At 44.1% G+C, this 144,179-nt stretch overlaps 1 protein-coding gene across 1 annotated transcript; it reads right to left on the bottom strand.

Annotated features, from left to right (window-relative positions):
* Positions 1–58,174: 58,174 nt before the first annotated feature.
* On the bottom strand, positions 58,175–133,482 carry LOC126253644 (alpha-amylase 1-like). The gene is made up of 11 exons (XM_049955147.1): positions 133,255–133,482; positions 124,206–124,357; positions 120,601–120,769; positions 101,512–101,627; positions 86,341–86,471; positions 78,061–78,183; positions 73,700–73,824; positions 66,934–67,150; positions 66,549–66,664; positions 64,511–64,666; positions 58,175–58,420 (listed from the first exon to the last, which is right to left on the bottom strand). The coding sequence occupies exons 1-11, from the start codon at positions 133,441–133,443 to the stop codon at positions 58,280–58,282; spliced, it is 1,635 nt and encodes a 544-aa protein (XP_049811104.1). The 5' UTR covers positions 133,444–133,482; the 3' UTR covers positions 58,175–58,279.
* Positions 133,483–144,179: the final 10,697 nt, after the last annotated feature.

The following is a 144,179-nucleotide window of genomic DNA, read 5'->3' as shown; positions in this document are numbered from 1 at the left end:
GGGACTTATGACCTAAGATGTTGAGTCCCATAGTGCTCAGAGCCATTTTTTTGTGTGTGTGTGTGTGTGTGTGTGTGTACACAAACATTTGAATTACAAAAAACAAATAGTAAAAAAAAAAGTAGCATGGTGCGAGATTCGATCCGGCGACCTTCGGATTACGAACCCGAGCGCTTACCGCTGTGCCACGACGCTGTGGAAAATTATGAACCGTAGAGAGTATTTCACCGCAACGGTTTCTTTTAACTGTCGATTTCCTCGACAACGGCTGAGAAGTGCATCTTGGTGCTTTGCCACATTACACCTCTGGCCATGAGCTTTTATTATGCGCAGTATGAATCGAATATGAATTTCACAATTGGCGGCCTCCCCTTGTCAGTATTATGTATGGTGTGTGCTCTTGGATGGTGGTACACAATAAGACTTGTGTAGGGTGGTACTTAGCAGAAAAATTAGGTTGTGCAGATACCTGTTGCTGGCATTTTAAGCAATGCTGGTAATCATACTGGCAGAACTGTGGGGTCACAGCAAGTCCTAGTGTTGCTGCTTGAAATAAGTTCTAGCAGGAGATGATACTGTTTATTAAATTCTAACGGCGTATCTAACTGTCTCATTTGTGCTTAACTCATTTATTTATTTAACCTGATCAGATTTTAGATTCTGTCTTCGAGATTGGTGGCCTCGGTTGAAGTACTGAGCTAATTTATTTTGTCCTGTGGCCAGCATTGTGTAGTCTGATTAAGTGTGCATTAATTTTCTAAACTGAGTTGTTTTGGAAATCAGCCTTAGCAAACACAATTAGCTTATTTTTATGTTTCCCCAGACATGTTTCGACACCGATGTGTCATCTGAAATGGGTTAAATTTTTTATTTTCGGTGAAGTTCAATATCACATTTGTAATAATTTAACTACTGTAGGCCTAAGAAATATAATATTTGCAATTTGCTTCGTTTTGTTCGGACAATCGCCTTAAAATTACATCGCTAATTGAACTGTATTATTATACATCGATTTTAATGCTCGTTTGCGTCGTTTTTTTGACAGCATGTCATCTGCAAACTAGCCATGAAGAAAATTATTGCGTGTCTGTGGAGAGCTGTTTCGTGGTTAGAGGTTATGTACGTTTCTGTCCTTATATTTTCCTGACATTAATTTTCTATTTGCTGCTTCTACTTTTCGTTATTTGTATTTGTTGCAGTTTTGGGGCGAAGTGTGTCTTCCCCAGTTGATTTAATTTTGAGTATTGTGTCGTGAGTTAGAACATTGCTATTCTATTTTTCTTGTCATTCCTTCCAGCTTGTATAGTTATTAGTGGTTTCTTTCTTTTTTAGTCATCAGTCATCTGACTGGTTTGATGAGACCCACCACAAATTCCTCTCCTGTACCAACCTCATCATATCAGAGTAGCCACTTGTAGCATACATCATCATTTATTCGCTGGATATGTTCCAGTCTCCATCTTCCTCTACAGTTTTTACTCTCTAGAACACTCTTTAGTACCATTGTATTGTCAACACTTTTGTAAACTCTCTGTTAGTGTAAAACTAAATTTATTCTAAGGGGCGGGAATTTTACCTTTTTGTATTGTATAGTAGACATGAAGTTAATGCGTATTTGTGGACTGAGCGCTGGTCATTTTCCTTCTGTTTTTCTCTTACACATACACTTTCATTTATTGAATTCTGTTGTTAATTTACCCCCTCACACCCCCAGCCACTGCTCACTCCCATTTCGTGCACCACATCCCCAACAGGATAACGCTCCTCCCATCAGCCTACTTCTGGGGGTGATGCATGTTTTGAGAGGAGTTTCACCTGGATGACGGAGTATCTGGACACGGCCATCGACCTTTTGTAACAAGAAAATAGGTTTATGTGACCAGGTGATGCTCTTACAGTGATCCATGGTCCAATCTCGATGTTCCTGTGCCGACTACAATTGTAACTGACGATGGCGTTGCGTCAGTGTGGGAATACGTAGGGTCTGCAACGGAGCCTCATATTCAATAATGTGGGCTGGACAGTGCGCTCCGAACACTGGTGCATGCATCAGTATGGTCTTCAGTCGTCAGATCTGCCACAGGTCGCCGCCTGTGCTGCTTTAAGGCCTTTTATACAACAGTTTACAAATCGAGCAACTGCCGAATCAAGACAGTGGCTATAGACAATGTGGTGTCACCGCTAGACACCACACTTGCTAGGTGGTAGCTTAAATCGGCCGCGGTCCATTAGTACATGTCGGACCCGCGTGTCGCCACTGTGTGATCGCAGACCGAGCGCCATCACACGGCAGGTCGCGAGAGACGTACGAGAACTCGCCCCAGTTGTACGGCGACGTTGCTAGCGACTATACTGACGAAGCCTTTGCTCTCATTTGCCGAGAGACAGTTAGAATAGCCTTCAGCTAAGTTAATGGCTACGACTTAGCAAGGCGCCAATTGTCACAGTACATGTATCTTACGAGTCTCATTTGTATAGTCAAGAGAGATGTACCAAAGGAAGCATTAAAAGTTAAGTATATTCCAAAGCTACGTATTTTCTTTATAGCAGTCATAACTTATCCTGTTCCAGACTTGACGCCAGTCGGCGTGTGTGTACGCGTGCCTTTTGGCTTCCTCCTCAGTGTGGCGTGACTAGCTTGTTACGCCACAACAGACAATCGAACGATTTTGTCTATGGACAAATGAGAGGCATTTCTTGTCTGTAGACACACCTTTGCTGCAAAATCGCAGAGCTTTTGACTCCAGTTTCAGATGGCAGACATGAGACTATCCTCAGACAATGTTGCGCAACACTTCCTAGTGTGAAGGTATTGGCAAACATGGCCTCCAGTTATTCTCTTTGCGCCGTGGAAAACGCTTGGTCGGTTTTCTTGTTATTTTCAATTTTCTTATTGTGAAACGTCACTTATCAAGATACTACCAACGGAGAATGTGTTGCAGCTGACTGAAGATTTTCTCTTTGCAACAACAAGAAGTTATTTAACGAGGAGCTGGCCAAAAAATATTGAATAACAGCGAGTGGTGTTGGAAAAAAAATGTTTTTTTTTTACATTCAATGAATGTCGAAAGTAAATTACAACAGAAACGAGCCTTCCCCCCTTCGCCCCCCCCCCCCCACCGCAACCAACCAACTTCTGCACTTTCGACTTATTCCACTATCCATTATTATCGCCGCATAATCTGCGATACTAACAAAGTCAGCCGTCTTTAGTGAATGTCGATGAACTAGGCGTTCGTGTTTGTGGACGAGAAAAAATGGTTCAAATGGCTCTGAGCACTGTAGGACTTAACTTCTGAGGTCATGTATACAAGTGTGTACTTACCTATGATAAGTACTATACAGGTGATGAATCCTTCATTTTTGAGTACGATCCTGAGACAAACTGGCAAAGTGAGAAGTGGCAAACCGATACACTTCCTCGACCGAAAAAAGATCGAATGAGCAAATCAAATATCGAAACTATATCGATTTGCTTTTTTCGCGCTAGGGGTACCATGGATAAGGAATTTATTCCTCCAGGGCGAACTGTAAAAAAAGTGTTTTACAAAGATGTCGTTGAAAGTTCAGGAAAGGGTGAATCGAATGAGACCGGACATTGCAGACAAGTGGATGCTGCATAATGACAACGCCCCATATCATAGGGCTGTTTTCATCATGGAAGTTGTGACCTCAAAAGACATTCCTGTTGTCCCACAGCCCCCCTGTTCACCTGATCTGAATCCTTTTGACTAATTTCTTTTCCCAAAACTGAAATATATCTTAAAATGGCATAATTTTGGGAGTCTGGAGACACTTGTTAAAGGCGCTACAAGTTGAAGCCTTCCAGCACTGCTACCAAGACTGGGAACAAAGACTTAGAGGTGTATAGCTGCCGAGGGGAACTGCTTTGAAGAGGACAATACCGTTGTATGAAAAAAATAAAAACTTTGGTGGGTAGAACCCAGTCTCAATACTTTTCTCACACACCTCGTAAACAGAGCATTGTGCATTTCTATCGACAATTTAGGAACACTGGTTTCTCTGTGAACAGAAAAGTACCGGTGGACCAAGTGTGCCAGATGAAATCGTGGAGAAGGTTGGGGAAGTTTTGAGATCAAGGGTCCACGCAAGATAGAAAGTGGAATATCACAGGAAATTGCGTGGAAATTTTTGCGACAGCCGTTACATTTCAGACGATGCAGTCTGCAACCCGTACAGCAGTTATAGCCGATAGATTATGGCGGTTGCCTTCAACGTTTGCATCAGAATGCAAGAAGCATTTGAAGGTGAACATTTCGTCTCCAAACTGATATTCCGTGACGACGGAATCTTTAATGTACCTGGAAAGATTAATCGCCACAATATGGGAGTGTGGCACACTGAAAATTCTCATGCAATTGTGGTGCATGAATGAGATTCGCCGAAGGTTAATATTTTCTGTGCGGTGTCTCAGACGAAACTGTGCGGGCCCTATTTCGTGTACGAGAAGACTGACGAGGGTATCACAGACGAAACTGTGTGGGCCCTATTTCGTCTATGAGAAGACTGACGAGGTTATCACTTACCTTAGTATATTAGAGTTGTGGTTGTCTCCGCAACTGGCCACTGATTCCGAGCATTTTGTCTTCCAAATAGACGACTCCTCCTCATTGGAGTATCGACGTAGGGAGAAACGATCATCATAATAAAAGAAGAAAAATCAGAGCTTGAGCGGAAAGATTTAGGTGTTCCTTTTTCCCACGCGCCATTCGAGAGTGGAATGGTAAGAAGTAGTATGAAAATGGTACGATGAACCCTCCGCTAGGAACTTAAGTGTGAATTGCAGAGTAACATTTTAGATGCAGATGTAGATGCCTGGAGCGAAAAGTAAGCATGTACATTTTTTAATACGTGGATCTGTTTTCGCTAATTTATTTTAGTATACACAGTTGACAACAATAACACTCATCCCTCTCCGTCTATGTAAATTTGCGCCACTTAAAAAAGTAAATAGTTCACTTCAGTACACAGACGCATTAAGATCAAAAGTAAATAAGGTGGATACCATTTTGACTTCCGACAAGGTAGAGGTACAAGAGAATCTATCCTGTTCGTTTGCAGTATAACTGAAGAAGGTCTTAGTGGCAACAGAAAAATGTAATCTCAGGAAATCATTCGACACTGTCAACTGGAACAAGTTAATGGAAATTCCAGGAACGATTGAACTAGACTAGAGAAACGGATGAGTAACTAAGGAACTATAAAAAGAACAAGGCTAACAATAAAGATAAGGAATATATGAAACAAGTTGATATAATTAAAAGCGCTGGATGGAGTTACAATCTGTCCTCATCACCGTTCAGCATCTACAAAGAATATGCAATAAACGAATACAAAGGATACTGCACAGGTACCAAAAAAATGGAGAAAGAAAGTGGGTGCTTGAGTATGAGGATGACGTAGCTGTGATAGCTCCAGATGAAAGAAATTTCCAAAGAATCTTAGATAATTAGATTATAGATACAGTACTAAGGGGTGGGTAGGCTACACAATAAAAACAGACAAAAATCCTCGTATGCTCCAAGAATTCAGAAGAAATAAACATTAAAATAATAGGAAATAAATTAAACAAACTAGTCATACGAACATTTAGAAAGTAAGATACCTGAAGATAGAAAAAACAAAGAAGTCATAAAACAAAGAATTAGAGAAGCAAAAGCAATAACCAAGAATAAAAGAAAGATTTTTGGTCAAAAAACATAAATAATCAAGTAAGGAAAGCAGTGGTCAAGAGAAGCATTAACAATGAGTACTTTATGGCTGTAGAACTTCGACAATAAGCAAAACTGAAATCAAGTCTCTTAAAGTATTTGAGGCATGGTGCTGCAGGCGTGTCTCAAAGTAGTCTTATTCCTCACATCATTAAGAGGTAAAGGCTACAGTAAAGGCAGACGGACAATTTCCGTGATCCCACCAGGATTCTATGCCCGTCCTGTCCAGTTTCCAGACACGCACTTTATCACAATGCTACCAGGACCGACCTTTTAAGGATAAAGTAGCCACAGAAAACCAGCAGCCAGGAAGAGATGCAAAGAATTTTTGAAGGAATGTCATTTAGGAGAACAATAGAGCGAATACCACGAGTGGTTTGGTCACACAATAAGATAGGAGTTCCTCCTGAAAGTCCTAGGGTTGTGGTCAGCAAACGGCGCCTCGCGAGTCACAGCGTGGCTCTTTCAGGAAACACCACGTGAGGGAGCCCACACACATGACTAAAGCCCTTGGTCACAGCCAATGTGAAGAATTTTTAGGTGAACTGCAGAGTGAATACGCAGATCTTCTGCTACTTAACAAGGTACGTAAGTTATCAGGGGGGGGGGGGAGGCGTGTTGCTTCCTCGTTAAGAGTAACTAAAGCATTTCTCCTTCAGATCGGTTTTCAGTATCTAGAATCAACGAACGATTGATGAATCTAAATTACCGTAATCCTAAACTACAGGGGAAAGGAAACACACTTTTTTCGATGTTACAGCGAGTTAAATAATTCGAACAGAAATTATTCTTTTTGTTGTACGTTTTGAAAGCGAAACTTTGATTCACTTTCTAACACTGTTGGATTCAAAAAAGCAACGAATTTTGGAGATACAAATGTAAACGTGTTTGTGCTTATACACGAAAACTGGAGAAAAGCGAACGTGAATCTACTTGTTGGCTGACAGCACAAACGGTCTTCTTTGAAAGATCTAAAGAAGAAAGATATGTTGACTTTTAACGCCTGGGACAGTATTTCCGACTTACATAACCAGCTTCAAAAATTTCGTTGGCCAATCCTTCCCTATTCAGGTCTACATATTCATGCGAATAATCATTCTCAAGTGTAAACTTTATGAAGAGTAAATTGACATGTGTTATTGATGAGAGCTTGGAATCGTGCCTAAAATTAAAAATTAAATACAAATTTGACTTAAACAAATTTTCCAAGGTGTGAGGCAAGTGATCACATTAGCGTTTGTCGTTGTCATGATTTAATTCTATGCATACCTTACAAATTTAATTTTATCAATATACTATACCATTATTAAGTATGATATCAAGTTTCATTCAACACAGTTATAGTTTCATACAACTTAAAAATTTAATTAACGTGTATTCACTGAATTTTGGTAGTATTCTGAAGTGAAAGAAGATGCAGGGTGAGGGCATATAGAGATAGACAAAGCAAGTATACAAGACGAGTGTGGGTGGGAGAGTTGGAAGGGGTCGACCTTAGCGAAAATACCTGAGTCAAATTGGGGATGCATCCTAATTAAGTTAATGAGAATGTACCTACCTATAAAGTTTAAGTTTAAAAAATTAGCTCTCAAAATGTATCTCAGGCGTTGCATTGTTTATATTTGGGTCTTTTGACAAATGACTTTGTCGTTCACTGTCCTAGGGGAACATTACAGGATCAGATTTCCCGAAGGAGACAGTGGTTGGTATTTTTAAAACAAGTTATAGGCTACATGATTCAGCAGTCTCCAACAATGCAGAAATGAAGAAGCTAACTTCTAGTAGAAGCACGTGGATAGTTACCAATCAATCGAAAGATTGATAACGATGAAGAAGTAGGAACACTCTACATCAACTGAAGAAAATGTTTGATACCACAGCCTTTAATGTATCCCTATAGGCGCATACATACTCAACACTGCCGACATGCAGCGATATGGAATTCATTTTGTTGTTATGTACCAAGACTCAATATTGATATACTCCGAACTGTATGTTTTCAGTCCAAACAAACTGTTTTTATTAAGATTCGTGACAGACTGCATTAATTCCGCTTATTGCAAATGCAGATTTTCGTAACCCATTCTGTTGTTGATTTTGTTATAAAAATCAGAAGAACGGTAACAAAAGGATATCGCCACTCTTCAGCATTTACGTACGCACTGGGCAATATTTACAACAGAAATATAATTATGTGACAGTGGTGTCTGAAGAGACAGTTTGCTGTTTTAACACTCTGCGCGGCATCTGGCGTCCATCTTGTGAACTACATACAGGCTGCGTACCACAGTGTAGGTGCTGCGATCTGCCGCGTGATACCCGAAGCTACTGTGCACGATCCGAAAAACCTTTAGGCGCTGCGCAAACACAAGCAAACATCTGGCAACTGCTGCCGTTCGTTAGCTCAGGGAGCATCTGTTGGTTAGTCTGCTTTCGTGCTGAAGCCTCGCCCATGACAACCGATGGTTCTAAGAAAAATCTCTCTTACGTGTAGTTCACAAATACGATATATATGTAGATGTAGCTTATCAGAATCCGATAGTAAACGGCATGAAAATCGGGTAACTTCTGTATTAGCCGTTAGATTACGGTAATAATATTGTGGACTTGATTATCGATGCAAGACATATGAAAATATATTACGAATTTCTTTATTATCTGATAAAGTAAGCAGGTGCGTAGTAAGGAAGGTCTCAAGCAGTCGCTAATGCAGCCGTTATAGCCTCCCGGATGTTACACGCTGTCACAATCTATCTCACTGTTGTTGTTGTTGTTGTTGTGGTATTCAGTCCTGAGACTGGTTTGATGCAGCTCTCCATGCCACTCTATCCTGTGCAAGCTTCTTCATCTCCCAGTACTTACTGCAGCCTACATCCTTCTGAATCTGTTTAGTGTATTCATCTCTTGGTCTTCCTCTACGATTTTTACCCTCCACACTGCCCTGCAATACTAAATTGGTGATTCCTTGATGCCTCAGAACATGTCCAACCAACCGATCCCTTCTTTTAGTCGAGTTGTGCCACAAACTCCTCTTCTCCCCAGTCCTATTCAGTACCTCCTCATTAGTTATGTGATCTACCCATTTAATCTTTAGCATCCTTCTGTAGCACCACATTTCGAAAGCTTCTATTCTCTTCTTGTCCAAGCTATTTATCGTCCACATTTCACTTCCATACATGTCTACACTCCATACAAATACTTTCAGAAACGACTTCCTGACACTTAAATCTATACTCGATGTTAACAAATTTCTCTTCTTCAGAAACGCTTTCCTCGCCAGTGCTAGTCTACATTTTATATCCTCTCTACTTCGACCATCATCAGTTATTTTGCTCCCCAAATAGCATAACTCATTTACTACTTTAAGCCTCTCATTTCCTAATCTAATTCCCTCAGCATCACCAGACTTAATTCGACTACATTCCATTATCCTCGTTTTGCTTTTGTTGGTGTTAATCTTATATCCTCCTTTCAAGACACTGTCCAGTCCGTTCAACTGCTCTTCCAAGTCCTTTGCTGTCTCTGACAGAATTACAATGTCATCGGCGAACCACAATGTTGTTATTTCTTCTCCATGGATTTTAATACCTACTCCGAATTTTTCTTTTGTTTCCTTTACTGCTTGCTCAGTATACAGATTGAACAACATAGGGGAGAGGCTACAACCCTGTCTCACTCCCTTCCCAAACATTGCTTCTCTTTCATGTCCCTCGACTCTTATAACTGCCATCTGCTTTGTGTACAAATTGTAAATAACCTTTCGCTCCCTGTATTTTACCCCTGCCACCTTCAGAATTTGAAAGAGAGTATTCCAGTCAACATTGTCAAAAGCTTCCTCTAAGTCTACAAATGCGAGAAACGTAGATTTGCCTTTTCTTAATCTAGCTTCTAAAATAAGTCGTAGGGTGAGTATTGCCTCACGTGTCCCATATTTCTATGGAATCCAAACTGATCTTCCCCGAGTTCGGCTTCTACCAGACTTTCCATTCGACGGTAAAGAATTCGCGTTAGTATTTTGCAGCCGTGACTTATTAAACTTTTAGTTTGGTAATTTTCACATCTGTCAAAGCCTGGTTTCTTTGGGATTGGAATTATTACATTCTTCTTGAAGTCTAAGGGCATTTCGCCCGTCTCATATATTTTGCTCACCAGATGGTAGAGTTTTGTCAGGACTGGCTCTCCCAAGGCTGTCAGTAGTTCTAATGTAATGTTGTCTACTCCGGGGGCCTTGTTTCGACTCAGGTCTTTCAGTGCTCTATCAAACTCTTCACGCAGTATCATATCTCCCATTTCATCTTCACCTACATCCTCTTCCATCTCTATAACATTGCCCTCAAGTACATCGCCCTTGTTAGACCCTCTATATACTCCTTCCAGCTTTCTGCTTCCTCTTCTATGCTTAGAACTGGGTTTCCATCTGAGCTCTTGATATTCATACAAGTGCTTTTTTCTCCAAAGGTCTCTTTAATTTTTCTGTAGGCAGTATCTATCTTACCCCTAGTGAGATAAGCCTCTACATCATTACATTTGTCCTCTAGCCATGCCTGCTTTGCCGTTTTGTACTTCCCGTTGATCTCATTTTAGAGACGTTTGCATTCCTTTTTGCCGGCTTCATTTACTGCATTTTTATATTCTCTCCTGTCGTCAATTAAATTCAGTATTTCTTCTGTCACCCAAGGATTTCTACTAGCCCTCGTCTTTTTATCTACTTGATCCTCTGCTGCCTTTACTACTTCATCCCTCAAAGCTACCCATTCTTCTTCTACTGTATTTCTTTCCCCCATTCTTGTCAATTGTTCCCTTATCCTCTCCCTGAAACTCTGTACAACTGTAAGTAGGCTGTTTAGGTTTTTATATTGGTAACGCCACGTAGCGCTCTGTATGAAAATCACTGGCTGTGCTGTGAGCAGTCTGTGGCTGGTGTGCATTGTTGTTGGCTATTGTAGTGTTGGGCAGTTGGCTGTGAACAGCGCGTAGCGTTGCGCAGTTGGAGGTGAGTCGCCAGCAGTGGTGGATGTGGGGAGAGAAATGGCGGAGTTTTGAAATTTGTAAGACTGGATGTCATGAACTGCTATATATATTATGACTTTTGAACACTATTAAGGTAAATACATTGTTTGTTCTCTATCAAAATCTTTCATTTGCTAACTATGCCTATCAGTAGTTAGTGCCTTTAGTAGTTTCAATCCTTTATTTAGCTGGCAGTCGTGGCGCTCGCTGTATTGCAGTAGCTTGAGTAACGAAGATTTTTGTGAGGTAAGTGATTTGTGAAAGGTATAGGTTAATGTTAGTCAGGGCCATTCTTTTGTAGGGATTATTGAAAGTCAGATTCCGTTGCGCTAAAAATATTGGCTATCAGTTTAGTGTTGATCAGAATAGGTAAAGAGCGAAATGTCTGAGTACGTTCAGTTCTGCTCAGCTGTTTGAAAATCAAATAGTGTAAGAGGTTTATCAGCACAGTAATTCATAAACTTTTCTAAGGGGACGTTTCACAACCTCTGGTTTAGTCAGTTTATCCAGGTCCCATCTCCTTAAATTCCATCCTCTTTGCAGTTTCTTTAGTTTTAATCTACAGTTCATAACCAATATATTGTGGTCAGAGTCCACATCTGCCCCTGGAAATGTCTTACAGTTTAAAACCTGGTTCCTAAATCTCTGTCTCACCATTATATAATCTATCTGAAACCTGTCTGTATCTCCAGGCTTCTTCCATGTATACAACCTTCTTTTACGATTCTTGAACCAAGCGTTAGCTATGATTAAGTTGTGCTCTGTGCAAAATTCCACCAGGCGGCTTCCTCTTTCATTTCTTACCCCCAATCCATATTCACCTACTACGTTTCCTTCTCTTCCTTTTCCTACTATCAAATTCCAGTCACCGATGACTATTAAATTTTCGTCTGCCTTCACTATCTGAATAATTTATTTTACCTCATCATACATTTCTTCAATTTCTTCGTCATCTGCAGAGCTAGTTGGCATATGGACTTGTACTACTGTCGTAGGCGTGGGCTGCGTGTCTATCTTGGCCACAACAATGCGTTCGCTGTGCTGTTTGTAGTAGCTTACCCGCATTCCTATTGTTTTATTCATTATTAAACCTACTCCTGCATTACCCCTATTTGATTTTGTAATTATATCCCTGTATTCACCCGACCAAAAGTCTTGTTCCTCACTTCACTTCACTAATTCCCACTATATCCAACTTTAACCTATCCATTTCCCTTTTTAAATTTTCTAACCTACCTGCCCGATTACGGGATCTGACATTCCACGCTCCGATCCGTAGAACGCCAGTTTTCTCTCTCCTGATAACGACGTGCTCCTGAGTAGTCCCCGCCCGGAGATCCGAATGGAGGACTATTTTACCTCCGGAATATTTTAGCCAAGAGGACGCCATCATCATTTAATCATACAGTAAAGCTGCATGCCCTCGGGAAAAATTATGGCCGTAGTTTCTCCTTGCTTTCAGCCGTTCGCAGTACCAACACAGAAAGGCTGTTTTGGTTAGTGTTACAAGACCAGATCAGTCAATCATCCAGACTGTTGCCCCTGCAACTACTGAAAAGGCTGCTGCCCCTCTTCAGGTACCATACGTTTGTCTGACCTCTCAACAGATACCCCTCCGTTGTGGTTGCACCTACGGTACGGCTATCTGTATCGCTGAGGCACCCAAGCCTCCACACCAACAGCACGGTCTATGCTTCATGGGGGGGGGGGGGGAGGGGGGAGGGACTATCTCACTATTGGTGTAGTATCTTCTGAGCGCAAGACGTGTTACCAGACCAGTCCATTTAAAGACCTATGTGCAGAGTCATATGGTGAGTGTGATTAGCACTTCGTGTAGGAGGTCCGCTTCGTTGTCAAGAGCACAGCAACTTACTAGCTGTTGTTACTTTACGTACATTTACTTTTAAAGACAAATGATTTGACATCTGAAATTAAAAGAGATGGTTGAAGGTAAGAAGAAGTTGTTCATTCCTCATTAACAGAAGTGGCGTTGACCGGAGAAGAGCAAGTCACTTCGAAATGGTATCTCGGTATGCATAGGAAACATGGCGAGTTGTTTGTTCAGTAGAGTACTATGTAAAGCTGTCTACAAGTCTCACCGGGATTTGAAAGGTGCACGGAAACTACTAAAACAGACATTAGTATGTATTTAATAGAATTAAAATTTTATGCATGTTGTTCTTGTGAGGATGATACTTATGGTGGATGTCAGACATTTGAATTGCCCTGGGTACCCAGGGGACAAGGCTTCGAGAGATCCAGAAAAAAGAAACTAAGAAACACAAGGAAAGATCAGTAGAACCGAGCAATCAAGTGAAGTATCTATGTTAAACTGGTTCTGGAAAAGCTTCAGAGACAAATATATTGAAATTCTTTACCTCTTTAACCCAGATCCAAGATCATTCTGCATTAGGACTCGAAATTAGATTAATTAGATCCATAGAGCAAGAAGGTCTAGATCCAGACAAATGTTCTCTTTGGCAGAGTGAGGAATTCGCGTGAATGACAAATATAATACACTGCCTGTCAATAAAAGTGAAGCACCCAGAAGACATGGTAGCATGTCAGTGTAACTTAACTCTGTGGAGGTGCACACCATCGGTGGATGTATAAACGACTGTACCTGCAATTATCTGTGACTGGTACAGGCTGTCCCACTCGAAAGAGGCCCCAGAAACATGCGTAGCAGTTCCGCTGAAATTGAACCAACATCCTTCGATGCAACAGTGTGTTACCGCGCGTCGCTGTGTCTGAAGCTCAGTGTTCAGTGTTCAGTGTTTACTGACAATGTACCGCTATTCTCTCAAAGAAGGGGGTGTTTCTTGTGTTTGTTTGCTTGTTTTGTTTTAGGGAGCAAAAACAACTAGGATCAGAAGCGCCCATGTCAAAACTGGGAAATACGAAGGCAAAGAGAGGAGTTAGAAAAGACTATACGTCGATTCCAACCGACGGAAGATAAGACAGCTAAAACCAGGGACGTTGAGGAAGGTCTGTAATACGCCATAGAGAAACGGAAGTCCAGAGCTAAACATTAAATGGCCTTCGCCGTATTGCTACGACGGATAAAAAGTAAAACGCGGTTGACAGTCCGCTCGTCGTTCGCTGAAATGGCTGATAACTCAGACGGCAAACCCAAACGGGAACCTAAATGGTTAAAAAAGAAAAGAAAAAGGGGCATTCCGTCAGGAAATGGTGGAAGTTAAAAGTTGGGCGCAATGTGCACAAAGTGGTGTTGGAGCACCACTTAACAATTGGCGATAGCTAAAATGGAAGTGCCCAATACGTAACCTATTCAAATAACCACCTCGCAGCGGGAGGGCCGATAGGAGATCGTCCAAGCCGCAGGGTGAGGCTTAATAACCGAAAGCTTATTCCCACGAAGGGAGGACCAGAGGCGATGCCAAAGGGACACCACTTCCAGACAGATGGCAATTCAGAGTAAAAAAAAAAAAGGTTCAAATGGTTCTGAGCACTATGGGACTTAATATCTGAGGTCATCAGTCCCCTAGAACTTAGAACTACTCAAACCTAACTAACCTAAGGACATTACACAAATCCATGCCCTTGGCAGGATTCGAACCTGCGACCTAGTGGTCGCGCGGTTCCAGACTGAAGCGCGTAGAACCGCTCGGCCTCAACGGCCGGCCAATGGAGAGTCATCGGAGGGGACATAAGAAGTAGTGGACTGAGGTATGAGGACTGCAGCCTTGGCAGCAGCGTCAGCAGCCTCGTGTCCTGTCAGACCGACATAACCAGGGACACACATCAACAGTGGCTCCACCAAGAGTGAGCAAGTGACAGTTTTCTTGGACCCCGTTGCAGTAAAGGAAGGACGGTGTACAGCGCGCAGAGTCTTTGAAGGGCGCTGAGAGAGTCTGAGCAGATGACACAATTGAAAATGCTCTGTCACTGGATGTACTCCGTGGCCTGATACAGGTCGAAGAGCTCATCTACACTCCTGGAAATGGAAAAAAGAACACATTGACACCGGTGTGTCAGACCCACCATACTTGCTCCGGACACTGCGAGAGGGCTGTACAAGCAATGATCACACGCACGGCACAGCGGACACACCAGGAACCGCGGGGTTGGCCGTCGAATGGCGCTAGCTGCGCAGCATTTGTGCACCGCCGCCGTCAGTGTCAGCCAGTTTGCCGTGGCATACGGAGCTCCATCGCAGTCTTTAACACTGGTAGCATGCCGCGACAGCGTGGACGTGAACCGTATGTGCAGTTGACGGACTTTGAGCGAGGGCGTATAGTGGGCATGCGGGAGGCCGGGTGGACGTACCGCCGAATTGCTCAACACGTGGGGCGTGAGGTCTCCACAGTACATCGATGTTGTCGCCAGTGGTCGGCGGAAGGTGCACGTGCCCGTCGACCTGGGACCGGACCGCAGCGACGCACGGATGCACGCCAAGACCGTAGGATCCTACGCAGTGCCGTAGGGGACCGCACCGCCACTTCCCAGCAAATTAGGGACACTGTTGCTCCTGGGGTATCGGCGAGGACCATTCGCAACCGTCTCCACGAAGCTGGGCTACGGTCCCGCACACCGTTAGGCCGTCTTCCGCACACGCCCCAACATCGTGCAGCCCGCCTCCAGTGGTGTCGCGACAGGCGTGAATGGAGGGACGAATGGAGACGTGTCGTCTTCAGCGATGAGTCGCTTCTGTCTTGGTGCCAATGATGGTCGTATGCGTGTTTGGCGCCGTGCAGGTGAGCGCCGCAATCAGGACTGCATACGACCGAGGCACACAGGGCCAGCACCCGGCATCATGGTGTGGGGAGCGATCTCCTACACTGGCCGTACACCACTGGTGATCGTCGAGGGGACACTGAATAGTGCACGGTACATCCAAACCGTCATCGAACCCATCGTTCTACCATTCCTAGACCGGCAAGGGAACTTGCTGTTCCAACAGGACAATGCACGTCCGCATGTATCCCGTGCCACCCAACGTGCTCTAGAAGGTGTAAGTCAACTACCCTGGCCAGGAAGATCTCCGGATCTGTCCCCCATTGAGCATGTTTGGGACTGGATGAAGCGTCGTCTCAAGCGGTCTGCACGTCCAGCACGAACGCTGGTCCAACTGAGGCGCCAGGTGGAAATGGCATGGCAAGCCGTTCCACAGGACTACATCCAGCATCTCTACGATCGTCTCCATGGGAGAATAGCAGCCTGCATTGCTGCGAAAGGTGGATATACACTGTACTAGTGCCGACATTGTGCATGCTCTGTTGCCTGTGTCTATGTGCCTGTGGTTCTGTCAGTGTGATCATGTGATGTATCTGACCCCAGGAATGTGTCAATAAAGTTTCCCCTTCCTGGGACAATGAATTCACGGTGTTCTTATTTCAATTTCCAGGAGTGTAGTAGACAGTGAATTGTGGCGGAACTAAGCTCAGACTTTGTTAGACAGATGCAGGTATGTCTGAACACACAGTACACCTAACAATCCTAACAATGGGCCTTTACATTCGACGACCCATGCAAGTGGCAATCGGCAACTTCGACTGAAATGGGAACATGGACATCGCCACTAGACTTTGGTGCCTTCTTCATCATGCCGATGGGAGGCCGCGAATCTGTCGTCTTCCAAGGAAACAGACTGTTGACACCTGTACTGCGGGACGGAGACGAGCTGAGGGCGGCTCCATTATAAACTACGGAAAATTCACACGGGCATCCATGGGTCCAGTGGATCTCGTGGAAGGACCATGACTGCTAAAGAGTATCGTACACTGGTTGCAGACCACGTACACCCCTTCATGACGATCATCTTTCCAGCCAACAAAGGCATTTTTTCAAGATAATGCGCCATGTCACAAGGCCGTGAGTGTAATGGAGTGGTTCGAGGAACTCAGTGACAAGGTCGAGTTGATGTGCTGGCCTCTCAACTCGGCATATCTGAACCCGATCGAACCCATTTCGGATGTGATCAAACGTGGCGTCAGAGCTCATCACACTCTCCACGGAATTTACAGGAATTACATGACTTGTGTGTGTAGATGTGGTGCCAACTCCCTCCAGGACCTACCAAGGCTTCATTGCTTCCATACAACAAACCGTCGCTGCTGTTATCCGTGCCGAAGGTTGACATAACGCCTATTACACTACTGGCCATTAAAATTGCTACACAAAGAAGAAATGCAGATGGACAAGTATATTATACTAGAATTGACATGTGATTACATTTTCACGATCTTTGGGTGCATAGATCCTGAGAAATCAGTACCCTGAACAACCACCTCTGGCCATAACAACAGCCTTGATACGCCTGGCCATTGAGTCAAACAGAGCTGGGATGCCGTGTACAGGTACAGCTGCCCGTGCAGCTTCAACACGATACCACAGTTCATCAAGAGTAGTGACTGGCGTATTGTGACGAGCCAGTTGCTCGACCACCGTTGACCAGACGTTCTCAATTGGTGAGAGATCTGGAGAATGTGCTGGCCAGGACAGCAGTCGAACATTTTCTGTTTCCAGAAATGCCCGTACAGAACCTGCAACATGCGGTCGTGCATTATTCTGCTGAAATGTAGGGTTTCGCAGGGATCGAATGAAGGGTAGAGCCACGGGTCGTAACACATCTGAAATGTAACGTCCACTGATCAAAGTGCCATCAATGTGAACGAGAGGTGGCCGAGACGTGTAACCAATGGCACCCCATACCATCCCGCCGGGGATACGCCAGTATGGCGATGTCGAATACACGCTTCCAATGTGCCTTCACCCCGCGATGTCGCCAAACACGGATGCGACCATCATGATGCTGTAAACAGAACCTGGATTCATCCGAAAAAAAAATGACGTTTTGCCATTCGTGCACCCAGGTTCGTCGTTGAGTACAGTATCGCAGGCGCTCCTGTCTGTGATGCAGCGTCAAGGGTAACCGCAGCCACAGTCTCTGAGCTGATAGTCCATGCTGCTGCAAACGTCGTCGAACTGTTCGTGCAGATGGTTGTCATCTTGCAAACGTCCCCATCTGTTGACTCAGGGATCGAGACGTGGCTGCACGATCTGTTACAGCCATGCGGATAAGATGCCTGTCATCTCGACTGCTAGTGATACGAGGTCGTTGGGATCCAGCACGGCGTTCCGTATTACCCTCCTGAACCCCCGATTCCATAATCTGCTAACAGTCATTGGATCTCGACCAACGCGAGCAGCAATGTCGCGATACGATAAACCGCAATCGCGATCGGCTACAATCCGACATTTATCAAAGTCTGAAACGTAATGGTACGCATTTATCTTCCTTACACGAGACATCACAACAATGTTCCACCAGGCAACGCCGGTCAACTGCTGTTTGTGTATGAGAAATCGGTTGGAAACTTTCCTCATGTCAGACTGTTGTAGGTGTCGCCACCGGCGCCAACCTTGTGTGAATGCTGTGAAAAGATAATTATTTGCATATCACAGCATCTTCTTCCTGTCGGTTAAATTTCGCGTCTGTAGCACGTCATCTTCGTGGTGTAGCAATTTTATTGGCCTGTAGTGTAGATAGGTGGACGTAACATTCTTGCTGATCAGTGTACATGACTGCTTATAATGCATTGGTTATAGCTCCACTGTCAGTTGAAAGCTAAATTTGCAATGAAATAAAAGAAAAAAATCAGATTTATTACGACCGATGCTGACCTTCTTTCTTTCCTGGATTACGTCACTGTCGTGGGGCAGAATCATTCCCACGGAATCAAGCATGATCAAGTTACAACAGTTGCTGCCCACCTCACCTCAGGAGAAGATACGATGACTTTATGACTATCTTCCCAGCCGGATCAGTGCGTGCATCTAGGGAAGAGGTGTGCAGTGACATACTGATAAGTGGGCGCATACTGCCAAGTCCTTTGGTAAATGTGACTCAATATTGTAGTCACTGCAATAAAGTTACACACACTCTCAACCCGTGAAGTTTAGTTTTGTGTCCCCAACCCCTTCTGGGTGCTTCACTTTTTTTGTCAGGCAGTGGATGTTCTGAAATCCAGACAAAGGCAACATATTTTGAAAAGAGTAATTTTAGAAAATTAACCTGTGGAAGTAGGTTGAATGCGCCTAAATCCCAGGCTAAAAATACAATCAGAAGGTGGTGCACAGTAAGCATTTATATACTTCTGTGACTACAGGGTTAAATCACAATACAAATCGAACTGTAAAATTCTAATCAAATTCATCATAGAACCAAAATCGGTATGCATGCGACAGCATGGTTAGCAAATTATTCCAAAACACCGCGCATAAAAACTGGATTTTCCGGTGTTCGTACCACGGGTTCTGTTCGTGTTGAAATTTTCGGCTCTAGTGTTTTGGACAGTCATTGTACTAGGTACCATTTGTGTACCCAACAGAAGGATCGTCTTAGTGTCACTATCCTACGGTGCAGGGTCAAAGTATGAATATTATGAATATTATACAAATCCTCCTGCTTAGATAACTGGAATAAATAGGTTGGTTCTTTTTGCATTTGATGTCATCTGTTGTGGGCTTGATGGGACTTACGGAGACACCATGAACGTTGCCTCGGAAATCTCCGAAAAAAGGGTTTTTCTACTATATATTTGACGTCACCAGCGGACCAAGACCCAGCCGAGGATTCCAAGATGGCTATCATCAGAAAATCTGTTGAAATTATTGTGTTATATTCCTAATTTCCCGATCTCAAACAGCATGAAAATTTTCTTGATATCTTTATCCTTTTGCCAGATACAGAGGTTCAAATTTAACCTACTCGTATACGTAAAATATGCACATCAAAATTAAATAAAATTTTTTACCATATTTCAGCCCCGTCAGTAACTATGATAGACTAATATATTGAAAAATCCGCCTCAGTTGCGAAAATTTTCTGTTCTTTACCCAGTTTCGGCTAGATTAATCTAGCCTTCTTCAGAAACATAAGAGTAGTTGCCGCTGCCAACCGACCGCGTGGTGAAGTGATGCCGGGGCTGGACTCCAGTTAAGAAGTTTTAAGTCGCCATGGTACCACGGTACTATAGGTTTTAATGTTGACTGTGCCCTTCTCTGGCATGTTATAGTAATTTTATGCTTCTGAAGAAGGCTAGATTAACCTATCCAAAGCCTGGGTAAATACCAGGCGGATTTTTCAGTACATTATTCAAAATTAAATACACTGATTGATGACAGGTATACCCGATATAAACCCATGATTTAATGAAACTGACTGGTATACCCGTAAATGAATGAATTAATGAATCAATGAATGATGCATTGCGTAAATTCATGGATGATTCCTCTAAAACAACGCGTTTCTCACAATTTCTCCGCCGTCAGCAGCGGCTCAAATCCCAGTCACTGACTCCAAGGCGGCTAGGCACAGTAAATGGCTGTGGTTTTCAAGATATATTCCTAAAATTCCGTTCTCCAATAACCTTGAAAATTTTCTACGTATCTTCATCCGTTTCCGTAATAAAGATGTTCAAAGTTACCCTATTTGTGCAAGTAAAATACGCACTTATAATGCTGTGTGAGGCGAAAACGTAGTTTGTCAAGCGACGTATCACGGAGAAATATGACTTAAAGTGTCTCCGTTATCATCAGAAGGATTCTGGGTAGTCTATATTGTAGTACTGAAGCACATACACCTAAAATCCGGTCTGAATGGTAAAATTAATTTTGCGTAAACTATCAAAATTTTCATATGAGTGACATGCTCTGCTGTGGTACGGAAAGAAGGAAATCAGCAGGAAAATGCTCCGACTGGAGCATAAAAGAGGCCAATATGGTCCTCTTTGTTAAAAGACTCTGACTGAAAAGTGCCAGCTGCCTCATTCCATCTTCGTCAGCACTTTAAATTTTTCGCAAAAGTATTGGTAAGTGAACGTGTTCGCGCGTTTTTATGCTTAGAGAAACGGAGACAGTGGCAGCGTGAAAGAGACGGTGAATTAACAAATGCTGCAAGGTAGTACACAGTAGCTGTGGCGTAGAAAGAGCGGAGGATGCAATGGCAGTGTGAGAGAAAGAGACGGGGGCACACAGTGCTAGTGGAATGAAGTACACAGTGAGAGAAACAGTGCTAGGAGAAGAGTGAAGGAGACAATACCAGAGGTAGAGGAATAAAGAGAAGGAGAAACTGGGAGTGGGTGAGAGCCAGTGATGATGAGAGACAGAGTATGTGACAATGAGAACGAGGAAGAGGGAGTTAGTGGCAGTGAGAAGAGACAGCAGCAGCAGGAAAGAATAAATTAAACAGTAGCAGTAAGAGAGAACAAGGGGAGAGGGTGAGAGTGAACGGAGACGGTACTAGTAGTAGGGCAAAATGAAGGAGACTGGGGCTCTGAGGCGGGAGATACTGCAGTTGGAGAGCCACGAAGAGGTAATGAAAATGTGTTGGGTCGAATGAGTGAGTGATAATGCGCAACTGGGACTGCACGAGCTTGAGAGACTTACGGCGATGGACTTAAGAGTGTGAGCAAGTCAGAGTTAGGGCAGCTTGTGGGAGGGAGATGTGAGTTGCACGTTAAAAAGAGAGTGAATACACTCCTGGAAATTGAAATAAGAACACCGTGAATTCATTGTCCCAGGAAGGGAAAACTTTATTGACACATTCCTGGGGTCAGATACATCACATGATCACACTGACAGAACCACAGGCACATAGACACAGGCAACAGAGCATGCACAATGTCGGCACTAGTACAGTGTATATCCACCTTTCGCAGCAATGCAGGCTGCTATTCTCCCATGGAGACGATCGTAGAGATGCTGGATGTAGTCCTGTGGAACGGCTTGCCATGCCATTTCCACCTGGCGCCTCAGTTGGACCAGCGTTCGTGCTGGACGTGCAGACCGCGTGAGACGACGCTTCATCCAGTCCCAAACATGCTCAATGGGGGACAGATCCGGACATATTGCTGGCCAGGGTAGTTGACTTACACCTTCTAGAGCACGTTGGGTGGCACGGGATACATGCGGACGTGCATTGTCCTGTTGGAACAGCAAGTTCCCTTGCCGGTCTAGGAATGGTAGAACGATGGGTTCGATGACGGTTTGGATGTACCGTGCACTATTCAGTATGCCCTCGACGATCACCAGTGGTGTACGGCCAGTGTAGGAGATCGCTCCCCACACCATGATGCCGGGTGTTGGCCCTGTGTGCCTCGGTCATATGCAGTCCTGATTGTGGCGCTCACCTGCACGGCGACAAACACGCATACGACCATCATTGGCAACAAGGCAGAAGCGACTCTCATCGCTGAAGACGACACGTCTCCATTCGTCCCTCCATTCACGCCTGTCGCGACACCACTGGAGGCGGGCTGCACGATGTTGGGGCGTGAGCGGAAGACGGCCTAACGGTGTGCGGGACCGTAGCCCAGCTTCATGGAGACGGTTGCGAATGGTCCTCGCCGATACCCCAGGAGCAACAGTGTCCCAAATTTGCTGGGAAGTGGCGGTGCGGTCCCCTACGGCACTGCGTAGGATCCTACGGTCTTGGCGTGCATCCGTGCGTCGCTGCGGTCCGGTCCCAGGTCGACGGGCACGTGCACCTTCCGGCGACCACTGGCGACAACATCGATGTACTGTGGAGACCTCACGCCCCACGCGTTGAGCAATTCAGCGGTACGTCCACCCGGCCTCCCGCATGCCCACTATACGCCCTCGCTCAAAGTCCGTCAACTGCACATACGGTTCACGTCCACGCTGTCGCGCCATGCTACCAGTGTTAAAGACTGCGATGGAGCTCCGTATGCCACGGCAAACTGGCTGACACTGACGGCGGCGGTGCACAAATGCTGCGCAGCTAGCGCCATTCGACGGCCAACACCGCGGTTCCTGGTGTGTCCGCTGTGCCGTGCGTGTGATCATTGCTTGTACAGCCCTCTCGCAGTGTCCGGAGCAAGTATGGTGGGTCTGACACACCGGTGTCAATGTGTTCTTTTTTCCATTTGCAGGAGTGTATGTTCGTATGTCAATACTTTTCCGAAAATTTTTAAAGGTGCTGTGGAAGGTAGAATAAGGCAGCTGGTACCTCACTTTTCGGAGTCTTTTAACGAGAGTATATTCGCCTTTTTTGTGCTCCAGTTGAAACATTTTCCCGGTGGTGCAAGTATTATCAATCAAGGAAGAAACATCGCGGCTTAATGTCCCGTAGACGAAGAAGTCATTACAGACGGAGTACACCCTTGGATTTGGGAATCATAGTGGTGGAAATCGGCCACGCCCTGTCAGCGGAACCATACCACTAATCGACTTAGGCGATGCAGAGAAGTCTGGGTGATCAGTTGGGAATTTGAACTACGTCGTCGCGAATAGGAGTGGAGCGTGTTAATCATTGCTCGTATTTTCAAGAAAAAGCGAGTTCCCTCAGCAATAATATAAAAGCTATTTAGGATAAAGAAAAAAGTGAGGCAGGAAAAGGAATTAGGAGTTAATTTTTAAGGCAAATAATAAACTGATCATATATAGTCACAAAATTGTGGTCAGTTGCACTAACTTTTTTTGTATAAATAGTAGATAATTTAAGTCTGAATGTTTCCATAGTGGACGGCTTTTGAAAACTCCGTCTAAACATGTTTTGGAAGAAACAGCGGTACCGACCGACCGCAACGTCTTCCTCAGCCTGCAGGCGTCACTGGAGACGGATATGGAGGGGCACGTGGACAGCACACCGCTCTCCAGGCCGTTGACAGTTTTCGTGACCGGAGCTGCCACTTCTCAGTCAAATAGCTCCTAAATTCGTCTCACAAGGGGTGAGTGCACCCCTCTTGCCAACAGCGCCCGGTACACCGGACGGTCATCCATCCAAGTGCTTGCCAAGCCCGACAGCGCTCAGCTTCGGTGACCTGAGCCTGTGTTACCACTGCGACAAGGCCGTTAGTATCAGTGAACGGATTACAGTTCCCGATATCTTCATTCGAAAGCAAGTTTAACATACTTTCGATTCCTTCTGTTTCACTAGTATGACGCGACATACATAGTTTTGCTGAACACAGTAATAAATTTTGATAACAAAATTTATTGACATAATGATGTTCGAAACACTGACTGATATCGCTCTCATTTAAGGGGCTCCGGAAAGGCTCAAAAAGATGAAAAGTTCAATTTTTACTTTTTTGCGTTTTCTGAATCTGCAGACTATTACCTTTATATATATATATATATATATATATATATATATATATATATATATATATATAATTTATTCAATTCCGAAGACTCAACTATTTTTAAATTTTTTTTTTAATGTGTTCTATATGGGCGTGACCCACTGTGGCGCTGTTAAACTGCTGTCAAATGGTGTTATTATTAACGTCCGTGTTCATCAGGTACATTTTAGTGATGTGAGATAAAGTATGTGTTGTGGCTAACCTGTGATGGTTCAATATATATCGCTGGTGTGATTGTCGATTGTTTCATGTTTATTTACTCTGTCGTTATCTCGAAAATATTCGTAATTAATTCTGTTTCTTGAGTCTCTGTTTTCTTGAAGTACAATAATGAGTAAAAGTAAAGTTATTAGAAATCCTCTGAAGGCTTTTAAGAAAAGGAGAAATGTTGGAAAGCCAAAGATATGTGTTATTACAGTAAACAATAAAGACGATGAAAATGCCCAACATAGCTTGTGTCCCAAAGAAGAAGACAGTTGGTGTAAATATAACAAAGGATTGCTAACTGGTGAAGTGTACACTCATAAGCATAGTCTGCCTCATGCAATAATGGAGGTGATAAAACCTATTTTCAGAGACTTAGCAGCACCTGAACTGTTGTAAAAGTGTATTCACGGAAAAACTAAAAACCCCAATGAAAGTGTAAATAGTATTATATGGTCGAGAATCCCCAAGACTGTATTTGTTGGAATAGAAACACTTCACTTTGGTGTGTATGATGCTGTTGCGACTTTCAATGATGGCAACATTGGAAGGTGCAAGGTATTTAGAAATATGGGAATGAAGATAGTTTCTAACATGGTACAAGCGATGCTTGCTTTATACAAGGAACGCCTTCGGGCTGCATACAGGGCTGTAAAGAGTCTAGAAATACAAGCAAGAGTAAACAGGAGGAGGAACAAGAGGAAGCTGGAGGAGGAGTTTGCAGAGGATGAAGATAATCCATCCTATGGACCTGGAATGCACTAAAAAGTTAATCCAATCTTTGTCGCTCGATTCCCAAAACTTTTATTTTCTCATACTAATTACATGTTTTCTAAGGATCTTCCAAACATATTTGTTTCAAACTTTCAGTAAATGTTACACAGTACCTTCTGCATAATTTAACACAGCCTTTTTCCAAAAAACTGTATATTTTTGAATATATAAATAAAAAATTGCAAAAAATGTTGTGAATTTTTATTACAATTGAAAAAATCATCTTTAATAACTGAACTAAAATTTTGTAAAATCCCTGTGTTAAGTTGTAGCCCATATTCCAATAAATAATCTGTAAAAAGTTCAACTTCCTACCTCAAATACTTTGTGAGGAAAGATGTAATTTATAAGCGTTATTTTAACATTGCAAGTATAGGGCGTTCCGGAGCCCCTTAACCGAATGTAAGCGCTGTTGTTTCCGAGACTTCCACCGATACATCGCTCTTGTGTCTGGCCCTTAATGAAATTACTGTGACAGATCAGGGTGCACACAATGGTGCAAGAATTCATGTACAAGTGATACTCGCTGCTATACTGCGACGTGTACAATCCGTACCACCTAATTCTTTGTGGAAACTGATGTAAGGATGATATTTATGGCGATGAAGAACACGAAGAACACTACTATGGCTCGTGCCACATTCCCTTGCGAATTGACGCAAACTAACACAAGGATCTCGAACCACAGTGGCAAGAGTACCGATTTCCGTTTTCTCGTTAGTAACTTTCATTTGCCGGATTTGTTTCCGATGCGTTAGAGATCCAGTTGTTCTCAATTTATCATACACACATTCTAGGGTGGCTATAATTTCACACCTTACACGCACTCATCCACATAACTTGCTGTGATCTACAACCACATTAGGTATTATTCGATAGATAGTACATGATATACACTCCTGGAAATGGAAAAAAGAACACATTGACACCGGTGTGTCAGACCCACCATACTTGCTCCGGACACTGCGAGAGGGCTGTACAAGCAATGATCACACGCACGGCACAGCGGACACACCAGGAACCGCGGTGTTGGCCGTCGAATGGCGCTAGCTGCGCAGCATTTGTGCACCGCCGCCGTCAGTGTCAGCCAGTTTGCCGTGGCATACGGAGCTCCATCGCAGTCTTTAACACTGGTAGCATGCCGCGACAGCATGGACTTGAACCGTATGTGCAGTTGACGGACTTTGAGCGAGGGCGTATAGTGGGCATGCTGGAGGCCGTGTGGACGTACCGCCGAATTGCTCAACACGTGGGGCGTGAGGTCTCCACAGTACATCGATGTTGTCGCCAGTGGTCGGCGGAAGGTGCACGTGCCCGTCGACCTGGGACCGGACCCCAGCGACGCACGGATGCACGCCAAGACCGTAGGATCCTACGCAGTGCCGTAGGGGACCGCACCGCCACTTCCCAGCAAATTAGGGACACTGTTGCTCCTGGGGTATCGGCGAGGGCCATTCGCAACCGTCTCCATGAAGCTGGGCTACGGTCCCGCACACCGTTAGGCCGTCTTCCGCTCACGCCCCAACATCGTGCAGCCCGCCTCCAGTGGTGTCGCGACAGGCGTGCATGCAGGGACGAATGGAGACGTGTCGTCTTCAGCGATGAGAGTCGCTTCTGCCTTGGTGCCAATGATGGTCGTATGCGTGTTTGGCGCCGTGCAGGTGAGCGCCACAATCAGGACTGCAAACGACCGAGGCACACAGGGCCAACACCCGGCATCATGGTGTGGGGAGCGATCTCCTACACTGGCCGTACACCACTGGTGATCGTCGAGGGGACACTGAATAGTGCACGGTACATCCAAACCGTCATCGAACCCATCGTTCTACCATTCCTAGACCGGCAAGGCAACTTGCTGTTCCAACAGGACAATGCACGTCCGCATGTATCCCGTGCCGCCGAACGTGCTCTAGAAGGTGTAAGTCAACTACCCTGGCCAGCAAGATCTCCGGATCTGTCCCCCATTGAGCATGTTTGGGACTGGATGAAGCGTCGTCTCACGCGGTCTGCACGTCCAGCACGAACGCTGGTCCAACTGAGGCGCCAGGTGGAAATGGCATGGCAAGCCGTTCCACAGGACTACATCCAGCATCTCTACGATCGTCTCCATGGGAGAATAGCAGCCTGCATTGCTGCGAAAGGTGGATATACACTGTACTAGTGCCGACATTGTGCATGCTCTGTTGCCTGTGTCTATGTGCCTGTGGTTCTGTCAGTGTGATCATGTGATGTATCTGACCCCAGGAATGTGTCAATAAAGTTTCCCCTTCCTGGGACAATGAATTCACGGTGTTCTTATTTCAATTTCCAGGAGTGTATATGAATATTTAAAGGAGACTGACATTGTCACGTACATCTTGTAAATAATTGTTAACGCTTATTGTACGAAAGGTGACAGAGTGTCTAGCAGAGGTTGGAATGACAGTGGAAATGAAACGGCATACTCAACTCAAGCCCTGGGTGGAAGACCCACACAAGTGTGTTGGTCCTGCTTAAACACAGAAAATATCAAGACGGACGTCGCAGCACCTAAGTGCTGGAGCACAACAGAGTCGCGAGCGGCCGGCCTTGTAGCCAAACCGGAAAGATTATACTTCGGAAGCTACGAAAATCTTGGACGCAGCTGAGAGGAACGAAGAAGCAGCACCTTGGAAACCGCGCATGCTGGGTTATTTCCAAGGATTTTTACTCAGAAGAGTACCATTGTACAAGGTTTTTCCTCGTGTACTTTCCGCGCTGGACGACAAAAGACTAAAATATGGTTGGTCGGCGTTCGGAAGAATCTGTAGAGAGGGAGAACATTCCGTGGTTTCGGGAATATGATTCGTTTTTGGAATTACGATGGTGGGGAGCCGAGCCTTCCTGGGAGGCCAGCGGTGGAGAGAAAGGGTCTTCCATTGTGAGCACCCGCGTGTGACATTCGCTCGATATCAGCTTTTATTGGTTCAAAAATGGCTCTGAGCACTATGCGACTTAACTTATGAGGTCATTAGTCGCCTAGAACTTAGAACTAATTAAACCTAACCAACCTAAAGACATCACACACATCCATGCCCGAGGCAGGATTCGAACCTGCGACCGTAGCAGTGGCTCGGTTCCAGACTGTAGCGCCTAGAACCGCACGGCCACTCCGGCCGGCTTTTATTGGTACAGACGGACTTGCTGTCTTCGCTCTCAGGAGAGTTTATAGTTAGAACAGTTAGGCACTGTACTGTTGCGAACCTATATGATTCTGGACTTCACCTCCGGGTTGGAAGTCGTCGTTGAGTACGCAGCTTTCAGTAATTGAGATCACGTGCTCTGCCTATACTTACGTTGAGACGTTATCTGAACGCCGTGCTTGTGGCTGGGAGTTTGCGTTTCTCGCCTGTAGAACACAGAGAGCAGAAGGCAGTGTTAGAGTATATTAGTCAGAGGACCGCCTTCTGCCATCCTAGTGTCTGATAGAGTTTATTTGTGGCCGGAGTTCTTCCATCGTCGGAGACGTGTACGAGAACCATCACTTCAACGCACCGGACGCAGTACATACGGTGATATCTCAAACTGCTTCGGCTTATTAGAGCTATAAAGCTAAACGGCAGTGATCACGTTAATTTATTTCCACTTAGGTTCCGCACCACCGTAGATCATCTTTGAAAGTAGTCTCTTCTAGTGTTTGGTACATAGATGATGTCAGTCATTTCGCGTTATTGATATTAGATCGCGCAGTCATAATAAGGGGCATAGTTGGGCAATTGATTAGTAATTTTACTTAGGGAATGTAAACTTTGTACTATAAGAGTTTTTTTAATCTACAATAAATCTATAAGCAGGAACAAGGTTTATCATTTAGTCGGATCAGTTGCCTTCATCATCTGCTTCAGTGGGTAGTCAGAAAGAGCCAAATCTTCATTTTGGCGTTTTTTATTCTCCGTTGCGCACGTTCATTTTACAACCGCCTTGAGTGGGATCTTGGAATATTTAAATGTACGACGTGTAAGGTAAGTACGTTGAGGCTATCTTTCAGCGTATAAATCTCTAGCTCTCACTGAATTTCGTTGGCATTACCCGTAAGTGAAAAGCATATCGATTTGTTCCTCGAAGGAATACATCATTCACATTCGCTTGATTCGACAATATTAGTCTTGCCGTTCTTATTAGTGTTGTACTGCGAAACCGTCGAATGGTGTTTACATGTCAATGGCACGTTAGATGGATATTCATTATTTGCACGATATACGAGGGAGAATTCTCAGAGCATGTGCTTCGGTAAGTGCCGAAGTGATAAGGAATACCACTCAGTCCATGATAAGAAGTTCGCAGCAATGCACTGATAGCGATGGTCTGCTGCACTGATAGCGATGGTCATCACTATCACATGGACGTTCACGCCACCTTTTTGACCTTCGTTGACCTTTAAAGACCTTACTGTTACACGTCGCTGCATTCGTCTAGACAGCCGCTATCAGAAAATACGAGGGCAGTTCAATAAGTAATGCAACACATTTTTTTTCTGAAACAGGGGTTGTTTTATTCAGCATTGAAATACACTAGGTTATTCCCCAATCTTTTAGCTACACAACACTATTTTTCTACGTAATCTCCATTCAATGCTACGGCCTTACGCCACCTTGAAATGAGGGCATGTATGCCTGCACGGTACCATTCCACTGGTCGATGTCGGAGCCAACGGCGTACTGCATCAATAAATTCTTCATCATCCGCGTAGTGCGTCCCACGGATTGCGTCCTTCATTGGGCCAAACATATGGAAATCCGACGGTGCGAAATCGGGGCTGTAGGGTGCATGAGGAAGAACAGTCCACTGAAGTTTTGTGAGCTCCTCTCGGGTGCGAAGACTTGTGTGAGGTCTTGCGTTGTCATGAAGAAGGAGAAGTTCGTTCTGATTTTTGTACCTACGAACACGCTGAAGTCGTTTCTTCAATTTCTGAAGAGTAGCACAATACACTTCAGAGTTGATCGTTTGACCGTGGGGAAGGACATCGAACAGAATAACCCCTTCAGCGTCCCAGAAGACTGTAACCGTGACTTTACCGGCTGAGGGTATGGCTTTAAACTTTTTCTTGGTAGGGGAGTGGGTGTGGCGCCACTCCATTGATTGCCGTTTTGTTTCAGGTTCGAAGTGATGAACCCATGTTTCATCGCCTGTAACAATCTTTGACAAGAAATTGTCACCCTCAGCCACATGACGAGCAAGCAATTCCGCACAGATGGTTCTCCTTTGCTCTTTATGGTGTTCGGTTAGACAACGAGGGACCCAGCGGGAACAAACCTTTGAATATCCCAACTGGTGAACAATTGTGACAGCACTACCAACAGAGATGTCAAGTTGAGCACTGAGTTGTTTGATGGTGATCTGTCGATCATCTCGAACGAGTGTGTTCGCACGCTCCGCCATTGCAGGAGTCACAGCTGTGCACGGCCGGCCCGCACGCGTGAGATCAGACAGTCTTGCTTGACCTTGCGGCGATGCTGACACACGCTTTGCCCAACGACTCGCCGTGCTTTTGTCCACTGCTAGATCACCGTAGTCATTCTGCAAGCGCCTATGAATATCTGAGATGCCCTGGTTTTCCGCCAAAAGAAACTCGATCACTGCCCGTTGTTTGCAACGCACATCCGTTACAGACGCCATTTTAACAGCTCCGTACAGCGCTGCCACCTGTCGGAAGTCAATGAAACTATACGAGACGAAGCGGGAATGTTTGAAAATATTCCACAAGAAATTTCCGGTTTTTTCAACCAAAATTGTCCGAGAAAAAAAATGTGTTGCATTACTTATTGAACTGCCCTCGTAAGTGTCAAATAATAGCATCCCACTTAAGAAAACAAAGTTGACCTTCGTGTCTCTGACGTGACCCCACCTAGGAACAAAAAACCAACGTCATATTATGGCTCCCGTTGTCCCATGCAACATTTGTCCCACAAACCTTTCAGCTACCATCATGCTTCCGGAGTTATTCTAGGTGACTGACTCTGTATATTAATTATCACTGAAAAGAAACACAGCATTAAATAATAACTGCAGCTCAAATGGTTCAAATGGCTCTGAGCACTATGGGACTTAACATCTGAGGTCATCAGTCCCCTAGAACTTAGAACTACTTGAACCTAACTAACCTAAGGACATCACACACATCCATGCCCGAGGCAGGATTCGAACCTGCGACCGTAGCGGTCGCGCGGTTCCAGACTGTAGCAACTAGAACCGCTCGGCCATTCCGGCCGGCAATAACTGCAGTGTCAGGCCTGTTGTGCACAGTACAATTTGATCACCAAATCTGGCAACGGCAGGAGTCGGGATTTAGCAGTTCGAATTCCAACGACCTCTATCACTTCTGTACAAAAGGGACGAAAAGCTAAGAAAACGTGCAGGTAGTAAACCGGGTTTGAGGATACGAACTATACTGGCACAAAGACGATAATACTGGCCCACCTTATTCAATTATACGTAAGGAGGAACAACAATTTCAAATCGCATTTCATTCCGTTTTCAAGACACACATGATTTAAAAGGCGAACTAGTTTTTAGACAGAAATATGGTTTAATGTTTAAAATTCGTCTATAGTCGTTAGAAATTCTGATAAGAATATGTTATTTCGTAGCAAATATCGGTGAAAAATGTGTGTTTCGTCACACAGTGGGGACAGGATTGACTTGTCGAACAAGTCTGTTGGAGCAAATACAAAGATTATGTGCCATGAAAACTTGGTAAGAAAATTAAATTATTTGTAGTACTCTGACGTTCTTGTAATTACAAGACATATGAAATTCATGCATCTCCAAGACAACTTCCTCAAACGAACTTTGACAAACTATCTAAAACAAGGTGACTGCGATTTGAAATCACTTTACCCTGAATACAACTGCTGGGTCGAAGGTCTCCATATACATTAACGATATATGCCTGTCAGTATTTCTATTTTGTGTCCGCAGAAATGTGCAACCGATCTGATGCCTGTGCTTTTGGGTGCAATTAACCCAAATGGTAAATTCCAAGAATGCTGAGAATTTTTCCGGGTTGTATGGCCGTGGTCCATGGAACTCTTCTATCCCTGACGTTTCGTCCAGAGCTACGTTGGACATCTTCGGAGGTGCTCCTGGTTGTGCTGAGCCTTGCCGACTGACGAGTCGGACGTCGAAGAGCGGCCTAAATACTGTGGAAAGTGGGCGTAGTCTGGATGTCATGTGATAGCAGGGATAAACATGGAAAAGGATAAAAAATTTTTAACTATCGATTATAGTACGTCAAAGATAAAAGTTTCTCATCGATTCTGTGGCGTCACAGTCCATATATCACTGAGTTTCATGGCTTCTTCCTTTCTGTTAAAATTATCCCCATGTTTATATATCTCGATGGCAACTCTATATAGCCGTGGATAATAGTGCGTCACATAATATTCCGTGTACGTGTGGCAAGGTATACGTTGGAACTACAAAGAGAAGTGTGAATACACGGTTGGAAGGAACATAAAAGCCTTTGTCGACTAGGGAAAACAGACAAATCAACCGTGGCGGAACATGCTCTGCAATCAGGTGATCACATAGTGAAATTTTCGGAAACTCAAGTTTTATGTACTATGAGGAAGTACTATCCATGGCTATATAGAGAAGCCATCGAAATATATAAACATGGGGATAATTTAACAGAAAAGAAGAAGCCATGAAACTCAGTGATATATGGACTGTGGCGCTACAGAATCGATGAGAAGCTTTTGTCTTTGACGTACTATAATCGGTAGTTAAAAAAATTTATCTTCGACGATGTTTATCTCTGCTATCACGTGAAATCCAGACCACACCCACTTTCCACGGTATTTAGGCCGCTCTTTGTTGTCCGACTCGTCAGTCTGTAAGACTCATCACAACCAGAAGCACGTCCGAAGATGTCCAATGTAGCTTTGGACGAAACGTCAGGGATTGAAGAGTTCCATGGACCACGGCAATACAACCCGGAAGAATTCTCAGCAGCTAAAACATCCGATCGTGAAAGCCTTCATTGTATGAATTTCCAAGAACGATTGCTATCGAAGTCGCAGGGTTCAAGCGATACATATCGAACGTGCGATCATACATCGATCATGCGACTCTGGTGGTGGGCGTTATGAGTATGTTTACGGTGGTCGCTACAGCAACGACAGAATAAGAGCGTAAAAAAAATACCTGTAATTACAAAGCAGACGACTTACCTTACTCGTCGTCGATTTTGTCGTCAGGTGAAAGGCCGGTATGCTGGTTTGGATTGTTAATTTGGAAAGAGTCGAACCATGTATTCTTCCTGATACTCGTTCGTTTTCCGCACTGCCCGCAATGAAATTGTAACGGTTCTTCAGCATCGACACTGTTCTTACGAAGTTTTACACACTTCGCACCACCGCAGTCCACACAGTCCCTCCTTTCGTCGTCCGGTAGTGCTCCATATTTGCGGCTAAAAGTCGAACAATTTTCTATTGGCTATAAGCATGGAATTAGATTTTTCCATGTGAGAGAATCCGCCGAAGAAACTTCAAGAACACCAGACATCCCACTCACTACCGACATAAATTGTCTCGGTTTCCCTAGCAACTCAGAAATAATTCGCGGAGGTATATAATTTGGAGCAACTAAGGGAACGACGGAAAACAGATAAAAATGACGATTATAAATAGTTGATGATAACGCCTGCCACCAGAGTCGCATGTTCGATTTACGATCGCACATTCGATATGTATCATTTGGACCCCGCGACTTCGATAGGAAGTCATTCTTGGAAATTACCCAAATGTTTGTCGACGACTTACCTTCTGATTGCTATCGTTGCTCCGCGCTCGTACTGCATTTCAAGGTTGTCTTAAGATATTGCTGAGTGGAGACGGGAATGCTCATGTTGCTCGCCGTTTGACTCATTTCAAACTGTCGCTCGGCAACGGCGTGGATTCCTGGAGAGATCACTGTATTGTCGAAAACTAGTGTCATGTAGCTTGTGGTCTGTGGCGAACTGCGCAATGCCACCGCGGGAAGGTGACCCTAGCACCAGGAGAAGAAACCATGAAAAAGTGAGGAAAAAGTAAAATGCAAAAAAAAGTGGAAAAGTTTGTAAGATGGTCAGTCAAGAGAAGTACTTCGCAATGTTAAAACAACTAAAGCGTGTTATGGAAATTATTCTGAGGTGAAGGTACACAAATCATTTACATCACTTATCTGGGTCAAAGATCTTCTCGTATTTTGTATGCAGGCTGAGTTCTTCGACAGGTTTTTCCCCGCAGCTATGGGATATTTGAGATGAATTTTCTACTTAAATTTCATGTACCAAAGAATGAGTACATTATCCCCTTTTACTTGACTCGTACGAATATCCCGTACGTACTGTGGTATCCGCTTTAGAATGTACTACAGGTCGTATGGCTTTCTTAGAATTTCGTAATACACATAGTAGTCACGTTCAATTGTAGTTTTCCAGGTGCACCCAAATATGCAACTGTTGTCGTGAAAGTTGATTGTGCTTACGTTTTTATTGCAAAACTGACAAAACCGGCATTGCTTGGGTGTTCATTTTGCCAATTTTCTATTAGAAACGAAAACGAAAGCTGAGCAGTGTTTGTAGTGGGATATCGAAAAAATTTCTTTTCGGTTTATTCGTCAAAACGCCTTTTAAATTATGAAACCGTCATATAAAGAAATATGCATAATGTACAAAAGTATAAGTACAGTATCCTGAACAGTTTCTGCAAGCTGGAGGCAGCTGCCTCGCATGTCTACAAGGCCGTTTTATAACGTCTCTGTGGCAACGCCTCTTTATGGCTCTCTATAGACGGCTATTGTTTCCGCCTACAGCCGTTGGCGCTCTGCAATTGAAATTTGGCAAAACCACTGCCAGGGGTCCGAGATTTCCTTAAGCTGACTCGACCTTAGGAGTGTCTTACTAGCAAAAAATGAACGTATTGAAACTCATGCACGATGCGGCATTTCTAACGTATCTCAATGCTTATGATGTCATATCTCTAAAAATATGAGTCCTATAATGACCTGTTTGTGTAGATACATTCAGCGGCGTATGTGGATACTTTCTGTGAAGTATGTTACGAATAGAGTTAGTAGCACAGAAATAATAAACGCCATGCGTGATGCGGCAGCTTTCCATGCATCTCTACATCTACATCCATACTCCGCAAGCCACCTGACGGTGTGTGGCGGAGTGTATTTTGAGTACCTCTATCGGTCCTCCCTTCTATTCGAGTCTCGTATTGTTCGTGGAAAGAAAGATTGTCGGTATGCCTCTGTGTGGGCTCTAATCTCTCTGATTTTATCCTCATGGTCTCTTCGCGAGATACACGTAGGAGGGAGCAATATACTGTTTGACTCCTCGGTGAAGCTATGTTCTCGAATAGCTCATTGCTTATGACTTCGTATGTTCTGAACTATGATACACTATGTGATCAAAAGTATCCGGACAACCAAAAAACCATAGGTTTTTCATACTAGGTGCATTGTGCTGCCACCTACTGCCAGGTACGCCATATCAGCGACCTCAGTAGTCATTAGACATCGCGAGAGATCATAATGGGGCGCTCTGCGGAACTCACGGACTTCAAACGTAATCAGGTGATTGGGTGTCACTTCTGTACGCGAGATTTTCACACTCCCGAACATCCATAAGTCCACTGTTTCCGCCGATCGGAGTGGCCGAGCGGTTCTAGGCGCTACAGTCTGGAACCGCGCGAATGCTACGGACGCATGTTCGAATCCTGCCTCGGGCATGGATGTGTGTGATGTCCTTAGGTTAGTTGGGTTTAAGTAGTTCTAAGTTCTAGGGGACTGATGACCACAGCAGCTAAGTCCCATAGTGCTCAGAGCCATTTGAACCATCCACTGTTTCCGATGTGATAGTGAAGTGGAAACGTTAAGGGACACGTACACCACAAAAGCGTACAGGCCGACCTCGTCTGTTGACTAACAGAACGAGCGGTCTAAGGCGCTGCAGTCATGACTGTGCGGCTGCTCACGGCGGTGGTTCGAGTCCTCCCTCGGGCATGGGTGTGTGTGTTTGTCCTTAGGATAATTTAGGTTAAGTAGTGTGTACGCTTAGGGACTTAAGGAAAAAAAATGGTTCAAGTGGCTCTGAGCACTATGGGACTCAACTTCTGAGGTCATCAGTCCCCTAGAACTTAGAACTGCTTAAACCTAACTAACCTAGGGACAGGGACTAAAGACCTTAGCAGTTAAGTCCCATAAGATTTCACACACACACTAACAGAGACCGCCGACAGTTGATGAGGATCGTAGTGCGTAAAAGGCAGACATATATCCAGACCATCACTCAGGAATTCCAAACTGCATGAGGATCCACTGCAAGTACTATGACCGTTAGGGGAGAGGTGAGAAAACTTGGATTTTATGGTCGAGCGGCTGCTCATAAGCGGCACATCACGCCGGTAAATGCTAAACGACGCCTCGCTTGGCGTAAGAAGCGTAAAAATTGGACGACTGAACAGTGAAAAAACGTTGTGTGGAGTGACGAATCACGGTACACAATGTGGCGATCCGATGGCAGGGTGTGCGTATGGCGAATGCCTGGTGAATGTCATTTGCCAGTGTGTGTAGTGCCAACAGTAAAATTCAGAGGCGGTGGTGTTACGGTGTGGTCGTGTTTTTCGTGGAGGGGCTTGCACCCCTTATTGTTTTGCGTGGCACCATCACAGCACAGGCCTACATTGATGTTTTAAGCACCTTCTTGTTTCCCACTGTTGAAGAGCTATTGGGGGATGGCGATTGCAGCTTTCAACTCGATCGAGCAGTCCGCAGCTCGTGGTCGTGCGGTAGCGTTCTCGCTTCCCACGCCAGGGTCCCCGGGTTCGATTCCCGGCATGGTCAGGGATTTTCTCTGCCTCGTGATGACTAGGTGTTGTGTGATGTCCTTAGGTTAGTTAGGTTTGAGTAGTTCTAAGTTCTAGGGGACTGATGACCATAGATGTTAAGTCCCATAGTGCTCAGAGCCTTTTTTTTTTTTTTTTTTTTTTTGATTGAGCACCTGTTCATAATGCACGGCCTGTGGCGGAGTGATTCCACTACAATAACATATCTGCAATGAACTGGCCTGCACAGAGTCCTGACCTGAATCCTACAGAACACCTTTGGGATGTTTTGGAACGCCGACTTCGTGCCAGGCCTCACTGACTGACAATGATACATCTTCTCAGTGCAGCAGTCCGTGAAGAATGGGCTGCACCTGATTGAACGTATGCCTGCGAGGGTGGAAGCTTTCATCAAGGCTAAGGGTGGGCCAACACCATATTGAATTCCAGCATTACCGATGGAGGGTGCCACGATCTAGCAAGTCATTTTCAGCCAGGTGTGCGGATGCTTTTGATCACATTGTGTAGGTAGGTGGTTCTTGCCCCCATAGCCATTTTTGCCTGACAGTAAGGGATATGTATACCAAGTTTGGTTGAAATCGGTCCAGTGGTTTAGTAGGACATGTGGAACACACAAAGACACACACACACACACACACACACACACACACACACACACACACACACAGTCCACTGTTGAATGTTTGGATAAAATTTTATATATCTATATTCGTATGTTATCTGAGTCGTGCCGGCTCGTATCGATTGATCGATCGCGTCGGCATGGTGTGATCTTTGGGCTCAGCCTTTGGACGTGGCATTTGGCCGCGACGGGCGTGGGGGATAGAGAAAGGGGAGCCGCGTGAGGATTTGAGGCGAGCGTGGTTGAGCAGGCCGGGGAACGACGCAGGGGTTGTGGTGCATTTGACACGTTTTCAAGACCGCACCTGGCTTGTAATGTGGGAACTGGACTCGGCCACATTACCCTAATCGAGTCGTGCGGCCCTGATTTGGATCTGTAAAGGATTTTATACAAGATTTGGTGAGAATTTCTAGTCATGTTTTTGGTGCGCATATTATACTGATCCTTGCTTTCCAAGTACCGGCACCATGACTGGAACCTGTTGTCTTGCCGACCAAAAGGCCCCCTCTATTTAGTGCTGTTTAAGTAAACACGTGTTATTGTGGTTGGTTGAAGGTTTACCTGGATTTTGTGATGTGATCCAGTCCGAGTAAGCGAGCTGTATTAGTGGGTACTATTGCTGTTCGGAGTGACGGACGGCATAAGCCAGTATGGTGAAACTGTACTATTTTTCCTGGTACAGTGAGCCGTGTGAACGTTGTTATAGTTGGATCAAAGCACAGGCTTAACACTGAATCTGTACGTTCTGTGTTATCTAATTGCATTACTTGTTCACTCGTAAACTGTGAAATGGTAGCCTTACTTGACTGTTTAAGTTTATCAGTATCCTGTTAAGGGGTGATTTAAATGCGTTCCTAAGTTTCAGTGAGCATATGTTAAGCTACTAGTGTAGTTTACATTTCCAAGCTGACTTGGTATTATGCTATTCGCCCTCGTCCTTTAAGGTTAGGTCAAGGGCATTAGTTATTGATTCCTCCTTGACTATTTTATTTCAATGGTCGTGAAATAGGCTGTTACTTTATACATCGTAGTGTAACCTCCCCATACAAAAAAAATGAAAATGAAAATGAGCCAAGTGTAACCTCCCCACACAAATAATATTAAAAATTAAAAATGTGAAAATGCGCCAAGCGTAACAGCCCCCAAGAATTATTTATAATTAAATGAATTTTCTAATATTGTAACCTCTGAACAAAATTGGCTCCCATTTTATAATCTGTGTGCAGAAATGCATTCACATTTAAGGTTCCCACAAAATTCTTTTCTCATTTAATGTCAAGTTCGAAACAGAAAAATTCCTAAACACAAAAATAATAAAAAAGTTTAGTAACCTGATAAATTTTTGAGGACAGCAGCGCTGCCCTTCGGCCCTGTATTCTGAATAAAAAAAAGCAAAAATTCTTACCTCAATAAAACCGCCATTATATCTGCTCTTAATTAGACATTTTTTTCGACACAGCTTCGTGCAATGCTGGCGTATATTTTTTTTTTTTTTATTCTTGGAAGGAATGATAATGCATTGGAAATATTCTTTAAATTGAAATGAATGTTTTTCTTTAAAAGAGTTACTTTATATTATAAAAATTATTATTAGGGCATTTTTTGAAACAAATTAAGTTACAATTAACATACATTATTAAATGTGCGCAAGGCTGCTTCTTTACCTTCTACAACAATACTCATCCTCCAGAGTCCTGACCAGAGTCCCGAGCAGAGCACACAGCCGACACATGCCGACTCCCGCCGACTCACGCAGAGTACACCAGACTACTACTGTCGACTCGCGCAGACAAGCGCAGACTAGCGACAAGCAACAACTAACGACAAACTACTCTCTGGTCAGAGATTCTGTCATGCCTCGCCCATCGCCGGCAAAGTATACGTCTTACAGTAGTTATTTTACGTTTGAGGAATTAATGTTTGCCGTTTTCTCCCCCACCCCTGCCCCCTTTTTCTCTGAAACTGTATAGTATCACGGGCTCTAAGACCTTTTTTCTACTCTGTTACAGAGTACCATGTGCGGCACCCTGTCCAGCTCGCCCGCTTGCTGTGGGTTCTGGGTCCAGCCGCCTCTGGTATGGGTCCAGTGGGCCCCCCGTCTGCTACTTGAATTTGCCCGTGCCTATGTGACGTCACCTGCTTTCAAAATGTCACGAAGGGGCGTATCTGTTGATATTTTCTTTTGCGTTACAAAAAAATTGTGATCTCCATTATTGGTTAAACTTTATCTCATTCTTGTAGTCTCCTTTTTGGATCTTTACTGTGTATAGAATTTAATTAACTTGCAAGTCACTTAAGAGGCTCCGGAAAGGCTCAAAACCATGAAAAGTTCAATTTTTACTTTTTTGCGTTTTCTGAATCTGCAGACTATTACCTTTTAATAGATATATAATTTATTCAATTCCGAAGACTACAACTATTTTTAACGTTTTTTTGAAATGTGTTCTACATGGGCGTGACCCACTGTGGCGCTGTTAAACTGCTGTCAAATGGTGTTATTATTAACGTCCGTGTTCATCAGGTACATTTTAGTGATGTGAGATAAAGTATGTGTTGTGGCTAACCTGTGATAGTTCAATATATATCGCTGATGTGATTGTCGATTGTTTCATGTTTATTTACTCTGTCGTTATCTCGAAAATATTCGTAATTAATTCTGTTTCTTGAGTCTCTGTTTTGTTGAAGTATAATAATGAGTAAAAGTAAAGTTATTAGAAATCCTCTGAAGGCTTTTAAGAAAAGGAGAAATGTTGGAAAGCCAAAGGTATGTGTTATTACTGTAAACAATAAAGACGATGAAAATCCCCAACATAGCTTGTGTCCCAAAGAAGAAGACAGTTGATGTAAATATAACAAAGGATTGCTAACTGGTGAAGTGTACACTCATAAGCATAGTCTGCCTCATGCAATAATGGAGGTGATAAAACCTATTTTCAGAGACTTAGCAGCACCTGAACTGTTGAAAAAGTGTATTCACGGAAAAACTCAAAACCCTAATGAAAGTGTAAATAGTGTTATATGGTCGAGAATCCGTAAGACTCTATTTGTTGGAATAGAAACACTTCACTTTGGTGTGTATGATGCTGTTGCGACTTTCAATGATGGCAACATTGTAAGGTGCAAGGTATTTAGAAATATGGGAATGAAGATAGGTTCTAACATGGTACGAGCGATGCTTGCTTTAGACAAGGAACGCCTTCGGGCTGCAGACAGGGCTGTAAAGAGTCTAGAAATACAAGCAAGAGTAAACAGGGGGAGGAACAAGAGGAAGCTGGAGGAGGAGTTTGCAGAGGATGAAGATAATCCATCCTATGGACCTGGAATGCACTAAAAAGTTAATCCAATCTTTGTCGCTCGATTCCCAAAACTTTTATTTTCTCATACTAATTACATGTTTTCTAAGGATCTTCCAAACATATTTGTTTCAAACTTTCAGTAAATGTTACACAGTACCTTCTGCATAATTTAACACAGCCATTTTCCAAAAAAACTGTATATTTTTGAATACATAAATAAAAAATTGCAAAAAAATGTTGTGAATTTTCATTACAATTGAAAAAAATCATCTTTAATAACTGAACTAAAATTTTGTAAAATCCCTGTGTTAAGTTGTAGCCCATATTCCAATAAATAATCTGTAAAAACTTCAACTTCCTACCTCAAATACTTTGTGAGGAAAGATGTAATTTATAAGCGTTATTTTAACATTGCAAGTATAAGGCGTTCCGGAGCCCCTTAATGCTTGGTTAAAGATTAATGTTGCTGTCTGAATAGGGCGGTTGCCCGTGCTTGTAAGGATTTTGAGTTTTAAAGATAAAATTTTATTTGTCCGAAGAAATGGTTCAAATGGCTCTGAGCACTATGCGACTTAACGTCTGAGGTCATCAGTCGCCTAGATCTTAGAACTAATTAGACCTAACTAACCTAAGGACATCACACACATCCATGACCGAGGCAGGATTCGAAGCTGCGACCGTAGCTGTCGCGCGGTTCCAGACTGTAGCGCCTAGAACTGCTCGGCCACTCTGGCCGGCTGTCCAAAGAAAAGTTTATAAAAGTGTTGTTATAAATTGTGAATGTTGCTTATGTGGCCCGGTCCTCCCACTCAACAGCAATTGGCTGATTAGGGTGGATTAACCACCACATTATCAATCATGGATAATTTACACAACAGCTATGGATGTCCTGTGAAGACAAACCAGTCTAAGTGGAAGATACTGCCACGATGCATTTCATTTGCGTCATTGCTGTACGGGAGCTTACCTGTTATTTCCGACGCCTGCGCCTGTCAGCCACCCTAACTGTTTTATACTTTTACTACCGCCGTCTCGCAGCTTCTAGCACTTTACAAAGCAATCCGACGTGCAACATCGCTGTTGCTTTGTGGGTGGCGAATGGATGTTTTCCCCGCTGTGGCGCCGCCTTCGACATCTGCTGGAGGTTTTAATGCTGTATTGTTTCTTACCTCTAACTTGCGACCTCATATTCCCGACGTTAACGAAGTGGTTTTTCAGTTAATTTACGATCAATAAATTCTCAATAATTATCACCAAGATGTGCTATTGGGTTAACAAAATTTGTTTTTTTTTCCCTCTAGTAATACCGGTCTACACATGAGCTACAACTGTTTTTAACTATACATTTATGATAGAGAACATAAGGCGCAATTATACCAAAGAGCCTTTCCTCTAGGCACTAATGTCTCGGCGATCCAGCAGTATTATTCCCGCCACGTCACTCAGAAATTCGCTTGAGGAGTCATAAATAAAGTATAAGATGCAAAATATTATAACTAGTCGCTTAATAACGCGCTGTCCACGTACAGATTGCAGCACAGTATCGAGTCTACGTGGCAAGCATTCCACAAGACCTTGGTTTGTTTCCAGAGATATGTGGCACCAGATGTCTAGGTACAGATCATGCAGTTAAATTACAGGCCGGTGGTTTGTGTGCGCGGACCCGATGACCAACGACATCCTAGATGTGTTCCACTGGGTTCAAATCAGGAGATTTTGGTACCAAAATATACACTTCAAAAAAAGGTTAGCACCATCCCGGTTTCCACAACTCCTGAAGACAGACGTTGACTGTGGATATTGTATCACAGACACAGTCCCTCTGACTGTTCAGAGATGTCACTAAACCCGCCCAAACATGTACACAACCATCCATGAACAGCGCCTATTAGACGGACGGGGACCGACAGCCAATCAGTTCCAGTTATTTATTTAGCGTATGGCATTTAGACACAATTGTTATTACAATCAATATGCAAAATTGTAATAATTTGGCATTAGATATTCTTACAGTTATTACAATGGTTATACAGAATTATACAAAATTATACAAAAGTACACATAATACACATGTTACAGTAGTTATACAAAGTTATAGTAGTTTGGAAGTAATTACAAACAAACATCTAATGAGTTAATATATGCAATTGATTCTGGAGTCGCCATCAGGAAATCTTCTGGAGTCCCATCATAGGCTGTCCTGGGGCAGTCTTCTATTATGTGCTGGATAGTTTGATTTTCTCCACATTGACATAGCGGCGATTCTGTCATGCCCCACTGGTAGAGGGAATAGGCGCATCTGCCATGTTTAGTTCTAATTATGTTTAAAGTTGCCCAGGTTTTGCGTGATAAGTCAAAACCTGGAGGCTTCTGGGAGATACATGGAAGTTTGCTGATGTTCTTTAAGGACCATTCTTGGTGCCAGGCGCTGGTTATGTTGAATTCTTCCTCTGTTGCAGATGTGGCTATTGCGGTTCTGATGGGTGACCTTCTGGAGCGGAGGCGGCTTTGGGTGGCATCTTCAAAATTCTCATGGATGGGTAGATTCCGATTGCTCATTATCTTTTTGTACTCTCTTATAAGAGCGTTTGTGCGGCGTAGGTTAGGGGGTGGTATGTGGCTTAGTACTGGGAGCCATTCCACGGGTGTAGTCTTTATTACACCAGCGATCATTCTCATTGTGTTATTGAGCTGTGCATCGATTCTATGGGTGTGGGGGCTGTTTAGCCATACCGCCGCACAATATTCGGCAGCTGAGAAGACGACACTTAAGGCTGATGTCCGTAACGTAGTAGCTGCCGCTCCCCATGTCGTTCCACAGAGCTTCTGTATAATGTTATTCCTTGTTTTTAGTTTCTCTGCTGTTTTCATTAGGTGACCTTTGAAAGAGAGTGTTCTATCGAGGGTCACACCTAGGTACTTTGGAGTTTTATTGTGGGTAAGCCATGTGGTCTCGAATTTTATTCTGAGCCCCCTCTTAGCCGCTTTATTGTTTAGGTGAAAACATGATACTTCTGTTTTGTTGGCGTTAGGTTGCAGGTGCCATTTTCGGAAATATTCTCCCATCTTCTCCAAGTCAGCTGTTAGGGTCTCCTCTGCCCCTTCAAATGACTGACTTCTCGTTGCAAGGACCCAGTCATCGGCGTAGCCAAACTTCTTTGATCTTGTTTCCGGTATGTCTGCAATGTAGAGATTGAAGAGGAGTGGTGCAAGCACCGATCCTTGAGGTAGGCCATTTTTTAATTTCCTCGGTGAACTAATATCTGAACCCATGGTGACTTGGATCGTTCTGTCATTCAGCATGTTGTTTAGTAGGCGAGCTGTTAGTTTGCATGGGATTATGCGGAGGAACTTATAAATCATGCCTTCTCTCCAGACTGTGTCGTAGGCAGCTGACAGGTCTATGAATGCTGCAGAGGTTTTAAGCTTTCTTTGGAACCCAGCTTCAATGTACGTCGTGAGTGAGAGAACTTGATCGACACAGCTGCGGTTTGGTCTGAAACCTGCTTGTTCGATTGGTATAGCATTGAGTATTTTCTGGCAGATTCTATTGTAGATGAGCCTTTCTAACAATTTATATATTACTGACAGTAGTGCTATGGGCCTGTAGCTCTTCGGTGAGTTTGTTGGTTTCCCTGGTTTTAAGATGGCTATTATTTTCGATCTTTTGAGGTCACTAGGCACATTACCGGTTTGGATGATGTCGGTGAAGAATCTCGCCAGCCAGAGTTTTGTGTATTTACCGCAGTGTATCAGGAGTTCTGGGTTAATGCTGTCGAGTCCTGGTGCTTTCCCTGGCTTGACCTCTTTGAGTGCTGTTTCTATTTCTTCGAGTGAGAAAGGGAGAGCGTATTCAGTTTCTGTCGCCTTATTCCTCAGATTCCTAAGTTCTCGTTTTATCTTGATCGTGTGTGCTCTGTCACTAGGGGCTCTGGACGTGGCCACTATATGAGATGCCATGGTGTTTGGGGAGACGTTTGCTGTCTGTCTTTGAATAGGTGCTCCACTTCCTAATTTCCTTAACAGGGTCCATGCTTGTCGGCTTGAAGTCTGGAAATTCAGGCTCTCCATTGCTTCTGTCCATTTACGTTGTCTTGCAGTATCAAGACTGTGGAGAAGGTCATCGGCCAGTTCTTTGTCGCCCGTCTTGAGGAAGCGCTGGTAGAGCTCGTCACTGTTTTTGGACCACCCTGGGACATACTCTCGTCGGTATCCCCTAGGGATGTGCTTCCTGGCAGTGCTTATTACTGCTCCGATGAATCTTCTATAGTTTTTATGGGTAGGTGGTATCCATCCTAGACATCTATCAAGGTCTCGGGAGTACTTTTCCCAATTTGCGTTCTTAAAATTCCATCTGGGGCAAGGCATAGAAGTCACCAGTGGGATTTGGCTGCCAATTTCAATAATGACTGGTCGGTGCTGGCTATGAGGAAAGTCGCACAGGACTTTACGGGTAGCTGGTGGTTCCAGTCACTCCACAGGAAAGGAGGTATACGGCTCGTGTTGTCTTTAGTTCAACAATGCCATGTTCCTCAGACATGAACCCTATCGAAAATACGTGAGGTAGATTGGAAAGGGCTGTTTATGGACGACGTGACCCACCAACCAGTCTGAGGGATCTACGCCGAATCACCGTTGAGGAGTGGGACAATGTGGACCGACAGTGGCTTGATGGTCCGCAGCTCGTGGTCGTGCGGTAGCGTTCTCGCTTCCCACAACCGGGTTCCCGTGTTCGATTCCCGGCGGGGCCAGGGATTTTCTCTGCCTCGTGATGAGTGGGTGTTGTGTGCTGTCCTTAGGTTAGTTAGGTTTAAGTAGTTCTAAGTTCTAGGGGACTGATGACCATAGATGTTAAGTCCCATAGCGCTCAGAGCCATTTGAACCAATTTTTTGAAGTGGCTTGATGAACTTGTGGATAGTGTGCCACGACGAATACAGGCATGTATCAGTGCAAGAGGACGAGCTAGAGATACCGATTTGTAGAGCAATCTGGACCACTTTTCCTGTATGCGGTATGAATCTTGGATATGGTGCCTTTTGAAACATGAGACACTTCGGCTACTTGGGTTACGGAAGCACCCACCATAAGAGGGCATCGACAATTTGCTCTCGTTCGAAATCCCTTAGCTCCGACATAACGCACTCACAACTACAAAGAACGTTATTCTGACCATGACTAATCCTTACAATGCACTGAGGACATTGAACAGGTGCCATTTGTGGTCAAATATAAGAGCGCAATCTGCATCTCCGTTTATGTCAAAGTATGGATTTCTCGTGGTGTTTCCTCATTTTCGTCCAACTCCCGCATACTCCTTACACACGTCACTATTCTTTGTAATGCCTTAAGGATAGTCTTAAATTCAGCATAAATACTATTTTGTATTGTTTAGTATCTTTTGAGAAATCGTATATTCAAATAGGTTCCAACAAATAAGTGAGAAACCTGTATTATGTAACGTGACCTATTAAAATGTTCGACAAGAACAGTATTGTCTGGGGCACAAACACTTCAGAACCATTGCTTGTGAATTGTATGTTGTTTATGCTGTTTGTTGTAATTCCTCCTTTCCTACTCGGCGATGAAAATGGACAATAGGTCACGCTGTACAGTTCGACTGAACGTACCAAACTAACTCTGCCGTGCTTCGATACGTGTGGGATGTGTTGATCACCATTTCGTCGTTACGCGATATTACTATTTTCAGTACCGTAGAAAGCAATTTCTCATAAAGAATGGTGTGACTTTGGGGAGTGTCTAGTGTCACTGAAGGTTTGCAGATGGAGAGGGCAAGGCGGCATGCCCACAGGACCCGCACGACCTATACATACAAATTATCGCTATTTTTAGGACTTTGTGAAAGGTCGATTCATTGGCAGGAGGGACATGAGAGTACCATACCGACAGATCGCAAAGTCCGTTGCGTCTACTACAATGACTGCAAAACGAGTGTTCGACCTGCTTAGCTGGATGGTAACGTGCTCGCCTCCCATGCAAGCGGGCCCAGGTTCGATTCCCGCCCGGTTTGGAGATTTTCTCCGCTCGTGGACTGGGTGTTGTGTTGTCCACATCAACATTTCATCCTCATGACCGACGCGTAAATCGCCCAATACGGCGTCGATTGAAATAAACCTTGCACTTGGTGGCCGAGCTTCCCCGAATAGGGGTCTTCCGGCCAACGATGCCATACGCTCATTTCATTTTACTGCAAAAGGAGTGTCGACGAGATAGTTTCAGAACAGTAGTGTGGCAAGGGGAACATGCACGGAACCTTGCTGAAAGTTTACACCGTGAGAAGACTGTGGAATTGTTGACGGTCTCTGCCCGCACAGATGACGACATCAGGACTCCAGGCAGAGTTTACAGGCAGAGTGTCACTGAGAGCTGTCGGGAACAGTTCACTCAAATCTGTATTGGGATCTTAAAATGGGAAGCGTTGTTTACCGCTGACCCCATGCCACAAACGACAGAGTGTTGCACGGTGTTGTCTCAGAGTCAACTGGGACATTTAATAGCATTCTATGTGCGACGGATTTTTTACGTGCGTGCGTGCGATGCGCCTATTGCGACGGATTATACGTTGCTGCTGCAATGCAATTTCTTTTATAATTTTTGTTCACCTACCTCTTTATAGCGGTAGATCTTCGCACGTAAAACTCCTGACTGCAGCTACTTACGAGATCACAGAAAAGCAGTGTTGAGGAAACTGTAACCTCATAGCTACACGCCGGAGGCCGCTATAAGTAAAATTTGCTGAAAGTTTTCTAAGTACTTTAAAGAAATGATTCGGAAAGGGGATGTCACTCGTACTTTAAACATGAAGCTCAAATTTAAACCTTCAAAAGACCTTTATTGCCGTTAAGCAAGATCATCAGCCCACATTTACGAAAATCTTAAGTTTCTGCTCACAGTTATCACCATACCTAAAACAGCCAGCACTTTTACCTTCCCAAATTCCGAAACCAATTACTTGTAACACAGTCAATGATCGGCCAATTACTTCTGCACACGATATTCAGTGGTTGTCTACAGTAAAAGTTTATGCTCGCCATAAAATACTCAGTAAGAATATATTCAGTACCGCCACGCTGTATAATTCAAAGTTCACTCGCGATTTTCGTCGGGACGAATTATCACAACACTCCAAAGTTTTCATAAACAGTTTCTGGTCACTACCAGATACCATTAACACTGGACCATAACGCGGAAGTCATCCCAAGACTTCATCGTACACATAATGCGAAAAGTCACATCCAGCATAACCGCCCCCAATCAAAGCTAGCTCGCGACTCCCCTCTCACTCTCCCACACTCAAAACTACACTCCTGAAAATTGAAATAAGAACACCATGAATTCATTGTCCCAGGAAGGGGAAACTTTATTGACACATTCCTGGGGTCAGATACATCACATGATCACACTGACAGAACCACAGGCACATAGACACAGGCAACAGAGCATGCACAATGTCGGAACTAGTACAGTGTATATCCACCTTTCGCAGCAATGCAGGCTGCTATTCTCCCATGGAGACGATCGTAGAGATGCTGGATGTAGTCCTGTGGAACGGCTTGCCATGCCATTTCCACCTGGCGCCTCAGTTGGACCAGCGTTCGTGCTGGACGTGCAGACCGCGTGAGACGACGCTTCATCCAGTCCCAAACATGCTCAATGGGGGACACATCCGGAGATCTTGCTGGCCAGGGTAGTTGACTTACACCTTCTAGAGCACGTTGTGTGGCACGGGATACATGCGGACGTGCATTGTCCTGTTGGAACAGCAAGTTCCCTTGCCGGTCTAGGAATGGTAGAACGATGGGTTCGATGACGGTTTGGATGTACCGTGCACTATTCAGTGTCCCCTCGACGATCACCAGTGGTGTACGGCCAGTGTAGGAGATCGCTCCCCACACCATGATTCCGGGTGTTGGCCCTGTGTGCCTCGGTCGTATGCAGTCCTGATTGTGGCGCTCACCTGCACGGCGCCAAACACGCATACGACCATCATTGGCAGCAAGGCAGAAGCGACTCTCATCGCTGGAGACGACACGTCTCCATTCGTCCCTCCATTCACGCCTGTCGCGACACCACTGGAGGCGGGCTGCACGATGTTGGGGCGTGAGCGGAAGACGCCTAACGGTGTGCGGGACCGTAGCCCAGCTTCATGGGGACGGTTGCGAATGGTTCTCGCCGATACCCCAGGAGCAACAGTGTCCCTAATTTGCTGGGAAGTGGCGGTGCGGTCCCCTACGGCACTGCGTAGGATCCTACGGTCTTGGCGTGCATCCGTGCGTCGCTGCGGTCCGGTCCCAGGTCGACGGGCAGGTGCACCTTCCGCCGACCACTGGCGACAACATCGATGTACTGTGGAGACTTCACGCCCCACGTGTTGAGCAATTCGGCGGTACGTCCACCCGGCCTCCCGCATGCCCACTATACGCCCTCGCTCAAAGTCCGTCAACTGCACATACGGTTCACGTCCACGCTGTCGCGGCATGCTACCAGTGTTAAAGACTGCGATGGAGCTCCGTATGCCACGGCAAACTGGCTGACACTGACGGCGGCGGTGCACAAATGCTGCGCAGCTAGCGCCATGCGACGGCCAACACCGCGGTTCCTGGTGTGTCCGCTGTGCCGTGCGTGTGATCATTGCTTGTACAGCCCTCTCGCAGTGTCCGGAGCAAGTATGGTGGGTCTGACACACCGGTGTCAATGTGTTCTTTTTTCCATTTCCAGGAGTGTATATCTCCTCGCTAGGCGGCCAACCGTCTCGCTTCTAATTGGCTGTGAGCACTTACGACCAATGAGAACTCACTTCTAGGGCGCGGCTCGCGCCAAAATCTAGCAAGCACCAACCACTTCTCTAGGCTCATTGACGTCATCAAAATAAGTGACAAAAAACTCTCTAATTAAATAAACAAAACAAAATTAACTATAAGCTTTACTCTACATCTGGAAATTTATTATGTAGTCGCGAATGTTCTGGCTGTCTTATACATAAGCATACATACTTGGACATCCGACATTCACTAGTAGGGGAACCACTAGTGGATTCATTCCCACGTTACAGAGTTGGAACACTTGCCAGTTCCTGTAGAGAATTACATGAATGATTTTTAATAATGCCGAACGTCCCACATACTCTCACGCACGCATTCTCATTCACACACACCCTACACACAATACACATATTTACTTAGTATTCTTGAAATTATTATTATAGAAAAGTCACAGAGGTTTTCTGAAACTAAAAACTTTCCAAATTTATATATGAACACTGAAAGTGTTATCAGATCATCGTACATAGTCACTGAAGGTGAACTATTACATCACTGTATTTATTTAAATTCTTGACTGTCGGAAAATTACGTTTTTTTATGGAATTTTACTAATTTCCAAAATACAACTATTTTTGATCTGAGACTTTGACATATTGTTTGTTTTCACAACAGAAGGTTGTACATCAAATATGACGTTCCTCAGGTTATTCCTTTATTAGTTATTAATATTTTTAGTTTCTTATAATGCAAGTGGCCTGCCAGCGCTACTCCACTGCTTTCACACGCGCAGCTGCAACAGATGGTCGTGACGTCTGTCTGCAGGACACAACTCGTCCGTTGCTGACCGTATAACACTCTACCGGCTTACATTGCAGCCCACATACATTCTGAAGTAAAGCTTTTAATAGACAAATGGGCGATCACGCACTAGTTGCGACGCCAAATATGGTATGCAGCGATGAGTCTCGGTTTTATTTGTAGCTATCAGATCGATGTCAAGAAACTTGTAGACGAGCTGGTTAGTAATTAACGAGTCTCGAGGCCCATACCTCTCAACCTCCTGTAATCATGGTGTAGGGAGCTGTAGGATATGTCAACAGAACTCATCTGGTAATTGTTGAAGTGAGGCTGTGTGTTTGCTCTATGTGGCAAGAATGGTAAACGGTACTGTCATACTTTCATGACCAGGGTACCAAATAGCACATTCTGATAGACACAGGCACTCTGCAGTTCAGACCACAAATTGCTTGAGAAATACACAGTATGTGATGGAATAGCGACGCAGATGGAGGTAGTATCGTATACTCAAGGTGTAACATGGCAGTACGTTGCCAGAGATGTCATTTGTACTCACGTGAATCATGTGAAAAGGTTTCGAATGTTTTTTATGCTCGCACGATGGAAATTAACAGACACTGGAATTGAAATGATAGTTGGAGCTAGACACATGGGACATTCAGTTTCGTAAATCGTTATGGTCCACATTGTCAAAAGCGTGCCGAGAGAACCAAATTTCTGTCATTATTGCCCACCATGGACAACGCAGTAGCCAACGGCCTACACGTAACGACCGAGATCAGCTGTGTTTGCGTTCTGAGAGTTCTCGGTGCTAACAGGCAAACAGTAGTGCGTTAAATAGCCACAGAAATCAGTGTGGGACGTACGGCGAACGTATCCGTTAGGACAGTGCGGCGAAATTTGGCGTTAATGGACTGTGGCAGCAGACTACCGACGCGATTGCCTTTGCTAACATCGCGACATAGACTGCAGGGCCTCTCCTTGTCTCATTACCGTGTCGGCTGTACCCTACACGACTCGAAAACCATGGCCTGGTCATATGAGTCCCGTTTTCAGTCGCTAAGAGCTAATGACAGCGTTCGCCCGTCATCAGACACCACGAAGCCTTGCACCAAGATTGTGAACAAGGCACTGGGGAAGCTGGTGGTGGCTCTGTAATGGTGTGGGCTGTGTTTACATGGAACGGATTGGATCCCCTGGTCCAACTGAACCGATCGTTGACTGAAAATAATTATGCTTGGCTACATTTGCAGGCATTAAAGGAAAAAATTTTTATGGGTGACAGTGCGCCATTTCACTGGGCCATAGTTGTTCACGATTCTCTTGAAGAACATTCTAGACAATTCGAGCGAATGATTTGGCCACCTCCTCCCAGCATCGAATATTTATGGGACATTATCGAGAGGTCAGTTCGTGCACAAAATCCTACGGCGGCAATATTTTCACAATTGCGAACGGCTATAAGGGCAGCATGGCTCAATATTTCTGCACGGGACTTGCAATAACTTGTTGAGTCCATGACACATTGAGATACTGCACTAAGCCGGGCAAAAAGAGGTCCGACACTATCCTACGAGGTATCCTATGACTTTCGTAACATCAGTATAAAACCGGGCAGATTTTTCTGAAGCCCGTCTATTTCAAGACAGTAAGGCCTAAAATTATTAGATTTTATGAAATTAGTGTTGAATTGTTGATCGTTAAGGTTTTATTTTAAGAGTGTAGCATTTCTAAACTCTTGAATTCTTGTTTTAATTTGCTGGCTTATTCTGAATTGCTTGCATTACTAAACTGTCTAAATTAATAGTAGAATTGAGCATTATACTGCGGCGGGGCGGGGTTGGGGGGACTCGTTTTGCGATTTATTAAATGTCCACCTACCTCAGTATAGTGTCCATTCCCCACCCGTTGCTCTGCATTCGTAGGTACTATTTAGAGACAATGAGAAAAGCAGCGTTGAGGAAAACCACCGTCCATACTTACGATTACAAAGTAAGTCTCTATTAATAACGGGCAAAGTGAGTGCTTCCTCCCTTCATTGAAAATGGTTGTTTGTAGATACTGATGTTTTATTACGGTCCTTTTCATTTATTTTGTCACCAAGCCCATGTTTACGTTGGCAGTACATCTACTACTAGTTCGTGCAGCTTATATAACACGTAAGACAGCCAGAAATGTGCTAAGTCCAACCCGAAATACTACGAGATTCACTGTGGCAACACCCTGTTACAAAACTAGTTCACATTCGGTCCTTTTCAGTGGATCCCTCGAAAGGAGATGCTGGCCAAAATGTTCTGTAGATGCATACGGAACACGCCACGCAGAATATTCACAAAGGCCGATAGTTTCACACACGGTTTATTTTGCAACCAACATTCCAAAACCTCTCAAAACTTCACCAAAATGTCCGTAATTGCATCTGCTAGCACTGCGATATAAACCGAGCTCGATTTAACCGTCATTTCTTCATATTACAGATAATGACCATCTCGTCCGACAGCGAGTCCACGACTGCCTGAATGCCGTCGCTCACAGGGCATATAACTCATTCAACTACGCGGGAAAGACTTCTCTCTCATTGGTTGATCAAAATAATCATCCAATAAGATTAACATTTCATGATCAATTTCGCCCGCAAACCTCTTTACTCCAGCCAGCATTCGCAGATGCATCTACGTCATTTCATATTGCAAAATTTCACAAAATGTTCCACAAAAGCAAACGAACCTCAAATCAAAAGACAACTATGCTTGAAATATACTTTCGAACTAAGTATCCTCTTACTATCTTTCTGGCTGCCTTATTACAAAAGCAAACGCTCCTAGACATGCATCATCCACCAGTTAGGGGGATCCACCGTTTTCAGGACAAGCTGGATAGGTAAAACTTGCTAGTTACGGATGGTGTAATACATTATAAAATTGAAATCCGACGTATGTCCCCACATACACACTCACATTCACTCTCATCTGCTCCCACTCTAACACAAAATATGAATATCAACTTTTAAACTATTATTTTCCTTACGAAAGCAAAATTATTAAAAGTTAAGAATTACAATTCTTTAAAAATAACTTTTGCGCACTGAGAGTGCTGTTGGTAATTTCATATGACAAAGAAACTTAAACTGTCGTGATTCCTATCTGAATTTACTTTACTAAGTGTCGGTTGAGTACTTTTTTAACAGTTTTTTATGTTTTCAAAACTATTAAAGTTATTCGCATGAAAATTTTACACACTGTTCTTCGGAATTATAAATGTTCCTATACCAAATTTGAAAACAAACAGATCATATTTATTATAGTTATTTAGTTTCTTATGTGCGATGAATAAGTGATCTTACGAGGGAATCTTCTGGGATTGTATCGACTTATGAGCTCCCACTTCGCCTGCTTATAGTGTGGGTAGGTACCTATCACACCCTAAAATTGTAGGTGCCAATGCGACTACGTTTCTGAAATAATGCCTGTTAAAGTTTGGGCAGCTCTTTATATACATAAAAGTTTCACTATCGTGGCAAGTGTGCGAACAGCCGAGTGGCAAGCGAGCTAGGCTCCTGTCCAGGCGACGCTGGTTCGACACCCGTCTATGCTACTTTTATGTACTTTTATCCAAATGCCTATTTTAATTTATAATTAATCATAAACATTTCGCAGTGAATTCATTAAAAATAATTACAAGCCTCCATAAATCAAAATTACAAATTGTATGTCTCATTTTGTTTCAATTTTTTGCGTTTTCTTTATTTTAAAAGGAAATTAACCATAATGTAATTTCTTGAAACATTTTGTTATTGTTGTATACATGGAAGAATCCTGGAGATACTAAAAGGTATCAGATAGATTATATAATGGTAAGACAGAGATTTAGGAACCAGGTCTTAAATTGTAAGACATTTCCAGGGGCAGATGTCGACTCTGACCACAATCTATTGGATATGAACTGTAGATTAAAACTGAAGAAACTGCAAAAAGGTGCTAATTTAAGGAGATGGGACATGGATAAACTGACTAAACCAGAGGTTGTAGAGAGTTTCAGGGAGAGCATAAGGGAACAATTGACAGGAATGGGGGAAAGAAATACAGTAGAAGAAAAATGGGTAGCTCTGAGGGATGAAGTAGTGAAGGCAGCAGACGATCAAGTAGGTAAAAAGACGAGGGCTAATAGAAGTCCTTGGGTAACAGAAGAAATATTTCATTTAATTGATGAAAGGAGAAAATATAAAAATGCAGTAAATGAAGCAAGCAAAAAGGAATACAAACGTCTCAAAAATTAGATCGACAGGAAGTGCAAAATGGCTAAGCAGGGATGGCTAGAGGACAAATGTAAGGATGGAGAGGCTTATCTCATGAGGGGTAAGATAGATACTGCCTACACGAAAATTAAAGAGACATTTGGAGAGAAGAGAACCACTTGTATGAATATCAAGCGCTCAGATGGAAACCCAGTTCTAAGCAAAGAAGGGAAGGCAGAAAGGTGGAAGGAGTATATAGAGGGTTTATTCAAGGGCGATGTACTTGAGGACAATATTATGCAAATGGAAGAGGATGTAGATGAAGACGAAATGGGAGATAAGATACTGCGTGAAGAGTTTGACAGAGCACTGAAAGACCTGAGTCGAAACAAGGCCCCGGGAGTAGACAACATTCCTTTAGAACTACTGACAGCCTTGGGAGAGCCAGTCCTGAAAAAACTCTACACCATCTGGTGAGCAAGATGTATCAGACATGCGAAATACCTTCAGACTTCAAGAAGCATATAATAATTCCAATCCCAAAGAAAGCAGGTGTTGACAGATGTGAAAATTACCGAACTATCAGTGTAATAAGTCACAGCTGCAAAACACTAACGCGAATTCTTTACAGACGAATGGAAAAACTGGTAGAAGCGGACCTCGGGGAAGATCAGTTTGGATTCCGTAGAAATGTTGGAACACATGAGGCAATACTAACCCTACGATTTATCTTAGAAGAAAGATTAAGAAAGGGCAAACCTGCGTTCCTAGCATTTGTAGACTTACAGAAAGCTTTTGACAATGTTAACTGGAATTCTCTCTTTCAAATTCTGAAGGTGGCAGGGGTAAAATACAGGGAGCAAAAGGCTATTTACAATTTGTACAGAAACCAGATGGCAGTTATAAGAGTCGAGGTGCATGAAAGGGAAGCAGTGGTTGGGAAGGGAGTCAGACAGGGTTATAGCCTCTCCCCGATGTTATTCAATCTGTATATTGAGCAAGCAGTAAAGGAAACAAAACAAAAATTCGGAGTAGGTATTAAAATTCATGGAGAAGAAATAAAAACTTTGAGGTTCGCCGACGACATTGTAATTCTGTCAGACAGCAAAGGACTTGAAAGAGCAGTTGAACGGAATGGACAGTGTCTTGAAAGGAGGATATAAGATGAACATCAACAAAAGCAAAACAAGGGTAATGGAATGTAGTCAAATTAAATCGGGTGATGCTGAGGGGATTAGATTAGGAAATGAGACACTTAAAGTAGTAAAGGAGTTTTGCTATTTAGGGAGTAAAATAACTGATGATGGTCGAAGTAGAGAGGATATAAAATGTAGACTGGCAATGGCAAGGAAAGCGTTTCTGAAGAAGAGAAATTTGTTAACATCGAGTATAGATTTAAGTGTGAGGAAGTCGTTTCTGAAAGTATTTGTATGGAGTGTAGCCATGTATGGAAGTGAAACATGGACGATAAATAGTTTGGATAAGAAGAAAATAGAAGCTTTCGAAATGTGGTGCTGCAGAAGAATGCTGAAGATTAGACGGGTAGATCACATAACTAATGAGGAGGTATTGAATAGAATTGGGGAGAAGAGGAGTTTGTGGCACAACTTGACAAAAAGAAGGGACCGGTTGGTAGGACATGTTGTGAGGCATCAGGGGATCACAAATTTAGCATTGTAGGGTATCGTGGAGAGTAAAAATCGTAGAGGGAGACCAAGACATGAATACACTAAGCAGATCCAGAAGAATGTAGGTTGCAGTAAGCACTGGGAGATGAAGCTTGCACAGGATAGAGTAGCATGGAGAGCTGCATCAAACCAGTCTCAGGACTGAAGACCACAAAAACAACATTTTATTATTGTTCAATTTGTTTTCGTTTTATTTTTAATTTTGTTCCATTGACGTAGGGAATATTAAAAAAAAACAACGAATGAGGGAATAAAAATATGTTTCGTTTAATGGAAAGTTAATCGATGTTTCCTATATTTTGACGAGTACATTCCGACGGATGATACTTGTTATAAAAACAATCAAAATATTTGTACTTTGGACACCACGAACATTGTACGAATGCACATTCACTTTCGTCACAACGGCATCTGTATTTTCTCAAGTCCGTTGGAAACGCAAGTGCATTGACGTTATTGAATACTTGTTTTTGCGATGGATCTAGCGTCACGAAAGCGAAAGTAGGATAGACAGGTCTCGAACCAGGGTCGCCTGGACGGGAGTCTCGCTCGCTTGGCACTCGGCTACTCGCTCACTTGCCACAATAGTGAAACTTTTCTGTATATAAAGAGCTGCCCAAACTGTAACAGGCAATATTTTAGAAACGTGGCCGCATTGGCACCTACAATTTCAGGTTGTGAAAGGTGCCTACCCACAGTATAAGCAGGCTAGTGATGGGGAGCTCGTGAATGAGTCGTTCAAATGAACGCTTCACTCCAGTGAAGTGTGAACTAACCACTCAATTTCAATGAACTGGTACTTCAAACTCTTCACAGATAGCACACTCCGCACTTTTTTCTAGTTCACTCACTCTCTTCACCTCTCCCTCTCCCACTACATCGGCGCTACGTCACTCATTCTCCCTTCACTTCAGTCCCCCCTCTACTGCCTGTCGACGAATCGCGCGGCGAAATACTCTTAGAACAACAGTTGCACTTTGCTTTCCCAACACCTAAATCGGCGAAGAAACCCCAAATTTCACTACTTTTACGCGATCGCGAGTTGCTAGCCATTGTATAAGCGCGAATAAACACAAAAACTGCTTTCCGAATAAAATAAAGAGGGACTTGACCTGAAATAGTACCAATGACTACAGGTGACAGTTTACGTTTTGAATTTTGAGGGTTATTACTCTCAACAATAATAAAATCTACAGGAAAACTTCTGAATAATTAGTTAACGTAGGTATATAGACTTTGTGACAGTTGTAAACATACTCACTCTATTTTGTAGTTTTCAGTCCATGAATACAACAAATGAGGTTTCACTTGGCAGATAAAGACTTTTTTGGGCGCTTCGTGAGAAAATGTCGAGCTTCATTAAACGTAATACCTTCTTTATATGTGACAGGCTTCTCTGTTTATCTTTCCTTTGTCCCCTTCGACCATGCTCTGTTTAAGTTAACTCAGACGCTGTAAGTGTGTAAAACGTTGCGTGCACGTTACTGCATAGTTCGGCCATCTGTTGGTAAACTTATGAAGTATTAAGAAGTTTTATTGTACGAGCGAAGCGATGCCAGCGTAGCTCCGCCTGAGCGGCGAACTGGGCAACTTCGCCAGGCTTCCGTACTTCATGAATGAACTACTTCATTTGAACGCTTCACGGCAAAGAGTGAAATGAATGAAGTAGTTCACGGGAATGAACGAGTTCGACCCATCTCTAAAGCAGGCGAAGTGGGAGCTCATAACTCGATGCTCCTTCCAGAAGGTCCCTCGTTAGTACGCTCCACACGACCAGTTCTCACGGTCCGCACACCACGACAGATGGCATTATGACGCCAGCAGCCGACCACACCACGGCCTGGGTTGGAGGCTTCGTTGCCAGCCTCCAATACAGCTTGACCTAACGGAATAAAACTTATGCAAAACTCTGCAGTCATGTAAATAGCTGCGACGTTACAGTACAACTGAAGAAGCAGTGCCATAAAAAGTTGTAGAACGAGTCAATACATATAGCAAAGTGTCATGAATACCAAGCTCATGGAAACAGTTTGAAGTATTTCACTTCACATTTCAATGCAGTAAAAACTAGACTTTATTGTGCACAGACTAGTAAATGATACAGTTCACAGTGATCATTGGTTTATGCAAGGTGAAGCAACACTGTGTTGTCTGGTTAGCGGCACGGGTTCTCCGTGGTGGTCGTGGTGGTGACCTCGGTGGTCGACTCGCAACCGCAGGGGTCCGTCGTGTGGCCGCTGTCGCTGGTGGATCCAGTGGGCGCAGCTGTAGTCAGTCCGCCGGACCCAGACATGGCCTGTAACAAGAAGATGGCTCTGTGTCAGTCACTGGCCACAGATTAATGTAATGCTCACTCGGTCAGGTGTGCTATTAGGACATGACGGGAGGAGCTGTTCTTGTGGGAACTGAAAAGTGAATATCAAAGGACATGGCGTGGAAATACAGTATGTTTTTGGGGGTATTGATATACATGTAGTACTCATAAGACATCTACGTTTACAGTATTTTTATGTTTAGAGAAAGCATTTGACAAATTGTACTGGAATATATTCGTTAAACTTCTGAAGTCAGCAAGGATAAAGTATTGAGAGTAGAAGGTCCTTTGCAACTTGTACAGAATCTGTCCACCGAGCAAGCAGTAAACGACACCAACAAGGAATTAGGAAAGCGAATTGCGGTTCAGGGAGAGGAAATAAAAACTGTCAGGTTTTCCGAAGATAATTTAATTCTGTCACAGACTTCAAAGGACTTGCGACAGCAGTGGAATGGAATCAATAGTGAGTTGAAATGACGCTGTAAGAAGAACATCCACCAAAATAAAACAAGGATAATTGAATACGGTCGTGTTGAATCAGTCGATGTTCAGGGACTGAGATTAGGAAATCAGGCACTAAAAGCAATACATGAATTTTATTAAAAACGGTTCAAATGGCTCTAAGCACTATGGGACTTAACGTCTGAGATCATCAGTCCCCTAGACTTAGAACTACATAAACCTAACACACCTAAGGACATCACACACATCCATGCCCGAGGCAGGATTCGAACCTGCGACCGTAGCAGCAGCGCGGTTCCGGAGTGAAGCGCCTAGAACCTCTCGGTCACAGCGGCCGGCGAATTTTACTAGGTGGTCGAAAGAGAGAGGATATAAAAATCAGACTAACTATAGCACGAAGATTATTTCTGGCGGTAAAAATAAGTGTAAGAATTGAGAAATTTTTTCTGAGATATTTGCCTGGACAGTAGCTTTGTAAGGAAATGCTACGAGGACGAAAAAGTGAGAGAAACTGAAAATAAAAGCTTTACAAACATTGTACTAGAGAAGATCGTATGGACAGCTAGAGTAACTACAGAGGAGGCAGTAAACAGAATTGGAAAAAAAAATTATTTGTGGAATAATTTGACTAATGGAACTATTCGGTTAATAGGAGACGCCTTGAGGTGTGGAGGAACGGCCAGTTTACATCTACATCTACGTGACTACTCTGCTATTCACAAAAAAGTGCCTGGCAGAAGGTTCAGTGAACCACCTTCAAACTGTCTCCCTACCGTTCCACTCTTAAACGGCGAGAGGGAAAAACGAGCACTTAGATTTATCTCTGCGAGCCCTGATTTCTCTTATTTTATCGTGATGATCATTTCTGGTTCAAATGGCTCTGAGCACTATGGGACTTAACATCTATGGTCATCAGTCCCCTAGAACTTAGAACTACTTAAACCTAACTAACCTAAGGACATCACACAACACCCAGCCATCACGAGGCAGAGAAAATCCCTGACCCCGCCAGGAATCGAACCCGGGAACCCGGGCGTGGGAAGCGAGAACGCTACCGCACGACCACGAGATGCGGGCAATCATTTCTGCCTAAGTAGGTGGGTGTCAACAGAACGTTTTCGCAAACGGGGGAGAAAACTAGTGATTGAAATTTCATGAGAAGATCCCGTCGCAACGGAAAACGCCTGAATGCCACTACAATTCACGTGTCATGTCTGTGGCACTATCTCCGCTATTTCGTTATAATACGAAACGAGCTGCCCTTGTTTGGAATTTTTCGATGTCATCCGTCAGTTCCACCTGATGCGGATCCCACACCTCACAGCAAAACTCCAGAATAGGGCGGACAAGCGTGGTGTAAGCAGTCTCTTTAGTAGACCTGTTGCACCTTCTAAGTGTTCTGCCAATGAATCGCCGTCTTTGGTTTTCTCTACGCGCAGCATTAACTATGTGATCGTCCCAATTCAGGTTATTTATAATTGTAATTCCTAAGTAGTTGAATCTACAGCCATAAGATTTGTGTGACTTATTACGTAATCGAAATTCTGCGGATTTCTTTTAGCACTCATGTGAATAACTTCGCACTTTTCTTTATTCAGGATCAACTGCCACTTTTCGCGCCACACAGATATCTTATCTAAATCATTTTGCAATTCGTTTTGGTTATGTGATGACTTTACAAGACGGTAAATGGCAGCATCATCTGAAACAATGTAAGAGGGGTACTCAGATTATCTCCTACGTATGTCGATAATGTAGATCAGGAACAACAGAGGGCCTATAACAATTCGTTGGAGAACACTGGATGTTACTTCTGTTTTACTCGATGACTTTCCGTCTATTACTGCGAACTGTGACCTTTCAGACAGGAAAACACGAATCCAGTCGCACAACCGAGGCACGCAGTTTGGTTAGAAGACGCTTGTGAGGAACGGTGTCGAAAACCTTCTGGAAATCTAAAACTATGTAATCAGTTTGACATCCCCTGTCAATAGCACTCATTATGTCTTACTATAAAGAGCCAGTTGTGTTTCACCAGAACGATATTTTCTGAATTCGTGCTATGTGTCAATAAATCGTTTTCTTCGCTTTACTTCATAATGTTCGAACACAGTATATGTTCTAAAACCCTAGCGGATTATTCCCATTTCCCTTTTTGGATATTTGTGTGACTTGAGCAATTTTTCAGTCTTTAAGTACAAATATGGAGCTATTGTATCAGTAAACTCTGAAAGGAACCTGACTGGTATACAATCTGGACCAGAGGCCTTGCCTTTATTAAGTGATTTAAGCTGCTTTGCTACACCGAGGATATCTACTTCTATGTTTCTCATCTTTACAGTTGTTCTTCATTGGAATTCAGGAATGTTTACTTCGTCTTCTTTGTTGAAACGGAAAACCGTATTTAATAACTCTGCTTTAGTGGCACTGTCATCTGTGACTCCACCGTTGTAATCGCGCAGTGAAGGAATTGATTACGTCTTGCCACTGGTATGTTTTTTTGTATGACCAGAATCTCTTTGGGTTTTGTGACAGATTCCGACACAGAGTTTGGTTGTGGACATTATTAAAAGCATCTCGCATTTCGAAGTTATGCAAAACTTTGCCAATCTTGGAGATTTAGCGTTCTTTTAAATTTGGCATGTATTTTTTTCGTTGCTTCTGCAACAGTAATCTGACTCGTCTTGTGTACCATTGGGGATCAGTACCATCACTTATTAATTTATGTGGTATATATCTCTCAGTTGCCGTCTGGTAAAGATTGCAAGAGTGAGGGTAAAGCTGTAGAGGGCAACGAACCGACAAATACAGTAAGTGGCTCCAAATGAATGTAGTATGCAGAGGTTGGTCGAAGATTAAGATGCTTGCACAGGATAGAGGAACCCAGAAAGCTGCATCAAACATGTCTTCAGAATCAACACCGTAACAGAAACTGTCAAAAATTCAACTGCCACCACGAAAAAAAAAAAAAACATAATTTAATTTTTACTTCTCTTGCCACATATGTGAAGTCCAGGAAGACACAAAAACCCCACGCTACAATACTACAAGAGGCCGTTACAAGAGCGAAACAAAATGGCCCTGCCCACTGATAAATTGGAGGACCACTCGTTTTCTGCATTTGGGATCAAATCTGCAACAAACTGCGCTAAGTTTATGGTAATACACAGTATCGATGGACCATCATAAGTCACAGTGGATAGGTCGCGCAGATGCTTCCAGTGAGATCAATGACAAGGAACGAAGTGGCAGACGATCTCTCTTTGAATAGTGCAACTTTATTTGAGAAGTGTTTACTCGTTAATAGCTAAGTTCTTTGGATAATTGGACGGAGGTGGTACTTTATGATGTATAAATTGTTTAACGTAATAGTGTGCTTAAATAATGGAATTTTACTAACTATGGTTTTTTATGTATGAGAAACTGTATTGTATAAACTGGTTCATTCTTAGGGATATTGTATTGTATAACATAAAAGACATAGTGATTCTCCTCCGCTACGGAAGTGGTTTGGCGCGCAAAGAAAAGGTTGAAGTGGCGTTCAGGCTGAGCGGGTAGCGACAGAGCGCAGCAGGAGTGGTCAGTAGCCACCAGCCGACCAGTCAACAGCGCACGTTTGAGATGGAATGGCCTCGGGTGTAATTGTGGCTGTAGAATGGTGCTCACGCATTGGAAATGGCTCTAAAAACGATATTCATACCGCCAAGAAGAACTAAATAGAGCATATTACTGCCAAAGGAGAGACCAGGTAGTCGCCACGTGCTCGCCACCAATATTGCGCCACTACTATTGCTGAACTTTGTGTTAGAACCGTGAATTTGCTGCTCTCATCATACCTAACATGGTCCTCTCCTCAAAACTACTAAACACCAAGTATCCTGTGTGTGAAAACTGACAATAATCTGTGTTATTGCTTATGCCTAATTTCTGAATGCAAAAATATATAAATGTGGATAGTCAGATTAATGGTTTCGTTGAAATCAAGGGAGACACTTACTGATGAATTTATAAAAATCTCCAATGTGTTTTAGTTTGCTTCTAATTTACAAATATCAGTGTTTTAGTGTTCAGCAGTACAAAAGTTGTCAGTGAAAATCACTTGCTTCACAAGTGGTGTTATAAAACATTTGGTTTTGATGCTGTTTAAAGTTGAACATGTACTTGAAGTCATTTCTGAAGTTGTAGAGAGTATTGTCAGTACAAATAATGTTAAAACTTTCCAAGATAAATGATCTTAAGTGGGGCAGTAATTCAGCTTTTATCATAAGGCAAAATATTTCTGAACAGCGTATATAGTTTGCTTATATAAAGAACGGATGGTTTGTAGGACCCCATTTCATTCTTTTATATCAGGAAGAAACCAAACTGAATAGTTGTTTTCTAGCTAAAGAAACCTAAAGTAATCATTTAAAAAAAAATATATAAAAGATATGTGTTGTGTGTTATCTTATTGCATTTTTGATGTGTATATGTGTGTTAGTCAAACGTTAATTCTCAGCAGATGCCACTTAATCTTGTGTAACCCTTTGGTAATAATTCCTTTGCTCAAGTAGTGAAATGTAAAAGTGAATATTGTGGTCAACAGGGATAAAGTCCAAATTTTTTATGATTGATTACGTATGATGTTTCTAACTACTGTTATTCACTGTGTAGTTCGTTTGATGAATGGCTCAAATGGTTCAAATGGCTCTGAGCACTATGGGACTTAACATCTGAGGTCATCAGTCCCATAGAACGTAGAACTACTTAAACCTAACTAACCTAAGGACATCACACACATCCATGTCCGAAGTAGGATTCGAACCTGCGACCGGAGCAGTCGCATGGTTCCAGACTGAAGTGCCTAGAACCGCCCGGCCACACTGACCGGCCGTTTGATTAATGCAGGTGTTCATTGCATTTTAATGAGAAAGAATTAATGATAGTTCCTTTTGCAAGAGTAAAGATAGACTCATTCAAAATAATATTTTCACATTATTATGCCTAACTAGGCTGACGACCATTTCATTATTGCATTTACAAGAACTCAGTTAGTGTAACTTCTTGCAAAATTTTAGTCTTTCTGGTATCTACTAACTGCTACCATTAAGAAATTCACGTTCGATTCCCTCTGTCTGTTAGGTAACACACGATCAAAAACTTTCAAAATCCTCCCAGAGGGTGACACTTGTGATAAATTTATGCCATATTTGGCAAATGCGCTGCTAGAGTTTTATACTTGGCCTCTTTGTGACAGGTTGGAAAATTCTGTTATCCGGAAACAGTGTAGGACACGCACGGACGCGCAACGCCCGTAGTGTTATAGCATCAGCCGATTCATTCTTTATGTGTCAAGCTAATCTAACTGACCCCTTCAGCCGCCTAATCGCGGTCAAAGACTGCTGGATACAGCCCTGTGATCCCGAGACATTTGAGTAAAGCAAGCGGTGTAAACGTGTGGATACACCACCGTCTCAAAAAGTGAAACCCAATCATGTTAGGACAAGGCGTACTATATTTTGTTTATAGCTGCCATGGTATGGAGCTAACAGATTAGTCTCGTAAGGGGCAAATCGACATAGAAATATACTACCAAACCTTCTGAAGAGGTTATGCGAGGCAGTCACTTACGTTCACGTGGATGGCAATGGTGCCCTCCTCGTCCGTGGTGAGGATCTCGAAGGTGGCCGTGCCGTCGCTGTTGACGGTGATGGTTTTGCCCGAGCAGCCCGAGTCCGTCGGCTCACCAGATATGACGTCACAGTAGTCTCCAGCAGGGAGGCACGTCTGAAAATTAGCAAAGACGTAGCTAAACACGGGCACGCTTGAAGAAAAATTGTACAGTATCCATATAACCAAATTGTTTGCTTATTATTTCAGTCCCAAACCCCAGCACTGGGAACAGTCCCACATAGAAGAGTATTCAGTGTAGTAGGCATAATGATTCACAATGCAAACCGATTTAACGCCTGGTACCACGAATGCAGAGGTGTGACGTCTTTTGGAAGTTAACAGAAAAATCTTATCTTCCTTAGAGGGCACAAATTGCGAGACAAAGATACTATGAAGTTCACTGGAAGAATTTATTCATACCCTTAAGCAATGCTGTAACAGAAGCAGTGTTATGTACCAGGTAAAGTCATCATCAACACCACAAAATTACTATCGGGAAATAAGTAGAAGCAAACTACCATCTGACTGATTGGTTTTGCATTTATCAAGCATTCCGTTTAAGGCATGTCTTCGCGATTGTTCTTCGCAAGAGATATTTTCACGATGATAACTTGAGCGAATTATCGTAAGAAATGCGCAGTTGCAGCAAAATAACGGCGCCAGGTGTAAAGAGGATGTAAAATGTAGAATGGCATTAATAAGAAAAGCATTTCTGAAACAGAGAGCTCCCTGAACATCGAATATAAATTTAAATGTGAAGAATTATTTTTTGTAAATATTTGGCTGGTTGTGAAATGTGGACGATAAATCATTCAGGAAACATCATAGAATTGAACTATTTGAAATAAAGTGTTAAAAAAGAATGCTGAAGATTACTGGGTAGATGAAGAAATTGATGAGGAAATACTGTATCAAAATAGAAAAAAAATAGTCTTACGGCAGAATTTCACTAAATGAAGGGTTAGTGTAAGAAGACACATCCTGCAGTATGAAGTAACCGTTTATTTATAATGGAGGGAATGGTGAATGGGGGAAAATATTGTAGAGGGGGACCATGACTCGACTACTGCCGGCAGGTTCAGCTGGATGTAGTTTGTTGTATTTACGAAGAGACTTGTACAGTTTATAGCAGCATGGAGTGGTTTATCACACCAGTCTTCGATTCGAGGAACACAACCTGTCTTTTCAGGGCAGTCATTGTCCTGCGTAGGGTGTTTTATTTTCGTATTGATCAACTAGGATCACCTAACAATCTCAATTCTTCCTCCTTCCTTGCTCTTTTCTATTTTTCCAGTGCTTTTTGATCTTTTCCTCATGTTGTCTTTTCCTCTCTTCTGCCTATGTTGTTCCAACATCCTGAAAGCCTTCCAAATATAATATTTTATTCCTAAAAAAGTTTGTCTGGTACTTCCGATTCTTTCATACTGTTTCTTTCTAGATCTTTCGTTATTTCTGTAATACATGCTATTGTTGATTTCCTTTCCCAGAAATACAGGAATATTTGTTTCCTGAGCCTGCTCTCATTAACTTTTGAAATAAATACTTTATTTTGTGATCTTTCGCTATTGGAGAATTTCGCCCCCTTGGGCATTTTGTAGCTTGAAAATCCCTAAGGATGTTACATTGGCTAACAGGAAAAAGTCGTGAAATGAAGTACTTATTTCAAAAATAAAAAAGAGCCTAATCAAGAGAATGATTTACCTGATTAAATTTCTAACGTTTGTGGGCCCATATATACAGAAAAGTTAACAACCTGTGCTTGTAGCATCAGCGTTTATTATCCTGTTAGAGACTCATTTTTTATCCCGATTGCAAGCAGTAAAAATTGCGTTACACAGAGGAGTACACACAAGTACGAACCAGAACGTTCAATGGGTTCATTGTTACCTAGTTTATAGTCAGAGCCACACATAAGAGTCCAAAAATTTTGTGAGAGATGGTGATAGGACAATCCCTTTTCAGCGTGCCGGCAAGGCATCAAGGATCAGTTACTAACCGTCAGCGTCTCCTGAAGGTCCACATTTTCGTCGTTGATGACGATGAATCCCTTCTCTTCGCGGCAGAATGCTATCTGGTTGTTGTCGTTGTCCCACCAGTTCGTGGCGTTCGTTCCTGAAACACCAAAGGCCGTAGCGCTCTGCTCAGTCTCTCGTACAGGACAACGTAGGGCACCGCCAGTAGCAGCTCATAAAAAAAAAAATCAGAAGATATTTTTTAAGAATTACTAGTACGGCAAGCCGTGAATCGTTTTGCACTGTTTGTAGCTTAAAATAGCCGGAAAGACTAGAAGAGTGTCTGACATCCAAGACGCGAACATGAGTACTGCAAGGCGGGAGTAAGTTACTTTAATGTGATAGTTTCACACATAAAAGAGAACTAACCCTCGGTGGCAATTCTGAAGGTGAGCATATTGTAGATGGGTCGCCAGCGGTGCTCGCACACCCAGTTTTCGTCACACGAGCCGTCCTCGTTGAAAGTGGGCGAGATGGTGTTCTGGTTTTCGTCCATGGGTGGTCCAGCCTCGGTGTCCGTGAAGGCAAAGCTGGACATGAGACGAGGTGCTCCGAAGGGCCACGCCAGCATAAAGGCGACCGCCATCTATAAAGAACCAGACATCTACATGATGATCATGATGCTGATGATGATGATCATGATGATGATGTCCCATACTCAGAGGAGCGTAGGGCACGGTGCGGGAGATCCGCACCACCGACTAGGCAAGGTCCTAGCGGAGGTGGTTTGCCATTGCCTTCCTCCTACCATAATGGTGATGAATGATGATAATGAAGAGACGACACAGCAGCACCCAGTCATCTCGAGGCAGGGAAAATCCCTGGCCCCTCCGGGAATCGTACTCGTCTACAAACATTAGGTTGATGCAGAAGTTCGTAGTGTTTTTATTTTGCATGTTGGTATTCCGGTTGCTGATGTTTTTTTTACCGATAGTAATTTTTTATTTGTAGTTCACTGTTGCTATCTATGTTTACATATAGTCTCTGTTGGTCCATCGTGCACAGGGGACATCGGCCGGTTACGTAACTGTCAATGTCAATTAAATTCACCAACAGCCGTGTAGCTTAAGATGTTATTTTATTTTATTTTGAAGGCTACCAGTTTCAGCATTTCATTATGCCTTCTTCAGGCCGCATACGCATCTCTACAATTGAACGAAAATGTCATTGGAGTCATATATAGTCATATAGTTCATGGACAAAAAGGAGCATTTTTACTGGAAAATACAAACATTTATCATTTCGTCGTGTACTGTAAATATCACGAAGAGGTTCGGACTGGACAGTGTCGACCAATAGTTACTTCCCCCTGGAATAGACGCTACAAGGAATACATTTTGCGTTTGTTGTTCCGTTCGCTACGGCTTTGTATCTATCGCTAACGAAACACAGAAATAGGAATTACGTTACTGCCGCAAGAATAAAGGTTCTAGTCAGGGTGTTGTCTCATGTTCGGAATCGTGTAATGAAAAAATAAGATTATTGAAATGTGTACCTTTTACTTAATCGTAAAGTTGTGTTTGTCTCAACAGATCAATAAAGAGGCCATGCAGTGGTGAGAATTAAGCAAAAAGTAAGCACTAACGTAACGACTGAATTCAGACCTCCAGAGATTTATGGGTCCATATGACATTTTCGTTTATTTGGAGGGATGGAATAATGAAATACTGAAACTGGTAGCCTTCAAAATAAAATAAAATAACATCTTAAGTTACACGGCTGTTGGCGAATTTAATTGACATTGACAATAAGTTTATATATTGTTTTATGATTTGGAGATAGAGAGTGGAGCTGTGGACACTTGACCTCCGGAGGGCGTTCGAAGCAGTTCCGCACTGACACCTGATAAACAGAGTAAGAGCCTACGGAATACCAGACCAGCTGTGTGGCTGGATTGAAGAGTTTTTATCAAACAGAACACAGCATGCTGTTCTCAATGGAGAGACGTTTACAGACGTTAAAGTAACCTCTGGCGCGCCACAGGGGAGTGTTATGGGACCATTGCTTTTCATAATATATATAAATGACCTAGTAGATAGTTTCAGAAGTTCCAGGCGGTTTTTCGCGGATGATGCTGTAGTACAAGAGAAGCTGCAGCATTAGAAAATTGCAACGAAATGCAGGAAGATGTGCAGCGGATAGGCACTTGGTGCAGGGAATGGCAACTGACCATTACCTAGATAAATGTAATGTATTGCGAATACATAGAAAGAAGAATCATTTATTGTATGATTATATGATAGCGGATGAAACACTGGTAGCAGTTACTTCTGTAAAATATCTGGGAGTATGCGTACGGAACGATTTGAAGTGGAATGATCATATAGAATTAATTGTTGGTAAGCCGGGTGCCAGGTTGAGATTCATTGGGAGAATCCTTAGAAAATGTAGTCCATCAACAAAGGAAGTGGCTTACAAAACACTCGTTCGACCTATACTTGAATATTGCTCATCAGTGTGGGATCCGTACCAGGTCGGGTTGACAGAGGAGATAGAGAAAATCCAAAGAAGAGCGGCGCGTTTCGTCACAGGGTTATTTGGTAAGCGTGATAGTGTTACGGAGATGTTTAGCAAACTCAAGTGACACATTCCGCAAGAGAGGCGCTCTGCATCGCGATGTAGCTTGCTGTCCAGGTTTCGAAAGGGTGCGTTTCTGGATGAGGTATCGAATATATTGCTTCCCCCTACTTATATCTCCCGAGGAGATTACGAATGTACAATTAGAGAGATTCGAGCGCGCACGGTGGCTTTCCGGCAGTCATTCTTCCCGCGAACCATACGCGACTGGAACAGGAAAGGGAGGTAATGACAGTGTCACGTAAAGTGCCCTCCACCACACACCGTTGGGTGGCTTGCGGAGTATAAATGTAGCTGTAGATGTAGAATGGAGTGCCAAATGGAGACATCGGGACGTTTCTAACATATTCTTCCGTTTGAGTTCATTAGAAGGGTGACAGCAGCGGAGACAGCCACAAACATTTGCACCAAGTATGGCGATAAAGCCGTTGTACGGAGCTTGGGAAGAAAGTGGTTTCCTCGTTTTTAACGAGAAAAGTTTTGACATTAGTTACTCTCCACGTTCAGGAAGACATTCGAGGCTTGATGAACGTCGCTTGAATGTATTTATCCGCATTGATCCACATCAATGAACTCTATATCTGGCAGTTGTGACGAGCAGTGATCATCCCACCATCGTTCGACATTTACGTGCAGTGGGAAGGTTCAGAAATCTGATCTATGGCTGCCGCATGCTCTAAGCCAAAAATCACAAAAATCAGCGGGTGGCCTATGTGCAGGCTCTGCTTAGTCATCATCAATCAGCTCACGAACCATACCGACCATTTCTATGCGGTATCGTTACTACTGACGAGAAACGGTGTCTCCATGTTAACATTAGGAAAAGAAAGAAGTTGTTGCTCCCAAACAAAGGAGCATCCCCCCGTAAAAAAAGATCTGCGCGCATCAAGAAAAGATTGTTATGCATCTAGTGGAAAAATGGTTCAAATGGCTTAAAGCACTATGGGACTTAAATCAGAGGTCATCAGACCCATAGACTCAGAACTACTTAAACCTAACGACGTCTGACACACATGCATGGCCGAGGCAGGATTCGAACCTGCTACCGCAGCAACAGCACAGTTTCGGGCTGAAGCTCCTAGAACCGCTCGGCCACAGTGCCGGCTCTAGTGGAAAAGCGACGGTGTGGTGTACTATGAATAGCTTCCCCGAGGTGTTACCATCACTGCTGAACTCTATATCTGGCAGTTGTGACGTCTGAGGCGTCTTGCAATCCGAGAACAGCGAACAGGAAGACTGCGTAAATGATGGTAATCCACGATAATGCACGCCCGCATCCAGATACACTGACAAAAACACTACAGGAGTTCGGTTTGGAAGTTATTCCACACCCATTTTATTCACCTGATGTTGCGCCTTCAGATTTTAACCGTTTCCCATCTCTATCGAACAACCTTGAAGGAACTTCCTTTCCGGATGAAAATGCGTTCCGAACTTGTCTCGGCGAGTTCGTCGCTTCGAAACCACGTGATATCTGCAGTCGTGGAGTCGAAAAGGTACCGCAGCATTGGCAAAGTGTTTTAAATAGTGAAGGAGAGTATATTAATGATGACTAAAGTCTTTGTTATGTGCACTTATGGAAAATCGCTACGAACTTATCTAAGTACCCAAGATATCTGCATCTGCAGATACACTTACATCTGCATCTACATCTGCATTGATATCAACATCTACATCTCCGTTTACGTACAGCGTCCACAAGAAATCTTGATGCGCGTGGATAAGGGTACTTCATCCATCACACTCATTTCCCGCCTTCCCCGTTCCATTCGTCAATGATGTGGGGTGAAGAGGATTGTGGTTACAATATGCTTGACTTACAATTTTTCTTATTTTTACAATCCCGAACAGTTCGAGCTATACATGAGGAAGGAATCAATACGTTGTTTCACACCTCGTATAACTCGCGATCTTGGAATTTGAATACACTATTAGCCATTAAAATTGCTACACCAAGAAGAAATGCAGATGACAAACGGGTATTCATTGGACAAATATATTGTACTAGAACTGACATGAGATTACATTTTCACGCAATTTGGGTGCATAGATCCTGAGAAATCAATACCCAGAACAACCACCTCTGGCCGTAATAACGGCCTTGATACGCATGGTCACTGAGTCAAACAGAGCTTGGATGCCGTGTTCAGGTACAGCTGCCCATGCACCTTCAACACGATACCACAGTTGATCAAGAGTAGTGACTGGCGTATTGTGACGAGCAAGTTGCTCGGCCACCATTGACCAGACGTTATCAAATTGCTGAGAGATCTGGAGAATGTGCTGGCCAGGGCAGCAGTCCAAAATTTTCTGTATCCAGAAAGGCCCGTACAGCACCTGCAACATGCGGTCGTGCATTATCCTGCTGAAATGTAGGGTTTCGCAGGGATCGAATGAAAGTTGGAGCCACGGGTCGTAACACATCTGAAAAGTAACGTCCACTGTTCAAAGTGCCGTCAATGCGAACAAGACGTGACCGAGACGTGTAAACAGTGGCACCCCATACCATCACGCCGGGTGATACGCCAGTATGGCGATGACGAATACACGCTTCCAATGTGCGTTCACCGCGATGTCACCAAACAGGGATGCGACCATCATGATGCTGTAAACAGAACCTGGATTCATCCGAAAAAATGACGTTTTGCCATTCGTGCACCCAGGTTCGTCGTCGAGTACACCATCGCAGGCGCTCCTGTCGGTGATGCAGCGTCAAGGGTAAGATGCCTGTCATCTCGACTGCTAGTGATACGAGGCCTTTGGGATCCAGCACGGCGTTACGTATTACCCTCCTGAACCCACCGATTCCATATTCTGCTAACAGTCGATAAGCCGCAATCGCGATAGGCTACAATCCGACCGTTATCAAAGTCGGAAACGTGATGGTACGCATTTCTCCTCCTTACACGAGGCATCACAACAACGTTTCACCAGGCAACGCCGGTCAACTGCTGTTTGTGTATGAGAAATCGGTTGGAAACTTTCTTCATGTCAGCACGTTGTGTGAATGCTCTGAAAAGCTGGTGTAGAAATTTTAATGGCCAGTAGTGTATTAAACATCTCCGTGACGCCTGACACCTCATTGCCACTGGGATGGGATGGGCGTATCTGTGAAGGTCTCGTCCCAGCTAAACAAGCCCGAAACAAATTTGCTGTTACCAGTGGCCAAACTAGGCCGAGGTAGACTTCAACATGCCGCTGTGGTTGAGCGGTTCTATGGGCTTCAGTCCTGAACCAAGCGGCTGCTACGGTCGCAGGTTCGAATCCTACTTATTTATGTTTAAGTAGTTCTAAGTCTAGGGGATTGATGACCTCTGTAAGTCCCATACTGCTTAGAGCCATTTGAACCATTTGCAGAGTTCAGCGTCGCGTTCCCCTTCCGTCCGACCCCCCGCTATGCTAAAAACACACCATTAGTTTTGCCTAATTCTCACCACTGCATGGCCTGTTTATTGATCTGTTAAGACGAACACAACTTTACAGTTATGTAAAAGGTACACATTTCAATAGTCTTATTTTTTCATTACTCGATTCGGAACTTGAGACAAAACACTGACTAGAATCTTTATTCTTGCGGCAGTAACGCGATTCCTGTTTCTGTGTTTCGTTAGCGATCGATGCAAAGCCGTAGCGAACGAAACAGCAAACACAAAATGTATTCTATGTAGCGTCTATTTCAGGGAGAGGTAACTGTTGCTCAACAACGTCCTGTCCGAATCTCTTCGTGATATTTACAGTACACGATGAAATTATACATGGTTGCATTTTCTAGTATAACTGCTCTTTTTAGTCCAGCAACTATCTTTTTCTTTATTTTCTAGAATGAAACAAAGAAAATGTAGTTAGCAGTTCAAAGGAGAGTCACTGAACAAAAACCGTGAGAGGACCAAGTACTTTATGTTGACCAACGTGTGCCAGAACCAAGAACAATATTGGAAGTGTCCAGACAAACTATCTAACATTGCTGATTAATTGTACGAAGGTACACATCGAATTAATGTCCTCATGGTGGCAGCTCGGCGTAAGTGTAGCTACAAAAAAGGATGAGCGTTAATACGACAAGCGAGTCACGACCAGTAAGTGTTATCTCTCGCGAACATTAGCGCAAATAATGCTTGTGTTTTAGTTTCTCTGTAAATTAGATGGTAAGTTCGTTTCGCTTGTGTTTGGGAGAGTGCGAAAGCGGGAACGCAGTGTGTACGCCAAAAATAAAACTTGAAGATCCAAACATATGTTATTTAACAACTATACTGTTGACATGTGGAATAATTTGGTGTACTGCCGGATGTTTGTGTCGTTCTGGACAATGTTTCGGCCACGTAACTCGTTGCCTTCTTCAGGTAGCACCTGAAGAAGGCAGCGAGTTACGTGGCCGAAACATTGTCCAGAGCGACACAAACATCCGGCAGTAGACCCGATTATTCCACATGTCAAGATCTCGCCGGGAAAGCCTGAAGAGTTAGAACTATACTGTTATTTGGTTGACTGTAAATCGCCATTTTGGTCGAAGAATGACTAATGTGTAAGGCCAATACGTCAGCTAATATTAACCACGAACCTTGTACTGGCGCGGCACCTTGTAGGTCAGAATCTGGTCACCTCCAGCTCCGTGTCCTCTCTGGTTGTCGTGGTTGTCAACAAAGACGACGACGTTCTCGTCGGACTCCATAGCCCAGGCTTCACCTGCAGGGAAATTTTATCGTTATTAGCTATAAGGGATCCTCTACGCTTGTTCTGTTCTCATCATGTGTTGTCGGGTTTACAAAAAAAAAAGGTGTGATTAATGATATTCTTATAAAATGCATTTGGTCTTTTGCTTTCGTGTGCAAAGAGGAATACGTTTCGTGGTTGTCTAACACGCAAACACCCTACGTGTAGATGTCCGTACGAGAAACGCGACACCTTTAAATTCACACCGCAAGTTTGGAATGTTTGCCTTTCTGTTTTATCTATAGTTGAACTGCACGCTAATCATACCAGGAATTGGAGCTTTTTTAAAGCTGAATGGTAAGTTAGCTGAAATGAGTGGATTTCGTGGTATGAATACTGACCTGCCTTTTTCTTTTCCGCGAAATATTGCCGCACCTGTAACATTGTTTAGAAACTTTTTTGCCAGGGTATACAGGGAACACTGAGAGAATTTAGGAATTCTGTTGGGAAGTTTAGGCTTTTGTCTTGGTTTATCACTGCAGCAATATATTTTAGTGTTTTTCTCCACCTGTACCTTATACCACATTCAGTGGTATGTGTGTTGAACTACGCCATTTTTTGTTGCTAAAATTGTTCCCTCGTACAATCATCATCTGTTTGCGAAGCTTCTCTCTACAAGGGAATACACCCTTTCGATGAGTTGTTCCTCTGTCTTTGCTACGCTGTACTACTCGTTAGGATATGTGCTGTTACGAAATTGCATAGCATAACAGTCGAGGATATTCTAGAATATACGACAAACTTTCGCAAAATCTCGAGAATATTATAGAACAATCTCACATTTTATTCATTGAAAAATGTAATGATGCGAAAGATACAATTCATGTCCTGGTGATGGTGGCCACTTCAGACTCTGTTATCTTCACAACAGCTGGGACTGTACAACCACAGTGGTGCACAACGGGGAACCAGACTCAAAAATCAAGTCTTACAGTCCTCTGTCAAATTATTTTCAGTGTTCCGTATAACACACCTCATTATCTTCTACTTCCTCTTCCATTCGTAAAGTATTGCTTTCAAGTTACCTTTCCTTGCAGAGTACAATCATGTCCGAATAATTATAGAAATTTGAGCTCATAGTGAACAATTCCCCCCATGAACCATGGACCTTGCCGTTGGTGGGGAGGCTTGCGTGCCTCAGCGATACAGATGGCCGTACCGTAGGTGCAACCACAACGGAGGGGTATCTGTTGAGAGGCCAGACAAACATGTGGTTCCTGAAGAGGGGCAGCAGCCTTTTCAGTAGTTGCAGGGGCAACAGTCTGGATGATTGACTGATCTGGCCTTGTAACATTAACCAAAACGGCCTTGCTGTGCTGGTACTGCGAACGGCTGAAAGCAAGGGGAAACTACAGCCGTAATTTTTCCCGAGGACATGCAGCTCTACTGTATGATTAAATGATGATGGCGTCCTCTTGGGTAAAATATTCCGGAGGTAAAATAGTCCCCCATTCGGATCTCCGGGCGGGGACTACTCAAGAGGACGTCGTTATCAGGAGAAAGAAAACTGGCGTTCTACGGATCGGAGCGTGGAATGTCAGATCACTTAATCGGGCAGGTAGGTTAGAAAATTTGAAAAGGGAAATGGATAGGTTAAAGTTAGATATAGTGGGAATTAGTGAAGTTCGGTGGCAGGAGGAACAAGACTTTTGGTCAGGTGATTACAGGGTTATAAATACAAAATCAAATAGGGGTAATGCAGGAGTAGGTTTAATAATGAATAAAAAAATAGGAGTGCGGGTTAGCTACTACAAACAGCATAGTGAACGCATTATTGTGGCCAAGATAGACACAAAGCCCATGCCTACTACAGTAGTACAAGTTTATATGCCAACTAGCTCTGCAGATGATGAAGAAATAGATGAAATGTATGACGAGATAAAAGAAATTATTCAGGTAGTGAAGGGAGACGAAAATTTAATAGTCATGGGTGACTGGAATTCGTCAGTAGGAAAAGGGAGAGAAGGAAACATAGTAGGTGAATATGGATTGGGGGGAAGGAATGAAAGAGGAAGCCGCCTTGTAGAATTTTGCACAGAGCATAACTTAATCATAGCTAACACATGGTTCAAGAATCATGAAAGGAGGCTGTATACATGGAAGAAGCCTGGAGATACTGACAGGTTTCAGATAGATTATATAATGGTAAGACAGAGATTTAGGAACCAGGTTTTAAATTGTAAGACATTTCCTGGGGCAGATGTGGATTCTGACCACAATCTATTGGTTATGAACTGCAGATTGAAACTGAAGAAACTGCAAAAAGGTAGGAATTTAATTGATGAAAGGAGAAAATATAAAAATGCAGTAAATGAAGCAGGCAAAAAGGAATACAAACGTCTCAAAAATGAAATCGACAGGAAGTGCAAAATGGTTAAGCAGGGATGGCTAGAGGACAAATGTAAGGATGTAGAGGCTTGTCTCACTAGGGGTAAGATAGATACTGCCTACAGGAAAATTAAAGAGACCTTTGGAGAGAAGAGAACCACTTGTATGAATATCAAGAGCTCAGATGGCAACCCAGTTCTAAGCAAAGAAGGGAAGGCAGAAAGGTGGAAGGAGTATATAGAGGGTTTATACAAGGGAGATGTACTTGAGGACAATATTATGGAAATGGAAGAGGATGTAGATGAAGACGAAATGGGAGATGAGATACTGCGTGAAGAGTTTGACAGAGCACTGAAAGACCTGAGTCGAAACAAGGCCCCGGGAGTAGACAACATTCCATTAGAACTACTGATGGCCTCGGGAGAGCCAGTCATGACAAAACTCTACCATCTGGTGAGCACGATGTATGAGACAGGCGAAATACCCTCAGACTTCAAGAAGAATATAATAATTCCAATCCCAAAGAAAGCAGGTGTTGACAGATGTGAAAACTACAGAACTATCAGTTTAATAAGTCACAGCTGCAAAATACTAACGCGAATTCTTTACAGACGAATGGAAAAACTGGTAGAAGCGGACCTCGGGGAAGATCAGTTTGGATTCCGTAGAAATGTTGGAACACGTGAGGCAATACTGACCTTACGACTTATCTTGGAAGAAAGATTAAGAAAAGGCAAACCTACGTTTCTAGCATTTGTAGACTTAGAGAAAGCTTTTGACAATGTTAACTGGAATACTCTCTTTCAAATTCTGAAGGTGGCAGGGGTAAAATACAGGGAGCGAAAGGCTATTTACAATTTGTACAGAAACCAGATGGCAGTTATAAGAGTCGAGCGGCATGAAAGGGAGGCAGTAGTTGGGAAAGGAGTGAGACAGGGTTGTAGCCTCTCCCCGATGTTATTCAATCTGTATATTGAGCAAGCAGTAAAGGAAACAAAAGAAAAATTCGGAGTAGGTATTAAAATTCATGGAGAAGAAGTAAAAACTTTGAGGTTCGCCGATGACATTGTTATTCTGTCAGAGACAGCAAAGGACTTGGAAGAGCAGTTGAACGGAATGGACAGTGTCTTGAAAGGAGGATATAAGATGAACATCAACAAAAGCAGGTAAGGAGGTATTGAATAGGATTGGGGAGAAGAGAAGTTTTTGGCACAACTTGACTAGAAGAAGGGATCGGTTGGTAGGACATGTTTTGAGGCATCAAGGGATCACAAATTTAGCGTTGGAGGGCAGCGTGGAGGGTAAAAATCGTAGAGGGAGACCAAGAGATCAATACACTAAGCAGATTCAGAAGGATGTAGGTTGCAGTGGGTACTGGGAGATGAAGAAGCTTGCACAGGATAGAGTAGCATGGAGAGCTGCATCAAACCAGTCTCAGGACTGAAGACCACAACAACAGTGAACAATTGTTCGTCGGACAAGAAACTGTGAAACTATAAGGGGCTGAGGAGGAAAGGAAGAAGATGCGGGAGGGTTAACTGTAGTAAAACGTAGGAAGTATATTCTGGCACACACCGTTAGTTAGTTTGTGAAGTATTGACGGAGACATCGTTGCAGTGTCAACAGACCTCTGCACAACCTAGTAGTGCGGTGGCATGCGCTCTGCATCCAGCGTGGCTGTGAGCCAATACTCCTATCGCAACCAGATGGGGTGTCACATACCTTATACTGCATAACATCAAGACGAAGCAAAATATCAAGTTTGAATTCTGTCGTTTACTTGACTACTCTGATAGAACTGATTCAGCTCTCACGGGCTCAAGAAGGTGTTCTCAGGTGCTGTAAAGTCTTAGAGGTTCTGTGAATGAGTAAGGCACTTACCGAAGTTGTAGAACCACTTGAGCGGGTTGTTCTGGCGGAATCCTCTGCCGATCTCTGAGCTGTAGCGGAACTCGATGACACGGCCCATGTCTGTGTACTCAGACTCGGACACTGCCTCGTTACCTGTTAGCAGAGAAAATGGATTGGCAAAGGCACGTTGTAAAGTAGCACTTTTTCGTGCACATTTTTCACTCGTAGAATTAGCGAATCTGTTCACAAGCTGTGTGTTTTTGTCCCATAAAACAAAGCAGATTGTTTTATGAGCACCAAATTGAATTCTTTTTTTTTTTCCTTTATCGTAATTTCCATTCCCCATCAGGGGCGGGCCGGCAGCAGATTAAGCGCTGCTCTTCAGCCGAGAGACATAAATAGACAGGAAGACATGTAAAACCATACAAAGAAGAAAACATGGCGGAATATGGAAACAACAAGGGGCGGAACAGAAGAAAAGAAAGCATACAAAGCGGTGACTGTAAACCGGAGATAAAAATCTAAAAAAAAATATGTTACACAAAAAACACACACTAGTTTAAAAGGTACCAGGCAAATTACGGCCGGAGCATAAAAGTCGAAGAACGATGAAAACAGCCATGTGGTGCACTGTGTAGCATCGAATAGTCATGGACGAAAAACAGATCGAGCACACAATTAAAACCACGTTACTAGAGGACACTGTATAGCGGCATCGAAAAAATACTAACGCATCACGCTGATAACGTATAGAAACCTGGGAGGATCTGCCGTCGGGGGGGGGGGGGGGGGGGACAAGGGAAAAGGGAGTAGGGGAAAAGGAGGCGAGGAGGAGGGGAGAGAAAGGGGGATGAGGTGGGGGGAGCGCTGATTGAGGGCCGGGGAGGGTCCAAATTGAAATCAAAATTTAAGTAAAATGTTTTTAAACTATTGAGGAAGGAGGGAGTAGATGTTAAATATTGTTTTTTTGTGTTTTAATGGCGCAAAAAATGTTTGGTGTACACTCTGGAGAAAGAAACGCTCAGCAAAAGTATAGACTGTCTAATTGTGAGCAGTAGGAGCGACGAGTGCCATCAGGCTTTGAAAGTTAGAAAACAACTGACAGCAGACGTGAATGCCACCTGTGAGTGAGTGACATGAACTCGGAACAGGAGCAGCGAGATTTAAATGTGAGAAGGCATATGAAGACTGTAATTTCTTTGTTTACGTCAGAATAGGATTAATATAGATTTTTTGTGAACAACTGAGGAGAAGGAGTGAGAGATATCGCAGGATATGGACATCGAAAAAGATTTGTTCGGAGATTAAAAACAAAAGTGACGCTGAAAATTGATAAAAAGTTTCGAGATGTTATAAATGAGTGTTGAAAAAATGGTTCAAATGGCTTTGAGCACTATGGGACTTAACATCTATGGTCATCAGTCCCCTAGAACGTAGAACTACTTAAACCTAACTAACCTAAGGACATCACACACACCCATGCCCGAGGCAGGATTCGAACCTGCGACCGTAGCCGTCACGCGGTTCCAGACTGAAGTGCCTAGAACCGCACGGCCACACCGGCTGGCAAATGAGAGTTGAAATTCATTCCAGACTGCAATACAGAGTAACTTACCGAAAGACCTTCTGTATTTCTTTTTACAGATTGTATCCCAGTTACAGCTTTGAAGGAGAAAATAATTTCTGGAGTTTGCTGTCGTTGTAAGTAATTCTTTAATCGGAGAGCCATACTCCACTGAAGTGGGGTCGAATACGACTTCCTTTTCAGAGAGCGACGTAGCTCGACGTCTTACCTTCAAGTAAGTAAAAATGAAAATTCCGTTTCACGACAGCCGGCCGGAGTGGCCGAGCGGTTCTAGGCCCTACAGTCTGGAACCGCGCGACCGCTACGGTCGCAGGTTCGAATCCTGCCTCGGACATGGATGTGTGTGATGTCCTTAGGTTAGCTAGGTTTAAGTAGTTCTAAGTTCTAGGGGACTGATGACCTCAGCAGTTAAATCCCATAGTGCTCAGAGCCATTTGAACCCGTTTCACGATATAAGACGGAATGAGCAAGTTATATTGTCGCAGTTGCTCTCTGGTCTTGTTATGAGATTCCGGAAGAGAGAATGTGTGCTAGCCGGATGGTTTCTATTGGACACACAGCCGGACGCTCTTTTTATATGTGTAGTATTCTTCCCTCCTAGCGAGTCACACGGAAGATGCAATTAGGTGTTTCAAAAAACGAGCATACATTTGTCTGCAATGTGCGCACTGCAGCCTGTTTCGCTCTAACACCTCCACAGTAATATTAACATAAAAGAAAAGTGAAACTGTCGTTCTCACGAAACGTGGATCTCAGCTACACCGATCATTACACTACTAACAGAAAACTTGACTTTACTTTCGGATACACGTTTCTGGGCCGGTATCCTGGTGACCGAATTTTTCAAATACACTGACAAGGCACCCGCGACCACGCAGACGTTCCGCAACACTTTGTGGCATGGACTCGACTAATGTCTGAATTAGTGCTGGAGGAAACTGACACCATGAATACTGCAAGGCTGTCCATAAATCCGTAAGAGTAAGAGGGGGTGGAGAACTCTTCTGAACAGCACGTTGCAAGGCATCCCACATGTGCTCAATAATGTTCATGTGTGGGGAGTTTGGTGGCCAGCGTAGGCGTTTAAATCAGAAGACTATTCCTGGAGCCATCCTGTACTTGTGGGGTATTGCATTGTCCTGCTGGAAGTCCGTCGGAATGCACAATATACATGTATGGATGCAGGATGCTTACGCACGTGTCACCTGTCAGAATCGTATCTAGACGTATCAGGGCTCCCATATCACTCCAACAGCACACGCCCCACACCATTACAGAGCCTCCATCAGCTTGAACATTCCCCTGCTGACATGCAGTGTCCATGGATTCATGAGGTTGTCTCCATACCCGTTCACCTCCGTCCACTCGATACAATTTGAAACGAGGCTCGTCCGATCAGGGAATATGTTTTCAGTTATCAACAGTCCTTTGTCGGTGTTGACGGACCGAGACGAGGCGTAAAGGTTTGTACCGTGCAGTCATAAAGGGTGCACGAGTGGACCTTCGGATCCGAAAGCCCATATCGATGATGTTTCGTTGAATGGTTCGCACGCTGACGCTTTTTGATGGCCCAGCACTGAAATCTGCAGCAATTTGTGGAAGGGTTGCACTTCTGTCACGTTGAACGATTCCCTTCAGTCGTCGTTGTTCCCGTCCTTGCAAGATCTTTTCCCGGTCGCAGCTATGTCGGAAATTTGATGTTCTACCGAATTCCTGATATTCACGGTACACTCGTGCAATGGTCGTATGGGAAAATCCCCACTTCATCGCTACCTCGGAGATGCTGTGTCCCATCGCTCGTGCGCCGACTATAACACCACGTTCAAACTCACTTAAATCTTGATAAACTGCCACTGTAGCAGCAGTAACCGATCTAACAACTGCGCCAGACACTTGATGTCTTGACCGAGCGAGGTGGCGCAGTGGTTAGCACACTGGACTCGCATTCGGGAGGACGACGGTTCAAACCCGCGTCCGGCCATCCTGATTTAGGTTTTCCGTGATTTCCCTAAATCGCTCCAGGCAAATGCCGGGATGGTTCCTCTGAAAGGGCACGGCCGACTTCCTTCCCTAATCCGATGAGACCGATCAACTCGCTGTTTGGTCTCTTCCCCCAAAACCAACCAACCAACCAACTTGATGTCTTATATAGGCATTGCCATACGCAGCGCCATATTCTTCCTGTTTGCGTATCCCTGTATTTGAATACGCATGCCTAAACCAGTTCCTTTAGCGCTTCGGTGTATTTTGCTGCATATAGTAATCCTTTCGCTTCACGGACGAAGTCCGATTTACAAGACTGGTCTGCTGTGGAGTTGGGGCTCTGAAAGAACATCTTCTGATGGTTTAACATCTCGTCGTTGGATGATGTGTGTCATATCTTGAAATTTCGGACAAGGTCAAAGAACATTTTTAATGAGCTGGACATATTAACACATGTACTTATTCAGTAGGAAACTGTATTGAGGAACAGTGGGACATCTAAGCCACAGGATATGTTCTACTGGTCTGAGTAGTAACCATCTCTCATTTTTCGCCGTTGCATCTGTTTTCAATTCAGGATTAAATGCATCTGTTTCATCAGCTGGTATCACCACATAATAGTTACCAACAGTAGGCTGTTCTTTCCCACTCTACCAATAACTGCTTCATAGCGGGAATATTCAGGGAGTTCTAACATACTTCTGTTGCACCAATCACAATCCTGGTCGATCTGCAGCCTTACTTTAATTTTTCTCAGTGCTATGCCCAAGAGGTACATTCAGTTAACCACTTCTAGCATTCTAGGGTCATTTTCGAGATCAGCAAGTCTTTTCTCGGGTTGGTCTATTTTTTTATTTCATCCTCGGTGCTCTGTATTGTTTAATTCCTCCACCTAGTTGATAGAATTCAACATCGTTACTGATTTCTGCCTCACCTGATATTCAATGTATTGTGATTTTTGTTTCACCCATTTCTTTATGTTTTTTTTTAATTCTCATGAAACGTTCTAATCCGTCGTTTGAAAAAAATGGCTCTGAGCACTATGGGACTTAACTTCTGAGGTCATCAGTCCCCTAGAAATTAGAACTACTTAAACCTAACTAACCTAAGGACATCACACACATCCATGCCCGAAGCAGGATTCGAACCTGCGACCGTTACGGTCGCGCAGTTCCAGACTGTAGCGCCTAGAACCGGCCGGCCCGTCGTATCAATTTTCAATTATTGTAGCCATCTTTTATCCAAAAATACAATAACTTGATGCAACACACAAAAATAGACAGCACATTTTGATTTTAGAAAAATATCCCACTTTCAAGGCATTAACTACCAGTTGTCTAAGCCGATTCACAAGAAGAGATTTGATAACGCCAACAGGAAGAATATTAAGACGCCAATATGGACAATAACGAACATCGAGTAGAAACAGGATTACTACCATGTGGGGTTTTATAATCTCTTAATTAGTCTCTCAAATTCTTATACAAAAGGAATGTGACTTAAGTGTTTCAAATATGAATTTAAATCTTGCACGTTACACAGATAAACTGAGTAAGCGATAGTAAATACATTCGTATTATCATACGGCCCGTCAAGAGTCCTGTTATAGATTACAGAACCCACTGCAGTGCAAGTTCAGTGTTTATGTATATCGATTTACGAATGTAAAACACAGACCATAAAAGAGAAGGAGGGTAGTGAAATTCCGGTTTTCATAGTGAAGTTACGCAGGCGTAAGTTTCACAACACAAAAGAGGAGAACGAATGTGAAACTTGTTAGAGATGAAGATGCCAAATATTTAAGTAAAACAAGGAAAAACACACAGTGTTCACAAATTACTGGACAATTTCAAAACCCCGCATTGTCATAGGCAATTATTAGATATGCAAAGTATGTCAAAGAAGTATGTTTTACATTTTTACATGCACCATAGATGTATTAGGCACGTATAAGAAGACAAGCCGACACGCGATAGCCCTGTTCTCGCCAAGATAGCACAGTAATGTCTGACGTGACATTTTACATAACCGCGGTAAAACTTCACCAAGATAAGCTCAAACTTCTCCGAGACGGTAACTTCTGTGTTTGTGTTCAGTGTTGACCAGGCTATAACCTTACGAAGTCTTGCAGTTATATCCTGTATAACCTCCAGATAATTTTATAAGATTTGGTATGGCCATATGCGACGAATGAGTGACGATAGAAAACAAAAAGTATATCGAAACAAAAAGTAGACCGAAACAAAGCTCTAATGTACAGAAGATGACAACGTTCGTGCAGAAACGACGAGCAGGAGAAAAATATTACAAACAGATGTAAAATGGCGGTGTGGTCCCATGCTGTCACTCGTCGACCAAATTTTAATTTCTAAATTTGTTGTAGTTGTTCTGTCTTCACTTCAGAGACTGGTTTGATGTTTGATGCAGCCCTCTGCGCTTTCTATATTTTGCAAGCCTTTTCATCTGTGCATAACTATTGCAACCTACATCACTTTCAGCGTGCTTACTGTATTCACGCTTAAGTCTCCCTCCACAATTTTTATTCATCCGGCCCCCCTCCCTGAATACCCTACCAAGCTGACGATTTATTGATGCCTTAGGATGGTCCTGTCATCCGATCCCTTTTTTGAACAAGTTCGCGGTAAATTTCTCATTAGTTACTGGATACACTCATCCATTATTCAGCCTTCTTCTATAGTAGCACACTTCAAAAGCTTATATTCTCTTTATTCCGTCCAACTGCTCTTCCAAGTCCTTTGCTACCTCTGACAGGATTACAATGTTACCAGCAAAACCAAAGTTTTTACCTTCTCCATTAATATTTATTCGATTTCTAAATTTTTCGTCGGTGTCCTGCTGCACAAGGCTGCACTACACGTAGTCAGTACAGACGTCCTAACACTTAAATTTAAGTGTGGTGTCTGTTCTTTCCGACATGTTCGAAAGAGTAGACACCACATATGTACAAGGCGAGGACGGCCAATGATCTCTTCACTGCATATGCACACTGAGCTCGAACTCTTCCGAGAATCGGGGAAATAACGTGAGTTATGAGGATAATGGACAAGGTGCACCAATCAATAGTGTGTGGATAATTGGGAACTTGTATCTGACGGGATGCATGCTAGGGTAGTCCTTGCAGTTACGATAACTAATGTGTCCGGATGGATTAATGGCCGGTAAGAAGGAAACTCGCTTTCGAATCCCGACCTGGCACAAATTTTCAACTCTCCCGATTGATTTAAATCAGTGCTCCCTCATACCCAATGTCTGTATTTTCTCTGTGAATTAAATTCATATTACAAGTTTTCAGAAATGCTTTCCGTCTGCATTTTATATCCTCTCAGCTTCGGCCATTACCAGTTATTTTGCTGCCCCAATAGTAAAGCTAATCTGCTATCTTTATCTTCACATTTCCTAGTCTAAATCCTTCAGCAGCATCTTTCGATTCGACTACGTTCAACTGCTCTTGTTTTACTTTTGTTATTTATGTAATTTCATCTTATAATATCTTTTCGAAGCCCTGTCCATTCCGCCCAACAGCTCCTCCAAGTCCTTCGCTACCTATGACCGGATAACAATGTTACCAGCAAATTCACATTTATTCGACTTCTAAATTTTTCCTTGGTTTCCAATTCTGCTTGCTCAAGATACAGATTGAATAATGTTGAGGATAGGCTACAGCCACGTCTTAGCAACCACTGCTTCTTTTTCACGTTCTTCTATTCCTATAACAGATGACCGCACTCTGGTTTCTGCTCAAGTTATAAATAATCTTTCGCTCCATTTATCTTATCCCTTCTATCTCCAAAATTTGAAAGAATGTACTGTAGTCAACACTGCTATGTCTAAATGCTGTCTGTAAACTTACAAATGCTGAAAACTTACTTTTACCTTGAAACTTCCTGACAGATTAAAACTGTGTGCCCGACCGAGACTCGAACTCGGGACCTTTGCCTTTCGCGGGCAAGTGCACTACCACCTGAGCTACCGAAGCACGACTCACGCCCGGTCCTCACAGCTTTACTTCTGCCAGTATCTCGTCTCCTACCTCCAAACTTTACAGAAACTCTCCTGAGAACGTTGTAGAACTAGCACTCCTGAAAATTTTCACTCTGCAGCGGAGTGTGCGCTGATATGAAACTTCCTGACAGATTTCTCATTCTGGAAACATGCGCCAGGCTGTGGCTAAGCCATGTCTCCGCAGTATCCTTTCTTTCAGGAGTGCTAGTTGTGCAAGGTTTGCAGGAGAGATTCTGTAAAGTTTGGAAGGTAGGAGACGAGGTACTGGCAAAAGTAAAGCTGTGAGTACCGGGCGTGAGTCGTGCTTCGGTGGCTCAGATGGGAGCCGGCACGGTAGCTCAGCGTGTCCGGTCAGAGAGCCGGTTGGCCTCTATAATAAAAAAAAACTGAGTGGAAGGATCAACCACTGAACTTGAACAGCATGTCTTGAGACGTCCGCAACGACCAAACACAACGATCAACAACGAACAAAAGGCGAAGGTCCCGAGTTCGAGTCTCGGTCGGGCACACAGTTTTAATCTGTCAGGAAGTTTCATGTCAGCACACACTCCGCTGCAGAGTGAAAATCTCATTCTACTTTTACCTTTCTTCTGTTTATTTTCCAAGAAAAGTATTGATTAAAAAAAACTTACTAACCGTACCAGCAGAATTAACACACAAAGAAAGGAATTGAGTTTTAAGGTGTCTGCAGGGACGGAGAAGCTAAGGTACTAACTTACCGAAGTCGATGACCTCCTGGAAGATGAACGGGCGGCTACCCTCGGGGAAGCCGAAGTCAGTGTTGAGATCGCTCACAGCGTCGTAGATGAGTTTCAGCTCCGAAGGTGTCATGTGTTTAGCAGAGTCCACCCTGTCAAGGAAAATGCTATACTTAAACACACGTCACTGCTTTACTGGACTTGGGAAGTTCGGCAAATACATCCCGATAGTACAGGTCAGACAGACTCACTTTCTTTTATAAAATTACAAGGGAAGGAATTTATTCAGCCTGTGTTCATATCACGTTTGGATATTGCACATATTTTGGTGATCTCAGTGACACTACATTGCAGCTGCAGTTTGACTTTCAGGCAATCAGATTTCGTGGAAGCAGCACATAATAATCATTTGCCCATCGCTGTCTTGGCTGTAATCGATACGTAACAGCATATGTGTGTGATGTGGAACATCATGCCCACGGTCCGTTTTCTCTGCTCTGTACCCCAAGTCGAATGAGGAACAAATGCCACTTTAAGGAAACTGGTGAATCACCATAAGTTATACACGTACTGACAATTGTACCAACTATGCGTCGATAAACTGACGCGCTTATTCGATTTCATATAAGCTCGTCATAAGTTTACCCTCTACATAGTATTTATATGAGCTCTGTGTAATTTTCTGTTGCATATTATGTTAGTCTGAAAACAGCGTTCGTGATTTTATAGTTGACGTTTTCCAGACTTGTTCGATTGTCTCCATTTCTTGGATTCGTATAGTAACAGTCTGGCGTTACACTGTATCATTCGTATTCGGTGATTCGCTTAGAGAATGGACCGTGGGATGTGCATTAGAAGTCAATTGTTTTATTTTACTTAAATATTACTCAGTAATAGTGCTAATACTAATTACTAAATAACCTGAAACGTTGCTTTACTGTTCGCTGCAGAAGGGAAGGGGCAGAGGGGGTTGCCCAATAAAAAATTCCTTAATATAATCTCATAACCCACCACATTACCTATAGGGCTTTTAATATTCTCTGCCAGGTTGCAGAAAACACCTACACCCATATACTCGACTCCTTCCTGTACTAATGTTAGACCTGTTATGTCTTTATGGAGGTTGTGTTCTGTCCTACTGTTATGTTCATACTTTTTACTATCTTTTAAGAGAATGGAAGTATTGCTTATGACAGAGCACATTAATGAGTGTTTATATATTGTGAAGCAGTTGTCAAAATACACCTGCAGGACACTAAAAGTAACACCTGGTGTAATTCTTATAATACGCATCTGAATTCTGAAAATACTTCCCCTACAAGTTGCGTCATTCCTCAAATATGATTTAGTAAATCTTCAATGAACAGAGAAATGTAGAACAAACTATTTCCTTCAGCTTTAAATCACTTACAGCAGTAATCATGCATACGTCTAACACAGCTGAACTAAGGTGTTTCATTAACTCCATGTAGTAGTTTCCCAATTAACATTTTGTTCTTTTTATATTTCATTGCTTGAGAACACTATTTTTATAGCCTGTGTCGTTAGACGAGAAGTACTAAATTGTATGCACTGAGATTTGTAAAATTCTAATGGAGATCCATTTCTACCAAACAATCTGTTGATCTCGAAAAAAATGGCTCTGAGTACGATGGGACTTAACATCTGAGGTCATCAGTCGCCTATAACGTAGAACTACTTAAACCTAACTAACCTAAGGACAGCACACACATCCATGCCCGAGGCAAGATTCGAACCTGCGACCGTAGCTGTCGCGCGGTTCCGGACTGAAGCGCCTAGAACTGCTCGGCCGCAACGCCCGGTTGTTGATCTCGTTAGCTGCTTTTTAAGTAAGGGTATAAGGAAACGATACTACTGTTTATTACCATCCTTGAATCATTTGCGAAAATGTAATAGTTGTAATAAATTACAACACTCATATTTAAAGAATTTCATATTTCATTTCCCTGTCACAGATAGTAAAAATTATTTTTGAACATAAGTAACTGTTTTAAGAGTTGTGAAATGAATTCCGGCTTCGATATGTTATACAGAACGAATGGTATAAAATGTCATTGTAACAGATATTTCGAAACTTCCCAATAGCAAAAAGCAGACGAATTACAAATACATTTTTCAGTATTTGGGAGCTTCAGAGAACGAGAAATATATTATCAAATGTCTTTTTAAACTGCAGTTGGTCGCTTAGTTTCCATATACTGCAGCTATCGCAATATACACGTAGATCCTACAGTGTAAATGTGTAATCTTATAGGAGACAAATAATGTATGAAGTAGTTCGCATTTTGGTGGTGAATTGTGTCGTTAAGGTACGTCGCCTAAGATTCACAGTTCATTCCATTGTCATTAACAATATATTATGCACGTTAAAGTAGTAAATGAGTTTTGCTATTTGGGGAGCAAAATAACTGATGATGATCGAAGTAGAGAGGATATAAAATGTAGACTGTCAATGGCAAGGAAAGCGTTTCGGAAGAAGAGAAATTTGTTAACATCGAGTATGGATTTAAGTGTCAGGAAGTCGTTTCTGAAAGTATTTGTATGGAGTATAGCCATGTATAGAAGTGAAACGTGGATGATAAATACGAGGGGCGTTCAAAAATTAAGCTCCGATCGGTCGCGAAATGGAAACGACTATGAAAATCCGATAAAGCTTTGCACAGATGTGTTGGGTAGTGTCTCTAGTATAACCCCAGTTAGCATCACGTCGCTCTTCTCATTTCTGAGCTCGCAGTGAGTGCGTAAAGATGTCTAGAAAATAGTGTCTGCCGCCAAGTACGAGGGCCTGGTGAGAAATTTCGCCTGAAGCTATGCAGCTAACATTACATAACTGTCGTGCTGTTTCTTCTTCAAGACAATTCTCAGCCGCATTCTGCAGGGGCAATGAAGATGCTCCTGCATCGTTTTCAAATGGAAATGTGAGATTACCCACAATACAGTCCGCAATTGTCTCCCCCTGAGTTTCATCTCTGGTCACATGAACCGCTGTCTTTGAAGACAACATTTTGACACAGACAACGAGGTGTAGGCCAGCGTGGAGAATTGGCGGAAAGCACTGGCGGCTGCCTTCTATGATGAGGCTATTGAAAAGTTGGTACAACGCTATGACAAAAGTCTAAGTCAGAACGGTGACTACGTAGAGAAGTAGCTGAAAGGTGTAGCTAATTGTTACAAGTAAAACATTTCTGATGTTCTACATCTACATCTACATTCATACTCCGCAAGCCACCCAACGGTGTGTGGCGGAGGGCACCTTACGTGCCACTGTCATTACCTCCCTTTCCTGTTCCAGTCGCGTATGGTTCGCGGGAAGAACGACTGTCTGAAAGCCTCCGTGCGCGCTCTAATCTCTCTAATTTTACATTCGTGATCTCCTCGGGAGGTATAAGTAAGGGGAAGCAATATACTCGATACCCCATCCAGAAACGCACCCTCTCGAAACCTGGCGAGCAAGCTACACCGCGATGCAGAGCGCCTCTCTTGCAGAGTCTGCCACTTGAGTTTATTAAACATCTCCGTAACGCTATCACGGTTACCAAATAACCCTGTGACGAAACGCGCCGCTCTTCTTTGGATCTTCTCTATCTCCTCCGTCAACCCGATTTGGTACGGATCCCACACTGATGAGCAATACTCAAGTATAGGTCGAACGAGTGTTTTGTAAGCCACCTCCTTTGTTGCTGGACTACATTTTCTAAGCACTCTCCCAATGAATCTCAACCTGGTACCCGCCTTACCAACAATTAATTTTATATGATCATTCCACTTCAAATCGTTCCGCACGCTTACTCCCAGATATTTTACAGAAGTAACTGCTATCAGTGTTCCTTCCGCTATCATATAATCATACAATAAAGGATCCTTCTTTCTATGTATTCGCAATACATTACATTTGTCTGTGTTAAGGGACAGTTGCCACTCCCTGCACCAAGTGCCTATCCGCTGCAGATCTTCCTGCATTTCGCATACAATTTTCTAACGCTGCAACTTCTCTGTATACTACAGCATCATCCGCGAAAAGCCGCATGGAACTTCCGACACTATCTACTAGGTCATTTATATATATTGTGAAAAGCAATGGTCCCATAACACTCCCCTGTTCACTGTGGTTTCAATTTGGCAATCAATCGGAGCTTACTTTCTGAACAGGCCTCGTAGTTTAGACAAGAAGAGAATATAAGCTTTCGAAATGTGGTGCTACAGAAGAATCGGTAGATCACACAACTAATGAGGAGGTATTGAATAGAATTGGAGAGACAAGAAATTTGTGGCACAACTTGACTAGAAGAAGGGATCGGTTGGTAGAGCATATTTTGAGGCATCAAGGGATCACCAATTTAGTATTGTAGGGCAGCGTAGAAGGTAAAAATCCTAGAGAGGAGACCAGGAGATGAATACACTAAGCAGATTCAGAAGGATGTAGGCTGCAATAGGTACTGGGAGATAAAGAAACTTGCACAGGATAGGGTCGCATGGAGAGCTGCATCAAACCAGTCTCTGGACTGAAGACCACAACAACAACATGCACGCTTAGAAGTCCCACCCGTGACTATTTATGGATGGTTTTAGTATTGTTCGCTCTTGCACCGGTCTAGGTATTAATGCTTGTCAGTTACAAATAACGTTGAAATGCTGTACTGCCTCCAGCTAAGGACGCGTTGCTAAATGGGAGAAGAGCAACGATGACGTTTGGAATGGAGGGAACACGTCATAACTAGCGCTGTTTCAGACGCATATCTTCTAGCATGGGACTAGAATAACCAGCCACCTTCGCAATTACAGGGTCGGACTTTGATTTTAGAATGGAGTCATTATAGAACTTTGAGCTTTGTCTTAGACAAAGGGTTGTGCTCTTCTAGATAAACACTGGAAATATAGACTACATTTAACCATCTGGTACTATTCTATCTCAATAACTCCATTTTTATAACGATATTGGTGTCATACCCTGACGAATATGGCAGCGTTAAGCCATGAAGCACCCGTTCCATAATTCTCAAACATAGTGGAGATACTTATAACATAAAAGGTATTAAATAATTTAACTTCCATTCCATTCTAAACTTATGTCTGTCACCCCCACCAGTATGAGATAAGATCCTCAAGGGCACGAACCTACTGCTGTTCCGTGGAAGCAAACAGCCTTCTAATGGAAACTTGAGGGATTTCTTGCCATTCCTGAAAAACAGGCTGTGTTAGTTTATGAAGATAACCGCCTGGAGATATATTTCTCATGGCGTTTTTGGTGGAGCTACAGTGTGGGGATTTGCTTTATCCTGCTGGAAAACGCCATTTTGTGCTCTTTTCATGAAGGGTATGCAACAGGGTTTACCACACTTGCCATGTACTGCCTTCTTTTAACAATTACCGAATCATTCCCGTTGTCACATCCAATAGCTCCCATACCATAGTTTCAGTAGTTGGAGAGATGTGGGTCTCGAGAATCACAACTTCCTGTCGCCTATCACCAGATCATCTATGGACACGTTGGCGTCCATATGACCGACACAAACACAGGAGAGACTCATTACTGAACAACACAAAATGCCGCACATTTAGAGTTGCAAAACTACCGTAGACTGTGGAAGACGGTCATAAGTAGTAGACTACGACAGTAGTGCTGGTCGCCCGCATCTCGTGGTCGTGCGGTAGCGTTCTCGCTTCCCACGCCCGGGTTCCCGGGTTCGATTCCCAGCGGGGTCAGGGATTTTCTCTGCCTCGTGATGGCTGGGTGTTGTGTGCTGTCCTTAGGTTAGTTAGGTTTAAGTAGTTCTAAGTTCTAGGGGACTGATGACCATAGATGTTAAATCCCATAGTGCTCAGAGCCATTTGAACCATTTTTTTAGTGCTGGTCACTTGAGATCATACCCCCGTTACACCGTAACCTGTGCGTTAGGTGTGCTGCATACCAATCGGTTGTCACTGCGTTTCGACCGCTAGTTTGCGCATGCGATCAGTGTCTTAGTAGATTCCCCTAGAAACTAGAAGCGGTGAACACCTAGAAACTGAGTGGAGACATATAAAGAGCCGCATAAGAAAGGGAATATTTCTGCTCTACATAGTTTCCCCCATGTCTGTTACTTAAAAATGAACAGTACGAAAACGAAAATTGTTGATTTGTAACGTGAAACAGAGGGATATTGCAGAAAGAAAAATACAGAGTTATAATGTAGCGCTACATAACAAATTTTCGCGAAAAAAAGGAAAACTAAGAAAAACAGCAAAACAAATACGTATAAAACATTTCTTCAGTACTTTGTCGAGCTTATATAAAACATGCTTCTGTAATTCATAAACAGCTCTCTCACTTATCAGTAATAACAGTCTTTGATCATGACGAAGAACGTTCCACTAAGTACAAAATATCAACAATCATTGTACAGACTGTTTTGTGCTTGTACATGTGAACTGTACTTTCATCAAAAGTAATTGCTTTGGTCAGACAAAAGAGCAGAAGTTATGCTATCAGCTAATTTTTATGAATTGTAAAATTAATTTTATATTTTTAACGATATAAAATACGCAATGAACTAACACTGAAAGATGTGCGGTTGTAATTATGTGTGAAACAAATAAACAAACAAAAGACAGAAAAACAGCGAGAAGTGGCGATTGCTAGTTCCTCCCTAGTAAATTGATTTAAGTTTCCTTCCCTACCAATGCTACTAGTACTACCGGCAATGGTACAATTTACTACGTCATTTATGTACCGTACCAAAACTAGCGAACTGTAGTGTTCGTAGAGCAAAACTTTACACTCAGTGTTCAACTTGATTCTTGCTGTACAACACGCTAGTATTCGTTTCCTTGTGTACAGTGTCAACCGTAAACGACACATCGAAATTCGAGATCTGAAGCCAGATTCCAGCAATCTGTTTCGGACGGTTGGTGGTGTAACTCTGCCTTTAACGTCTGCCCGAATTTCAGCTGTTGCCATACGTCTAGCCGTCAGGCCCAGTCAAACAATCCTACAATCATATCACGCAGTAGTCCGTCTGGTAGGGCCTGTGCGTACTCTTCTTTCGATATGGATGTCCATCACATATGCTCTCGTTCTGCAGCCGTTACACTATAATCAACTGTCCGTGTTATTTGCCGGTATGACACTCCCATAGGCCCTCACGCCAGTGATTCGACCTTTCTCGAAGTCCGAAAGATGACGATAAACCTGCACGTACACATTGTCTTGGCATGCTGTGTTGGAGTAACGGCGGACACGTCCAGTTGCCATTAATCTCTCACGCCATTCTTCATCTGTAAATGTGACATGTTCCTCTACTGAAAATGCTGAAAACAGCCTCGCAAAGCAAAATATTTATCAGTAAATCGCCTAGGGATGGAACACTGGAGTGTCTCAGATACCGAAAGTCTGCCTCGTGAGCTACAGCACATAAGAACGGTGCCCCAACAGATCGGCAATTCTGACAGACAGATTGCATTGTATCCGGATCCCGCTCTAGCTGCTGCCGGATCTGGGTGCTGAAGAGACCTCTCCACTTGGCTCGGTCCTCCTACCACTTCTCTTCCTCCACTTGCTGCCAGGTCACACCACTCCTTTCCACAGTTATTCTCATTCCCGTTTCCCACCATCTTCTTGGGCGCCCTCTAGGTCTTTTTCCATCCATCTTTAATTCTTCCATAATTTTGGGAAGTCTCTGCCCACACATTCTCTTAACATGCCCATGCCATCTTAATCTCCTTTCTTCGATTTATTCTCTCATACTTTCTTGTTTGAGGTCCTTTTCTAATATCTACACTCCTTACTCTGTCCATTGTTGCTTTTCCCTTAACTGCTTTGAGAAATTTCATTTCCCCTGCTTGCAGTCTGCTCCACTCCCTTCCTGTCATTGTCCATGTTTCTCCTCCACAGGTGGCAATAGGGAAGTAATAACTCTTATACATAAGAAGTTTTGCTTTTTCTGAAACTTCCTTATTCTAAATCAGGTGTTTTATTGTTTGGTAGAAATTGCCTCCCTTCTGTAACCTCCTATTAATTTCGTTGGTTTTTATTCCATCACTAGATATTTCACTAAATAAGTGAATATGTCTACCACTTTGAGGGGTTCGCCATTCAAACTAATATTCCTGTTGATCCCTTTGTGTCTTCCAAATACCATTACTTCACTCTTATCTTCATTTATTTTTAATCCATAACTTTTCATTATTTCCTTCCACACATCAAGTTGTAGCTGTACATCTACCTCTTTATCGCCCCATGTTACCATCTGCAAAAATCATCTTTTCTTTTTCTTTTACTATATCTTTAACTGCTCTATTCATACCCTCCATCACGACATTAAAAAGTGTGGAGATAGAATACTTCCTCGTTTAAGTCCTTCTCTTATTTCGAAGCATTCTGAGTTCCCCATTGGTTTTCTAATTTTACAACTGTGTCCTCTGCACATTGTCTTTATTACATTAATGTATCCATTTTCTATACCTATCTTCTTCATTTCTTCCCAGAGTCTTTCCCTGTTAAATGAGTCACATTACATTCCTATGTCTATAAAAACCATTATCACCTTTTTGTTATATTCCCAACTTTTTTCCATCGGTTGACAGATAGAAAATATCAGGTCGATCGTGCTTCTTCCTTTCCTAACCCCTGTTGTTCTTCACTCAGCTCCTTTACTATCTTTTCACTTATTCGATTTAGTAAAATTCTTTCAAAAATCTGACTTTTTTGAAGATGGGAACAATGTCTCCTCTTCTCCAGTCATCAGGTTTTGCACTATTTCTCCACGCATTTGACAGTACTCTACACAACCACTGCATTCCCACTGGACCTGCTATCTTCTCATGTACACTGATACTTCATCAGGTCCTGGGGCTTCCCCCCCCCCCCCCCCTTCATCTTCTTCACAGCTATTTCCATTTCTTCCCAAGTAATATGTCCCAATTCTGCATCCCAACTTATCTCAGTTTCTCTATTATTTGTTGTTTCCTCGTGTAACTGATCCTCAACATTTAACATATTCTTAAAATGATCTCTCCGAAGATCTTTTATATTCCCTGGATCTTCAATCACAGTACCACTCTGTTTCCATCTTTACTGGTACTTCAGAAGACTTCCTCTTATTTCTCGTCATTTTATATAACATTTTCTTATTGCTGTTCACATCTTCTTCAAGTTTATTTTGTAAACTCTTCCCATGCCTTTTTCTTTGCTATTTCCACTATTTCTTTGCTCTTCTTCTTTTCCTCTATGTATCTTTTATGGTCCTCGTCATTTTTAGTGTTTCACCACTTTATCCGTGCTACATTATTTCTTCTAACTGCTTGGATTGTGGTATGATCCCACCAACTTGTCTGCATCTACATCTACATCTACATGGATACTCTGCAAATCGCATTTAAGTGCCTGGCAGAGGGTTCATCGAAACACCTTCACAATTCTCTATTATTCCAATCTCGTATAGCGCGCACAAAGAATGAACACCTATATCTTTCCGTACGAGCTCTGATTTCCCTTATTTTATCGTGGTGACCGTTCCACCCTATGTAGGCCAGTTTCAACAAAATATTTTCGCATTCGGAGGAGAAAGTTGGTGATTGGAATTTCGTGAGAAGATTCCGACGCAACTAAAAGCGCCTTTCTTTTAATGATTTCCAGCCGAAATCCTGTATCATTTCTGTGACATTCTCTCCCATATTTCGTTATAATACAAAACGTGCTGCCTTTCTTTGAACTTTTTCGTTGTACTCCGTCAGTACTACCTGGTAAGTATCCCACACCGCGCTGCAATATTCTAAAAGGGGACTGACAAGCGTAGTGTAGGCAGTCTCTTTAGTAGGTCTGTTACATTTTCTAAGTGTCCTGCCAATAAAACGCAGCCTTTGGTTAGCCTTCCCCACAACATTTTCTATGTGTTATTTTCAATTTCAGTTGTTCGTAATTGTAATACCTAGGTATTTAGTAGAATTTACGGCTTTTAGATTAGACTAATTTATCGTGTAACAGAAGTTTAATAAGTTCCTTTTCGCACTCATGTGGATAACCTCACACGTTTCGTTATTTAGCGTCAACAACCATTTTTGGCACCATTCAGAAATTTTTTCTAAATAGTTTTGCAGTTTGATGACTTTATTAGTCGATAAACGACAGCGTCATCTGCAAACAACCGAAGACGGCTGCTCAGATTGTCTCCAAAATCGTTTATATAGATAAGGAACAGCAAAGGGCGTATAACACTACCTTGAGGAACGCCTCAAATCACTTCTGTTTTACTCGATGACTTTCCGTCAATTTCTACGAACTGTGACCTCTCTGACAGGAAATCGCAAATCCAATCACATAACTGAGACGATATTCCATAAGCATGCAGTTTTACTACAAGCCGCTTGTGTGGTACAGTGTCAAAAGCCTTCCGGAAATCAAGGAATACGGAATCGATCTGAAATCCCTTGTCAATAGCACTCAGCACTTCATGTGAATAAAGAGCTAGTTGTGTTTCACAGCAACGATGTTTTCTAAACCCATGCTGACTGCGTGTCAGTAGACCGTTTCCTTCGAGGTAATTCATAATGTTCGAACACAATATATATTCTAAAATCCTGCTGCATATAGGTGTTAACGATATGGGCCTGTAATTTAGTGGATTACTCCTACTACCTTTCTTGAATATTGGCGTGACCTGTGCAACTTTCCAGTCTTTAGGGTATGGATCTTTCGTCGAGCGAACGGTTGTATATGATTGTTAAGTACGGAGCTAATGCATCAGCATACTCCGAAAGGAACCTAATTAGTATACAGTCTGGCCCAGAAGACTTGCTTTTATTAAGTGAGAGTTGCTTCACTACTGTCTTACTTTTTCCTTTCCAGATGTTCCACCACATACTTTTTGTGCTGCTTCGACTGAAGTGTCTTTGAATAAACTCCATTCCTATTTTACTCCGCAGAAAACTTCTTCTGGAAATTTTTGTATGATTAATTCTCTATACTTCTCAGCACTTTCACTCTCCTTCAGTTTCCAGTCCCATATCCTCATCACTTTCTTCTGTTTTCTGTTTTTCACACACTGATTCATTTTCCATTGTCCCACCAGTAGTCTATGGACTCCATTTGCACTCACACTTCGAATTACCTACACATTTGTTACTTTCTCTTGCCGGCCGCGGTGGTCTCGCGGTTCTAGGCGCTCAGTCCGGAGCCGCGCGACTGCTACGGTCGCAGGTTCGAATCCTGCCTCGGGCATGGATGTGTGTGACGTCCTTAGGTTAGTTAGGTTTAAGTAGTTCTAAGTTCTAGGGGACTGATGACCTGAGATGTTAAGTCCCATAGTGCTCAGAGCCATTTGAACCATTTGTTACTTTCTCTCCTCATTCCCTATCTACTAGAATATAATCAGTTACACTCTTGGTTCTTCCATTTCAATTGTATCCGGTGATAACATGACTTTCTCTCTTCATAAACCAGCTGTTTGCTATTTTTATTCCATTCCCCTGGCACGAATCCAATGTTCTTCCCCCCCCCCCCCCTCCCCTCTTCATTTCTGCCTCAATATCCATAACATCCCAATAATTGCTCAAATCCATTTCTGTCTTTGCCTACCTGTGCAATAAAATCTCACATCACTATATTAGCAACCTCTATATGGTTCTCTAACTCATTTTCCAAGTCCATCTTCTCTTCTTCGCTACATCCTACTTGAGGTGCATAAATCTAGATAACTTTTAGTGTTTCTTTTTGGAATCTCATGTTTAAGATTATGATCCTGTTTGATATATATCTCACACTTTCAATACATCTTTGTACATTCTTATTCACCATCACTGTCACACCATTTCTTCCAAGCATGTCGTTCCCACTCCAGTATAGTTTTCCTCCTCCTCTCAAATTCTTCTCACCTTTTCCCTTCCACTTCGTTTCGCCTAATCCCAAAATATCTAACTGTCTCTGTGTTAGTACATCTGTCGTTTCTTCCATTTTTCCATTGAGAGTTAATATATTAAGGGTGCCAATATTTAGGTTATTTTTCTTTGACCATTTGGTTTCATCTTCTTGTACCGATGAATATCATCAGGTCTCCCACCATTGTCACCAATTCATGAAGAATCAATTGGGTCAAATACTGAGTGATTCATTCCGAGGTTGGTAAATATTTTGAAAAGATATGAAGACTTTCCTGCTAGCTTGCTGGGCCTAAATCAGGAAAGGATATTCTGTTGTGGTTGTCTTCCTTAGCCTTTGGAGTTTCTCCTCCACCACAAGGCAGTGATTTTCTTCTCATTTTAGTCCCCAGAAAGGAAGGATGCCTCATCTGCCAGTTTCACCGTGCCGAAGTCTTTCTTCTCCGCCGTCGCTGCCATTAAGGTCTTCACCCGTAACCCTGGGCATGGGTTCCGTGTTATACCCCTTCGGGATTGGGTCCATGCCTGAGCTCAGCCATCCTATCATATCACTCCGGCCTACTGAAGTGTAGTACGCCCACCTCCGTTCTATTAAAGTTCAAAGCAGGTAGTTGGATGAAGAGGCAATGGCACCCTGTGTAACGGCGTTCTTGTCGTATTTTGGCGGTATGTCTTCACTAACAGATTGAATACCCAAGGGACACGATGTTAAGTGTGTTTTTCGGCCTCCAGCAAAACTGAGGTTTTTGTTGCGTTCGGTCAAAGATGTTCCCAGCCTTAGGAGGCATGAGTACGTAAAATCCCATGCCATTGTGTGAAATGTTGGACAAGCCGAACCATGGAAGAACGTTAAACTGAACACCGTCGTCATAAAAGCCTTGGATAACGTGACAAATCAGCGGCAGCGGAGTGATGTGAGGAGACTGAAGTTTTATTCTCAGCGTCATTTTTCTGGGACTGTCCTTTTGAGGAGGGCAATATTATCAACAGTGATGCAAGTATTCAGTTAAGTGCCACCTGGAATCCAGCATTGGCCATCATTAAATTTAAAGAGGATTTAATTTGACTTTTGAAAGTAAGAGCGCGACTTTCCTTCAATTACGAGCGTCTTCCCGCGCACGTGTAATGTCTGCTAGCGGTGTGATAAATTTCGACGTCATCGCCTGATTATCATGAATCGCGTCTTGTAGCATTTACAAAAGCAAATACCACAACCGGAATATGACGAAAAGTTGTATCGACGACACAGTGTAGGATTTGGACAGCGTGATCCGGCGGCAAAACTGAGAAGTGTATTTGTAGCTGGAGTGAATGTTTGGTAGTGTAACAATTTTCATTTCCCTCAGTGTATTACAATCAGATATTGGGTGCCTTTATCCCTCCTGAGCTACAGTTGATCCGGTTGAATATGACAACTGTTAGGTGAAACACTGAAGATGTATAACGTCCAATACATCGATACGGTTCTTCAAAATGGATTTGTGGCTCCGAAACACGTTACACAGTAAATAGAAAATAAAATTTGTGACTATGGACGTTAATTAGTAGGTTCCTGACCTAGAACTTAAAACTTCCGGGCTGATAGGCCGTGATCGATATATAAAACTCTCCCCTGACGTTCCGTCTACGACTGTGATCATGAAATAAAATTCGGCGAGACGAGCGTCATATCTAAATCCTCGGATTATTATGCACCCATGTATAGAGAGGCTATCGAGATTGACAAAAACCGTAATAATTTTAACAGGAAAGACGAAGGTGTCAAACTGGATAAAATTTGGATGTCAGCGTTGCATTGCAAGCGTGAAGATCGATTACTTTCAATCAATAATGTTGGCATTACCAGAGACAATCTCATTGCCGACGCCACGTGATGGACAGTGGCGCCCTCTCCACTGCCTATAAAATCACCTCTTCCTCGAGTTCTCTTCGCAGTCCGCCGCTTTACCTCGGAGGATGTCTCCCGCAGTCGGTGACGAAACGTCAGGGGAGAGTTTTATACATCGACCACGGCCTATCATCCCGGAAGTCTTAAGCGAAGACAATAGCGGGCGTGATAGCCTACATTGTATGATCCTAACCTAGAAGTTACAGGACAGGCACGACAAAAAGACTGTTAGCAAGCAAGCTTTCAGCCAAAAAGGCCTTCATCAAAAACAAACACACACACACACACACACACACACAAACACATACACTGTCTCTGGTGGTCTCAGCAGCGAGAGACTGTGGTCATGTGTGTGTGAATTGCGTTTGCGTGAGTGCGTGTGTGTATGGTGTCTATTTCTGATAAAGGCCTTTTTGGGCGAAAGCTTGCTTGCTAACAGTCTTTTTGTTGTGCCTGTCTGAGACTCAGCATCTTTGAGTAGCAACTATGCTTTTCATAATATTGTCATTATTGCATCCTGGATTTTCCATTGTTTAAAAAGTTGTTTCAACTGTTTATGTATTGCATTTTCTGAAGTGGCGACTGGGATTCATCCCGGAATTTGTCTTTAGCACCGTGAAAAACCACCTAAAAACCAATCTCATCGTGGGTGTTGTACCAGACCATTTGTCGCCAAGCGTCGTACGGATTCATTCTGGATCTGACTTCAAAGGTTGCGCACTGCCCCCTGAGCTATAAGGGTAGATCGTTATCAGGTTGAAGCTTCCTGGCAGATTAAAACTGTGTGCCGAACCGAAATTGAACACGGGACCTTTGCCTTTCACGGGCAAGTGCTCTACGAACTGAGCTACCCAAGCTCGACTAACGACCCGTTCTCACAGTTTCAATTCTACCAGTACCTCTTCTCTTACCTTCCAAATTTCACAAAAGCTCTCCTGCGAATCTTGCAGAACTAGCAGTCCTGGAAGAGAGGATATTGCGGAGACATGGCTTAGCCACAGCCTGGGAGATGTTTCCAAAATGAGATTTTCATTCTGCAGCAGAGTGTGCGCTGATATGAAACTTCCTGACAGATGAAAACTGTGTGCCGGGCCGAGACTCGAACTCGGGACCTTTCCCTTTCACGGGAAAGTCCTCTACCAGAACTGAAGTTGTGAGGACGGCTCCTGAGTCGGGCTTGGGTAGCTCAGTTGGTAGAGCACTTGCCCGTGAAAGGCAAAGTTCCCGAGTTCGAGTCTCGGTCCGGCACCCAGTTTTAATCTTTAATCTGCCAGGATGTTTCATATCAGCGCACACTCCACTGCAGAGTGAAATCTCATTAATTGTCAAGTTGTAACACCCTCCAAAAATAATCTGGTCTGAGGTGTCAGAGGAGCATTACACACGAGGTACGTCTTTCTGTACGACCGCCACAGACTGTACGCATTGCTCACCTGAAGCCGGCGACACCGAGCTCCACCAAGTGGTTGAGGTACTCGGACAGTTTCTGGCGCACGAACTCCTGCGACTGGTCCAGGTCGTGCAGCTCCACCAGCTCGCAGTCCCTTATCTGCAACAACGTGGGACGTTATCCTGTGCTAAAGTCGATTCTCGATCATCCAGAGTACGAAGTATCCCAGAAAAAGTACGAACAACTGAGTTAGATTTAACAAAAGCGTGACTGCCCAAAGAAGAATCAAGGAAAATATGAAAAACACTGGTGTTCAAAATTAAAGCAACAAAGGAAAATTTTGCAAGGCTGCGTTCATTTTTCCTCAAAACCGTCTACACAGGTGATAGTAAAGTAGAAATAATGTCAAGAAAACAGAACGTAAACAACTACAACTTGCATAAAGATAGACAAAAATGTTCTTAACGGATTCGCACACACATTCCGACAGCTGGTTAATGTGCTCAGTATTAGGTGTGACCACCTCTGGCAGCAATACAGGCATGACAACGACGGGGCATGCAGCGAATGATGTCATCAGTCTCATGTTGAGGCAATGACGCCCGTTCCTCCAGCAGAGCTGCTCGCGAGTCTTGGAGAGTGGTTGCTGGAAGCTGACATGATGCAGCCTGTCTCTCTAGTGCATCCCAGACATGCTCTATGGGATCAGATCGGGAGAGCGAACAGGCTGCGCTATGCGTGCAACATCTTCTGTTTCCAAGACAACATCAACCACTCGTGCTCTATGAAATCGAGCACTACTGTCTATCAGGGTCTGGGCCCAAAGCACCTCGCAACAATTGCACATGAGGTCCTAAGATCTCGTCACAATACCCGACAGAAGTTAAACCTTGCCGATTCACTCGTACAATTTCGTGAAGAGGTGTTCGTGTGCCCACACCATTATGGATCCTCCTCGATGTCGGTCTCAGTCCAAAGTGTTTGGACCCCGAAATCGAGTTCCACGTTCACTCCAGATGCGAATCCGATGAGTATCACTCTCCAGACCAAATCGGGACTCATCTGTAAAAAGAACATTGGCCCATTGTTCGACCGTCTACGTGGCACGTTGACGACTCGACTCTAGACGTTCCCTTCTGTGAACACGCGACACAGGTACATGTAAAGCAGGTATCCGACAATAAAGACCATTTCACTGAAGTCCTACGTACACCGTTTGTCTCTATACAATATGTCCAATGGATGCTGCAGGGTCAGATGCGAGTTACCTTGCGATACTGAGGTGCGAGAATCATCGCACAATCAGCTTAACAGCTCATGCATCGAAGCTGCTCATAAGAATAATATACAGAAGAATGGAAAAGAAAATCGAGAATGCGCTAGGTGACGATCAGTTTGGCTTTAGGAAAAGTAAAGGGACGAGGGAGGCAATTCTGACGTTACGGCTAATAATGGAAGCAAGGCTAAAGAAAAATCAAGACACTTCCATTGGATTTGTCGACGTGGAAAAAGCGTTCGACAATATAAAATGGTGCAAGCTGTTCGAGATTCTGAAAAAAGTAGGGGTAAGCTATAGGGAGAGACGGGTCATATACAATATGTACAACAACCAAGAGGGAATAATAAGAGTGGACGATCAAGAACGATGTGCTCGTATTAAGAAGGGTGTAAGACAAGGCTGTAGCCTTTCGCCCCTACTCTTCAATTTGTACATCGAGGAAGCAATGATGGAAATAAAAGAAAGGTTCAGGAGTGGAATTAAAATACAAGGTGAAAGGATATCAATGATACGATTCGCTGATGACATTGCTATCCTGAGTGAAAGTGAAGAAGAATTAAATGATCTGCTGAACGGGATGAACAGTCTAATGAGTACACAGTATGGTTTTAGAGTAAATCGGAGAAAGACGAAGGTAATGAGAAGTAGTAGAAATGGGAACAGCGAGAAACTTAACATCAGGATTGATTGTCACGAAGTCAATGACGTTAAGGAATCCTGCTACCTAGGCAGTAAAATAACCAATGACGGACGGAGCAAGGAGGACATAAAAAGCAGACTCGCTATGGCAAAAAAGGCATTTCTGGCCAAGGGAAGTCTACTAATATCAAATACCGGCCTTAATTTGAGGAAGAAATTTCTGAGGATGTACGTCTGGAGTAGAGCATTGTATGGTAGTGAAACATGGACTGTGGGAAAACCGGAACAGAAGAGAATCGGAGCATTTGAGATGTGGTGCTATAGACGAATGTTGAAAGTTAGGTGGACTGATAAGGTAAGGAATGAGGAGGTTCTACGCAGAATCGGAGAGGAAAGGTATATGTGGAAAACACTGATAAGGAGAAGGGACAGGATGATAGGACATCTGCTAAGACATGAGGTAATGACTTCCATGGTACTAGAGGGAGCTGTAGAGGGCAAAAACTGTAGAGGAAGACAGAGATTGGAATACGTCAAGCAAATAATTGAGGACGTAGGTTGCAAGTGCTACTCTGAGATGATGAGGTTAGCACAGGAAAGGAATTCGTGGCGGGCCGCATCAAACCAGTCAGTAGACTGATAAAAAAAAAAAAAAAAACTGAGGTGGTGCCGTCGTGCCCTTACACCAGATAAAGGTTCTCTCTTTCTGATGTCACAAATTGACGGCCGGCGCTGACCTGGCCTGCGGGATACAGTTTCAGTCTCTATAAACTGTCACCACATCCGGGAACAACAGAACGATTCACGTTAAGCCGTCGGCCATAACAGACTGGGACTTTCCTGGTTCCATTCTTCCCATGGCCCTCCACCGCAGAGAGTCTGGTAGGCGTCTCTTCTGTGCCATACTACACCCTCTGTCACTGTATACACAGCAGTTGTGGATGACGGACTATCCGCAAACATTACGCCTTTTGATAGGTGCCCTGACGTCATCGTTGGCGTGGCTGTCCATTGACCGAAATGCCACCTTCCGTGCGAAACGCCATCGTACCAACGTCTGCTGACAGTTTGTGTGATTATATCACGAATTAGAATGGTGAAATAGCAGGTTAATAATTTTTTTTTCACAACGCGAGGCCACAGTCATAATACAGGGTTATTACAAATGATTGAAGCGATTTCACAGCTCTACAATAACTTTATTATTTGAGATACATTCAAAACGCTTTGCACACACATACAAAAACTCAAAAAGATTTTTTAGGCATTCACAAATGTTCGATATGTGCCCCTTTAGTGATTCGGCAGACATCAAGCCGATAATCAAGTTCCTCCCACACTCGGCGCAGCATGCCCCCATCAATGAGTTCGAAAGCATCGTTGATGCGAGCTCGTAGTTCTGGCACGTTTCTTGGTGGAGGAGGTTTAAACACTGAATCTTTCACATAACCCCACAGAAAGAAATCGCATGGGGTTAAGTCGGGAGAGCGTGGAGGCCATGACATGAATTGCTGATCATGATCTCTACCGCGCCGAAAATTCAAAGCGTTTGACTTTGTCATCGGGTGTCAGGGCTTGTAGCAATTGTAAACGGTAAGGCTTCTGCTTTAGCCTTTTCCGTAAGATTTTCCAAAACGTCGGCTGTGGTACGTTTAGCTCCCTGCTTGCTTTATTCGTCGACTTCCGCGGGCTACGCGTGAAACTTGCCCGCACGCGTTCAACCGTTTCTTCGCTCACTGCAGGCCGACCCGTTGATTTCCCCTTACAGAGGCATCCAGAAGCTTTAAACTGCGCATACCATCGCCAAATGGAGTTAGCAGTTGGTGGATCTTTGTTGAACTTCGTCCTGAAGTGTCGTTGCGCTGTTATGACTGACTGATGTGAGTGCATTTCAAGCACGACATACGCTTTCTCGGCTCCTGTTGCCATTTTGTCTCACTGCGCTCTCGAGCGCTCTGGCGACAGAAACCTGAAGTGCGGCTTCAGCCGAACAAAACTTTATGAGTTTTTCTAAGTATCTGTAGTGTGTCGTGACCATATGTCAATGAATGGAGCTACAGTGAATTTATGAAATCGCTTCAATCATTTGTAATAGCCCTGTATATTTCTTTAAAGTCAGTACCGCCATTAGACTGTTGTTTATTTACAGTGTTACATTTATACTTACACAATCATGATTTCGGCTTCAAAGTGCCATTATCAAGTGTTTTAAGTATTATAAATTGTCTAAGATGGCATACTGTCGTATGACTGAGTAATGAAACAAAGGAGTAGGATCTGCCAGAAATATCGACTCTTAGACAATGTGTCTAATAGTGTATTTTAATACGACAGTATGCCATCATAGGCGATTTATAACACTTAAAACACTTGATAATGGCACTTTGAAGCCGAAATCATGATTGTGTAAGTATACTTGTAACACTGTAAATAAACAACAGAGTAATGGCGGTACTGACTTTAAGGAAATAGCAGTTTGTTGCTTTAATTTGGGCACTAGTGCACGAGCGTCCCCTTCAAAAATATTTCTGCAGTTTCAGTAACACTCGTATCTGCTTACAAAATAACAACTAGAATTCTAAACATATTTTGTTACATTTCGTTACCTTTTATTTAACGTTTAAAAGACGTCAGCGACCTGTTTCTACTTCAGTGACAATATTGAGTGACAAAAAGTGTGATACATCCAGAAGACATGGCCAGAAAGCAATTTAACTTCATACACATACACAGCTTCAATGGGTATCTGAATGTTGAGAGTTGCAGTTCTCTGTAACAGATATAACGGCCACCAGAGTGCATTAGTCTACTTCTTGTTCAGTACTGTTGCGAGACAAAAGGTATACGAGGTGCGGCTAGAAAAAAACCGGACTGATGCTGGAAAAAACATTTATTTACAATTATTTACAATTTCATGTTATCTCCTTCAATGTACTCTCCTCCTCGGTCTCTACACCGCTCCATACGAATTTTCCACTGTTCATAGCAATGCTGCAGATCATTTTCGGTAAGTCCATACATTACTTCCGTCGCTTTTTCTTTTACTGCTTCAACAGTCTCAAATCTAGTTCCTTTCAAAGCTGACTTGACTTTAGGGAAAAGAAAAAAGTCACAGGGGGCCAAATCAGGTGAGTAGGGTGGATGATCTAAGATGGGAATGTTGTGTTTTGCCAAAAACGTCTTCACTGACAACGCACTGTGAGCTGGGGCATTGTCTTGGTGAAGGATCCGTGACTTTTTTCTCCACAAATCGTTCCGTTTTCTCCGTACTCGCTCACGTAGGGTAGCCAGGACGCTAATGTAGTAATGCTGATTCACTGTTTGTCCCTCTGGTACCCAATCAATGTGCACAATCCCTTTGATGTCAAAAAAAAAAAAATCATCATTGCCTTGAATTTCGATTTTGACACTCGTGCTTTTTTTGTCGTGGAGAACCAGGAGTTTTCCAATGCATCGATTGGCGTTTAGTTTCGGGATCGTAAGTAAAAAACCACGATTCATCGCAAGTAATAACATTTTGTAAGAAGGTGGGATCACTTTCAATGTTTTCCAGGATGTCAGAACAAATCATTCTTCGGCGTTCCTTCTGTTCAATTGTCAGACACTTTGGAACCATTTTTGAACACACTTTGTTCATGTTGAAACTTTCATGAAGAATCTGCCTAACACTTCCCTTGTCAACTCCTGGTAACTCAGACACTGCTCTGATTGTTAAACGGCGATCTTGTCGAACAAGTTTACCGATTTTTTCAATGTTTGCATCAGTTTTTGCTGACAATGGTCTGCCAGTGCGAGTGTCATCACTGGTGTCTTCGCGGCCATTTTTAAATCGTTTAAACCACTCAAACACTTGTGTTCGCGATAAACAATCATCGCCGTACACTTGTTGTAACATTACAAACGTTTCACTTGCAGATTTTCCTAGTTTGAAACAAAATTTGATGTTAACACGCTGTTCTTTCTGTACACTCAACATTTTCCGACGCACAGACAAAACGTCAACTACTTAAAACAGACGCCACGGGCAGACTGAGTGCAGGAGGCAGATGAAACTCGAGCAGTAGGTGGAGCGAGAGTCACGTGACAGGCCACGCCACTTTCAGCCTTATTGCATTCGTTTTATTGTTTCACCAGTACTAGTCCGGTTTTTTTCTAGCCACACCTCGTATAAGGTGCGTGAACCGCGTTAGATGATGAATCGTCACTGTGTAGGACACGGGCGTGTCACGTACTCGTATGAGAAAGCGTTATCAGCACCTGAGAGAATTTGGAAGAGACCTCACTGTGGGTTTCCATTTGGCCTGCAGGTTGAATAGTATCCATGTTTGTGGGACATTCATTATGACAGCTACCTGATACTGGACTGCATCGGAACGTGATGGCGCGCATACTCGTCTTAGCGTTCCTACCGACCACGTCTGATTTCGAGGTACTGTCGTGTGCAGGAAGATCCACAGATCTGTCCCTGTCAGAACATGTGCAAGACTAGTTCGGACATCAACTGCCTCCCAGTCCCAGTATCTAGGATATCAAAGGTCAGTTATTGCAGTTCGGACCATCATGCCCCAGGGGAGGGTAGAATGAATTCATGATACCCTTCCCAAACAGTCAGTGCTTCCAGGCCAGACGGAGCTCGATTTCATACTGATAAGGGATCTGCCGAGTTCTTTGTAGAGTTCGCTCGATTTTGTAATAACGTCGTATAACCTCTCAGTGCCTGTGAGCGCTTAGCGTGAACATGAACAATTCGATTCCATCGCGAATGTGAAATTAGCTTTCTCAACTCTCTCTTCATCACGAAGAAAGATGAAAATGTGGCGTAGGTGACTTTTAGCACCAGTCCAAACGAGAATGACCTTAGCAACTGCGTAGTGGAAAGTACGAGGTGCATTCAAGTTCTAAGGCCTCCAATTTTTTTTCTAATTAACTACTCACCCGAAATCGATGAAACTGGCGTTACTTCTCGACGTAATCGCCCTGCAGACGTACACATTTTTCACAACGCTGACGCCATGATTGTATGGCAGCGGCGAAGGCTTCTTTAGGAGTCTGTTTTGACCACTGGAAAATCGCTGAGGGAATAGCAGCACGGCTGGTGAATGTACGGCCACAGAGAGTGTCTTTCATTGTTTGGAAAAGCCAAAAGTCACAAGGAGCCAGGTCAGGTGAGTAGGGAGCATGAGGAATCACTTCAAAGTTGTTATCACGAAGAATCTGTTGCGTAACTTTAGCTCGATGTGCGAGTGCGTTGTCTTGGTGAAACAGCACACGCGCAGCCCTTCCCAGACGTTTTTGTTGCAGTGCACGAAGGAATTTGTTCTTCAAAACATTTTCGTAGGATGCACCTGTTACCGTAGTGTCCTTTGGAACGCAATGGGTAACGATTACGCCCTCGCTGTCCCAGAACATGGACACCATCATTTTTTCAGCACTGGCGGTTACCCGAAATTTTTTTGGTGGCGGTGAATCCGTGTGCTTCCATTGAGCTGACTGGCGCTTTGTTTCTGGATTGAAAAATGGCATCCACGTCTCATCCATTGTCACAACCGACGAAAAGAAAGTCCCATTCATGCTGTCGTTGGGCGTCAACATTGCTCGGCAACATGCCACACGGGCAGCCGTGTGGTCGTCCGTCAGCATTCGTGGCACCCACCAGGATGACACTTTTCGCATTTTCAGGTCGTCATGCAGGATTGTGTGCACAGAACCCACAGAAATGCCAACTCTGGAGGCGATCTGTTCAACAGTCATTCGGCGATCCCCCAAAACAATTCTCTCCACTTTCTCGATCGTGTCGTCAGACCGGCTTGTGCGAGCCCGAGGTTGTTTCGGTTTGTTGTCACACGATGTTCTGCCTTCATTAAACTGTCGCACCCACGAACGCACTTTCGACACATCCATAACTCCATCACCACATGTCTGCTTCAACTGTCGATGAATTTCAATTGGTTTCACACCACGCAAATTCAGAAAACGAATGATTGCACGCCGTTCAAGCAAGGAAAACGTCGCCATTTTAAGTACTTAAAACAGTTCTCATTCTCGCCGCTGGCGGTAATATTGCATCTGCCGTACGGTGCGGCCATCTCTGGGACGTATTGACAATTAACGCGGCCTCATTTTAAAACAATGCGCTTGTTTCTCTTTCCAGTCCGGAGAAAAAAAATCGGAGGCCTTAGAACTTGAATGCACCTCGTACAGCGCTGCGCGCGATAAACAAGTCGTCTTTTCGGCTGTCTGTAGCGATGGACAGACACTATTTCACATACATTAGGATCTCATTTTACTTTATTTCCTCTTCCGCGTCGGTGTGTTTCCCTTTTCTTATCAGCCTGTGTACATCTTTTCTAAGGATGTTTATATGAAACGTTTTGGAGTTGCAGATGGAATCATCTCTGCTTCTCCTTCTCCTTCTTCTTCTTCTTAAAAGCAATGTTGCAGGGTGCGCTTCCTCCCTCCATGTGATATGTGTCGTGCTGTCTAATCTTCCTGCTTCGGGACTGATGCGTTGATGGCGTAATCCTTAATGTTTTCGCTGCATCTTATCCTTTTCCACTTCACGTTTTTGGCCTCAACAACCTGTTCTCTTCCTTCTAGTGTCAATCATTTGTGCTTTTTGAAGCCACGTTTACTAGTGATTTATGTACGGTAGCAGAGACTGCGGTTGTAAGGAAACGGTGGAATGTCGTGAAGAGTTGGATGACGAAACACACACAGAAACAGTTGACGAATCAATTCGAACTACCAACTGTTACGCAGCCGCTACCTTCGAATTATAGAGCTTTTTCGGGCTTTCGTTCATAACTATCTTTTCGATTTACCGCGTGTGTCAAAGCACTTACGATAGCATAGATTTATGGAGCTTATTTCGAGGTACAGGGAACCTATTTCGATTGATCGAGGTTCCAGTTACCAAGAGTCGACTTCACAAGTTTAAGAGGTGCCAATTGTGCTTCTTTTGGCTGGCTGATACCCAGATAATTCCCTACAAATACGGAGTAGAAACGTTCTTCAGACCCAAGAGTTAACCATCTTATCATTCACTACAACGTCGTGACTAAGGAAGCAATTTTGGAGCACACACAGCGTTTGCCTCAATTAAACATGAACATTTTATATATAACATGCATTATGTTAGAGACTACCATTTGGAAGAATGTGTACTGCCTTGGTAAAATAATAATTACTACAGCTGAACAGGAATCGTGATTCAGTATCTTGTGTGAGATTTGGTTATACCGTGAGCGCTTAGCGTGAACATGAATAATTTCATAGCATCTCGAATGTGAAATTACTGTTCTCACCTCTGTCTTGAATACGAAGAACACTGAGAGTATGGCGTAGGTGAATTTTAGCAGCAGCCTAGTGGAAAGTACATGGAGCGCGTTTCTGTCTCTGTAGACGTGGACAAATACGATTTCATATTCACTAGGATCTCATATATACACTCCTGGAAATGGAAAAAAGAACACATTGACACCGGTGTGTCAGACCCACCATACTTGCTCCGGACACTGCGAGAGGGCTGTACAAGCAATGATCACACGCACGGCACAGCGGACACACCAGGAACCGCGGTGTTGGCCGTCGAATGGCGCTAGCTGCGCAGCATTTGTGCACCGCCGCCGTCAGTGTCAGCCAGTTTGCCGTGGCATACGGAGCTCCATCGCAGTCTTTAACACTGGTAGCATGCCGCGACAGCGTGGACGTGAACCGTATGTGCAGTTGACGGACTTTGAGCGAGGGCGTATAGTGGGCATGCGGGAGGCCGGGTGGACGTACCGCCGAATTGCTCAACACGTGGGGCGTGAGGTCTCCACAGTACATCGATGTTGTCGCCAGTGGTCGGCGGAAGGTGCACGTGCCCGTCGACCTGGGACCGGACCGCAGCGACGCACGGACGCACGCCAAGACCGTAGGATCCTACGCAGTGCCGTAGGGGACCGCACCGCCACTTCCCAGTAAATTAGGGACACTGTTGCTCCTGGGGTATCGGCGAGGACCATTCGCAACCGTCTCCATGAAGCTGGGCTACGGTCCCGCACACCGTTAGGCCGTCTTCCGCTCACGCCCCAACTTCGTGCAGCCCGCCTCCAGTGGTGTCGCGACAGGCGTGAATGGAGGGACGAATGGAGACGTGTCGTCTTCAGCGATGAGAGTCGCTTCTGCCATGGTGCCAATGATGGTCGTATGCGTGTTTGGCGCCATGCAGGTGAGCGCCACAATCAGGACTGCATACGACCGAGGCACACAGGGCCAACACCCGGCATCATGGTGTGGGGAGCGATCTCCTACACTGGCCGTACACCACTGGTGATCGTCGAGGGGACACTGAATAGTGCACGGTACATCCAAACCGTCATCGAACCCATCGTTCTACCATTCCTAGACCGGCAAGGGAACTTACTGTTCCAACAGGACAATGCACGTCCGCATGTATCCCGTGCCACCCAACGTGCTCTAGAAGGTGTAAGTCAACTACCCTGGCCAGCAAGATCTCCGGATCTGTCCCCCATTGAGCATGTTTGGGACTGGATGAAGCGTCGTCTCACGCGGTCTGCACGTCCAGCACGAACGCTGGTCCAACTGAGGCGCCAGGTGGAAATGGCATGGCAAGCCGTTCCACAGGACTACATCCAGCATCTCTACGATCGTCTCCATGGGAGAATAGCAGCCTGCATTGCTGCGAAAGGTGGATATACACTGTACTAGTGCCGACATTGTGCATGCTCTGTTGCCTGTGTCTATGTGGCTGTGGTTCTGTCAGTGTGATCATGTGATGTATCTGACCCCAGGAATGTGTCAATAAAGTTTCCCCTTCCTGGGACAATGAATTCACGGTGTTCTTATTTCAATTTCCAGGAGTGTATTTCGGACGTAATGCCCCAGAAATAAATGATAAATATGTCCGATCCGCCGGTTCTAACCAAGGTTTTCAGGAGGCTTCCCTTGGTCGGCTACCAGTCCGTATGGAATTTGACCGAAAAGTATCTGGCTCTCTAGCGAATCATAGCTCGTATAGCTCGCTCTGTCATTAGGGGTAGGAAATGGAAAGTGTTAAAAAAAATTCTGCGTAGTTTGGTGTCCTAATGCCCATTAAGATAAAAGTTTATCAGCTGTCAAGGTGAATTTTATCTGCATCGTACTCGTCCAGTAGGTCATTATTAATCCGTGAAAAAATAAGAGGATAGATTAAACATAGTACGACTAGTGAAATATAGAATGCGTCATTCAGACCCACTAATGTCATTGTTTACATCCAAAATATTCGTTCGCCCAAATTATGAATATGGAATGCAAGCCTGAATAATCCGTCCAATCAAACTTGGAAGGTCATGTCTGTTAACAACAGAATGCTGGTGACGTAGGATATGACTTTCCTTCTGCTCATTATTCGAAAATCTCAGTCCAAAAACTTAGGAAACAGTGCGCTACATATGGGCTCGACAGACTAAAATACTCGGTTTCCACGAAATACCTGCATCAGCAGAACTTTGCACTTTCAACTATCCGCGCTTCAAATACATACTGAGTGATTCAGTTTCCCCTAACGACATCGTTTTATGCAACCTGCAGTGTAGCATCCGGCCTTCAAAAACCACGAACGGGATTTTCATATTCTCTTGCATACTCTGCGCAATCTATTAGTCCTACAGAAAAAATGAATAGGGTCTTTTTGTAGAAAATTTAATGTAGCTAAATTCTATAGAGGAATATATTTTTGTTAGAAGCCGTAGTTCTCGTGTTATTCATGGAAAACGTGCAACAGTTACCTTCAAACGCAAACCCAGTCCCATTCTGAGCCCCCACCGTTCAGAACTTCTAGTATGTTGTTCATGGCACTCCCTCCTATTACTTAACAAATATTTGCGACTGCATGAATTATTTCCGAGACTCGACCTCTTTGGTCTTCGTTGACGGGCCTTACTACATTGCTTGTAAGAGTTAAGTTGGGCCCGAATTGTCAACGTAATTAGCTTTACCGTAACTTTTACAAAAGTCATTTTCCATTCATTACCCTCAGGAGCACGTTTCAGTTAATAATGCTAAGTAATACCCAACTGGCATAACAGCCGAATCAATAGTGTTCAAAAAATGTAGAATACCGGGAATAGTTCGTGTAGTCAGAAGTTTTTCTACAACGGAAGGAGGGTGTGCCACGAAAAATATACTAGAAATCCTGAGTGGAGAGGGATGAATGTGGGGATGGAGGTGAGTTTTCCTTGAATTACTCGTAAAGAGCGGCCTCCAGAAAAACCGTGTCCCGGTACAAAAATTAACTACACTATATTTTCTACAAAAAGATCCCGTTCATTTTTCTGTAAGACTAGTAGATTGCGCGTAGTGAGCGAGAGAATAAGAAAATCTCGTACGGGAATTTTTAAGGACAGATACAATATTGTGGGTTGGATACACCGGTAGGAGCAGCAGAATCACCTTGAATATGCCCTTCATCTCATTCTTGTAGCTATATCACACATACTCCATCAGTCAATTGTAAACAAAAAAACAGCTGAACAAGAGCACTGATATATCAACAACGCCATCTGAAATATGGGATGATACAGCAGAAGAAGAAAGAACTGAAATCATCACATTAGCTAGCATAGAAACTATATGATTCAAAAAGAGGAATTATGCCACTACTGACCATTAAAATTGCTACACCACGAAGATGACGTGCTACAGACGCAAAATTTAACCGACGGGAAGAAGATGCTGTGATATGCAAATGATTAGCTTTTCACAGCATTCACACAAGGTTGGCGTCGGTGGCGACACCTACAACGTGGTGACATGAGGAAAGTTTCCAACCGATTTCTCATACACAAACAGCTGTTGAACTGCGTTGAGTGTGAAACGTTGTGATGCCTCGTGTAAGGAGGATAAATGCGTACCATCACGTTTCCGACTTTGATAAACGTCGGATTGTAGCCTACCGCGATTGCGGTTTATCGTATTGCGACATTGCTACTCGCGTTGGTCGAGACCCAATGACTGTTAGTAGAATACGGAATCGATGGGTTCAGGAGAGTAATACAGTACGTCGTACTGGATCCCAACGGCCTCGTATCACTAGCAGTCGAGATGACAGGCGTTTTATCCGCATGGCTGTAACGGATCGTGCAGCCACGTCTCGATCCCTGAGTCAACAGATGGGGGCGTTTGCAAGACAACAACCATCTGCACGAACAGTTAGATGACGTTTGCAGCAGCATGGACTATCAGCTCGGAGACCATGGCTGCGGTTAACCTTGACGCTGCATCACGGACAGGAGCGCCTGCGATGGTGTACTCAACGAAGAACCTGGGTGCACGAATGGCAAAACGTCGTTTTTTCGGATGAATCCAAGTTCTGTTTACAGCATCATGATGGTCGTAGCCGTGTTTGATGACATCGCGGTGAACGCACATTGAAAGCACACATTCGTCATCGCCATACTGGCGTATCACCCGGCGTGATGGTATGCGGTGCCATTGGTTACACGTCTCGGTCACCTCTTGTTCGCATTGACGGCACTTTGAACAGTGGATGTTACATTTCAGATATGTTACGACCCGTGGCTCTACCGTTCATTCGATCCCTGAGAAATCCTACATTTCAGTAGATTAATGCGCGACCGCATGTTGCAGGTCCTGTACGGGCCTTTCTGGGTACAGAAAATGTTCGACTGCTGCCCTGGCCAGCACATTCTCCAGATCTCTCACCAATTGAGAAGGTCTGGTCAACGGTGGCCGAGCAACTGGCTCGTCACAATACGCCAGTCACTACTCTTGAAGTACTGTGGTATCGTGTTGAAGCTGTATGGGTAGCTGTACCTGTACACGCCATCCAAGCTCTGGTTGACTCAATGCCCAGGCGTATCAAGGCCGTTATTATGGCCAGAGGTTGTTGTTCAGGGTACTGATTTCTGAGGATCTATGCACCCAAATTGCTTGAAAATGTAATCACATGTGTGTTCTAGCATAATATATTTGTCCAATGAATACCCGTTTATCATCTGCATTTCTTCTTGTGTATCAATTTTAATGGCCAGTAGTGTAATATATCAGTCAGTTTATACAAAGCAACAGGACACAAAATCCTTGACATGAAACGAAGAGTCTCAGCTGTGGTTTTTATGCAGAGAAGTTTTTTTCTCAGCAGTAATGTAAATTTCGAGGTTAGTAAGTATAGAAATGTCAGTCTCCGATCCAGTAGCATTAAACACACTGAGGTCACAGAAGTCATTAGATGCCTCCTAAAATCGTGTCGGAGCTCCTTTTCCCTGGCGTGATGCAGCATCTCGACGTGGCCGGCCTGGACTCAACAAGTTGCTGGAAGTCCTCTGCAGAAATACTGAGCAATTCTGCCTCTATAGCCGTCCATAATTACGAAAGTGGTTCGGGTGCATCATTTTATGTACGAACGAACCTGTCTATTATGTCCCATAAATGTTCGATAGGATTCACGCCGGGCGACGTGGATGGCGAAATCATTCGCTCGAACTGTCCGGAATCCTCCTCAAACCAATCGCAAACACAACTGCGGCCCGGTGACATTGCGCATTGTCATCATTAAAAATTCCATCATTGTTTGGGAAGATGAAGACTATGAAGGCTGAAAATGGTCTCCGGGAAGCCATACATAACCATTTACAACAGTAATCAGTCCAGTTGATCAGAGAACCCCCGTCCATCTCATGTAAGTACAGCCCACATCATTATGAAGCCACCACCAGCTTCCACAGCGCATTGTTGACAGCTTGCGTCCATTTCTTCGTGGCTACCATCAGCTCTTACCAACTGGAATCGGAACTGACTGAAGAGAAAACGGTTTTTCAAGCGTCGAGGGTCCAACTTACATGGTCACGGAGCCAGGAGAGGCGCTACAGGCGATGTCGTGCTGTTAACAAAGGCACTCGCGCCTGTGGTCTGCTGCTGTAGCCCCTTCATCCCCAAATTTCGCCTCATTCTCCTGAAGAATACGTACGTCGTATGTCCCATATCGATTTCTGCGGTTATTTCACGCAGTGTTGCTTGTCTCTTAGTACTGACAACTCCACGCTAACAGCCGGCCGAGGCGGCCAAGCGGTTCTTGGCGCTACAGTCTGGAACCGCGTGACCGCTACGGTCGCAGGTTCGAATCCTGCCTCGGGCATGGATGTGTGTGATGTCCTTAGGTTAGTTAGGTTTAAGTAGTTCTAGGTTCTAGGGGACTGATGAGATCATATGTTAAGTCCCATAGTGCTCAGAGCCATTTGAACCATTTTCCACGCTAACACCACTGCACTAGGTCGTTAAGTGAAGGCCGTCAGCCGCTGCCTTGTCGGTGGTGAGAGGTAATGGCTGAAATGTGGTTTTCTCGGCTTACACATGACATCTCGAAATCTTGAATACCCTAAAAACTTTCGAAATGGAACGTCTCGTGCGTCTTTCTCCAACTGCCATCCAGCGTTCAAAATCAGAAACCTTTTCGCACTTATCACCTGAGTACAGCCGGCCGAAGTGGCCGCGCGGTTAAAGGCACTGCGGTCTGGAACCGCAAGACCGCTACGGTCGCAGGTTCGAATCCTGCCTCGGGCGTGGATGTTTGTGATGTCCTTAGGTTAGTTAGGTTTAACTAGTTCTAAGTTCTAGGGGACTAATGACCTCAGCAGTTGAGTCCCATAGTGCTCAGAGCCGTTTGAACCTGAGTACAAATGACGACTCCGCCAAAGCACTGCCCTTTTATACTTGTGTACACGATACACGTGGCAAAAGAGGCATTTTATAAGAAAAGGAGAATTTTTTGCAGCGGTCTCGACAGAGAACTGAGGAACAGACTCACAAAATGTCTTGTATGGAGTGTTCATCCGTATGGCGCAAAAAAAAAACATGGACTTTGAGGAAGAAAGACAGAGATGTGGCCATGGCAGAGGATGGAAGGAATAAGTTGGATGCACAGAGGAAAAAATAAAGAGGTACTGAGAAGAGTGGGAGAGAAAAAACAGTTACTAGATGTAATAAAAAGAAGAAAAAGAAATTGGACTGGGCATATATTAAGAAAGAATGACGGAGTGATAAAAACAGTTTCAGAAGGTTATGCAGAAGGGAAGAGGAAACGAGGTAGGAAGAGATTTCAGATACTGGATGACGTGATGGACGGTACAACATACAGCAGCCTTAAGGAGGAAGCAAGGGATCGCAGAAAATGGGGAGGCAAAGGACCTGCTAATATAGCAGAAAACTGACGATGGTGATGGTGGTGGTGGTGGTTAGTGTTTAACGGCCCGTCGACAACGAGGTCATTAGAGACGGAGTGCTAGCTCGGGTTAGGGAAGGATTGGGAACGAAATCGGCCGTGCCCTTTCAAAGGAACCATCCCGGCATTTGCCTGAAACGATTTAGGGAAATCACGGAAAACCTAAATCAGGATGGCCGGAGACGGGATTGAACCGTCGTCCTCCCGAATACGAGTCCAGTGTGCTAACCACTGCGCCACCTCGCTCGGTAACTGATGATGGTGACGAGAGACTACCGCCATATGTATATGTGCATATTGCTATTCCATGTCTTCTGTCACCTCAGTATACTGTGTCCACAGCAAATTAGAACAAAAGATTAAAAGTAGACAGTGCAACAGCAACATTAAATACAACTGTCGAAAGTAGATATAATGAGATTATTCAAGTTTCCGCCAAGAGCTCACAAATTAAGCAAATGGCACACACGATACTGAATCAGAGTTTTGTTCCAATAATTTTAATTTTGGAACTTCCTGGAAGATTAAAACTGTGTCCCGGACCGAGACTCGAACTCGGGACCTTTGCCTTTCGCGGGCAAGCCCTCTACCAGGTTCGCAGGAGAGCTTCTGTAAAGTTTGGAAGGTAGGAGACGAGGTACTGGCAGAAATAAAGCTGTGAGGACGGGGCGTGAGTCGTGCTTGGGTAGCTCAGTTGGTAGAGCGCTTGCCCGCGAAAGGCATAGGTCCCGAATTCGAGTCTCGGTCCGGCACACAGTTTTAATCTGCCAGGAAGTTTCATATCAGCGCACACTCCGCTGCAGAGTGAAAATCTCATTCTGGAATTTTAATTTTAACGGCGCTGTAATTCGTATTAAATACTCGACAGTCCCCGAAAGTCAACTTTTGTGTCTAAACCCATTTGAAGTGAATGAATGAACATTTGAGCCTACAAGAGAGAAAAAACCTTTAAGAGGGAGTTATTGATTGTAAATCTGATTACCCGATAACTTAGAATGAATTTCAACTTCACACGAGGGTAAGTCAATTATTACCCGCAAAGTAGTTACAAAATTTTATTGTAATCATATAGGAAACTTACAAGAACGTCATTTTTCGACATAGTCTATTTGCATTTCAACGCACTTGCTCCATCGTTGTACATGCTTCCTGATGCTCTCATAAAAGAATGTTCTCGTTTGAGCTGCGAGCCAAGAATGCACCGCTTCTTTCACTGCTTCGTTCGAGGCAAATCGACGGCCATTTAATACCTGTTTGAGTGGACCAAACAAGTGACAGTGCGAAGGGGCAACAGCTGGACTGTATGGAGGATGATCCAGAACTTCAGATTTGAGTTTCTGGAGCGTTTCAGCAGTGTGGGCAGCAGTATGTGGACGGGCATTGTCGTGCAACAATACAACACCTTTTGACAGCAATCCTCGGCGTTTGCTTCGAATTGCAGGCTTTAGCCTGGCAGTAAGCATCTCACTGTAACGTACACTGTTTATTGCTGTGCTCCTTTCCCCATAATGTTCCAGTACTGGACGCTGTGCGTCCCAAAAAACCGTAAGCATCAGTTTTCCTGCGGACGATTGGGTCTTGATCTTTTTCTTGCACGGCGAATTTGGATGTTTCCATTCAATACCGTGCCGTTTACTCCCCGGCCCGTAATGATGGATCCTTGTTTCGTCACCAATAATGATCCTGTCCTATAAGTTGTCCCCTTCGTTACTATAGCGATCCAAATGTTTTTCGCAGATGTCCAAGCGCGTATTTTTTATGCAACAGTGTGAGTTATTTTGGGACCCACCTTGCACAAACTCTATGAAACCAAAGTCTGTTGTGGATGATTTCTTAGGCAGAACCACGACTAATTTGCAGACAATGTGCCACTTCGTCTATAGTTAATCGTCTGTCTCAGAGAACCATTTCACGTGAACGCTCAATGGTTTCTTCATTTGTGGCGGCAAGCAGTCGTCCGGCTCCTTCATCGTGCATAACACTTGTGCGACAATTTCGGAATTTTTCAATCCATTCGAAAGACACTCCTTTGTGGTAAAACACTGTTGCCGTACTGTACCGGAAGTCTTCGATGAATTTCAGCTCCTGATATGCCTTACGACCAGAAAAAACGGACCACTAAATGTTGCTCTTCTTTGGTGCAAATAGACAGCGGAGCAGTCATGGTTAACAACACGGCAGCGATAACGAAAATAACTTAACAGTTTGAAAATTGCAAAGAAATAACTACAACTAAACAAAGCATGCGTCATCAACGTAAAACGACAGTAGTACCAAAATAATCAAAAATATAACTAAACTGCGGATACTAATCGATTTAGCCTCGTATGTTGAAAGGAAGGAGAAGTCACGATTTGTTTGTTATGTGAATCAGTACGTGAATGATCTAGAGTAACATTATCCTAATGTTTAAAGAAATCAGGTCTTGAATTAATAATTTTTGTATTTAGTTTTGTATTTAGAAGGTTTCAGAACTCGTTGCTGAAATACGCTGTGTGGCCAAATGTCACGGAAGGCAGTGGATGTGATGCCAGTTCTAGGCAGTGCATTTGTCTCCATACAGCCCTGCTATAAATGGGTTTCTGACGCCTCACATTCAAAACGCCAGCGATCTCAGGCACAGTACATCGTCGGCTGCCCCTTAAGGCTCTACACAGGCGACGTTTCGTCCGTTCGTCAAATCACTTTGTGGTCGCCCTGTATGGCGGTTTACGCGACTAGAAACATTGTCGCTGCGATTTTGATGATCCACCTAAGATGCTCTTGGCCTCGCAAACCCGAATTCTTGTGTAACTTCTGATATCCTATGACCCATGTGTCTTACACCAGTTATCAACCAACGTTCGTAGTTGCACTCTTCGGGTACCACGCCCACACTTGTGCACTAGCCGCGAAGTTTAAGTATCATACAGTGCACCTCTTCAAATGAAACAACGCTTCGCATACCTTTTGGCGACTCGTTGTACAGAGACGGCGTAATCAGTACGTACGTTGTTGGCGTCCTGGTAGTTGTTGACGAGGCAGTAGGGGTGGAAGTTGTCCTTGGTATACGGCACGTCTGGGTAGCTGTAGGCAGCGGTGTCGGGTATGGATCCCCCAGTGCCCACCTCTCCGTCCCAGGTACCCGTCATGTGGTTCAGGATGACGTCAGCGTAGATCCTGCAGAAAGTAATTTTTTCTTTATTGTTATTTCATGCCCACTCGCCCCATGTAGGAGGGGTACGGGGCTGGCAGCGGTACAGATAACCCCCTCTTCAACCAGAAGTACGTAATACTAACACAGATGCTACAAACGGAAAAATAAGGAGACACAAGTACTATGAATTCTACAATAATTGAGAAGGTGATACGAATGGGTGAAACATAAATAATAAAATAATGTCTTTATGAACTAGTAGAAGCCGACCTCGTGGAAGATCAGTTTGGATTCCTTAGAAATATTGGAACACGTGAGGCAATACTGACCCTACGACTTACCTTAGAAGCTAGATTAAGGAAAGGCAAACCCACGTTTCTAACATTTGTAGACTTAGAGAAAGCTTTTGACAACGTTGACTGGAATAATCTCTTTCAAATTCTGAAGGTGGCAGCGGTAAAACACAGGGAGCGAAAGACTATTTACAATTTGTACAGAAACCAGATGGCAGTTATAAGAATCGACGGGCACGAAAGGAAAGCAGTGGTTGGTAAGGGAGTGAGACAGGGTTGTAGCCTCTCCCCGATGTTATTCAATCTGTATATTGAGAAGCAGTAAGGGAAACAAAAGAAAAATTCGGAGAAGGTATTAAAATCCATGGAGAGGAAATAAAAACTTCGAGGTTCACCGATGACATTGCAGTTCTCTCAGAGACAGCAAAGGACTTGAAAGAGCAGTTGAATGGAACGGACATTGTCTTGAAAGGAGGATATAAGATGAACATCAACAAAAGCAAAACGAGAATAATGGAATGTAGTCGAATTGAATCGGGAGATGCTGCGGGAATTAGATTAGGAAATGAGACGTTTAAAGTAGTAAATGAGTATTGCTATTTGGGGAGCAAAATAACTTATGATGGTCGAAGTAGAGAGGATATAAAATGTAGACTGGCAATGGGATGGAAAGCCTTTCTGAAGAAGAAAAATTTGTTAACATCGAGTATAGATTTAAGTGTCAGGAAGTTGTTTCTGAAAGTATTTGTATGGAGTGTAGCCATGTATCGAAGTGAAACATGGACGATAAATAGTTTGGACAAGAAGAGAATAGAAGCTTTGGAAACGTGGTGCTACAGAACAATGCTGAAAATTAAAGGGGTAGATCACATAACTAATGAGGAGGTTTTGAATAGAATTGGGGAGAAGAGAGGTTTGTGGCACAACTTGACTAGAAGAAAGGATCGGTTGGTAGGACATGTTCTGAGGCATCAAGGGATTACCAATGTAGTGTTGGAGGGCAGCATGGAGGGTAAAAATCGTAGTGGGAGACCAAGAGATGAATACACTAAGCAGATTGAGAAGGATGTAGGTTGCAGTAGCTACTGGGAGATGAAGCAGCTTGCACAGGATAGAGTAGCATGGAGAGCTGTATCAAACCAGTCTCAGGACTGAAGACCACAACAACAACAACATGAATCGTTTTAAAACAGTGATTAAAATGTGGACAGATAGTACAGTTAAAAATCGTGAGAAACACTTGAAGAGTAACAATTGAAAAAACACTGTGAAAACACTGAACAGAGCAACATCCATTTTCACTATAACTGGGAAAGGACCTGCCCTGGGACGGTAGATTGTAGAGGAAAAGAAGGTGTGGTATGGAGAGAGATGGGTGAGTGGTGGTGACAAGGTTGGTGAACTGGGAAGAGGTTTTGACAAAGATAGGGATGGCTGCAGAGGACAAGTAGAGAGGCCAACGAATTGTAGATTGGAGAGTAAAAGGGGGCGGAGGCGGCAGGGAAGGGGAAAAGGATGGAGTGTGGTAGGTGGCGAGGAGGAGGAGAGAGCCCTGGGGGAGTGGATGGATAGGGTAGCATTGGATTGGAGTCGGTAGGACGGATATATGTTGGGGCGGAGTTCGTGGTCCGGAAGAGGAAGACGGTTGAAATTTGTTTGTGAGGGGATGGGGAGGGTGTGCAGGTGAAGGGTACGGCGGAATGTGTAGGTAGAGGCGCGGCAGCACACTAGGGTTGGTAAGGACAGGGGACACGCTAGGATCGTCGGATTCGAGTTTACGGACGGTGCAGATTCTTTAGCGGTGTTCAGTTTGAGTGAGGAGAGGTGGGAATTTGATGAGCTGGTAAAGGATGCTCGTATGGGAAGCAGAAAGTATTTTGTTTTCGCTCTTTATAGTTTCGAAATTTTCCTTTCTTACTCTTGGTCTGATGGCTATGAGTACGTTCGTAGATGGCAACATTCTGGGAACGAAAGAAATGGGGGTACGCTACTATTAAAATAAGTTCTCTGACGAGCGATGTCCGAACTCCAGACTGTGATAAGATACGAGGCTACTTGATTGACATTCCCTTTCCATTCACTTTTGTTGTGCGGAGTAGGATGAAGATAATCCCGACAGAAAATTCTTTGTTCAGCAAGCCCGATATACGGAATTTTCCATACTAAGAAGTCACAGCACTTTATAGTGAAGTCTTTTTCTTTCTGTCCACAACACTTCTTGAATGTGTCTCTAAGCCAAATGTTGATCGATATTTCTTTTTCCCTGTCTCAAAATCGGTTGAGGTATTACGTGTCATGTATATTATTTGATCGACTTTCCCCCTCCGTCGACGCTAGTTGCAAACCTCTGCGCGCTAGATGGCTCCGAACTGTAGAATGTAACACGGCGGCGTGTAACAGAACTATGTCGGTGCGTCAAAACAGCGTGATAATCGCAGAAAACGTGCCTCCGATTGAAATCCGTAGAAAAATGAAAGCTGTGTACGTTGTTTATTTCATCGATATCAGGAACGTTCGACAGTGTGTTGTTTGTGCTCGTAATGAAGTAAACCGTGGTGCTAATCTCAGTGTGTGAAAAAGAACTTGCAGTATTGCCAAAACTGAAAGACGCCTTCGAGGATATCACTTCCATAGTGATGAAGCGGTACAAGCAGAGGTGAGGTTGTGGGTCTGTCAACAAAGTCATCCACTATACACTGACGCTAGCAACAAATTGAAATCTCGTCGGAAGAAATATTTTCGGCGGCAAGGTGGCTATGTTGAGATATATATATCCAGATATGAAGAATAAAGACGTAGATTGTTAACTTGTTAATTTGTTAATGGCAGCCAGTTGCACCGCGGAAATATTGTGCCAAGATGACGTTATGATCCGGCTGCACACCCGAGAAGAATATTATCTGTAGTGACGTTTACACGTTGAATAAAGTGTGTGTAAGCCGTAGTTTGTAAATAGTTTACCTTTTTTCCATGTAGTTCAATAATTGTCACGCTGCATAAAACATAGAGGCATATGCGTTTTTGCGTATAGGGACCCAAAGAGAAACTCGTGACTTTTTCGTGTTGTAAAATAAACAAAGCGGGGCCTTCTTTGTATGTTCTCCAGAGAAAAATGCGACTTGCGTGATGCAGTGTAATATATGTTCGGTGCACAGTAGGCGCTTACCTGACACCCACGTCGTTGCAGCGCTTCACCATGTCGGCGAAAGCGGCCTCGTCTCCGGAGCGCGTGACCAGGTTGTAGGAGACGGGCTGGTACCTCTCCCACCAGGGGCGGTTGCGCTGCGTGATGGCCAGGTTCTCCGTAGGGGGCGACACCTGCAACACAGCGATGACCACTCACAGTGCTGCTCAAGAGGCGGCCAATCGCTGACCCCGGAAATCCTTGCACGTGTGCAGATGGTTGATACTGCCAGGTGATCTATGAATGCACTGTACGGACAGTCTGGACATCGAGAAAAGGTTCGCATACTTCATTTGAACGTCAGTGTACGAACTGGAAGGGTCTATTCTTACAGCCCACGGATTCTACACCAAATACGAGGGTCACTCCAAAAGAAATGCACACTATTTTTTTTGAAATCCATCTTTTATTCTACATATTTGATAGTTTTACATTGTGTAGATACATCCTTTAGGAACAATATTTCATTTCCCCACATAATTTCCATCCCTCTTAACTGCCTTACCCCATCTTGAAACCAGCGCCCGTATACCCGCACGGTAAAATTCTGGAGCAACCTGTTGGAGCCACTGTTTGGTAGCGTGCCCAAGGGACTCATCATCTTCAAACCTTGTTCCACAAAGAAAGTCTTTCAATTTCCCAAAGAGACGATAGTCACATGGAGCAAGGTCAGGACTGTAAAGCGGGTGTTTCAGTGTTGTCCATCCGCGTTTTGTGATCGCTTCCATGGTTTTTTGACTGACACTCGGCCGTCCATTGCCGTGCAACAGCAAAACGTCCTGCTTTTGCCGATGTGGTCGAATACGACTCAGTCGAGTTTGAAGTTTCTTCAGTGTCGTCACATATGCATCAGAATTTATGGTGGTTCCACTTGGCATGATATCCACAAGAAAGAGTCCTTCGGAATCGAAAAACACCGTAGCCATAACTTTTCCAGCAGAAGGTGTGGTTTCGAAAATTTTTTTTCTTGGGTGGATTTGCATGATGCCACTCCATTGATTCCCTCTTCGTCTCTGGTGAAAAATGACGGAGCCATGTTACATCACCTGTCACAGTTCTTCCAAGAAATTCATCTCCACCATTCTCGTACTGTTCCAAAAGTTCGCTGGATACCGTATTTCTTGTTTCTTTGTGAGCCACTGTCAACATCCTGGGAACCCACCTGGCACAAACCTTTTTTAACGCCAACACTTCCAGTATTCTGCAAACACTTCCTTCCCCTGTCCAAACGTAGCGTGACAATTCGGTCACTGTGATGCGTCTGTCAGCAGTCAGCGTGGACAAATCTGTGACAGATCACCACCTATCCTGCTTTTTACAGATCTGACCGCTCTTTGACTGTCACATCCTGAGATGAGTACATTGTCGCCTTCTATTGGCTTCGCCGTCCTTCAGCGACTTTCCGTAGATGCTCACAACAGTAGCACTCGAAAAGCCATATCCGAGATGGTCGTTCGCAGGCGCTGTGCGATAACTACTTTGCATTTGTCAGATTCGCTGATGTCAGTGCATTTCCCCAGTTGCAGCCTTTGTCGTCGATAGAATGAGTACCTATTCGTCTCTCCTGCGCTTGTATACTATCTGATGTTTCCGGACACTAAGATGGGACGTTTCCATTGATCGACTTAACTATGGCTTGAACTGTGCTGGGGACAATGAGGTTCAGGAATACTGTGCTGGGAACACTTTCGAGGAGGTTCAGAATGCCAGTAGAGAAGAGGCAACTTATTCTTCCTCAAAATCCGAAATCAGACAAGGTACTAGCTTGCGACTGAGTGGATTGTCATGCTGATACTATCACGGTCTCCAGATAGCTCCTAAACTGTACGCAGCACACAGAGTTTTAAAATGTGTTCGTATCCTTCGCCTTTTAGCGTTTTCTTAAGCACAACAAGGACTTTACAATCCAACCAAGAAAAACACTCCGTTACGGTAACGCCACTTTCTCAGAGCTTCACTGATGGCACTACACGTAATGGCAGGTAGAGGTGTCCAGGCATTCGCCAAACCCAAACCCTTCCATCGGGCTGCCACAGGGCACAGAACGATTCAGCACTCTTGACGACTCCATTTAGCCACTGTCCAGTGACGTCGTCCCTCACGCTGCTTTAAGCATCGCTTAGCGTTTAGTACAGAAACCTGTGGCTTATGAACAGCTGCTCGACCACTGTACTCCATTATTTTTCACTTCCTCCGCACAGTCATTACTGGTCATGAGTGATTCCTCCCGCTGATTTCATGCGATGTTTTGGCAAGTACCCCCCGTAATGCTCTATGGACCGTTTCTATCAGTACAGGAGGTCTGGCAGGTCTTGGAATAGCTGTGGTTGATCCTTCGTACTTTCAGTTCGCAGTAACGTCGCAAACAGTCGTCTTGGGCTGCTTCAGATGGGTTAGAATGTTTCTGCACGATTTTTTACCCAGGTGACGTCAAATCACTAATCTATGATCGAAGTCGCTGAGGTCTCCTGACCGACCCATTCTGCTATTACAGCTTCTCTATTAACAGCACAATACTGCCCCCCCCCCCAACATCCTTTTATGACGTCTCCTCCTTTAATGACGTTTAGTCATCAATACCGATTTAGGGATGCTCGAATGATTTTTATCAGATGTTGTGTACCTTCATCATCGAGTCACAGACTACACCACTAGGTGGCATTCAGTCTCACTACACTTCGAGCTCCTTTGTGTGATGACAAAAACCGTCGATACCTCATGAGTGACACAGTATAAGTGAAGGGTATATCCACCATCCTGAGACGTTCTGTATGTTTGTTATGTCACACCAACTTCCACGTAATTGACAGGTACCTATTTGCCACGAGGTGATGGAACCGTCTTCACAACACACCTGTCAGTGTCTGACGTCACAGCATTATTGCTTTAATTGAAATATATAGGCAACACCCTTTCATATATACTGAGGAAACTCCCAGTTGCCCTGAGACACATCTGCTCTTGAAGTACATACTTTCCCACGATAGCACTTGCAACAGACCTTAATCTGTGTGACAGCTTCGGCATGCGAGAAGGCCTTTCCCGCTCCCTGCTGGCCAACAGCTAAGAGTGCCATTAAGCAAACTTAAAAAAATTGCGCTTAAAAGCTGAATATCGAGGGAAAGTACCAGGCCAAGAATGGAACAAGCCGTCATTCGTCAATGTGTTGCGACTGATTTGCATGCCTTGGAAACCACAAGCAGAAATTATGCTAACTGGTGAAACAAGTCTGAGGAGCTGGTTTCTGTGAACGTTCCAATGGGCCAGGGATTGTCTCATGGCAGCATAGATTCGTAAACAACAACAACAACAACTAGCTACAAATTTAACAAGTGAATGGAGTAAATTATCACATACATGTGCTTTATATTCCTCTACAGTTACGACTGTTGCAAACGAAATAAAAAATCATGCTGATTGAAAACTTACATGATCTGAAGTCTGTGCTCTGACAACTGCTACAAGAAAAATAAAAATTTGTTCACTGGACAACTGACCTCATCTTATTTATCAGTTCTTAGAACTGATTGTGTGTGGTGTGTGTGTGTGTGTGTGTGTGTGTGTGTGTGTGTGTATGTGTGTGTGAAACCTTATGGGACTTAACTGCTAAGGTCATCAGTCCCTAAGCTTACACACTACTTAACCTAAATTATCCTAAGGACAAACACACACACCCATGCCCGAGGGAGGACTCGAACCTCCGCCGGGACCAGCCGCACAGTCCATGACTGCAACGCACAAGACCGCTCGGCTAATCCCGCGCGGCTTAGAACTGATTCAAGTAAAATAAACATGTCTGCTTACGTTCATACCAACATGATCCTTAACTTCTAAAGCTGTTGCCAACAAAGAAGTATTTGGAGTTTCCTGCCACTCACCTATCGGCGCGATATACTGCTTTGTCGGTATGCCTGTCGGCTACTGGCAATGCCCGACCACCCGTCTTATCGTTCCTTTTTTGATGACTCTCTCGACCGTCAATACGGGTTGTATGTCTCTGCCCTGCTACCCCCTGGAGTTCGCTTTCGTCGCCTCCTTCAACACCTTAATTTTTCACTCCCTGCAACCTTTCGAGTGGGCGAGAGCCACACGCCACCTTGGCTCCAGGCTCAGGTTCGCGTCCACCTTGACCTCTGCTCGCTCCCGAAGGTGGTTACCCCCGGTTCAGTCTACCACTCCCGTTTTGTCGAACTTCGTTCGAAGTTCATTAATATGACCTTCATTTATACAGATGGCTCTAAGACCAATGACGGAGTCGGGTGTTCTTTTATTGTCGGGGCACAAAGTTTCAAATACCGGCTCCATGGCCACTGTTCAGTCTTCACAGCTCAGCTCTTTGCCCTCTACCAGGCTGTTCTTTACATCTGCCGCCACCGACATTCTGCATATGTCATCTGTTCCGATTCCCTGAGCGCTATCCAGAGCCTCAGTGATCCGTACCCGGTTCACCCTTTCGTGCACCGGATCCAACGCTCTCTTCGGCAGCTGGTGGACGTCGGTTCTCCGGTTAGCTTTATGTGGGTTCCTGGCCATGTCGGTATCCCTGGGAACGAAGCTGCAGATGCCGCGGCCAAGGCTGCGGTCCTCCAGCCTCGGACAGCTTCTTGTTGTGTCCCTTCGTCAGATTGTAGCAGGGTCATTTGTCGGCGCATTTTATCGCTGTGGCATGCCGATTGGGCTGCACTTACAGACAACAAGCTTCGGGCCTTGAAACCTCTTCCCGTGGCTTGGACGTCCTCCTCACGCCCTTCTCGGTGGGAGGAGGTAGTTTTGGCCCGGTTACGAATTGGACACTGCCGGTTTAGCCATCGCCATCTGCTGACGGCTGCGCCGGCGCCGTTCTGCCCATGTGGGCAATTGCTGACGGTCCGCCACATTTTAACGTCCTGTCCGGATTTTAACACACTGCGTCTTGATCTTGGCCTGCCGTGTACTCTAGCAGCCATTTTAGCGGATGACCCACGGGCAGCTGCTCGCGTTCTTCATTTTATCAATTTGACAACCCTCTCTAAGGACATTTGATTATGCTGTTTTCTTTTTTTTAATCCTATGCCTGTCAGTCTGTCTTTTATCGTGTTTTCCGTTTCGTTGCTGTTTTAAACTTGTGACTCGCGGAGCATTCCTAACGTAGTCTGGGCGCTAATGACCGTTGAAGTTGTGCGCCCTAAAACCACAAAAAAAACTGTCCAATCATGGAGTTCATTTCTACAAAGTACCACGTGGTACATTCGTATTCGGGATGGCTACAATTAAAGTGCCGCTAGTCATAGAGATCAACTGTGCGCTGTTATTATCGTATAGAAGTGGATTTTGGTAAATACTTTAATGCGCAAGGCGGAACCGATTCGTGCTGGAAAAGAATAGTTCCAAGTTCGGGCACCAGGTGAAAATCTGTTGCTGTGAATGCAAGAAAGACATACAGAGATGTTTCCATAATTATGTAATGGAATAAGAACAGGCCGCAGAGAGTAAAGGTCAAAGAAGTGAGAAATAAATAATGCTGATTTCATTATTAACTGCCACTTACACAATTTGTTCAATACGAGCTCCGGACTCCTCGATAAGATGATGTACAGGGCTGGATTTGCACCTAGTGGCCAAAATTGGAACTGCTTTTTCGAGTGTAAACACGTTCCGTATAAACACGTTAACATATCTACCAGTTTCGCTGCTATACGATAATTACAGCCCAGACTGGACCTCTGTCAGTAGATGCACCGTAATTACAGCTACCCAGTATGTCTCCCAACTCACATTCTGATATTTTCTCATTCAGCCTTTCCAGTTCTTTTCTGAAATTTGTCTGGGGCGAACTGAATTTCTCCCACTTTCTACAGGTGGCGATCAACAATGCACAGTATCTCTAGTACAAGGTGAAATGTATTGCCAGCGTGTCTCAGGGGGAATCGTCAATATTTAGGCAAATGACAGGAACTGTTATTCGAAGAAAAAAAGTCTAGTAAACGTCGGCTATAAAATGCACACCTTAAGAGCTAAGAGGAGTTGTTCAGCAGAAGAAAGTGTTTCACAGTGCGAAGATGAACAAGTGCTCGTAGCTCTTAAGGTATGCACTTCAGAGCCCGTGGTATCTGGACCCTTTTATTCTTTTTTTGCCCATGCTAACTCTTCCCAAAGTATGGAAAGCAAAGAGCTTGCCGTAGAAGAGAATTGTGTCATAGTATCAAAGATTAAGACTTTTAAGGTACATATTTAGGAGTCCGTGTTTATAAGACTTTCTTGCATCGAACGGTCGTTCCTGTCGTATCTCTGAATATTGTCCATTCCTCCTGCGACACCCTGTAGATTAAACGAGTAACAAAATGGCTCTAAACACTTTGGCACAACATCTGAGGCCATCAGTCCGCTAAACGTGCATCAATATTTTTGGAGTTCTACAGGTTTCTTCGATATAGAGCGAAAAACCGTCAGTAGCATAGTCAGATAGTCAAATGTATTTCGCAATACTCAGTGTTGCGTAAAAAATGTTGAGGACCCCTTAACGGCGAGGCCGGCCGAAGTGGCTGAGCGGTTCTAGGCGCTTCAGTCTGGAACCGCGCGGCCGCTACGGTCGCAGGTTCGAATCCTGCTTCGGGCGTGGCTGTGTGTGATGTCCTTAGGTTAGTTAGGTTTAAGTAGTTCTAAGTTCTAGGGGACTGATGACCTCAGCTGTTAACTTCCATAATGATCACAAGGGAACCTCCCCCCCCCCCCTCCCCCCGTCAGATTTAGTTATAAGTTTATAAGTTGGCACAGTGGATAGGCCTTGAAAACTGAACATACATCAATCGAGAAAACAGGAAGAAGTTGTGTGGAACTATGAAAAAAATAAGCAAAATATACCAACTGAGTAGTCCATGCGCAAGATAGGCAACATCAAGGAGAATATGAGCTCAGGAGCGCCGTGGTCCCGTCGTTAGCGTGAGCAGTTGCGGAATGAGAGGTCTACATCTACATCTACATTGATACTCCGCAAGCCACCCAACGGTGTGTGGCGGAGGGCACCCTACGTGCCACTGTCATTACCTCCCTTTCCTGTTCCAGTACGTATGGTTCGCGGGAAGAACGACTGTCTGAAAGCCTCCGTGCGCGCTCTAATCTCTCTAATTTTACATTCGTGATCTCCTCGGGAGTTATAAGTAGGGGGAAGCAATATATTCGATACCTCATCCAGAAACGCACCCTCTCGGAACCTGGCGAGCAAGCTACACCGCGATGCAGAGCGCCTCTCTTGCAGAGTCTGCCACTTGAGTGTATTAAACATCTCCGTAACGCTATCACGGTTACCAAATAACCCTGTGCGCCGCTCTTCTTTGGATCTTCTCTATCTCCTCCGTCAACCCGATCTGGTACGGATCCCACACTGATGAGCAATACTCAAGTATAGGTCGAACGAGTGTTTTGTAAGCCACCTCCTTTGTTGATGGACTACATTTTCTAAGCACTCTCCCAATGAATCTCAACCTGGTACCTGCCTTACCAACAATTAATTTTATATGATCATTCCACTTCAAATCGTTCCGCACGCATACTCCCAGATATTTTACAGAAGTAACTGCTACCAGTGTTTGTTCCGCTATCATATAATCATACAATAAAGGATCCTTCTTTCTATGTATTCGCAATACATTACATTTGTCTATGTTAAGGGTCAGTTGCCACTCCCTGCACCAAGTGCCTATCCGCTGCAGATCTTCCTGCATTTCGCTACAATTTTCTAATGCTGCAACTTCTCTGTATACTACAGCATCATCCGCGAAAAGCCGCATGGAACTTCCGACAGTATCTACTAGGTCATTTATATATATATTGTGAAAAGCAATGGTCCCATAACACTCCCCTGTGGAACGCCAGAGGTTACTTTAACGTCTGTAGACGTCTCTCCATTGATAACAACATGCTGTGTTCTGTTTGCTAAAAACTCTTCAATCCAGTCACACAGCTGGTCTGATATTCCGTAGGCTCTTACTTTGTTTATCAGGCGACAGTGCGGAACTGTATCGAACGCCTTCCGGAAGTCAAGAAAAATAGCATCTACCTGGGAGCCTGTATCTAACCATCCATTACCCAAACTGGAGGAAGAAGAAACTTTCATTAAGGAAAAATTTAACCTCGCACCACAAAATAAAGTAGGTCCATTAATAAGAACAAATTGAGTAGTTTTACCTACTCCTCTTGTTTCGTTCTTTTTACCCTTCGCAGAAGATGTCGCAGCACCAAGAGTGCCGTCCTTGGTTCAAATCTTCCCCCGAGTGAAAAGTTGTGATTTTTTATTTTCAGACAATTATTATCTGTCCGTCCGTCCGATGCGAGGTAACTGCGCCGTACTATGGGGACGTTACACCAAAACAAACATAGAAACAGGCAGAAGGTAGAAGAATCTTTTTACCCATTCGTCAAGTGTACAAGTTAGGTGGGTCGACAACATATTCCTTTCATGTGACGCACATGCCGTCACCAGTGTGGTATAGAATATAGCAGACGTGTTTTCCTGTGGAGGAATCGGTTGACCTATGACCTTGCGATCAAATGTTTTCGGTTCCCATTGGAGAGGCACGTCCTTTCGTCTACTAATCGCACGGTTTTGCGGTGCGGTCGCAAAGCACAGACACTAAACATACTACAGTGAACAGAGACGTCAATGAAAGAACAGACAGATCATAACTTTGCGAAAATAAAGAAAGTAAACATTTCACTCGAGGGAAGATTTGAACCGAGGACCTCTCGTTCCGCAGCTGCTCACGCTAACCACGGGACCACGGCGCTCCTGTGCCCATGTTATCCTTGATGTTGCCTATCTTGCCCATGGACTACTCAGTTCGTATATTTTGCTTATTTTTTTCATAGTTCCACACAACTTCCTCCTGTTTTCTCGATTGATCTGTGTTCAGTTTTTCAAGGCCTATCCACTGTGCCAACTTATAACTAAATCTGAGGGGGGTTGCGATGGGGAGGTTACCTTGTCAGAGCCATTTGAACCTTAACGGCGAGTCGTACTCCTTGTGAGGAGTTGTTTAGGCAACCGGCGACTCACCTGCACACCACCGAAGCCCTTGGGGCCGAGGAAGTTCTCGCACTCGGCGGCGATGTCTGCCCACTTCCACTCGAACAGGTGCACCATGGCCGTCCTGCCGGGCAGCCAGTAGGGGTCCTTCTGCGCCATGGCGGCCGCCACGACGGCGGCCAACACGAGGAGCGCTCCACGGGCCGCTGGTGTCTGCATGCTGGCTGGCGAGCTCCCGAGGTGCTGACGCCCGCTGCCCGCTGCCGCGTCGTCTTATACCGGCGCGCGAAGGTCTGTCAATAGCGCGCCGGACCGCCGCCCCCCTCCTGACCAATCGCAACGCGAGGCGGTGCCGTGCGGGGGGGGGGGGGGGCGGATCCGCCTTGTTTTCGCGACGAGCCGGCTCCTGTTGTCACGCGGCGAGCGTCGGCTGCTCTACATGCAGTCCCTCGCCCTCCGTTACACCTGGACAAACATTTGTTCAGCCTGTTCCCTCACCTCGCCTACGACTGTCGCGTACTGGCCCCTGTTTCCAGTAGCTGCTGTTCCGCTACTTGCGGATGCAGTGAGTAGAAGCAAAGTGCCGGTTGTCTAGAGAACAGAGGCTGACCGCTAGGTTATCAGGCTTGTCTTTAGTCGGAGATTATTTACAAAAAAATGGTTCAAATGGCTCTGAGCACTATGCGACTTAACTTCTCAGGCCATCAGTCGCCTAGAACTTAGAACTAATTAAACCTAACTAACCTAAGGACATCACACACATCCATGCCCGAAGCAGGATTCGAACCTGCGACCGTAGCGGTCGCTCGGCTCCAGACTGTAGCGCCTAGAACCGAGTTTCATAATTTCAGAGGCCGTTAACATGTGTACAGAAATATGTTTGGTTTCATTTAAACTTCTGTTGGCCTATTTCGTATTTATAGACTGGACAGCTTCGGCAGTCCAGATAAGCCAGTGTCTTTTTTCCAAGATCAGCTTCTGCCTTGTTTTATGCCCGTCACACTTCCATTGTCAACCAATTTGTGATATTCTAGTAATTGCACCCAACGTCTTCGATACTATGTCGTATATGATGCGATATCTGTTATGGCTCTAAGCACTATGGGACTTAGCATCTGAGGTCATCAGTCACCGAGACTTAGAACTACTTCAACCTAACTAACCTAAGGACATCACACACATCCATGCCCGAGGCAGGATTCGAACCTGCGACCGTAGCAGCAGCGCGGTTCCGGACTGAAGCCCCTAGAACCTCTCGGCCACAGCGGCCGGCCATCTCTCCTACGTCTATGTCTACATCATACTCCACAAGCCACCTAATGATGTGTGGCGGAGGGTACTTTCAGTATCATTATTTGATCCCTCCAGCCCTATTCCACTCGCGAATAGTGTGTGGGAAGAATGATTGTCAGTAAGCCTTTGTATTGGCTCTAATTTCTCAAATTTTCTCCTCGCGGTCAATATGCGAGATGTATGTGGGGGGGAGCGTCTGGTGAGCAAGATGTATGAGACAGGCGAAATTTCCTCAGACTTCAAGAAGAATATAATAATTCCAATCCCAAAGAGAGCAGGTGTTGACAGATGTGAGAATTACAGAACTATCAGTTTAATAAGTCACAGCTGCAAAATACTAACGCGAATTCTTTACAGATGAATGGAACAACTGGTAGAAGCCGACCTCGGGGAAGATCAGTTTGGATTCCGTAGAAATGTTGGAACACGTGAGGCAATACTGACCCTACGACTTACCTTAGAAGAAAGATCATGGAAAGGCAAACCTACGTTTCTAGCATTTGTAGACTTAGAGAAAGCTTTTCACAATGTTGACTGGAATACTCTCTTTCAAATTCTAAAGGTGGCAGGGGTAAAATACAGGGAGCGAAAGGCTATTTACAATTTGTACAGAAACCAGATGGCAGTTATAAGGGTCGAGGGACATGAAAGGTAAGCAGTGGTTTGGAAGGGAGTATAACAGGGTTGTAGCCTCTCCCTGATGTTGTTCAATCTGTATATTGAGCAAGCAGTAAAGGAAACAAAAGAAAAATTCGGAGTAGGTATTAAAATCCATGGAGAAGAAATAAAAACTTTGAGGTTCGCCGATGACATTGTAATTCTGTCAGAGACAGCAAAGAACTTGGAAGAGCAGTTGAATGGAATGGACAGTGTCTTGAAAGGAGGATATAAGATGAACATCAACAAAATCAAAACGAGGATAATGGAATGTAGTCGAATTAAGTCGGGTGATGCTGAGGGAATTAGATTAGGAAATGAGACACTTAAAGTAGTAAAGGAGTTTTGCTATTTGGGGAGCAAAATAACTGATGATGGTCGACGTAGAGAGGCTGGCAATGGCAAGGAAAGCGTTTCTGAAGAAGAGAAATTTGTTAACATTGAGTATAGATTTAAGTGTCAGGAAGTCGTTTCTGAAAGTATTTTTTATGGAGTGTAGCCATGTATGGAAGTGAAACGTGGACGATAAATAGTTTAAACAAGAAGAGAATAGAAGCTTTCGATATGTAGTGCTACAGAAGAATGCTGAAGATTAGATGAGTGGATTACATAACTAATGAGGAGGTACTGAATAGAATTGGGGAGAAGTCAAATTTGCGGCACAACCTGACTAGGAGGAGGGATCGCTTTGTAGGACATATTCTGAGGCATCATGGGATCACCAATTTAGCATTGGAGGGCAGCGCGGAGGGTAAAAATCGTAGAGGGAGACCAAGAGATGAATACACTAAGCAGATTCAGAAGGCTGTAGGTTGCAGTAAGTACTGGGAGATGAAGAAGCTTGCACAGGATAGAGTAGCATGGAGAGCTGCATCAAACCGGTCTCAGGACTGAAGACCACAACAATAACAAACATATTTAAACTTGTGTTGGCCAATTTTGTCTTTATAGATTGGACAACTTCGGCAGTGCAGATTAGCCAGTATCTTTTTTCCAATATCAGTTTCTGCCTTGTTTCATGCCCGTCACACTTCCAACGTCAACCAATTTGTTATACTCTAGTACTTGCGCCCAACATCTTCGATATTTTCTTGGATATGATGCGATATCTGTCATCTCCTGCGTCTACATCTACATCATACTCCGCAAGCCACCTAATAGTGTGTCGCGGAGGGTACTTTCGGTACCATTATTTGATCCCTCCAACCCTGTTCCACTCGCGAATAGTGCGTGGGAACAATGATTGTCGGTAAGCCTCTGTATTGGCTCTTAGAATTTTCTCCTCGCGGTCAATATGCGAGATGTGGATAGGCCGGCCGGTGTGGCCGAGCGGTTCTAGGCGCTACAGTCTGCAACCGCGCGACCGCTACGGTCGCAGGTTCGAATCCTGCCTCGGGCATGGATGTGTGTGATGTCCTTAGGTTAGTTAGGTTTAAGTAGTTCTAAGTTCTAGGGGATTGATGACCTAAGATGAAGTCCCACAGTGCTCAGAGCCATTTGAACCATTTGTATGTGGAGGGGGGGGGGAAGTAATACGTTGTCTGACTCCACCTGGAAAGTGCTGTCACGAAATTTCAGTAGTAAATCTCTCCGTGTTGCACAACGTCTCTCTTGCAACGTCTGCCAGTGGAGTTTGTTTAGCATCTCCGTAACGCTCTCCCGCCAGCTAAACGATCCCCTGACGAAACGCGCCGCTCTTCGTTGGCTCTTCCGTATCTCCTCAATCAGTCCTACCTAATAGGGATCCCAGATAAATGAACAATACTCAAGAATCGGGCGAACAAGCGCCTTATAAGCCACTTCTTTCGTGGACGAGCTACATTTCCTTAAGATTCTTCCGATGAATCTGAGTCTTGTGTCTGCTTTTCATACTATCTGTTTTATATGGTCATTCCACTTAAGGTCGCTCTGGATAATAACGCCGACATATTTTTCGCCAGCTGTTTGTCATCAATCATGTAGCTGTACAGTAGTGGATTTCGTTTCCTATGAATACGCAATTTGTTAATTTATTTACGTTCAGGACCAACTGCCAGAGTCTGCGACATTCATCAATTCTCTGCGGGTCGTTCTGCAAATTATTACTATCTTCTGGAGTTGCTACTTTGGTATAAACAACTGCATCATCTGCGAATAGCCTAAAACAGCACCCGATGCTTTCTACTAGATCATTTAGAGGGTGTTTCAAAAATGACCGGTATATTTGAAACGGCAATAAAAACTAAACGAGCAGCGATAGAAATACACCGTTTCTTGCAATATGCTTGGGACAACAGTACATTTTCAGGCAGACAAACTTTCGAAATTACAGTAGTTACAATTTTCAACAACAGATGGCGCTGCGGTCTGGGAAACTCTATAGTACGATATTTTCCACATATCCACCATGCGTAGCAATAATATGGCGTAGTCTCTGAATGAAATTACCCGAAACCTTTGACAACGTGTCTGGCGGAATGGCTTCACATGCAGATGAGATGTACTGCTTCAGCTGTTCAATTGTTTCTGGATTCTGGCGGTACACCTGGTCTTTCAAGTGTCCCCACAGAAAGAAGTCACAGGGGTTCATGTCTGGCGAATAGGGAGGCCAATCCACGCCGCCTCCTGTATGTTTCGGATAGCCCAAAGCAATCACACGATCATCGAAATATTCATTCAGGAAATTAAAGACGTCGGCCGTGCGATGTGGCCGGGCACCATCTTGCATAAACCACGAGGTGTTCGCAGTGTCGTCTAAGGCAGTTTGTACCGCCACAAATTCACGAAGAATGTCCAGATAGCGTGATGCAGTAATCGTTTCGGATCTGAAAAATGGGCCAATGATTCCTTTGGAAGAAATGGCGGCCCAGACCAGTACTTTTTGAGGATGCAGGGACGATGGGACTGCAACATGGGGCTTTTCGGTTCCCCATATGCGCCAGTTCTGTTTATTGACGAAGCCGTCCAGGTAAAAATAAGCTTCGTCAGTAAACCAAATGCTGCCCACATGCATATCGCCGTCATCAATCCTGTGCACTATATCGTTAGCGAATGTCTCTCGTGCAGCAATGGTAGCGGCGCTGAGGGGTTGCCGCGTTTGAATTTTGTATGGATAGAGGTGTAAACTCTGGCGCATGAGACGATACGTGGACGTTGGCGTCATTTGGACCGCAGCTGCAACACGGCGAACGGAAACACGAGGCCGCTGTTGGATCACCTGCTGCACTATCTGCGCGTTGCCCTCTGTGGTTGCCGTACGCGGTCGCCCTACCTTTCCAGCACGTTCATCCGTCACGTTCCCAGTCCGTTGAAATTTTTCAAACAGATCCTTTATTGTATCGCTTTTCGGTCCTTTGGTTACATTAAACCTCCGTTGAAAACTTCGTGTTGTTGGAACAACACTGTTCTAGGCGGTGGAATTCCAACACCAGAAAAATCCTCTGTTCTAAGGAATAAACCATGTTGTCTACAGCACACTTGCACGTTGTGAACAGCACACGCTTACAGCAGAAAGACGACGTACAGAATGTCGCACCCACAGACTGCGTTGTCTTCTATATCTTTCACATCACTTGCAGCGCCATCTGTTGTTGAAAATTGTAACTACAGTAATTTCGAAAGTTTGTCCGCCTGAAAATGTACTGTTGTCCCAAGCATATTGCAACAAACGGTGTATTTCTATCGCTGCTCGTTTAGTTTTTATTGCCGTTTCAAATATACCGGTCATTTTTGAAGCACCCTGTATATATATTGTGAACAGCAACGGTCCTATCACACTTCCCTGTGGTACTCCGACATTACCTTTACATCTGTCGATTTAGTTCCGTTAAGAGCGACGTGTTGAGTTCTATCTTCACGAAAGTCTTGAAAACAATCGCAGGTCTGCTCTGACATTCCGAAAGCTGGTATTTTTTTCATTAAACGACAATGCGGGACGGTGTAAAATGCCTTACTGAAATCAAGGAACATCGCATCAGCCTGAGCGCCGTCGTCCACTGAGCTGTGTATCTCATGGAGGAACAGAGCGAGCTGAGTTTCGCAGGATCTCTGTTTGCGGAATCCACGTTGATTTTTATAGAGGAGCTGTTCATTTTCCAAGAACGCCATAATTCTTGAGCATAAAACCTGATCCATATTTCTACAACAGATTGGCGTCAACGCTATAGGTCTATAATTGTGTGGATCCGCCTTACGGCCTTTCTTAAAAACGGGAATGGCCTGCGCTTTTTTTCCAGTCGTTAGGTACCTTTCGCTGCTCAAGCGATCTACGATAAATTACTGCTAGAAGAGGAGCAAATTCTTTCGCATAATCTATATAGGACCTTATAGGTACCTCATCCGGTCCTGAAGCCTTTCCGCTACTAAGCGATTGTAGCTGCTTTTCAATTATTCTAGTACCACGAGATCTTTTTGTACAAATATATGTTCCTTCTTGTAATAAGTGTTTTACTGGTACATATTCCTTCAGTCACCGTTTCTGTGGAGCATCGCCTCATTTCTTACTTTATTCAGCCAGTTAATTTCCAAATCCTCAAACAATTCCACGTTCAAACACTTGGATTCTCTTCTTTTCCGATTTAAGAGAACACAGATACGCAGTTTCACCGAAAATAACATCAACTTTCAAACTACTGTGTTACCAAACCTGAAAAGAGTAACCTAATTAGAACTTGACAAGAAGTTGCCGATATTTATGGGTAATTCTACTGTTGTTTAATGTGTCAGTAACCTTTTGTGTGGCACACATATGTGCTGTGCTGAGATATTGAATTGTCCATGTAAGTTACTGAATTTAGTTCAAAATGGCTCTAAGCACTATGGGACTTAACATCTGAGGCATCAGTCCTATAGACTTAGAACGACTTGAACCTAACCAACCTATGGACATCACACACACCCATGTCCCAGGCAGGATGCGAACCTGCGACCGTAGCAGCAGCGCGGTTCCGGACTGAAGCGCCTAAAACCGTTCGGCCACAGCGGCGGCTATTGGATTTAGTAGTTTACAGCTTTTAGCAGATGTCAGGTATCTCAACGTCCATTACAGTACGAGGTGTGGCTAGAAAAAAACCGGACTAGTACTGGTGAAACAATAAAACGAATGCAATAAGGCTGAAAGTCGCGTGGCCTGTCACGTGACTCTCGCTCCGCCTACTGCTCGAGTTTCATCTGCCTCCTGCATTCAGTCTGCCCGTGGCGTCTGTTTTAAGTAGTTGACTTTTTGTCTGTGCGTCGGAAAATGTTGAGTGTACAGAAAGAACAGCGTGTTAACATCAAATTTTGTTTCAAACTAGGAAAATCTGCAAGTGAAACGTTTGTAATGTTACAACAAGTGTACGGCGATGATTGTTTATCGCGAACACAAGTGTTTGAGTGGTTTAAACGATTTAAAGATGGCCGCGAAGACACCAGTGATGACACTCGCACTGGCAGACCATTGTCAGCAAAAACTGATGCAAACATTGAAAAAATCGGTAAACTTGTTCGACAAGATCGCCGTTTAACAATCAGAGCAGTGTCTGAGTTAACAGGAGTTGACAAGGAAAGTGTCGAACAAGTTTACCGATTTTTTCAATGTTTGCATCAGTTTTTGCTGACAATGGTCTGCCAGTGCGAGTGTCATCACTGGTGTCTTCGCGGCCATCTTTAAATCGTTTAAACCACTCAAACACTTGTGTTAGCGATAAACAATCATCGCCGTACACTTGTTGTAACATTACCAAACGTTTCACTTGCAGATTTTCCTAGTTTGAAACAAAATTTGATGTTAACACGCTGTTCTTTCTGTACACTCAACATTTTCCGACGCACAGACAAAACGTCAACTACTTAAAATAGACGCCACGGGCAGACTGAGTGCAGGAGGCAGATGAAACTCGAGCAGTAGGCGGAGCGAGAGTCACGTGACAGGCCACGCGACTTTCAGCCTTATTGCATTCGTTTTATTGTTTCACCAGTACTAGTCCGGTTTTTTTCTAGCCACACCTCGTATATGTGTTTTATATGTAGAACTTGACACTTCATTGCTATTCACTGTTGTTGAGTAATACCTCGCATCATTAGTCCTCATAATACTCGCACACTAACCCTGTGCCTCTAACAGCCTCGCCCCGCGGCATTAGCCGAGCGGTCTTGGGAGCTGCTGTCATGGACTGTGCGGCTGGTCCCGGCGGAGGTTCGAGTCCTCCCTCGGGAATGGGTGTGTGTGTTTGTCCGTAGGATAATTTAGGTTAAGTGGTGTGTAAGCTTAGGGTCTGATGAACTTAGCAGTTAAGTCCCATAAGATTTCACACACATTTCAACATTCTTCTAGCTACCTCTTGCTAAAACGATACAGCGTACGTAGTACGAGCGAAAAAAAGCAAATGAATATTACTCTGCATCTACATCTATACCATCACTCCACATACCATCGTGCAGTGTGTGATGGAGGGTACTTTGTGTAGTACTGTAACTTCCCCCTTTTTCTGTTCCAGTCGCGTATGGCTCGCTGGAAGAACGATTGCTGGTAAGCTTCCGTGAGGGCTCGCATCACTCTGATGTTGTCTTCATGGTCTTTTCGCTTGAGAAAGTTCTCATTGGAGGAGGCTATCTAGTTGTTGACTCGTCTAGGAACGTACTCTCTGGGAACTGTAACTGTAGACGATAACCAGATGCAGAAAGTCTCTGTTGCAGCATCTACTACTGGAGTTGACTGATCATCACTGTGGCGCTTGCACCTGTAACAAAACGCGCTGCTCTTCTTTGGATCTTCTCTGTCCTCCATTAATCCTACATGCTACGGATCCCACACTGACGAGCAGTACTCAGGTACTGCTGGAACGAAGGGTTGTGTTACCTCCTTTGTTGGCGGACTACATATCCTTACGATTCTTCCAAAGAATCTCAGCCTGGCATATGGGTTTCCTGTTATCAGTTTTATGTGGCCATTCCACTTTAAATCGCTGCCTAAGTATGCTTCTAGACTGCCCGCCCGGTTAGCCGTGCGGTCTGACGCGCTGCTTTCCTTACGGGAGGGCGTGCCGGTCCCTGGCACGAATATGCCCGGCGGTTTAGTGTCGATATCCGGTATGCCGGCCAGCCTGTGGACGGTTTTTAAGGCGGTTTTCCATCTGCCTCGGTGAATGCGGGCTGGTACGCCTTTTTCCGCCTCAGTTACACTATGTCGGCAATTGCTGCGCAAACACTTTCTCTGCGTACGCGTACACCATAATTACTCTGCCACGCAAACATTGGTTTTACACTCGTCTGGTGTGAGACGTTCCTGGGTTGGGTGGGGGGGGGGGGGGGTTTCCACTGGGGGCCGTCGAACCGCACAATAACCCCGGGTTCGGTGTGGGGTATCGGTGTTTGGGGGGGGGGGGGTGGAGTGAGTAGACTGCTGTAGCCTGTTGTGGGGTTGTGAATTACTGACGGCTACAGCGAGGACGAAGCCTTTCCGTCTATTCTAGGTCACCAGTTCCGTAAAATACACTCCTGGAAATGGAAAAAAGAACACATTGACACCGGTGTGTCAGACCCACCATACTTGCACCGGACACTGCGAGAGGGCTGTACAAGCAATGATCACACGCACGGCACAGCGGACACACCAGGAACCGCGGTGTTGGCCGTCGAATGGCGCTAGCTGCGCAGCATTTGTGCACCGCCGCCGTCAGTGTCAGCCAGTTTGCCGTGGCATACGGAGCTCCATCGCAGTCTTTAACACTGGTAGCATGCCGCGACGGCGTGGACATGAACCGTATGTGCAGTTGACGGACTTTGAGCGAGGGCGTATAGTGGGCATGCGGGAGGCCGGGTGGACGTACCGCCGAATTGCTCAACACGTGGGGCGTGAGGTCTCCACGGTACATCGATGTTGTCGCCAGTGGTCGGCGGAAGGTGCACGTGCCCGTCGACCTGGGACCGGACCGCAGCGACGCACGGATGCACGCCAAGACCGTAGGATCCTATGCAGTGTCGTAGGGGACCGCACCGCCACTTCCCAGCAAATTAGGGACACTGTTGCTCCTGGGGTATCGGCGAGGACCATTCGCAACCGTCTCCATGAAGCTGGGCTACGGTCCCGCACACCGTTAGGCCGTCTTCCGCTCACGCCCCAACATCGTGCAGCCCCCCTCCAGTGGTGTCGCGACAGGCGTGAATGGAGGGACGAATGGAGACGTGTCGTCTTCAGCGATGAGAGTCGCTTCTGCCTTGGTGCCAATGATGGTCGTATGCGTGTTTGGCGCCGTGCAGGTGAGCGCCACAATCAGGACTGCATACGACCGAGGCACACAGGGCCAACACCCGGCATCATGGTGTGGGGAGCGGTCTCCTACACTGGCCGTACACCACTGGTGATCGTCGAGGGGACACTGAATAGTGCACGGTACATCCAAACCGTCATCGAACCCATCGTTCTACCATTCCTAGACCGGCAAGGGAACTTGCTGTTCCAGCAGGACAATGCACGTCCGCATGTATCCCGTGCCACCCAACGTGCTCTAGAAGGTGTAAGTCAACTACCCTGGCCAGCAAGATCTCCGGATCTGTCCCCCATTGAGCATGTTTGGGACTGGATGAAGCGTCGTCTCACGCGGTCTGCACGTCCAGCACGAACGCCGGTCCAACTGAGGCGCCAGGTGGAAATGGCATGGCAAGCCGTTCCACAGGACTACATCCAGCATCTCTACGATCGTCTCCATGGGAGAATAGCAGCCTGCATTGCTGCGAAAGGTGGATATACACTGTACTAGTGCCGACATTGTGCATGCTCTGTTGCCTGTGTCTATGTGCCTGTGGTTCTGTCAGTGTGATCATGTGATGTATCTGACCCCAGGAATGTGTCAATAAAGTTTCCCCTTCCTGGGACAATGAATTCACGGTGTTCTTATTTCAATTTCCAGGAGTGTACAATACTTCTAGATATTTCATGGAAGTAACTGCTTCCACTAATTGCTCCGCAATCGTATAATCATACAATAATGCGTTTTTATGCACGCCCAGTACGTTAAATTTGTTTGTGTTGAGGGCCAATTGACACT

This window comes from Schistocerca nitens, chromosome 4, assembly GCF_023898315.1.
Source record: "Schistocerca nitens isolate TAMUIC-IGC-003100 chromosome 4, iqSchNite1.1, whole genome shotgun sequence".
NCBI lineage: Eukaryota > Metazoa > Arthropoda > Insecta > Orthoptera > Acrididae > Schistocerca > Schistocerca nitens.
The sequence above is the reverse complement of the archived record's forward strand: the minus strand, read 5'-3'. Positions and strand labels throughout refer to the sequence as shown.

Bases quoted from the DNA above. Each gene is read 5' to 3' on its own strand.
- LOC126253644 (XM_049955147.1), bottom strand. From the start codon at position 133,443: ATGCAGACACCAGCGGCCCGTGGAGCGCTCCTCGTGTTGGCCGCCGTC. The intron at 124,358-133,254 runs GTGAGTCGCCGG...GCTGTGTTGCAG, and splicing joins AGGGCTTCGGTGGTGTGCAG to GTGTCGCCCCCTACGGAGAA. The intron at 101,628-120,600 runs GTACGTACTGAT...ACGTTGTTGCAG, and splicing joins ACTACCAGGACGCCAACAAC to ATAAGGGACTGCGAGCTGGT.